Source organism: Phyllostomus hastatus, unplaced genomic scaffold, assembly GCF_019186645.2.
Source record: "Phyllostomus hastatus isolate PE091 unplaced genomic scaffold, TTU_PhHast_1.1 phas_contig_40, whole genome shotgun sequence".
Taxonomy (NCBI): domain Eukaryota; kingdom Metazoa; phylum Chordata; class Mammalia; order Chiroptera; family Phyllostomidae; genus Phyllostomus; species Phyllostomus hastatus.
Window position 1 is genome coordinate 74637168 of NW_025333872.1, and position 107409 is coordinate 74744576.

General features: G+C 38.4%; 2 protein-coding genes across 4 annotated transcripts; one reads left to right on the top strand and one right to left on the bottom strand.

Moving 5' to 3' along the window:
* Positions 1-33300: 33300 nt before the first annotated feature.
* On the top strand, positions 33301-46565 carry ARG1 (arginase 1). Of its 2 annotated transcripts, none has more exons than XM_045843861.1 (8): positions 33301-33458; positions 38711-38783; positions 41988-42162; positions 44016-44175; positions 45213-45307; positions 45649-45753; positions 45964-46100; positions 46336-46565. In XM_045843861.1, the coding sequence occupies exons 1-8, from the start codon at positions 33402-33404 to the stop codon at positions 46500-46502; spliced, it is 969 nt and encodes a 322-aa protein (XP_045699817.1). In that variant the 5' UTR covers positions 33301-33401; the 3' UTR covers positions 46503-46565. The 2 variants fall into 2 exon arrangements, with proteins under 2 accessions (XP_045699817.1, XP_045699818.1); XM_045843862.1 differs by having other exon boundaries at positions 41988-42069.
* A 3075-nt stretch (positions 46566-49640) lies between these two features.
* MED23 (mediator complex subunit 23) lies at positions 49641-93783 on the bottom strand. 2 transcript variants are annotated; one of them, XM_045843517.1, is made up of 30 exons: positions 93510-93783; positions 93137-93168; positions 92892-92979; positions 90015-90139; positions 88356-88467; positions 87874-87972; positions 86656-86757; positions 85975-86044; positions 84540-84652; positions 82889-82984; positions 82317-82334; positions 77135-77335; positions 75370-75513; positions 72517-72662; positions 71328-71573; positions 69249-69391; positions 68032-68206; positions 67078-67241; positions 63649-63773; positions 62215-62417; positions 61956-62136; positions 60792-60962; positions 60174-60390; positions 58499-58735; positions 57419-57584; positions 56570-56642; positions 55387-55601; positions 54417-54537; positions 51681-51812; positions 49641-50073 (listed from the first exon to the last, which is right to left on the bottom strand). In XM_045843517.1, the coding sequence occupies exons 1-30, from the start codon at positions 93555-93557 to the stop codon at positions 49906-49908; spliced, it is 4131 nt and encodes a 1376-aa protein (XP_045699473.1). In that variant the 5' UTR covers positions 93558-93783; the 3' UTR covers positions 49641-49905. The 2 variants fall into 2 exon arrangements, with proteins under 2 accessions (XP_045699473.1, XP_045699474.1); XM_045843518.1 differs by lacking the exon at positions 82317-82334.
* Positions 93784-107409: the final 13626 nt, after the last annotated feature.

Below are 107409 nucleotides of genomic sequence, written 5' to 3' on the forward strand. Positions count from 1 at the left end.
CCTTTTTTCAGGAAATCTCTTGTGAAAAGATAGAAGCAGCATGGCTCCAATTTACAAAGGCAGGGGAAGTGGTGCCCTGTCCACTGGGCCCTCCTCTGGGTGGGTGTGTGAACCTGTGAGTTTCTCAGGACCGTGGCTTGACACTACATTGACAGACTTTGCTCCTCCCCACTGTCAACAGTTGAATTGTGCTGTGTTGTAGCCTGTCAAGGCCTGGCAGGTCCACTCTCGATTCGGGGAGATGGAAGAAAATGCACGGAGCCATGGGGATGCTTGACATGCCTTTATTCCCGGGTGGCTGAACCATGCGTGCTGCAAGCTGTGTGTCCCTAGTGAGAAGCCCCTACTGGCTTAAGTACTAGAGGCAAACAAAGCCAGCTCCAAGCCAGAAAATTACATAACATAGCATAATTCTGCACGTGTGAGCCCACTTTATGTTACAGAACAGTTTACTGGACCCAGTCCCAAGGCTATGAGAACACTACTTACCAGGCCCATTCAAGTTTATGGGAACTCTGCTTTTCTTAGTTACCCAGATTCATAGGTGAGAAGCTAGACTGTGTCCACTTACCTACGTGTGTTCTCTCTCCCAACCCCCAAATGCACATGTTGCAGGGCTAACTCCCAGTACCTCAGAATGTGACCCTATGTGTAGATAGATCTTCACACAGATAATCAGATTAAAATGAGGTCATTAGGGTAGGCTCTCATGCAACAGGACTGGGGTCCTTATAGAAAGAGGATCTTTGTGAAGATAACATCAGAGATCAGAGTGATGCCTCTGTGGGCTAAGGAACACCAAAGGTTGCTGGTAAACCACGAGCAGCAAGGGAAGAGGCCTTGAACACACTTTCTCACAGTCCTCAGAAGGGCCCAACCCTGATGATTCATCTTGGACTTCTAGCCTCCAGAACCGCAAAAGAACAAAATTCTCTTGCTGAAGCCCCCTAGCACGCTAATGTCCCCGAATTTGCCACCAGTGGCAGTGTGGGTTTTTACTGCAGCTGAAGTGGCACAGCCAACATGGACTTAGGGTCTAGGCTGACACAGTAAAAACCCAGAGATTTGACAATTTTGTATTGTAATATAATGAAATATTCTATTACAGAAAATAATTAACTCAGTGAAAATATGTCATTTAATTCCCCATGAAGGGGTTCAGAATGTGCTGCTCCAAAATATGCCTCTGATGTAAGGAATATCTTGAGCTGGTTATTTTTAAGAAATAGCAGACTCAGGAGGAGCTCTGGAAAGCAAGTAGAAGTCACTCTTTTGTAAGGGACACTTACATTTACAGTGGACCCCCTTATCCATAGGGATACATTCCAAGGCCCCAGTGGATGCCTAAAGCCACAGGTAGTGGTGAACCATATACATACACACATATATACATATATACATATATGTTACATTTTTTCTGCATACATGCCCTATGATAAAGTTTAATCTGTAAGTTAGGCACTATAAGAGATCAATAACAACTACAATAGAATAGTTATAACAATATGCTTTCGTGGAAGTTTCATGAGTGGCTTTGGGACTATTATTGAGCAAAACAAAGGTTCTAGGAACACAAGGCCGCGATTCTGCAACACCTGCTCTAATACCCCGGTGGCTAGGTGACTAATGGCTCGGGGAAGTGGAACGAAAGCCTGAGTCACGTCCCAGGTAGGAGGACGTGAAAAAGCATGAGATTTCATCACACCTCTCAGAACATCACAAAATTTAAAACTTATGAATTGTTTATTTATGGAATTTTTTATTTAATCTTTTTGGACCATGGTTGGCCACAGGTAACTAAAACTGTGCAAAGTGAAACTGTGAATGAGAAGGAGCCACTGTATAAGAAAACATTTTTTTAAATGTTATTTTTCTATTACAGTTGACACTCAATATTATTTTAAATTAGCTTCAAGTGTACAGCATAGTGGTTAGAAAATTCTGTAATTTACGACATGATCCCTGATAATTATCATACCCACCTGGCACCACATGTAATTATTATAATGTCACTGGCCGCACTCCCTGTGCTGTATTTCGCACCCCTGTGACTCTTCCGTAACCAGCCACCTGCACTTCTCAATCCCCTCACCTTTCTCACCCAGCCCCCTCACCCGCCTCTCATCTGGCAACCCTCGGTTTGTTTTCTGTATCTATGAGTCTTTCAATTTTGTTATTTTTGTTCTTTAGATTCCACATATAAGTGAAATCATATGGTGTTTGTCATTCTCTGTCTGACTTATTTCACTTAGCGTAGTACCCCTGAAGTCTACCTGTACTGCCCTGAATGATAAGATTTCATTTTTTTATTATGGCTGACTAATATTCTATTATATAGATGTACCACTTCTTCCTTATCCACTTGTCTATTTATGGGCACTGGGGTTGCTACTATATTTTTGTTATTACAGATAACTCTGAAATGAACATGGGGTACATATCTTTTCTAAGTAGTGTTTTGAAAGTTTTTGGATATAGAAATGGACAGAGGGAGGTTTACAGTTGTAATACAAATAAATAATACAATAATTAATAAAAATAATACAAGAATAAACTCTGCTTTACATCCTCACAACTATAACCCTACTTTTGCCTACCCTGCATATGCAGAAGTGGAACTGCTGGACCATAAGGTCATTCTATTTTTAATTTGTTGAGGAACCTTCACACAGTTTTCCCAAGTGGTTGCACCAATTTACAACCCCACCTATGGTGCACTAGGGTTCCCTTTTCTCTGCATCCTTGCCAACACTTGCTGCTTGTTGTTGTATTGATGACAGCCGTTCTGACTGACAGGTGTGAGGTTAGTTCTCATTGGTGGCCTTGAGCATCTTTTCATATTCAGATGATCTCTACGGAGAGGTGTGTGTTCAGGTCCTTTGCCTAGTTTTAAATTGGATTGTTCATTTTCTGGGTGTTGAGCTGTCTAACTTTTCAAAATATTTTATTTATTTGTTTATTTCCTTATTTATTTTTAGAGGAGAAGTAAGAGAGAAAGAGAGGGAGAGAAACATTGATGTGTGAGAGAAATATTGATAGGTTGCCTCCCTGCACACCCCCCAACCATCTTATAATTTGTTTGAGTACAGGTCTTTTACCCTATTGGTTAACTTTATTTCTAGGTATTTTATTTTTCTGCTGCAATTGTAAATGGGATTGTTTTCTTAATTTCTCTTTCTGATACTTCATTATTACTGTATAAAAATGCAACTGATTTCTGAATTTTCATTTTGTGCCCTGCTACTTTACTGGATCCATGTATAAGTTCTTGTAGTATTTTGGTGTAATTTTCAGAGTTCTCTATGTGTAGTGTCATGTCATCTATAAATAATGACTGTTTTACTTCTTTGTTTCCAATTTGGATGCCTTTTATTTCTTCTTCTCGTTTGAATGCTGTGGCTACCACTTCCAATACTATGTTGAATGAAAGAAATGAAAGTGGCAACCTTGTCTTTGCTCCCCTATACTCAGAACCTTTTGGAACATTTATTTTTATGTAGAATTGTTTTAAAGTAACTTCCTGAACATCAAAACATTCCACTATGAGTATATCAAATGAATCTTAAAAAAAAAACAAAAGCATTTTCCTATATAATTAACATAACATTTTCTCAGTTAAAAACATTGCTTTAAATCTTTTCTATTGCCTAATAACCAGTCCACATTTCATTCCCCTAAATATTCCCCAAACCATATATAATTACAAAACAAAATCAAATCTGAGATCTCGCATTGCACTGATTAAGTCCCTTTTAGTCTGGCCAGTCACACTTTAATAGCACTGCCTTGCTGATAAGACTGACTCACAGCGATTTATCTGCTGGTTGCCTGTGGCAACATATACCTTTTCCTGGAAGTTGGAGATTAGATATAAAGGCTTGATTAGATCTGAACCTTTTGGCTACAATATACCCTAGATAATGTGCTTTACTTCACATTGCATTTTGTCAGAGGACTCGTGACATCTGGCTGTCCACCAGTGGGATGCTGTGAGAGACCACGGGGGCAGGGGTGGGGGGGAGGCATCTTGATCCCCTCACTGCTGTTAGTGCTACTGTAGCCTTTACAGGTGTCCAGTCCCCCCAATCATTCTACGGGGGGATCAATACCAGTCCTTTGCTTGAATCAATGATTGGACTATTTCAGAAGGATTATTTTATTATTTTTAAATTTTATCATTACTATATGTTGATTGAGGCATTCCTCATTAGCTGGGGCTACCTGGTTACCCTTATAGGGAAGAAACCATATCATTTTTTTCCCCATCCTTTTAGATTCTTGGCTGAGACTTCTCTGCAATAAAAAGACAGATTAACAGGAAAAAAAATAACCAAAGTTTAATAACATGTATACGTCCTGTATACATACTAGACATCCAGGAAAACTGAGTAACTCTCTGAAAAGGTCCAAGCCATCACCTTAAAAACCATCTCTAGCTAAAATAAAGAAGATGTAGATTGGGTAGGGGAGCCAGTTATTAAGCAAAAAATAGTCAACAGGATGAATTTGAAGAGCTACCTTCTCCACTGGTAAGAGTTAGCCATCCTTCTCTTCCTGGTATAAGAATTGACCTAATACCCATAGTCCCTTGCTTTTCTACATAATAATGTGTCTTGACAATCTCTCCACAACAGTCTCTCTCTCTCTCCCCCCGGCTCCCTCTTTCTCTTTTTCTCTCTTTCTTTTCAATTCTCACCTGAGGAACATGTTCATAGATTTTAGAGTCAGAAGAAGGGGAGTGGAGAAAGAAAAAGAGAGACAGAGAGACAGAGAGAGAGAGACAGAGAGAGAGATCAAAGTGAAAGAGAAACATCGATTGGTTGCCCCATGTGCACACACTGACTGAGGATCAAACCGACATCCTAGATACGTGCCCTGACCAGGGTTCAGACTGTATATGTCTGGTGCATGGAAATACGCTCCAACCAACTGAGCCACTGGGCCAAGACTCTACTTTTTTCTAACTTCATATATTGAGTCTCTAATCCAGCATCTTTTGAATAGTCTCTCTCTGTTTAGGGACTATATAGCTTCACAAGTGTAGCTAAAGCCCCAAAAAATGTATTCTCATGCCCTGCTCTGTCTCCTCCCACAGAATGGTGGCAGTAGGGCAACCCGTGGCATCTGGTGCTCTGCGGGTAGCAGTCACGGGGATTCCTTGTCAGGCCCCGTCTACAGTGATCTTTGGGACCCTGTTCCCAGAAAGCCTTGAGTCTGCTTTTCCAGCCCATCCAGCATTTCTCTGGGCTGCCTGGGATCCTTTCATAAACACCTTTATCTGCTTAACTGGCCAGAGTATGCCTTTCTTGCTCACACATAGAAGTCTGGCCTAAATATTCTTTATGAAAAAATGATTAAATAATATTAAATATAGAGAATGAGAAAAAGGAGTGTACCATCTGTCTTTAGTTCATCTGTAATAAATTATCTTTGACCTCCTCTCTCTTAGCTTGTCTTCAACATGTCTTTTAGCTTCATTATTTTGCTTAAAAATGTAAAGAAACAAAAGAAAAGAAAAAAGCAATCAAGTTTTGAATTCTGTTTTTCTTTTCCCATATGCACCAGGATTGTAATCGAAGATGTTAAACTGAAGTTGAGCCCTCTGCCCACCACCAGCATGTCCCATTACCCACCACCCCTCCCCTCCTGCTCCACGTGAGACCGCGCACAAGACGGGCGTGGCGCAGAGAGGAGAGTCAAATCGCTGGCTTTTGGGTTCCTGCAGAGAGTCTTGTAAATTTCCCTCAGCTGTGGAGACGTTCATCTTCAAACCTGGATTTTCGATTTCAAAAGCCAGATATCTAAAGCTAATAAGAAATTTGGTTAGTTGGTTTTTAGACGTCCAAACGTACTATCTTTGAATACGTAAGGGTGGAAAAACTTCTTCTTCCCATCTAGGTTCTTTTAGCTGGTCTAATAATCAAATTGACATAGGGTAGACTAACAGGAGAAAAATAAATTTAATTACATGCATACAGGGGCCCATGATGACATGAGACTCAAAGGCAGTCAGGCACCTGAAGCTAATGAATCACCCTGAGCTAAAGAGAATGGGGTCGGATCTGGGCCTCCTGGGGCAGGAAGGCAGTGCACGGGAAGGTGAGAGGAGCTAATGTTTGGCGAACAGTTATCTGCTGTGCTAGGCAGATGAGTCGTTCTGATTTAAAAAAGTTATTTCTGATGTAGCTCTCTTGCTGGTACAAGCCCCTACTTGTTTAGGCAGTTAAGAGGGAGGTAAAAAGCTTTTTCTGAGTCTGCTGGGTCTTAATTGGCTTCTACTTCCAATAACCAAGATGCCAAAGTAGCACATTTTGGGTTGTCTTCCCAAGTATTCTACTCCCCCTCAAATATCAAGAACAAAACCAGGAAAACCTACACCCTAATGTTTATGCCAAAACATAGACAGAGAAGAGTGAAGGATGTCCTACAGAGGGGGTCGGGTTTGTCTCCCACTCCTAAGGGAGCTGAGGCTGGGTGGGTAAGCAGACCAGGAGAAGCCCTGGGGTGATGCAGGAGGACAGGAGAGAGCTTTGCAGAACTGGCTGCCCAAGAGCAGAGGGGCACAGCAGAAGCTGTCAGTAAGGGACTACCGGAACAATTAACATCAGCATAAGTGTCCACAGAGAAGTGACCACATGACACTCAGGTTAGGAATCTTGACCCTTGCCTGCCCGTTATACCACAGTCCTTGTTACCTATCACTTAGCTCACTGTCTGAAATATGTGAGTTCAACAACAATGTTGTTGCTATTGTCACTGTTATTTTGAATAGGTGGGAGCACTCCTCAGATGGTTCTGGAATCGAGCACTCACCCAATTACTGCCGAAAGGAGGAACTGGCTCATTCCCAAGAGAACAGTGCACAGAAGTGCTCTGGGCACCCGGAGGCCTTTCCGGAGGGTTCAAATTGGGCATGCAGTGCAACACTGGATTCTGGGAAGCCAGGAGCTCTGCACTTTGCTGGTGACTCTGACAGTCTCTGAGGTTAAAGGAGCTGCAATTGGGCTGCATAGATTCAGGAAAAGGGAGTAGGGAAAGGGATGCTCTGAGGCCTGTGGCCAAGAGAGAAGACCTGGATATCCCAACATCATGAACCCTCAGAGACCAGTCTGGGTAAAGTACAACGTGACCTAGCAAGGCTGGTAACCAGGGACTTAATTTTCTGCTCCTTCCCTTGTACTCTTCTCTGGCAGAGGTGGGCTTCCCATAACTCCTCCTTTTCTGCCTAACCCTCCCCTTGAGCCTCTTACTCCTGTCTTTCATCTCTTGATTCTTACCCACCAATCTGTAAGGCCTCAGGCTGCTTTTCATAGTTAACATAGAAGTTTACTTTGAGAATGTGTGGGGATTTGTACTCTTTTCCTCATAATAGGGCATATACTCCTTTAAGACGAGGAGTCCATCTTACATTACGTAAGGAGATGCCTTACATTATGTGCTATGCAAACAGGGGAGAATTTTCAAAAGTTAACAGACTGACATCAGTTCTGACGACAATGCCCCGGCTCTGTTATCAGCATCACAGCCGAAAATATCAAACAGCACTAGGTGTTCCAAATGTGTTTGTTTTTCTTTCCCAAGCGGACTAGATGGCATTTTCCTAAGCAACGTCACCTTAGTGGCTCACCAAACCATGACCTTGTCCAACAGATTTGTCTGGCACATGACATCATAGAAGCTGGAGCTGATACTTTTGAACAGGATTTTTGGCTTTCCCTGTGGGCTCGAAGTATTTTGAGTGTTGGTTCATGTTTTCCTAACTTTTCCCCCACATTTCAGTTTATTAAAACTTTGTACTGATTGGCAAATTAATGAAGCTTAATATGATACCACAAGTCAAACAACACAGCTTTTACCAAGCAAACTCTTCCACTGTGAGCTATTCTTACTACCTGGTCACAGAGAAACATCTCATTCCTCCTTCTGTAATGCAACCACAGGCCACGTGGAAGGCAATGTTTGGGTTGTTGAACATACCCCACCATTTTCCCTGCATTTCCTACTTTCTCGAGTGGTCACAAACATTAGCACAGGAAGAACTGCGTGAAAAGAAATTGTGCTCTCTGTGCACCACCTCCGCTACCCAGAAAGGACTGGCCTTGTGTCCTGTTTCATCGGGGACATTTTGCACAGCCACATTCAGTGTGACTGCTATAGTCATGGCAGGGAATATTTTATTCAGCCAAATCTAGACACCCACACAATCTTAAAACTTGATGAGGAAGCTAGAGCCTCTCTTGGAAATTTTATATGCAAGACATTTACAGTCCTTTTGAGTAGACTACCCATTCTGAGATGGATCTTTGAGGATACTTTTTAAGTCTCTAAAATGTGTAGGAGACAATTTCCTGTATGAACATGCTTCTCCTTCAGCCAACAAAGCAGTGTTACTTTGTCCTACCAGGGAGCTTTAAATGAGGACATACAATGTCAGTCTGTGCCTCACTCAGGGGTTCTCAAATATTTATCTACATCAAACTCACTCAGGAGCTATGAGAAAACTCAAAATCCAAGCCTCTCCATTCCCAGGCCCTCCTGTACACACAGATTCTTATTTAATAGGTCACGGAGAGAGCTATTTATCTGGTGCACCAGGTGACTCGTTGGCAGGTGGTGCATAGATCACAATTTGAGGAGCACTGGTCAAGTCCATTCACAGTCTTTCATTCCACGAGCATTTGCAGAGTGCACATGATAAAACCAGGCAGCATGAATAAAACTGTGCACGTAGTGTGTCAGAAGGATAAAGAACGCTGATGAAACAGTTTTCAAAGCATGTTCCCACTCATGGTTTCCTCTCCCTTTGAGAAAGGCAGAGCAGCAATTAGTATTTCCATTTCACATGCACACACACACACACACACACACACACACAAACTTAAATAATTTCCCCAAGTTTCTATGGTTACTAGATGGCAGACATGGCTAATATCCAGAATTTTTTATGGCAGGGGCTGAAAGAAAGAAAGCTATAATGATAGCTACACTACCCCTCACCCGATGAAAGACAAGAGTAGGAAGCTGTGCTTACACAAATGTTCATTGCTCTGTTCATCACAGGGAAAAATGAGAAGCAATCTAAATGTTCATCAGTAGGGGCCTGGTTTTCCAAAAACCAGTAATCATGTATCCGTACAATGGAACACTCTGAAGTCTTCAAAAAGAAAAGGAAGATCTTTATTGACATAGAACAATATTTTCTTTTGTGGAAAAAAGTTACTCATGAGTTTAAAATTCTGAAAGGCCATTTACTTCTGAGAGAGAGAGAGAGAGAGTGCTGTAATAGGTACAAATTACGCTATATTCCTTGGCACCCTGGTGAACAGGTGCTGATGGACCACATCAGTCAGTAGAGACTTCACTGGACCCTCTGTGGAACAGTGTGTAAGAGATTATTTCTCTGAAAAAAGTCGCATGTGAATTCGAGAATCATCTGGCAGAGAAAGAAATCACTGCAATGGGGATGATGGACATTGGCTGGGGGCTTTTCTCTTTAGACTCACACTCTGTTCTTAACTATAATTATAATATTTGCTACTATATTTCATATGATATAATGGTATAATATAAATGCATGTATCTAACACAGTAATATAATAAAGGTGTTAGTTTATCAGTCAAATATTATAAAAACAATACCTAATAATTTAAAAATAATCATTGTTATACATTTGTCAAAGGGAAGGCTTTTGGCAGTTTTCTTGGAGAAGGTAAATCTTTGAGTCTTGAAAGGCAAGAATTGGTTGGGAGGAAGAACACAAAGCACATATTTCAACAAAATATAAGTTTACCAACTTAAAACTATAGGGAACAATAAGATGATATTTTTTTAAGATTTTTTAATTTATTTATTTTTAGAGAGGGAAGGGAGGGAGAAAGAGAGAAAAAAAGAAACGTCAATGTGCAGTTGCTGGGGGCCGTGGCCTGCAACCCAGGCATGTGCCCTGACTGGGAATCAAACCTGCAACACTTTGGTTTGCAGCCCGCACTCAATCCACTGAACTATGCCAGCCGGGGAAGATGATATTTTATTAATGTTTCTTGCATGCTCTTCAGAATTGAGTAGTGTGTATTATCAACACCATTCTACCTTCAACCAACTACTGTGTGACCCTCCTGGGCAGGCCCTCAGGGGCAAAGGTGACAGACAGACTGCCTGCCTTGGAGAGACGACAGCCTTGCCTTTTATTTTTCAGTCTGCAGTAAATTTTGATCCAAGTGAAACAAGCGTAGGTGCATTCCTCCAGCAATGGGCCTTCGTCTGCAAAAAGGCTCTTGGCTGGCAGATTAGTGTCTTTAGTGTCTGGTTTATTATTTTTAACAAGATGAAATGCGTTTTATGCTAGTCAATACTGAAATTTAGTTTTTTTGAAAACTAAAGACTATTTTTATTTTTTTCACTCTACCCATGAAAAAAATAAAGCCTGAAGGAAAATAACATTTAGGCCCCATAAGAGGAGCTTGTGACACTGCTAGGTCAGGCCCTGCTCTTCCCATTAAAAATCTGATGGAAGTGAGACACTGTCCTGAGCCTGCACACAGGCACGTGTGCACGAAATAGGGCCGACAATTTCAGGAGCTCACGGACCCCAAACCCATCCACGGATACTGGTTAATCAAGCCTGGTCTAGAACTTTGTTCTTTTCAAATGCAAACCTGGCACTATTTATTCAGCAAATATTTTCAGAGCACCTATACTATGAGAAAGTGCTTATGTTTGAAGCGGCATAGCAATCCGTGTTTACCAGGCCCTCTGGGTGATTCTGACGCACATTCAAGTTTGAGATCCAATGGCCTAAACCGAAACATGCTCTCCTCGAGCCCTGTCCTGCAGATGTTTTGATTTATTTGGTCCTGTGTAGGAGGCCGATATTGTTGTGTTTAAGCCCTCTGCAGGAAGTTCTCATAGACAGCCATAGTTGAGACTTGTTGGTTTAAATACCAGAAATGTGCTTTCTGGTTCCTTCTAAGTATTTATAGTCACAGAAGAAAGAAAATCTGTTATATGCGCCTACGTGTCTATGGCTCCCAGCATGCACAGTGGCCCTAGGCTGGGGGCTCTGAAGGGGTCCAGTAGGACAGGCAGTCCTGCTTCGTCCAGGAGGGCACTTCGGGAGCTGTGGTCCGATAAACCCCACCTTCCCTTAGCGGACTTACTGTTCAAGAACAGGAGCTCCAAATCCTGCTTTCCAGTTAATTAATAAATATTAATTTCTCTTTTAGAGTTGTTTTAATGGAAAAGAGAAGCCAACCTTCAGGTGATCTGTATGAAACTAGAGGGTAGGAAATCCATTCTTGGGGTGGAGGCTTCAACTTCCAATTGCTTTCCTTAGGGACAAATAGATCAATTTTTGTTACTGATCAGCCAGTCTGCTAACAATTTCTGTTAAGACACCTATTTCACAAGTAATGGAGCAATCGGGTTTTTTTGAAGAGTTCGTAGGCTTTTGATTCACATGAGAGACAATTTTTGCAAGTCACTGCCCTCTGGAATTACTGCATGGAGTCACTAACACCAGACAAAAGACACTGCCTTGCCCAATTGAGGGGTTTTAAGTTAATAATGAAATATACGTATAACTTTAAAAATAATAAATGCACCATTTTATTGAGCACTTATTGTAAATGAGCACCATCATATTGGATATATTATGTACACTAGTTAATATAGCCTTTACAAGAGTCATTCAGTTATTATTATTCCCATTTTGTAGATGTTGTTCTAAGTCAAATACTCAAGATTCCAACCCAGACCTTTCTGATTCCAGAACCTATGGACTTTCCACCATATTGCACTATCTTCCATCCTTCCATGACACATTGAATCCTACCATTCATATGCTTCATAAATTACCATGAGTAAAGACTCCTATGGCAGAACTCCAAGCTCCTTTCGCAAAGGAACATTTAAAATGAGAAGGCAGTTGCCCAATGCTAACTGTCTACCTGCTCCCATTCCTATGAGGGCTGCCTCTGCTTTAAGCTGGTACCATACTCGCATTCAATATGGGATTCACCTTGGTAGTTGCATGAGCGCCTGAGAATGGATTAGCTTATTCACACATGATCATCTATTACTGTATTCAAGCAACATAGAGCAAAATACTGCCTTAAGATTACCTGTTGTCAATGTGAAGAAAAGGTAACCATGTTTAAGCAAGAAACTTTCCCTGTGGGGCCTGATGAATGTGATATTACTTTATGCTAAGGAAAATAAACAGACTTTCTCAAATCTTTACTTGGCTCAGTTACGTGATCCTGACAGGACCTGTGGGAAGAGAGAGTTTTAGACAAAAAGGAATTTTGGTACACATGCTATTTAACAACATCCTGATTCTTTCAAGTATGTGTTAATAATTATAATGACTTATTATAATTATTGTAACTATTATAACTAATTGTAATTATTATAATGGCTTGTAACAAAATACTCATACTGTGTTCCGTAGGCATAAACAGTAGATGCGGAGTCTTTCTTTTTTTTTCTTTTTAAGATTTTATTTATTTTATTTTTTAGAGAGAGGGGAAGGGAGAGAGAAAGAGAGAGAGAAACATCAATGTTCGGTTGTCTCTCTTATACCCCCCGCTAGGGACCTGGCCTGCAACCAGGCATGTGCCATGGCTGGGAATCCAACCAGTGGCCTTTTGGTTTGCAGGCCGGTACTCAATCCACTGAGCCACACCAGCCAGGGCTGTAGTGTTTTTTTTTAAAAGAATTTCTTTATCTATCCATTTTAGAAGCCTGAAGAACTGCTTTAGAAAACCCTAGTAAAGACATTAGAAGTCTTTTGGGCCCACAAGGTTAATTACCCATTCAGGTCCACATGGAGTAAAGAAACAATTGTACATGTAGTAAAGTACAGTTCTGTAATCCACCCATAAGCCTGTTTCAGACCCTTGTGTTACAAATTTGATTTATGAATGATAATGATAATTTTTAACTGTTAGGTTTAACATATTGGATTAGAGAGGTACATTTCATCATAAGAAAAAAATAGAATAAAAAAGACCAGCTTAGAGGAAAAGGAAAGTTTCAGTCAAAACTGATAAAAATAACTTAGGTCCATGTTTCTGGTTTTCTTACCACAACCATGGTCCCTAAATGCTCAGGCCTCCTGTTGGCCTAGAAGTGCCCGATTTTCAAGAAAGAGATGATATTCTGCTGATTAGGAATATCATGTTCTCCATGCACAAATGAGCATTGAGTTAGTACATTAATGAACCTTTTCAGAAAATTAGAGATTTCAATCTATACAATATTTATCTGGTCAGGCACAAGTAAAAAGAGAGATGTTTAATTTAGCACATGGTATATCTAATGCCATTGTCATTCATTTGCATTTTATTTATAGAAAACCAGATGTTAAAAAAACTTCAGGAGTCTAATACAGTATTTTTAATAGCAGTGAAGAGGAAACAATCTAAATATTCATCATTCAAATAAATTATTGTACAATCATTTGCCTGTAGTGCTCTTCAGGAGCATTAGAGGCATTCTCCAAAAATTTTTAGCAATATGAGAAATGTTCACAAAATAATTCTGAGAGAAATAAAGATACAAAATTGTTCCCAATGAACAAAACATATAAATACATAAAACATTAGAAAGTAATATAGTAGAATATTAGCAGCGTTTTTATATGGGAGGTAGGGTTATGAGTAATGTTTAGTTTATTATTTTTCTAAATAAATATTGTACATTGGGCATACATTCATGTTTAATAAAAATATTATTTTGGTCTATCAGCAGGAAGAAAAGTAAAATTTTTGAGGAATCTGACAAATTATTCAGTGAGTAACTAAAAGTTGCCTAAGTGAAATGATCCATGTCCCCAATCTGTCCCATTAGAGATATTCATGTTTGGATGTAAAACTTTTATTAAAATATGTCTGTTTTACAGAAAACCACAGGTTACTCACATCTGTCCTTGGAAGTCTGGTCTTATAAGATATTGGTTTGTATATAATCATTGTTTTCATGAAAGAAATAGAAGATGCCTGGTAAAAAGTATGTTTTCAAATTTGTTGAATGAATGAATGAATGAATGAATGAGTAGGAGATAATTTCTTAGATTGTGATGTGTGAAGAGGTCACCATATACCCACTTTTTTTTACCATTGCAATCTTAAATTCTTTTTATTCAACCAAAAAGTATGTTTATGAACATTTTTTCTATAAATATTTTAAACACAATTTTCTCTAAGTCTTCTCTAGAAGGATTAGTTTTACTTGCTTATAACAGCATTATGAGTTCAACTAATAATAAAACCATATGTGTCTTAATGAGGGTGTGACTTTTTTTCTGTCAATATAGATAAGAAAGCAACAGACTTTGACTTGCATGCAGTTCCTTGACACCCTTGAAAACAGTGGAGGCTCCTCCCAGCAGCACAAAGCTTTCTGGGTGTTCCCCTGTGATAGTTTGGTAACCAAGTCCATGGACATTACACAGTAAATACCACTCATAGCTCTGCTTCCAGCTGCTCTGTTGGCAAACCCTTTGAAACTCTGGAGGTACTAGGTTCAGAAGCTAGACCTCAGTGGGAAGGAAAAGCAATGGATATTCCCAAATCTGAAAAGAGAATAGCAGATAGGTACACCCAACTGAGAAAGCACTTACCCTTAACAAAATCTGAATTTTTATACTCTTGGCACTTTGTATGTGTTCACCAGTCTCTGCTTGGCATTGAGTCTCACAACCACTTTAGAGCTCTTTTCCAACAGATACAAATGAATCAGTCTATGGCATTTCAAGACAAGGGGTATATACAAATATGTTGAATTTACTATTTGACTGTTTTTCCCCATCCTTTGAAACCATGAGGAATTTGAGGGTGCTTTTAGGTAACACATAAAATATAAATTACCTAAATCAGGATCAGATAAAACAAAGTAAACACACACACACACACACACACACACACACACACACGCACACTCAGGTGATACCATTCAACATAACTGACCACAGGTGGGACGCAAATTTGGCTTTGAGCTTCTTGGAAAACATAGCCCCAAAGAAAACTCAGTTGCATTAGTATTCATTGTCCAAAGGAAGGAAATTTAGTTTTTCTGGCCAAGCAAAGATTTTATAGGACTCAGTTCTGAAAGAAATTACTCAGAAGACAGCATATAAGAAACATTTAAGTACAGGTTGAGGCAAAAGTATGTTTAAAGTTGTGAATATGCAAAACACAGAGTTTATTATTGTATTATTATTTATTAATTATGTTATTTTCCATAAAACTGTTAACCTACTTTTGCCTCACCCTGTATATGGTACATAATGACCTTGGTAATATCCCCACAGCAAATACAGATATACAACCCATATCTGTGTCTTGTCTTTCCAAAAATATAAATTTCTTTTTTTTCAAAGATTTTATTTTTGTTTTTAGAGAGAGTGGAAGGGAGAGAGAAAGACAGGGAGAGAAACATCAATCAGTTATCTCTTTCATACACCCCAACTGGGGACTGAACCCACAGCTCAAGCATGTGCCTTGAGTGGGAATCAAACTGGCGAACTTTCACTTTGTGGGACAACGCCCAACCACCTGAGCCATGCCAATCAGAGCCCCAAAACATAAATTTTATGATATTAAAAAGCAACCCAGGGAGATCAGCCTGCAATGAATCAAAACAGAGCCCAAGGATGTCACTTTCCTGGATTTTTCTTTAAACCCTGAATAAAACCTACATTAAAAAATCAGAATGGATGGATTACATCACCTTAGTTCATTTATCTGTCTACATGTAAGGATAAAGTGTCATTGAATGAAGTAATTTCCAGCCAAATACTTCAGGATTAAGCAAAGCTGGTGTTGCTATTCTTTAATAAAATTGAGGGTTATAAACCAATCCACCCTAATGAACATCCTTCCTTGCTGATAAAGGTTCCTGCAAACAAAATGAGAGTTTTGTTCACACAACAATTTTGGGACTGCTTTTGAAACAAATTGTCAGAAAATGCATTTTTAAGAGTATCAACTTATTACGTTTGATGTTTGTGTAGGGGAAGCCTGTAACCACATAGAACAAAAAATTGATATTCTCCGGTGAAATAATATTTGGACTAAAAATCAGTCTGCCCAAAGTTAGCTTCATCAGTTACAACGAGGCCTTGGGCGAGTTAACCAGCTTCTGTAAGCTCACTTCCACTTGCAAAAGTTGGAATATATGGCCAGAGATCAAAGATTGAATAACATAAATAACTTGAAAGACCATTGTACGTTTTAAAATGCCTCAGATTATTATCACATCTGTTAAAGCTGTATAAATGATGATCAAAACTTTGTTTAGATTACAGTTTCTGATTATAACCCTATAATTTTCCCCTAAAATTCTTTACCCATTCAGCCTGACAAGTATTTGAGTGCTAATCAAATGCCCTTGGTGGGACAAAATGAGCACACGAGGGGTTAGAATGCGACTGCTGAGACAGTGTGTTATTAAGCGACACAGTGAAAGACCCTGACAGTGACTGCTCTGCAAGTGTCTCACATTAACAGAGAAGGCTTCTCACAGCAGGAAGAAAGTAGAGGGTGTTTTTCCTCCCCTTGACCAAGCTCTCTGTTATCTTGTCACATAGTTTTCATTTCATAAGTGTGTGAAACTGATAAACTGTTTAAAGAAGAATTTTTTTAATTGCTCCAGGATTGAGAGCGGTACTTCAGTGTTCATGTGAGATTAAATCGTATTGCCTAAACTCAGATCTTAAAAGATAATGAGGTTGGGTGGATTCAGATGTTGCCTGCTACTTAGCATGATTCCTTTCCAAGTGTTTTCTAAAGGCAGCCGTGCACAGCACGGAGCAGGCTAGGCATCGCATGGACCTCTGCCCTCCCGACAGAGCATTAGCCTCTCCCATCCCAGTCATACACGGGTTGACTGGAAACACTTTGAGAGTATAAATTGCTTAATGCTTCTGTGTGCATTTCACAATCATCCCTCAACTGTTCACATCAAATGAACTAAGTAGGAGTGTGTCTTGCCCTTACTTTAAAAAGATGTTTTAAATCCCTCTTTCTATAGTAAGCTTTTACCTAAACAGCATTGAGGGAACAAAATTTCTAACTTACATGTGCAAAGCTCATATCATAGTTGTAGAGAATGATATAAAGTCCATCACAACATTGCTATTGATAGGTAAAAGCAAAAAAATGATCTTTGGTTCACTACTTTGAAAAATTCAACTGCTATGACTAAATATATATGCCGTTCATCATTGCATATGATAAATATATATGAAAAAAAAATATTTCCCACTCTAATATGTGTAGTAATTTTTCTGGGCTTGTTTACATTTGACTGATGAGCAGAAAAAAGAGCTGGCTAAATATATCAACACCATAAAGAACATCATGTTCATGCCAGTGGGGAGCCCAGGTTAAGATAATTTAAGACACACAGCACTTTAGCAACATTATTTGGCTGTGTTTGCTGTGTCAGTTATGTACCTATTCCTTCAAAAATGTCAGCACTTACAGTTTCTACCTTATTTAAAGGCAACAAAGCAAGATTTTCTTGAATGATTTCAGAATCCAGACTTGTCCCTCAGATTGGCCTTCCTCCGAGTTAGTGTGAATTGCTGAGCTGTTACCACTCGTGGACTTGTCTGTTTATACGACAGTCTCATGTCCTAAACTGGAAGAATAGACTGGCCTTAATGAAAAATGAAATCTTGCTCAATGCAGCCATTCACCTGCAGGGGATGTTAAGGCGAAGCTGGACAGTGCACATTGTTTCCTTCCCTTTTCTCTAGTTCATCTGTTATTATAAGAAAGTTAACACCAGTTGATGAATTTAGTTTCTCAAAGTTAAAGAAAAGTGCATCAGTAAGAATGCTATGATCCAGTGCCAGTGGGAGCTCCTGGCACCCAGACCTTGGTCTCCACACATGTTTCTCAAATAAAAGGAACCAGAGCTCCTGGGACAAATGCCTAGTCCCAGGTGGTGTTAGGGAAAGGACAAAAAAGAGAAGCTTGGGCTGTCTCGTGGGAGTTGTTTACAAAGAAGGCTGCAGGAGTCAGCCTGAAACATCAGTCAGAGCTGGAGCACTCTGAGCAACAAAACAAATAATGTTAATGTCTTAGCTCAGGCAGCTATGACAATATAACACAGACTGAGTAGCTTAAACAACAGGAATTCATTTCTCACAGTTTTAAAGTCTAATATTGAGGGGCTGGTCAGGTCGGTTTCATCTGAGGCCTCCTCTGCTCCTGGCTGGTAGGAGGCCACCACCTTAGGACGTGACCCCTTTGTGCTTTGTGGAGAGTGGGGAAAACTCTGTGCTGTCTCCTTTTCTAAGGGCACTAACCCCCTCACGAGGGCCATCCCTGGTGACCTCCTCTAAATCTAATACTTCCCAAAGGCTCCCCAGTGTAGCCCCCAATACCATCATATTGAGGGGTAGGGCTTCCATGTATGAACTTGGTGGGGAATGCAAACGTTGAGTCCATGACAAATAATAATGAATTATAATTCATAGAGTAAAATAAGAATATATGGGTCCATGGTGATGTAAATAATTGACAGAATGAAAGAATAAATAAATAAATACAAAATCTCTTTGTTAGAGTAGAATCCCAACTAATAAATGTGAAAAATTGTGGAAATACACAATTACCGTTTGGCAAATATCACAGTAATAGATTATTTTAGTCCAGAATCATCAATGGAAGCTGAATTTAATGGGTTAAGTATAATGAGAAACAAGGTAATTATATACTATTAAAGCATCACCCTGCCCAAGATGCTTATTAATTACCAAGAGAACAACAGTAACTTGACAGTGGAGAACGCTGGCAGATGTCACTTTAACTGAGTGACCCAAGTGAACACCAGTGCTGACGGGACAAACCCACATCCCGTGCCTTCTAATGTGACACACCGTGAAGTACATGAGATTTTATGGTATTCTTGCAAAAGTGCAAAACTTGGACTTTTTAAAATATTTTATTTATTTATTTACTTTTAGAGAGAGGGAAAGGGAAAGAGATATAGAGGGAAAGAAACATCATTGTGTGAGATCAATTGCCTCTCACACGCCCCCAACCGGGGACCTGGTCCACAACCCAGGCATGTGCCCTGACGGGGAATCAAACCAGCGACCTTTTGGTTCACAGGCTGGTGCTCAATCCACTGAGCCACACTAGCCAGGGAAACAGAACTTGAATTTAATCATAATAAACTTGTTAGACAAACTTAAATTGAGAGACTTTTTAAAAGTCCTAAGTTCATGAAAGGCAAAAAAAACCCCAAAAGAAAACAAACAAACAAAACAAAACAGAACAAAACAAAAAACTGAGGAACTGTACCAAATTAAAGGAGACTGAGGAGACATGACAAGTTCATGTAATTCATCCTAAATTCTTGTAATCTGTCGTCCTCATTAACACAAGTTAAGAGTAGTGTTCATGTAGTACATTTTCGGGTTCCACACAACAAAAAGCACTAAGTAAAATGGATTTCAGTAAATACTAATTGAGTGATTACTTATTAAGGAATCTAGATGGGCAGAGTCATCTGACTTCATCAGCACCCCTCTCAATGGGTAGAAATACCATATTTTTCATCCTATAAGACACACCCCCCAAATTTGTGAGGAAAAGGGGGGTATGCCTTGTAGTCTGAATGTAGCTTGCCTGGCTCACTGTGGGGAGGGGGGTGGCTGCCTATGTTATTTATGTTATTAAATATTTTACCACAATTTTTGCTTCAAATTTTCTTCCTATTTTCCTCCTCTAAAACCTAGGTGTGTCTTATGGTCCAGTGCATCTTATAGTCCTAAAAATACAGTACTTGTTTTGAACAACCCATACAGCTTAGGCACATACATAAGTATGTCACAGGCATCTGACACACATAAGTGAATTTACAGTACACAGGCTGTAAAAACTGAACAATTGACTTTAAAGTGCTAGATGCTGCCAAATAAAGATGTTTCATAATCTTGGAGGTGACTGATTTCTTTGTTTTCGACTCCGGAGAGCCAGCGAGCCAGCCTCCTCGCTGATGTGCCCTCAGGTCACATCTTCAGAGTGTCCATCCAGAGACTTGGTATCTTGTCTACTTCTTGTCACTGGAAAGATCATAAATTAAACTTCCCACAGTATTTTGTCTGAGTATTCTCAAAAGTCCACCTGCAAACTTACTTTCAGTTTCCAGAATGGTAGTCTAGGTTATTGAGCTCATCTTTCTTAGCGAAAACAACGGAAAATACTGGGTAAAACTCATTTAAAAGCAGCAAAGCCCTAACATGACACTAAAGAATTACAAGACTAACATTACAGTGGGGGGTCTAAGGTATAACCTAGAACAGAAACTGCTTTTGCTCAGGGATATTGGACAATTTAGGTAAATTTTAACTTTTGTTTTGGTAGCCTTATGGAGTAAAGGACATAAATAAAAGCACAGGGCATATAAAAAGTTCAGAGTTGAGGAGGGGACCAAAAAAAAATCTATGACAAGGCAAGGTGAACAAACAATTAACCAGCTTTCACAACAATCTGCATCCAAACTTGAATTTCCTCGAGTGGCGCAGGGAACCTTAGCCGCTGAATTTGATTTCAGGTAGTCCTTCTCTTGTTCTGCCCTGATGTGCCTGGAAACTGCACAAATATTTCCTGGAGGAGGGCATCTTCATCAAATCCTCACATTATTTTGCCACATCCTGAAAAGACAGGGTGGGGCAAAAGTAGGTTTGTAGTTGTTCCTATGGAAAATAATGCAATAATTAATCAATAATAATACCAGAATAAACTCTGTATTTCACATGCTCCCTACTGTAAATCTACTTTTACCCCACCCTGTATTTTCATTAACAATGACCAGCACAGAGACAAAGGACCTGAAATTTAAAAACAACAGTCCCCATAAGAAAGAAACACTAAGAACATTAATAGGTCTAGAAAGATTTGAAACACTAAAACGACCAGATACAGACTACAAGCTGAGTATATTTACTATGTAAAGAAATGAGAAGAACTTGGGTATAACTGCAGAGAGAAGGAAACCATATCCCCCAATTAATAATATAAAGGTTTATACTGAGAATTTATTGACTGATGATTTAGCTAAAGAAAGAATAACTGAACCAGAAAATAGGTCAAAAGATCGTCTTCAGAATGCACCATGGAAGACAAAAAGTAAGTGGTGAGAGAACAGAGGTAAAAGGCTTAGCACACTTTGATCTTTTCTGGAAGAGAAGAGAGAATATAAAGTACAGAATATGAGACATGAACACATAAAATGGCTGGGAATTTTAAAAAAACTGATAAACAATATTTATACACAAATTCAAGAAGCCTAACAAATCCAAGAAAGAACTACAGAAACCCACAGTTAGATACAGCGCACCAAAACTACTGAAAACCAAGGGCAAGGAGAAAAACCTTAAAAATAGCTAGACAAAAGCCAACTTTCCTCCAGAAATACTTCAATTGAAACTTAAATAATTTAGTTCCCAGAGCATAATCCAAGATATTTATTTAAAAAAATAACCTAAACCATGCCATTTTAAAAATTAAGACATTTTTTGTTTCCTTTAATAATTATAAGACATTTATATCCAGTGTCAATTAATATGCAGATACACAAAACTCCTCAACAAAGAATAACATTTTTCTTTTAATTTAAATTTAATTTTTTAGAGAGACTTTGAAGGCATCTACCATTTAATAAACAAATCAGAAGAAAGAAAAAAAGTACTGAAACATAAAATAATCAACTTGTTTTGACTCCCTGGGTTTGCACATGATAAATTTCCTGCAGATTCTTTGTTAGATTTTTAAGTGTGTGATGCACTAGTCACTCACCAGCATTGGTCTCTTTGCCCATGAATGCAGGATATTAAGTCCCACAGTATTTTAGGTGGCACCCAGAAGTGACCATATGTATTTGTAATCTTAATGATTTTATTTCCCTGTGACTTATAGGTTCTTCCTTCTCCCTATTTCTTGATGTTCTTTGGGAGTCTTTAGCTGTAACCTGCAACAGAAGATGTAAATATCTTCCCCCAACAAGCCTGCATGCAGTCCAGGGTCCCATTGAGCATTGGGTCATATCTTTGCAGACCTCAATGCACCCAAGTGGTGGAACTGCCCATTTTAGGTTACTGTCTGTCACTTGGCATAGTGCTCCTTGAGCTTCCCATGCTATTGGAAAGGTTAGGGGTATTGCTCTTCTACATTTTGTTTCTTGTAGGCTCCTCACTCCCAGGAGTCCAGTTGGGAGAAGAGAGAGGGAGGTAAAGAAAGAGGAGGAGGCTATAAGCATAGAATGAAGGAACACGAGCCTGACACTGAGAGTGAACCTTCTGCTGTGGCCCCCCACTCTGCTTAGGCTTCTAGCATGTTTCAAAGGGTTAAGAGAACTTCTATCTAGAGATATGACTAGGTCACTCACCGGGGATCATTCAGTTGGAACATTCTCATAAACTCAGGTGTTCCAGGAACAGGCCCATCCTTACTGTGTTGGATTTAAAGAGTATTGCCAATGCATTGAACAAAATGACTCCCTGAAATCACATTAAGGATTTAGTTCTTTGGATTTTGTTCTATTTTCTAATCCTCTATAAAAATGCTAAGAATTCTGGGCTTCATCTGAAAAGAGCCTTATATGTCAGCTGGTTGATGAAAAGGCCACAGTTTGGAGCTTTAGAAAGTGGTAGAGTAAGAGCTATTTCCATTTCTTGGTTCCTCTCATTATGTAACTTATTTATTCATTCTTTATTATTGCAAAAACATATACCTTTATTGAGGGCTCTTAGGGACTGCCCTGTATTCCCCAGAAAGCTGTGTTGAAGTCCTAATCCCCAGTGCCTCTGAGGTGGCCCTATGTGGACACAGTGTCATTGCAGATATAACTGGTTAAGATGAGGTCACACTGGAGTAGGATGGGACCCTAGACTAATATGACTTGTGTCCTTATAAGGAGCTGGCCATGCAAAAACAGAGGCATGGGAGAATATCACATGAAAACAGATGATTAGAGCGATGCCTCTAGAAGCCAAGAAACACCACAGATTGCTGAAAAATATATAAATTAAAAAATAAAAATAAAAATAAAAACACCAGAAGCTAGGAAAAAGCAAGGAAGGATTCCCCTATAGGTTTCCCAAGAAGCATGGCGCAGCAATATTTTGATTTCAGACTTCTAACCTCTAGAATTTTGATTTCTTCTGTTTTAAGTTGCCTAGTTTGTGGTATTTATTAGGGTAGCCCTAGGAAACTAATACTAGGGCCTAAGTGCCACATCTCATTCTAGTGGCTTTGGATGAAAGTTAAATAATAGTGGTCCCATCATCAGGAAAATACCAGATAGGGAGGGAGGAGAGAGAGAGGGAGAGAGAAAGATATGTTATTTAAGAATTTTGTATTGTTAAAAGGGCTTTAAAAACTTAATAAATAAATATATATTATATATAAGTATCTATAGGTATTTATATATAAGTATATATAATAAAATAAATAAAAACATTGAGATGAAAAACTAGGAGCTGTGGTTGCCTTTTATCTTCCTACTTTGAACGTTCTGAGATGGCTGTTTTGGAGACTGAAAATACGGTTTATGTTTACAGCAAAAAGGAAGCAGTGATCACTAGAAGTCAGCTTGACTTTACCAGGAACACGTTCTGTCACAATGAACCCATCGCCTTTGACAGGAAGGTCAGACTGGTAGTTGACAAAAGATAGCAAAGTGTAGCAAGCATTTATTGACCCATCTGATAGTTTGCCTTATGATGTTCTTATGGACAAGATGGAGCAATTGACTTGGGAATTGAGTGAACAGATCTACCTATGGATTGATGATTAATTAATAGACCTATGCCAGTCTGGATTGAGGTTTCCAGTGGAATGTCAGGGAGCTATTACATTAAATTGTTTATCCATTTTGAGTTTATTCTTCTGCATAGTGTAAGAAGGTGGTCCAGTTTCACTTTTTTTTGCACATATCTGTCCAATTTCCCCAACGCTATTGAATAGACTATCTTTACTACCAAAAAAGTCCAGCATTACCAAAGACATCTTTGATGAGCCAGATAATTTTGTCTACACCTGGACATATGAACTTAGATCAGATGGAACCACACATATAAGAAGGTCATAAGGAAGTCAGAGGATGTTTGAAGAGAGTGATGAAGTTGGTAACCTGAAGGAAAGTATCAAGCATGTGATTTATTGATGATAGCCACTCTAAGGTGTGAGGTGATAGCTCACTGTGGTTTTAATTTTCATTTCTCTGATGATTGGTGATGTCAAACACCTTTTCATATGTCTGTTGACCAACTGAATGTTATCTTTGGAGAAGTGTCTATTCAGGTCCTCTGCCCATTTTTAAATTAGATTAAAAATCCAATTTTGGTGCTCAGTATTTTAAGTTCTTTATAAATTTTGGGTATTAACCCATTACCAGATGTATCCTTGTTGAATATGTCCTCCCATTCAGTGGGGTGTCTTTTTGTTTTGCTGATGGTTTTCTTTGCTGTGAAAAAAATTTTTAGTAGTCCCAATTGTTTATTTTTTCTTTTGTTTTCCTTGCCTGAGGGGACATACCAGAAAAAATACTGCTACAAGAAATGTTCAAGATTTTACTACATGTGTTTTCTTCTAGGATTTTTGTGGTTTCAAGTCTTACATTTAAATTGCTTATCCATTTTGAGTTTATTCTTGTATAGTGTAAGAAGGTAGCCTAGTTTCACTTGTTTTGCACATATCTGTCCAATTTCCCCAACATTATTGAATAGACTATCTTTAGTCCATTGTATCTTTTTGCCTCATTTGTCAAGTATTAATTGATTATAAAGGAATGGTTTTATTTCTGAGCTCTCTATTCTGTTATGTTGATCTATGTGTTTGTTTTTATGCTGGTACTATGCTGTTTTGCTTACTATGGCCTTGAAGTATAATTTGATATCAGGTTGTGTTATTTCTCCAACCTTTTCCCTCTTTCTTAAGATTTCTATGGCTATTCAAAGTCTTTTGTGGCTGTATATAAATTTTTGAAATATTTTTTTTTAGTTCTGTGAAATATGCTATTGGTATCTTCATAGGAATTACATTGATTTTATAGATTACTTTGGGCAGTAGAGACATTTTAATGATGTTAATTCTTCCTATCCGTGAACATGGTATATGCTTCTACTTATTTGTATCTTCTTCAGTTTCTTTCTAGAGTGTCTTATAATTTTCTGAATACAAGTCTTTTACACCCTTGGTTAAATATATTACTAGGTATTTTTTATTTTTGAAACAATTGTAAACAAGACTGTTTTTAGTTTTCCTTTCTGATAGTTCATTATTGGCATGTAGAAATACAACTGATTTCTGGATATTTATCCTGCTACTTTACTGAATTCAATTATCAGTTCTAGTCATTTTTTGGTGGAATCTTTAGGGTTCCCCATATATAGTATCATGTCATGTATAAATAATGACTGTTTTACCTCTTTCTTTCCAATTTGGATGGCTTTTATCATTTCTTCTTGTGTTTTGCTGTTTCTAGGGCTTCCAAAACCATGTTGAGTAAGAGAAACCAAAGCAGACATCCTGTTTTGATCCTGATCTTAAAGGGAACGCTTGTAGTTTTTGCTCATTGAGTATGCTGTTGGTTCTGGGTTTGTCACACGTAACCTTCATTATGTTTAGGTATGGTCCCTCTATTCCTACTTTGCTAAGAGTTTTAATCATAAATGGGTGCTGGACTTTCTCAAATGCTTTTTCTGCATCTATTGATATGATCATGTGGTTTTTATCCTTCATTTTGTTTATGTGGTGAATCATATTTATTGTATTGCAGATATTGTTCCAACCTTGCATCCCCAGAATAAAGCTCACTTGATTATGGTGTATAATGTTTTTTATGTATTGTTGGATCTGGTTTGCTAATATTTTGTTGAGTGTTTAGCATTTATATTCATCAGAGATATTGGCCTATAATTTTTGTTCTTTTTAATCTGTTTATCTGGTTTTGAAATCAGGATAATGCTGACCTTGTGAATTGAGCTGGGGAGTCTTCCTGCCTCTTGGATTATTTGGAAGAGTTTGAGAAAAATAAGGGTTAGTTCTTTAAATGCTTGGTAAAATTCACCTGTGAAGCTCTCCAGTCTAGGACTGGACTTCTGTTTGTTGAGAGTTTTTTAAAATTTCTGCTTCAGTTTCACTAGCTGTAATCGGTCTGATTCAGATTCTCTGATTCTTCCTGATACAGTTTTGGAAAGTTGTATGTTTCTAGGAATTTATCCATTTTGTCCATGTTGCCCAATGTGTTGGCATATAGTCGTTCATAATATTTTCTTTTAATCTTTTGTATTTCTTTGGTATCAGTTGCTACTTCTATTTTATTTCTGATTTATTTAATTTGGGTCATCTCTTTTTTTCTTGATGAGTGTGATTAAAGTTTGTTGATGTTGTTTACATTTGCAAAGAAACAGTTCTTGGCTTCATTAATTTTTGTATTGTTTTTCTATACTCTATTTCATTTATTTCTGCTCTAACCATTATTATTTCTTATTTTCTACTCATTTTGGGTTTTGTTGATTTTTTTCAAGTTCCTTTGTGTATAAAGTTAGATTGTTTATTTGAGATTTTTCTACTTTGTTTTTTTGAGGTAGGGTTGTAATGCTATGAATTTCCTTCTTAGGACTTTTGGGTTGTCCTGCAGATTTTGGGTTGCTGTGTTCTCATTTTCACTTGTTTCAAGGTATCTTTTGATTTGTGCCTCAAACTCATTGTTAACCAATTCATTGTTTGGTAACATATTATTTAGCCTTCATGTCTTTGTATGTTTTTCAGCTTTTATCTTGTGATTTATTCCTTGTTTCATAGTATTATTGTCATGAAAGATACTTGATATGATTTCAACCTACTTACAGTTATTGAAACTTGTTTTTTGTCCTAACATGTGGTCTGCTCTAGAAACGTATCATGTGCATTTGAAAAGAATGTGTGTTCTGCCACTTTGGGCTGAAATACTTTAAAGATATCAATTAAATCTATTTGATCCAGTGTGTCATTTAAGGCCATTGTCCCTTGTTGATTTTCTGTATGGAAGATCTATTCATTGATATCAATGGAGTATTAGAATCCCCTACTATGACTGTGTTACTGTTAATCTCTCTATTAATGTCCATCAAGATTTGCTCTTCATATTTAGGTGCTCCTATGTTGGTCGTATAAATGTTTATGAAGGTATATGCTCTTGTTGAATTGCTCTCTCTATCATTAAATAGGGTGCTTCTTTGTCTCTTACTGCAGCCATTGTTTTAAAGCCTATTTTTTCTGATATAAGTATTGCTACCCCAGCTTTTCTTTCCTTAATATTTGCATGAAATATCTTTCCATCCCTTTACTTTTATTGTGTGTATATCTTTCATTTTTAAGGTGGATGTCTTGTAGACAGCTCATATATGGGTCTTGTTTTCATATCCATTCAGCTACCCTATGTGTTTTGATTAGTAGGGGTGTCTAACCTGCAGCCCACAGGATGCGTGCAGTCCAGGATGGCTGTGAATGCAACCCAACACAAAATCATAAATTTACTTAAAACATTATGAGATTTTTTTATGATTACATGTCACAATGTGTTTAATGTGTGGCTCAGAACAACTCTTTTTCTTCCTGTGTGGTGCAGAGATGCCAAAAGGTTGGACACCCCTGGTATAGCATTTGAGTCATTTACATTTGAAGTGATTATTCATAGGTATTTTTTGCCATTTTATTCTTTTAACTACATTCCTCAGTTTCTTCTTCTCCTCCTCCTTCTTCTCCTTCTTCTCCTCCTCCCCTTCTTTCTCCTCCTCTCCCTCCTCCTCTTCCTCCTTTTATTCCTTTCCCTTCTTCTTCCTCTTCTCCTTCCTTTATCTTTTTTTCAGGCAACCCCTTTAACATTTCGTATAATACTAGTTGGGTGGTAACAAATTTCCATAGCATTTTTTTTGTCTGGGAAGCTCTTTATTTTTCCTTCATTTTTACATGATAGCCTTGCTCAGTAAAGTAGTCTTGGTTATAGGTCCTTGTTTTTCATCACATTGAATATTTCATGTCTATTCCTTTGGTCTGAAATGTTTCTGTTGAGAAATCAGTTGACAGTCTTATGGGAGCTCCTTTGTAGGTAACTATCTTTCTCTTGCAGCTTTTAAGAGTCTCTCTTTGTCTTTAAACTTTTGCGTTTTAATCATGATGTGCCTTGGTGTGGGCCTCTTTGGGTTCATCTTGTTTGGGACTTCCTTGACTTGTGTGTCTTTTTCTTTCACCAGGTCAGGGAAGTTTTTGGTCATTATTTCTTCAGATATGTTCTCAATACCTTGCTCTCTCTCTCTTCCACTTCTAGTACCACTATGATGAGGACATTGTTATGCTTCATGTTGTCTGAAAGGGCCCTTAAAATATCTTCATTAAAAATAATTTATTGTTGTTGCTGCTCTGATTGGATGTTTTTTCTACTCTATCTTCCAAATCACTGATTCAGTTATATGTTTTATCTTACCTACTCTTTATTCCTTCTAGTATATTCTCCATTCCAGATATTGTATTTTTATTTTTGACTTTTTAAAATGATTTCTAAGCAAGTTTTCATGCTGTTGTAGTTCTCACTAAGTTAATTAAGCATCCTTACAATAATTTGTTTTGAACTTTATATCTGATAAATTGCTTGCTTCTATTTCACTTAGCTATTTTTTTTTCTGGAGATTTCTCTGTTCTTTCACTTGAGGTATATTTCTTTGTCTTCCCATTTTGGTTGCCTCTTTGGGTTTGTTTCTATGTATTGGGTAGATCTGCTATGACTCCCAGTCTTTGTAGGGTGGTCTTGTGTAGTAAGTGGCCTGTGGGACCCAGTGGTACAGTACCCTTGATCACCTGAGCTGGGTTCTCCAGGAATGTCCCTTGAATGGGTTATGCAGGCCTTCCTGTTATAATTGAATTTTGATTGTTTTTGGCCCATTCATGGGTGGGATTGACCCTCACACTGGCTGGCTGTGAAGATAAACCTTGACCACGTGTATGAGCTACTGTGCAGGTTCTGACCACACAGAGCAGAACTCACCTCAGCAGGGTCTGGTGCCTGCCGAGACTTTCCTTCAGAAACTATTTCTGAAGCTTATTGGATCCTGCTCTTATGTTGTCTGAAGCTGGTCACGGTGTGGTGGCTCTGGGGCCTCTTGGGAGGGAGTCTGGTATAGACCATTGTCAGATGCTGACATGTGACTGGCCCTGAACAACCTGTTTAGAGCTATAAATTGATCCACAGTTTGTTGCTGCCTCTACCAGGCCTGGGTGTGCACAGGAGGGACCAAGCTGTGCACCAAGGCTGGTTTTTACCAGCACTGGGCCCAGAGGCAGGTCAGCATAAGTCCCAAGGCATGAGGAAATCTGCCTTTGCCTACAGGCAGCCTGTTCTGTTCGGTCACTAAAAGTACCCCTGGGAGTATTCAAGTTGCATGAGGCAGGTTTCCAGTGAGTCACTAGCTAGAGGCTAGTGGTACTCACCGGAGTGACACAGGCTCAAACTCAGTGTCTGTGTTAGGTCTGTAGCCACTGAGCAAGTGTCCTTAGGGTATACTAAGTTTAGCTGCTACATGCATTTATCATGGGGCGGGGTTCAGAGAGTCATCAGCGTGAGGCCAGCAGAGTTTATTAGGCCCAAACAGACCAAGGTTGGGTGCTTGGGGGAAAAATTGTCTTTGTTCTAGAGCCACACAGTCTGTCCCAGATTCTGCTAGGACAAGACAGGCTTGAACAGGATGGGGCTGCAGAGAATTGAGAGAATGGAGCTTGTGGATCTCCCCAGATGGGGGAATTGCTGATGAGGCTTCAGAGAAGCTAAGGAGTGTGTCCCTCGCCCCAGAGCCACTTGACCTGTCCTGGAATTTTCTCGATCTTGGAGGGGTGGAGCCACTAGGAGTTGAGCAGATAGGGTGCATAAGCGACTAAATCAATTTTTAAAAAGAGCAAAAATATTACTCTTGTCCAAGGAAGAGTAAGATATGTCCTAAAACCATGATGATAAACCAGTGTGGACTTGGCATCCACAGGTAAATAAGCCAGTGGGACAGAAAAAAGAGCGCAGGGACGGATCTGTGTGTTGAGCAGAACTGGTATATGATGAAGATGCCATTTGAGTCAATGAAGTGAAATGGAGGGACTATACAGGTTTTTTTAGGAAACTGATGGACTAGACAGGAAAAGCATGGTTGGAAAATTTTCACAATGTACCAAAATGTGTGCAGACGGATTAAAGAAGTAAATGTGAAAGATAAGCTCTGAAGCAAATGGACAAAAACATAGAAAGGTATATTGTGCTATTGGAGTAGGAAGGACTTAATCAAAATTTCCAAATAACAAAACACATGGGGGAAATTATTCAACTGCCTATTATAAAATTAAGGGCTTGGGGTGATAACATATACAAAGTTGTCAGATTACAGACACTTGTGAAAATATTTTTGCAGTATCAATACCATACAATAGCAGTTTTCAACTGGTGTCCCACATGGATTTTGTAAACATGCAATACCCGACAATTTAGTTAGAGACACTGACCTCTTTTCCCTTAGATGGTCAAATAAAAAAATGACAACAATAGCCATCAGGTATGAATGAATCAAAATTATACCTATTTCTTGTTACATTGGCAAAAAGTATGTTTTTTGGTGCACACAGAATTTTAGTAATTAGTTTATGTGTGCCATGAGATGAAAAAGGTTGAAAATTGCTTCCATAAGAGGGTAATATCCAGTTGTACAAAATATTCCAAGTAAATATCTAGGATATGCAAGCAAATCCACAATGAAAGATAGGAAGCCTATTTGGAATACGATCCTGTTAAAATGGACCTGGGAGCCCTTGCTAGGTAGCTCACTCAGTTGGTTAGAGCATCATCTGAATATGGCAAGGTTGCAGGTTTGAGATCCAGTCAGGGCACACACAAGAATCAACCAATGAATTTTTTAGAAAGTAGAGCAATAAATCTCTCTCTCTCTCTTCCTCCTTTCCTTTCCTCTCCCTTGCCGGGGTCCAGCCTCAGCGGGTCTCTGGGTCCCCGAGTCCCCGAAGGAGGAATGGCTCAAGCAAAACGAGACACCAGGTGAGGTGCCGGAGGACAGCCAGGCTCTCTAGACCTGATGGACTCACCGAGAAAAATCGATCTTTATTTTTATAGGGGAGGTTATACAATATTCAAAACATAATATGATTAGTAAAACAGAAACGGTTACCATAGAAATAACTTTGGTGAAGGTTTTACAGATCAATCATGTTAAACAAAGACATAACCGAAAAGTACAAGAAGTCCCACAGATCAACCATATTAAACAAAGGTTATTTTGACCAAGAGGGTCATTAATCAGTTAGCCAACGAAGCTATACAGGCACAAACTTTCAGGTGCCAATTATAACTAGGTATCTATTAAAATCCTAGAATTTGGTCTAAATTAAAAGAATGCAAGGGGTGATTTGTAGATATATAAAAATCAACTATTATCCATTGAGATTAAATTTATCTCAATTAGGTAACTGGATCTTTGCCTAGGTTTTTTGATTTATACATCTTGGTGGGGGGCATGTTTTGTATTCATTTCCATGTATTGAGATTATTATATTTAAATGGAAACTTCTTCCTCTTCTGTTTACCTGGTCCCATCAATAACCCCTCCTGCCCAGGGCATGGGAAAAGCTGTGGTTCTAGTAAGTCTCGAGCTTTTGAATGGTGACTCCCTACAAAACATTCCTAGCAACAGCTTCCTTCAGCGCTCTGGCCGTTGGTCTGCCCATAGTTTGATTTTGTCCTTAACTTCCCAGGTGGGGGAAGCAGGCAGCATTAGGGTTGCTAGGGGTCTCTAGTTAGTGGTCAGCACGTCATTTCACGCAGAATCAGAGGCATCATGCAGAGTTTTTTGTTATAAAGCACAGGTGTCCAAAAATCTCACCACCTGATGCTAATAGGGACAAGCATACGGGAAGAGATAGACAGGAGACCCGGCCACAGCCACTTCTGCTGTGCAGACGCGTCTCATCCGTCCCGACTGTGTCAAGGGTCAGTTGTTGGACGGCCTCCAACACTCCATAAAATCAATACATAAAAATAATTTAACTATTAAAATAAAATGGACCAGTGAGACCTTGGTTTTCTCATTCACACATTCTATAAATACTTATTGAGTGTCTATCACATATCAGCATTGTTCTAAGTCCTGGGAATACAAAAGACAAAATTCTCTGCCCTCACAGAATTTGAATACTCCACAATGTTCTCTCCCACCAATAGGAAAAAGAAATCTGTTTCTACTAAGTGAATTTTCCTGCTAAATTACAATCATGTCATTTTAAATTTGAAAAAAAAATTTGGTGCATTTCTTCTAAATCCATACTTTTGAATGACAATAAATAACTTCCCTCACAAATTTGATGGGCATGGATGTTTGATACATAGCTTGTGTTCTGACTGTAAAGCCCAGAGATTAGGTGGATCCAGAATGCTTAAGAGTGAATCATAGCTCTTCCTCTGTAATCTGTGTGTGACATTTGGCAACCTCTCTGAGCTTCAGTTTCTTCATCAGTGAAATGGCACTAAAGAGGAGACTTGACATAAAGTTGGCATAAGGATTCAATGAGATAATAGGACAGAACAGCATCTGGCACATGATAAAAAATCAGTGTTGGCTGCTTTTACTTCTCTGTCTTGATTATGTGTTATGAGTCTGAAAACTGTTTCTCTACGCACTGTATTTACAAATTAGTATGGTAACACCTCTGGGTTATTAATGAAGTAATTAAGATTTTCTGTAAGTAACAAGCAGAAAAGAAAGTGGTATGTTTTCTCTGAGACTGTACCTTACTAATGGATAATGTGTGTCTCATTGTTTAACCATTAACCCCGGCATGTGAAACCTGAACTCAGGGTTGTAGGGCTTGAAGGCATGTGAGCAATCATCTTGCCAGTCCCAGCCCTTTCTGACACAGGAGGGCTCAAAAGCCTTGAGGAAGTACATGCCCTTCCCCGAGTTGGCACAACTAGGATGATGGCACTGTTCATGGGATAGTGATGAATTGATTATGATTAGAAATGATTGTTAAGATTGGGAAATAAAGATTGTGATTAAAGAAGGCATTACCCTAGATGACTAACCAGATGGCTGTGAACTGGTGACATGATAATCTCACTTAACCTGAGGTCCTGCCTGCACTTGGAGGATTTATGGTTACTCCACACATGAACTTGTGAGACTTCCAGTGCACTATCATTCTTTGGTTCAGTAGGTGGAGCCCATCTTCCCCATTAGAATAAAGTAAACAGATCCAACCCAATTATAAGTGGGAAAAAGTATGTGCCTTCTGTCATTGAGGGCTGCAGAGAGTGGTGACTGGCTGGAGAACTCGGGTGCAGTGACGAGAAACACCAGAGCATGAGTTCTAAGTCAAAATCCATAGGGATTGTCGGAGCTCCTTTCTCAAAGGGACAGGTGAGTAAAAAGCCTGGCTGTGAATCGCTGGAATTTATTGGCAATTTTCAGTCTTAAAAATTAGTAAGGTATTATTGTCTGCTTAGTGAAGTTCAAGCTGGCCCTGAGATAGTATACAGTTTAACATTGTCTCACCATTTTGAAACACTGCACAATTATGCTCACAAACCCACTTATACTAGTGGCTTCTAATCTCAGCCACAGACGATTTTATTTGAATCTACTAAATTTCCCTTACATTTTTAGCCTGCTTCCTGAGTGGAGCATTGCTCAAATGCTCACTGCCGGGGACCCTGGCGTGTGTTTTTCTTCCCGGGCCCCCACCAAGCCCCAGAATAGAGCAGCTGACTTGTTGGTTGGGGTCAGCGTTTCCTGGGAAGTGTGAGAAGCAAAAGGTTTTGCAGTACGTACATCATTGGTTATTATTAAGATAGGGATGGAAAAGTCTTAGAACAGCTCTATCTTGGGGAAGACATTTTTCTGCTTTAGGTATGACACCAAACATACCCAGTGAACCTTGATATGACTAAGGCATTATTAATCCATTCATTTGTCGTTTGTGGACCAGATAAATTAATACTACACACATTCTTTCAGGGGCTAAAAATTAAGTTGAAACTCATCTTCTGACATCTTGAAAAAAGTCTTTTTTACTGCCTGTTATTTTTTCATCTTGCAAAGTAAAGATAATTAATGCTAACTTTCATTTAAATGCATAAAGTTCTTTGGAAAAGAAATCCTCTCTGTGGGTACTATTTACTAGCACTGTGGAGATCTATTTTTCACAATTAAGGTGAACGAAGCTGCTTTAGTGCATCCTTTTCACCAAGAGTGAGAAGTCTAAAATCCTGTGGGGAACACGGCCCACTTTTCTTCCTTAACACCTCCAGAGGTTTTGAGAGCCTTCTCCCCTTGAAAATGGGCACTCTAAGGGGTGGTGCGCCCCACCACCCTTAGAGGGCCTGGTATCAGTGCCAAATATTGTGCTTACCAGGCTTAGACAGCAGAATTCCACAGATCTGACACAGAGAGAGGTTTTTCAAAGAAGTAACTTATATGGTTTCTGTTTCAGCAGTATTTTGCCTTGCTGCCTTTTCCCCCAGCAAGGGGCTCAAACTACTTTGAAATGTCTCTTCACCACCCTGTTTTCTAGAAATTAAGTTTGGGGGTTTTATTTCCTTATTCCACTGAGATAATTTCTTATTAGAATAAAATATTGCCCTGGCAAGTAGCTCAGTTGTCCAGAGCATTGTCCCTATACATCAAGGCTGTAGGTTCAATCCCCAGGCAGGGTGCATACAAGAATCAACCAATGAATGCATAAATATGTGAAACAAAACAACTCTCTCTCTCTCTCTCTCTCCCTCCTCTCTCTCTAAAATCAATAAATAAAATACTCCCTGGCTGGCGTAGCTCAGTGGACTGAGTGCGGGCTGCGAACCAAAGTGTCGCAGGTTCGATTCCCAGTCAGGGTACATGCCTGGGTTGCAGGCCATGACCCCCAGCAACTGCACATTGGTGTTTCTCTCTCTCTTTCTTTCTCCCTCCCTTTCCTCTCTAAAAATAAATAAATAAATAAATAAATAAATAAATAAATAAATAAAATACTGAAGTAATAGAATATTAAGCTCAGTCATATAGGAAGCCCATATTTTAAGTTTACTAAAGAAATATGACCCAGCCCTCATTAGAATGCAAAGGTAGAAACACGCATCTGCTGCTTATACTTTTGTCCTCACTAATGTGGCTCCGTTTCTTCCTTAATGACTCAGCTCCATAGACTGTATATATTTTCATGGCTCTAGTTTACAGTAGCTGCTGCACTTGCTTTAATCTCTCCTTTGCCAAGTGAGGTTATGTGTGAGTGTTGTCTGTTCTTAACAGGAGAAACCCACAAAAGTGGAGGAAGTAAAAATTAACCATAGTAAACTTGCTTTTGAAACAAAAACACTCCATGTAAAATATTTTACTCCTCATTTCAATTTTATTTTTAAAACACATTAATTTTTTTAAATGATAAAAAATAGCATTTTTGAGTGCTTACCCTGTGTCTGGTATAGTAGCCAAGTTCTTAATGAGCATCATCTAATTTGATTCTCACAGTGGTGCCATGAGTCGGTCACACTCATGGTCTTCCCTGTATAGGTGAGGAAACCGAGGCATAGAAATGTGATGTAACAGCCAAGGCCACATTGATTGGCTGGTAGGGTGGTGCAGCTGGGACTGGAACTTGGGTCTTTTAAAATCCAGAGTAAATTAACTACATTTTTTTTATAAAAAACAAAAAATAATTTTTCCTCATCCTTTTAGAAAAGAAATATTTTTATTTGAATGGAAATAGGCTATTTCTGCACTTTAGCTTGTTTTTTAGATGTCCATGTTCTCATTGTTTTTAGTGCTACTGTGTCTATATGTAGAGAAAAAATTTTAAGAAAGCACATTTATTTAGTTATATAATTAATGCCTAGAACAATTTCATAGATTGGCATCAACCCTCAGCATTCTTTTAATTTAAATAACCTATATGTGATTGCTTTATGCAACTGTGTGAATGATTCATACTTTTAAGAGCTTTAGTAATTCTATAAAAGTATTAGTCCATGGACTAAAGAATCCTTTGTGTACCTCTCTTTGAGGCAGGAAAAAGAAAAGTGAAAGAAAGAAAATCTGGCTGTAAGTTGGTAATGTTGAAAGGACTAATTAACAGGTTTCAGAAACTCCCAGACTGCCAAAACATGACAGTAACATTGAAATAAATTCTTTTTTTTTCTACCTGGTCACACTCATTCTGGTAAATATACTAAGATTACAGATACCATATACTTCAACCTATATCTGTCTGTAAAGAGGAAGGAAAAAAAAAGCAAATTAAGACAAGTGTGAATTGACACTCCTAAGGTTATTCTGTCATGGTGGTTGTTTTACATGGAATTTTCTGCAGGCTTCTCAGAACTTTCTCTTTGCTCACCCAGGCAGTGTTGTACTCTTCTTAGCTTTGAACTCTTGCTTTGCACTCTGGCTTCTTATTGCAAAACCCAATAGGGCAGGTCAGAGGTTACAGACCCAACCGCATTTGGACGGTCAGTAAATACTGCTTCACTTTCCTTGCAAATCCTCCAAAGGCCTTTCCCAGAACACAGGGACATTTTGCTGACACAGAAATGTTTCCCTCTTTTATATATATATATATATATATATATATATATATATATGGCAAATATATATATATATATTATATAGCAAATAATCAGGTGTTTCACAAACCACCTTATGCTCATCCAGGACCACATGCTTAGAACCCCTATCCTTATGTATACCTAGAGCACAGTAGGGCTCCCATTTTTACACTATATTCTGTTTATTTATTTATTATATTTATTGGGGTTACATTGGTTAATAAGGTCACACAGGTGTTGAGTGTGCATTTCTAAGATACCTGATCTGTGTATTGCATTGTGTGCCCACCACATTTTGCTGTCATAGAAGTGGTTCTTGTAATGCTGCAGTTAATAGCAAAATCCCCAATATGCTCACTTATTTTTGGTTAGGTTCTAGCAAAGATGGAATTAAAATAACTGACAAAATAAAAGGAGCAAGGGAGAAGGAAGGAAGGGAGGGAGGGAAGGAGGAACTGCATGAACATGCTCTGGCCCCTGGACCTCAGCAGAAGGCCTTAGGCTGATGATACCCCCTCTAGGGAATATAAACGAAGCAATAAGAAAGAACTGATATGAGATGCAACTGGAATCAAAGAAATAAAAAAGAATGTCAGCAAGGGTCACTCTGGAAAAATTCAGTGACTGTGTTAGGGCAAATACTGTGTTTGCAAAGGGGCCCATAAGATTCGTTCTAAAGTTTTTTAGGGAGAGGGTGAAAGGTCATGGAATTTTATCAAACTGACAACTTTTGTGCATCTACTAAGTGTCAGTTTAAAGAAACTTGGACCAAAATCTAACACAAAACCAAAGGCAGGATTTGAGTCAAGCAGCATTCTATGGGGCTGTAAAGAATGAGAACTTCTGCTTCCTTGATTGGAGTGGGGGGTGGGGAGAGCCAGGCCCGGTGAGGAGGGAACGGGATAGAAGAGTGTCAGGAAGCCCCTCTGTGTAGGGCAAAGTGCACGGGTTTCCTGAACTGGGGATTTTTTTTGCAGCCAGGGCCGGTCATCTGCTAATTTGAATTGGGAAGAAATATCGCTTGGTTTGGTGCCACAGCCAATCCCACGGACAAACACATGTCTTTTGGCACCTCTTCTCCTCTGACAATAGGAAATAACTTTGTATGTGAAAGTCTTGTTGGAAATTAGAATCAGAGAGATACATAAAAGAGCTGTTTCTTTAGATCGCTAATCTACCAGAACCCTGGATAAGGTTTATTGCCAAGAGAAGGCAGGTTAGCTTACGTGGTGTAAAACAGCAAGGGTGGGATTCTTGTTCACTGTGTTTATTAAGGAGGTCAAAAGTTGAAATATCAGGTTGTCTTTGTGGTTTCAGCCAGCTCCCAGGTGAGTTTTCCTTGTTGACTGCTTTGTCCCCAACACCTCCACCTCACTGCTGTGGGGACCTGCATGTAGGTCTCTCCCATGCCACATTTTTTCAAATGCCTTTACTCAAGCCATTTCCCTGTTTACAAAGTTTCTCCATCACCCCATCCATTGTCCTGAACTTGTGTTGCAACACTAAACTGAAATGTCATCTGCTCCACCCAATACCCGCTGGGTCTGGCAGAGTTAAGAGCATCCTGTCATTGTTGTTATGACATCTCGTACAGTTTTCGGGTTAAAGCAAATCTCCCAGTACCATCACTGAGGTTAAATATCCAAATGTCCAGTTAGCTTGTGAGTTACTTAAAGACACAAACCCCTTTTAATAATTGTATCTCCATCTATCAGAGCACTTTTGCACAAAACGAACATTTATTATGTGGGTAACATGCATGATGCGAAGAGGAGGTGAAGGTTTTGGAATCCAGAGGACCTGGGTAAGGTCCTAAGGCTCTACCACTTGTCAGCTGCGTGCCTGTAGGAAAATTGTATAAACTTTCTGATTTTAGATGCTCATATCTGACATGAGAGTAATCCAATCTACCTTGTGTTGTTAATTAAATGAGAATATTATGTAAATTTCTGGCTCTCAAGAACTCAATAAATGGTAAGTTACAATTCAACTGATTAAATAATTAAGAGTTTCCTATTTGTGTGCATCTGATGATTAAGATGATGCCTGAATTACTTAATTTTTTTAATTGTTCAGCCACGAGGAGGAGTGGAAGAAGGCCCTAAGGTATTGAGAAAAGCTGGCCTGCTTGAGAAACTTAAAGAACAAGGTAATTTTTAAAAAGACCTTATTTATTTATTTTTTTAGTGGGAGGGGAAGGAAGGGAGAAAAAGAGGGAGAGAAACATTGATGTGTGAGAGATGCATCATCTACCAGCTGTCTCTCACACATGACCCAACTGGTGACCAGCGGGCAACCCAGGCATGTGCCCTAACTGGAAATCAAACTGGCAGTCCTTCTATTAATGGGATGACGCTCAACCAGCTGAGCCATGCCAGTCAGGGCAAGGTCATTTTTAAGTTGAAAGATGATCAGCTTGATGTCTTTCCCACTCCGAAGGGAGGAGCGGGCTCTTGGTGACTCGAGGGTGTGTCTGGAATGAGAGCTGTACCACAGAACTGCAGCTCTGGCTATAACCCTGGATAGACACCCTATTCAAAAAAGCAGCATATGCGGAAAATGAGCAATTGGTATTGTTTATTTATGCAGATATTTTGTCTTTCCAGCCAGACTGCTGTGTAAGAGAATGTGTGTTTAAGAGCTGGAGTTGGGGTGGGTGGTAGGGGAATTGAGGGGGTTGAAAAGGAAAAAGGTAAGGGGCAGCAGGAAACACACTACTATCAAGAGGAGCCCTATTTGTAAGAGGAGATAAAACAGTAATAATACCGAGTCTGTTTGACAACACCATTTTCCTTCGTGGGGACTTAGTGCAATGGAGAAGCAGCAGGCTTTAGGTAGGTCAAGTTCGGACCAGAAAGTGTACTCCTCCAATGGATCAGATGGGGAACCAGATTTCTATGGCCTGGTTTGTAAAAGAAGCATTGAGGAGTTGTATGCAGGAAGAACGGAGCACCCCAACCTTCCCAGCTCTGTGAGAGAGAAGAAGGAGGAAAGCAGGGTAGTTGCTCAGAGTCTCAAGGCTTTCCCAAAACATTTGCCACTCAGACCCCGTGAACTGGGTGGCTTGTTGCATCAACAGGCTTCCTTGGATCCCACCCTTCTGTCATTGGTGTTAGGGTGGTTGGTGCCATGCGCTATGAAAGAATACACAAAAAGAAGAAAAGGCAGAGTAAAGTTTTATTCACTTTCCAAGAAAGGAAAGGGGCTGGTATGAAGAGATAGACCAGCAGTGAAATGTTGGGACTATGAGTTTTTATTGGGTGATAAAGGAACAGGAGGTGCCACTGGGTAGTCCTGGCAGTTAGTTGTAAATTAAGAGGTTTCTGGCTGATTATGCAGTCTTCGGTTTGTTCTGCTATTAACTTTGGGTTCATTGTCCAGGCACTTGGATCTCGAATGACCTGTTTGTATAAGTTCTTAAAACACCTGTGTGGGGGATGCTTTTATAATCTCTCTAGTCCTAAGAATAGAGACTAGACTCAGAGAAGGAACAGTTAATTATGCCTGATGGACTCAAGGAAAGAGATAGCTAGCTCTGGTAAAAAAAAGGTCAGTCTAAAAGGAGCTTTCTTGTCCTTTCAGTTGATTTTGAAAACTGGGCCACTTGAAAGAATTGGGAGTGGGATGGATCTAAGCCTCTGAGTCAGGATCAGGTGGGGAGGCAATAACCTATGGAACTTTCAACAGCTCCACCATTAGGCCAGGATGGCTATGTCAAATTCCATGTCTTTCCATATAGTTGAAGAGCAAAGTTAGAACTTTTTGTAGATGGCTAGCTACATCCAAAAATACCTACCACAAACATCAGAATGGTCTATTAAATCAAAACTTTATTTTCTTCAAGTTTCTGCCTGTCTCTCCCAGCACTTCCTTCCACCAGCTGGAGCAGTTCTTTGGTTGTTGTAAGAACTGATACTTATTTTTCTTTAAGAGGAGACCTAAGCTCTCTGAAAATATGCCTATGGACATCCACTGTAATATCAGAAATAATAAGGGAGTATTAAGTTACACCACTGCTATTAATAAACATGGGAAGTATAAACAAAAAAACACTAATAATACTGATATGTACTATTACTATTACGTACATATCCTATTTGCATATGTGAGCATCCAAATGAAAAACACTTTGTATTTTAAAAGTATAGCAAAAGTAAATGTCATCTTTACATATAAAACACTGATGAAGTGTTGGTGAGGATACGGACCACCTGGAGCCCTCGGGTATTTGATGAGAATGTATAATGATACAACCACTTTGTAAAGAAGATGGGCAATTTTTGGACTGCAAAGGGCTGGGAGGGCGTGTAGGGGTGGGTAGAGGAATCTTTCTAAATCTTCATTGTGGTGGTGGCTGAAAGACTGTAGATATTCCTAAAAATCATTGACCAGTACACTTCAAATAAATACATTTTAGTAAATAAGAAGTTTATTTCACAAATTGAAAGAGAGAGAACCCAGTAGAGAACAGAAGTCCTGGGTAAATGAATTGACCCAGTTCATCAGGAAACAAGCATAATTCGGTCACATTTGATTTCAAGTTAAATCTCTTGATGGTGGTACTGAATCATGGACACGCACAGACACAAGTAAGTACAGTGCACAACGACCATTTACTTGGGAACACTGAACTGAGTCCATATCGTGGTTTTATATGAAGCTTTGTATCTTGAGGCCTAATGCAGGGCCCCTTAGGAAGTGCACCCAGGTCCTTAGGAACTTTGTGTTACCTTATTTAAAAAGTATAATAATAGAACCTTTATTTCTTGAGCTTGCTGAAGTGTTAAGATCAACGGTAATCACGTACTCTTATCGAATTCTGACAATACCACTGGACAGAAGAGGGAGCTGAACTGCTTCAGCAGGTAACAGCTTGGATTGAAACCAAGGACTGCAAATAAAAAAATAATGGTGTATTTTTTTCTGGGTGTATGTATGTGTGTTTGTGTACTATTAAAAAATGATGTTTCTTTATTACAAATAAAATGTATGCTTATTGTAGAAAAGTAGAAAGTACATGAGCCCAGACAGAGACAAAGACAGCGACATCACCCATTAAACCCAAACCAGAAGGGCACCCACTGCTGCTGTATTTATAGCCTAACTGGATGGGTCCGAGTATTTCCCGAGAGCCCAGTGTGCAGCAGGCAGCAGGGGTAGCACGGGCGAGATGATGGTGTCCTCTGGCAAAAGCAGGCATGGTTTCTACCTTCACAACTTCTCCAGTCTGTTCAGACTTTTTCTGTGTCTATACTTGAGAAAACATACCTATTTTGTAAATTTAAAATCATCTTGCACAGGCTTTTATGTAAACTTTTTTTTAGTAACCTGCAACTTTCGATTTTATTTATAGAATGTGATGTAAAAGATTATGGGGACCTGCCCTTTGCCGATGTCCCTAACGACAGTCCATTTCAAATTGTGAAGAACCCAAGGTCGGTGGGGAAAGCGAACGAGCAGCTGGCTGGTGTGGTGGCGGAAGTTAAGAAGAATGGAAGGATCAGCGTGGTGCTGGGTGGAGACCACAGGTGCTTTCAGGGATGAGCTCTGTGGCAATCCAGCACAGATGGCAGGAAGCAGAACCAAAATCATGTGCAGAGAGGACACATGGCAGGGAGAGCACTGATCAATAGCGTAACCACATTTTCTGCCCTTGAATTTTTTTTTTATTGGCTACTACTTTATTTTGGAAAGAGACTTACCTCTATTTGAAGTCTTGTGCTATCTTTATTACAGCAGAAAGGACATGAAATATGAATGAATTTCAGCAACATATTCAGCACAAGCTTACATTTCTAAATAAATAAGCACTGAGGAAATTCATAGTCAAGTTTTTGTGCTTAATTACTGATCATAGGAACCACCCAGTAGGTCAACCCTTAAAAGTGTTTTCCATTATAAAAGTAATAATTATACAATTTTTGAAGTACACACACATAAAAGGAAAAGAACCAATGGTAATTGTAGTTCCCTGACAAGCTTTTCAACTGGAATTGAAAATCTGGCATATTTTCCTTCCTGCTGAAGTCTTTCCCTTTTACACATTTTTTTAACACTGTCTGCATGTGTGCATGATCTTGCCTTGTTCTCCATCTACAGAAATTTCCTTATCTCACTGCATGATATATAAGCATATTTTTTTACTGTTGCATAATTTTTCATTAAATTATTATATCATTGTATATACCCATTTGTGTGACATTCAGGTTATTTTCAGATTTTCAGCATTACAAATAATATGGCCAAGATAGTTTTTGTGCATGAGCCTCTTGAATGCTTACTTTCCAGTTCCTAAAATACGTAACTGGAAGTACGTATTATTAGATCAAGAGTACAAACATTACAATGGCTCTCAGCTCAAGAGTCCATTACTTCACCCCATTTTCTTCTCTGAAGTCAGACTGTTCCTAGGGCTTCTAACACCAACAGCAGGTGAGGAACTAGGGCTTACTTTCTGTTTTAAGTAGAAAAATTTTTTAAGTGGACAGTTTAGAAGTGGCAAAAAAACATAAGAAACCTAAAAGGAAAACAAACTCCTAGTTGAATAATCAATACCTGAATATCATGGCAGGATTGCTTTCAGTCAAAAGTGAGAAAAAAATTCACGATTCTCTGAAGGATCTTCAAAACATTCACAAATGGGAGAATAAGGGCACTGTATGCAAATCCAAACCTTTTGACTTTTGTGTAAGATATTCTTAGCTGTTGCATTCAGGCAACTTTTCTGGAGCTTGGGGTGCTTGGGGTGAACTTTGAGGGTTCTGGACCTGGCAAAGAGGGGGCCCTAAAATGTGGGGCAGGGGGAGTAGAGAGCTAAGTGGAGGACCCCACTGTTGAACAGGGTGAGTGAGCACTGGGAAATCGGACTGAAGGAAATGTAGGGCCTTTGAGGGATGCTCCCCAATGGGAATGATTGGATCCTAAGTGGAAGGACTCTGTCAGAACTCATTTGGGAGAATTCAGCATTTACCAAGAGAAATGAGAGTGCAGAAAACAAGCCTCATTTAACCCTGACAATGGACTAGTCTCATGATAAGGAATCCTTTGTATGGCTAGCATTCTCACACATATTTTATTTTTGGTTTGCAATCCAACAAGAAACTATAATTTTACAATTTTATTAGAAGGTGGTTCAGTGATACCTCCATGTAGCTATAACTTCTTAGTAAGTATTAAGTGTAAACTCTACTTTCGCTGTTACTATAATTATTTAATTGGCACCTCTGATTTAAAAACCTATGAGAAATAGCCATTTTAACTTAAAGAAAAATTAAGCACAAACACTGAGTTAATAATGTGATGTATGTAAAGAACAGGAAAAAGAAATAGGATGTACGTGCTACTGCAAACCTGATATTCACACAAACTTTTTCCTCCCAAGCTTGGCAATCGGAAGCATCTCTGGCCATGCCAAGGTCCACCCGGATCTCTGTGTCATCTGGGTGGATGCTCACACCGACATCAACACTCCACAGACAACCACAAGTGGGAACTTGCATGGACAACCTGTGTCTTTTCTCCTGAAGGAACTAAAGGGAAAGGTAAAAGGCTGGCTGGTATTCTATGACAAAAGAATAATCTTAGGAGCAGTTCAGGTGGAGGGAAGGAAGAAACCCTCTCACATCTTATCCTTGGTGTTCTCAAACTGTTTTCTTGGCAATCAATAAGCAAGAGTTGGAGGATAAAGGTGGTGAGGTTCTGCACCTCTCCCTTTCTTGATAATTCACAAAATGACTTTATATATTTCCTTTTGATTCTTCAGCTACCCTTTGTAGTTGGCGGGGTGGGGGGCACAGTGTAGTCCTTTATAATCAAGTTAGCAGAGGTTCCGAGGTTAACCCAACTCACCCAAGATCACCAAACATAGTCAGGAGTCAGGCAAGGGCCAGAACTGGTCTCCTGATACCGACCTCTATTGCCTGCCATACAGCCAGCCTCTCACTCTTACCAAGTGTCTTCCCTCCACATCATGGGGCCTCTTCTCTTTAAAAATGGCATTTTAAAGTGAAGGGTACAATGATTTATTATTTAACATCTTCATTGTGAGATGTTATCTAAACATATCTATATCATAAGTAGAATGAGCTTCTTGCTCCCTAGAAACTTCTTTTCTAAAATATCTAAGATAAAACAGGCTTGACTCCAGGACATTCAAAGAGCAACCGAAGGGTTGGTCAAAAATCTCCCTGAGCCCCTCTGAGCCGTCTTCTGGATTAAGTCCTTATTGAGAGAGAGAAGTGGAGGACTGGGAGTGATGGCAGCACACTGACTTTCTTATAGAAGAGTCCCGGGAAAGGGGGCTCTGCTGGAATGGGTGTGCACGTGATCAAACGCTGCTGAGCGCTGACGGATGATTCGGGTTAGGTCTGGGCCACACAGTGGGGCTGGGCGGGGCCAAAGCCATCAGGGCACTACCAGGGATGGCAGGCATTCTCTTCTTCATTTCGTATTTGCACGATTCCTAAAAATTTATGTTCTACATAGAAGATGCATGCAATCCAACAAGTGTACTTAACTTTCAATGGAAGATTTGCTCAAGAGAAGCATATATAACCAAATGGAAACATTGCAATTTTAGATCCCTGATGTACCAGGATTATCCTGGGTGACGCCTTGCATATCTGCCAAAGATATTGTGTATATTGGCCTGAGAGACGTGGACCCAGGGGAACAGTAAGTTTATTCCTTGATGTGATTTACCTTCATTCTCGTTCTTTTGTATGCTAGGTGTGCTGGCCAAACCTATGAGGAAAAATTATCTTAAGTGCCGAGTCTATATATCTACACCTATGTCTACATATATTTATAGGTATACATGCATATACACATATATGTATATATTCACAATTTTCATATTGACTTGCTGTTAAAAATATATTGATATATACATAGTTTACAGACTTGAAATATTTTATGTATTTTACCACATTGATCTTTTCTTAAAAGGAAACAAGAGGATGCCCAGTCAGCCTCCATATTAATGACAGATTATCTTAATATCTCCTTTTTCATAGCTACCTTTTGAAAACTCTGGGCATTAAATACTTCTCCATGACTGAAGTAGACAAACTGGGAATTGGCAAGGTGATGGAAGAAACACTCAGCTACCTACTAGGAAGGTATGATGCTTGTGTGTGTGTGACATAAATATAGTTATTAAAGAACTCACTACTGACACGAATCAATGAAAGTTATTAGGGAAGCCTTTCTGTAAAACCGTGAAACTTCACTGGGCTGTTCCTTTTCATTGAGCAAAGGGAGAATGCTATTTGTCTACTAAATACTAAACCACTGACTTTAAACTGAGTTACTTTCCCACCTCCTAAAAGAAAGAAAAGGCCAATTCACCTGAGCTTTGACGTGGACGGACTGGACCCGTCTGTCACACCGGCCACTGGCACACCAGTCCCCGGAGGGCTCACCTACAGAGAAGGTCTCTATATTACAGAAGAAATTTACAAAACAGGTAGGTATACGTCTGAGTGAATAAAAAAGCGAATATGCACATGGCCAATATATATTTATACAACCTGAAACTCAAGCCCCAGTCGACACTTCTACAACGTCCATCACATGATGTAAGAACTGAAGTGGTTTCAGCTGGTCATCCCTTCTTTGAACTCCTAAGTAATATTTCAAAGATATTGAATGTAAAATGTCAACTGCTTAACAAATTACCTTGTTTCCATTTGTTGTTGTAGGACTGCTGTCGGGATTAGATATAATGGAAGTGAACCCATCTCTGGGGAAGACACCGGAAGAAGTAACTCGGACAGTCAACACAGCGGTAGCAGTAACCTTGGCTTGTTTCGGCACTGCTCGGGAGGGCAGTCATAAGCCTATTGACTACCTTAACCCACCTAAGTAAATGTGGAAACATCATACACAAATCTCCCAGCTAATAACAGGATGACCAAATCTAGAAATTTACCTAAGCTTACGGTTATCCTCTTACAGATCTGGTATTTCAGAAAAATGTTCTGCCTTAGGAAATAGTTGTACAATTAGTATAAACTGCATCAATTCCTTCTTGGTGTGAAAGACTTGGACATTGAAATTTTTGTCAACTTAAAAAGCTTATATTTTGGCAAAAGATTTATAGAAAGAGAAGTATACATTAACTTCCAAAAAAATTTTGCTGGCATTAAAAATAAACACATCCCACAAGGGCATGGCAAGGAATATTCAAAGTGATGAAGAACAAGGACCTTCAACCAAAATTACTCTCCCCAGTAAAGCTGTCATTTAGAATCAAAGGACAGATAAAGAGCCTCCCAGACAAGAAAAGCCAAAGGAGTTCATCACCACCAAAGCAGTGTTATATGAAAAGTTAAAGGGTCTTCTTTAAGAAGGAAAGAAAGATAAAAAATATGAACAGTAAATACATACCTATCAACAATTGAATCTAAAAAACAAAATAAATGAACAAGCCTTACAGAAACAGACTCACAGACACAGAGAACGTTTCAATGGTTGCCGGATGGGAGGGGTGTTGGGGGCATGGGTGGAAAAGGCGAAGGGATTAAGAAGTACAACGTGGTTGTTACAGAAAAGTCATGGGGATGTAAACTACAGCACAGGGAGTAATGTAGTAATATTACTCTAATAACTCTGTGTGGTGTCAGATGGGTGCAAGATTTATCAGGACTTTCACTTAGTAAGTTATATGATGTCTAATCACTGAGGTGTTCACCTGAAACTACCATAATACTGTATGTCAACTGTAATTGAAAAACAAAATGATTAAATATTAGAGCTTCTACCATCTGATTTTTCATATGCAGCCCAGAATTGTAAACCTAACCATTGACATATGGATTTTGTAAACAAATATTTTACTGAATTACTTTTAGATAAGAGCAATGAGGCTGGATCTTGCTCTAGAGTACAGTGTCCGACACAGTAGCCACATGTAGTTATTTAAAGTTTAACACAATTTTACATTCAGTTCCGCATTTCAAGTGCACAACAGGTGCATGCAGTGACCGACGACCGTATTGAACAGCACAGACAAGGAGCATTTCCACCACTGCGGAAAGGCCCGTTGGACAGAGCCGCTTTGAAGTTACTAGTGAAAAAAACAGCCAAGCAAACAAAAACTTTTAGAATGTAATGAATACAAACACATTTTTGTCCCTCAGGTGCATTCCAAATCCAAGCTTCTGTCTTCTATTAATGTCTCTGATTAATAATAATTCTTTAAAAAGCCCATTTGGGGAATATCATGTTCTAGTGTTTAATGCTAGAGAAGAAGAAATTGCATTTTTAATAAATAAATTGGAATGTGTATAAATATCCTTGAGAAAGTGATATTGATTTTCATTTCCTTTATTCTATTTGTATAATACCAGTGCCATAATGATTCCCACTCCAGGATCTCAAAGCAATATATTCCTCGGGTAGCAAGACTATATTGAGACTATATTGAGACTATGTTAAGAGTAGCATTTGAATTCATTTCTAGCATAAAATCTCTGGAGAATTTTAACAATATTAGTTTGGAAAATTACTTATACCATTATATAATATTAAGCTGGACTTGCATGGCAAATAAAGGTTTAGTGATTGTAGTAATATGAACCATGAAAAAGATAAGGCTCTAGGAAGATGTACTTGGAAATAAATTTGATTAAACTTCACTAACTTGTAGTTCTAGGTCAATGTCAGTCACCAGTGTACTGGGCAACTCATGGGAGGAGCCCCATTCTCTGCCACAACCCAGCCAGCACCCTGCCCAGCACACAGCTGACGCTCACTCACACTGAGTACTCAGCCAGACAGTTTGTTCACTTAACAGGTTTTACTTCTGACGTGTTTTACAAACTTAACGCAATTTTCCCCCAAAACTGACATTAAGTTTCTCAAAATTTAATAAGCCCTAAAGAACAGAAATGTACACTGCATTTAAAAAATAAATATTTAAAAATGTTAAGATTATAAAAATTCAAAGAATCACATCATCTGCCAAGTGAATGTCAACCTGGAAAAGCAATTAATTTGTTTTTAAAAACAGAGATTGAAGAATCCCCATTTAAACATGAATTATTGTTTCTGCATTTATAGTTATGTTATTTACTTACATCACTTCCAACTCATTTCATACAGTTAAGTTCAAGTCCACAGTAAAGGCATAAACTTGCCAATCTACCTCGATTAGGAACATTAGCTTATTTACTTGGAAATCTATGATAAAAAATTTAAGCCATTTAAAAAGAATATGAAACTGTGTTTACTCCTGCAATGCAATGAAATCTTTAGTTCTTTACATGACAAAAATCTCTTATCCCAAACACACACCAAAAGAGAGTTACATATAAAAGGACAGACAATAACTGTTCTACATGGGTGGTGCCTTGAAAAAATGTGTTTCAAGACAGAATAACATTAATAATAAAATATAAAAACTAAACCCGTGGCTAGAATAAGAAAGATTGAGAGCATCTCATAAAAGTCTTGATCACAGATATCTCGATGTTCCTAAGCAGCTCTAATGAACAATTATGTACATGAACAACGTGTACTTTACTTGATCTCTTAGAGACATAAGTATAGACAGGGAGGTGGGAGTTATAAGGTGTCAATAGATTCACCATTTGAATCAAAATATTGGGTTGGCCAAAAAGTCTCCATGGTTTTTTCCGTTAAATAAAAGACACACTTTTCATTTTCACCAATAACATTATTGGTTTGGATATTTTGAGTATGTCGGCCTATCTCCCACATGGTATAACGTTGATTGTCCTCAGTTAATGTCTCAGTTTGATCGCTGTCAACTTCAACTGGTCTACCCAGCCATCCAGCGAGAAATCTCCAGCACATAACTTTGCAAACCACTTTTGACACGTTTAGTCACAGCACCTTCTCCATACACTGCACAAATCTTTTTTTGCATTCAGTTGTGTTTTTGCCTTTCTTGAGATAATAAAGCATAATGGGCCAAAAATATTGTGCATTTTCTTCCATTTTCAATATTAAAATTGCTACACAAATTTTCACCCATTTTGATTAAGTGTTTTTAAATGCACGCTGAGATGACAGCTGTCACAATACAATCTAACAAAACTGTTTCAAATGCAGTTAAAGACAAAGAAGCACTACCAGAGTCATCTTAAGGAAAAAACCAAATGGACTTTTGGGCCAACTGAATAAAATAATCTGAACATCACTGCTTCTACTGCATCACCACGTAGCATGAGCACGTTCAGATTTAATAATCTGAGTCCACTTTCAAAGGTAGATGCATTTCCACATCACCACAGTACTGCCTGACTTCACTGAGTTACTGGTAAAGACACGGGCACCTGATTAGACTGAGGCGCTGGAGACCCACTGTTTGCGGCCTGCGGAGGTACTGTAGCTGGCTCCATCTTGCTAATGTGTGTGATAAATCGAAGACGAAGTTTTAAAGCTGGTTTTAAATTACAGATAATCTTTTCTACCTAAAAAATGAAAACACATGAACAAATATTTTAACCAGAGAATTTTAATTTCTCATTTTTTAAAGAAGTTATTTATATATACCCTGAGACAATAAACTAGGGAGTGGGGTGGATGAGAAGTTTACCATACATTTTGTGTTTTAACAAAAGCAGATAAAACTATTTCTCTGTCACGTAAGAAAAATCATGTGTTCTCCTTCACATACATTCTGTATACATGTGTGCATGTGCACATATTTGTGTATATATGCATATATTTACAAAAACACATACACTTAACTAGCCATTAATTTCACTGTCAAAGCTAGCATAGTTTACACTGGAAATTTACACACACAACAGGTGAGCATCCTGTTAAGTGCCATCTTCACAGAGGCATGAAGCACAATTATATTTTGAAGTTCTTTGAATAACATATGTCTGTAACATATCTACAAAGCTAATTTCTTTTGGTTCTGATTTATACGTGGAATTCAAACTAAATAATATCAGATCTACTCTTATTTAAGATACTTCAAAGAAATAAATACATCAAGCAGTTTCAGTTTTCTTAGCTTTACTCAAATGCTCTTTGACCTTGCTGGAAAAGGTTAGCCCATTAATAATGTTTTCTTTCTGCAGTTACTTTGTGCCCAAGTGCCTCAGGCCCAAATATAAAGGATATGTTAAATAAAACATGCCTATCCTGGTTCCCACTCAACTCTCCTTGACAATCCTGCTGATAAGGGAGTCGACATCCTCCCCACCCCATGTCCCTGGCTGCAAGGAAAGACTTCAGTAGACTAGGATTCATAGGTTTGTTTGTCTTTTATATCAGTCTATCTCTCCTTTCTATTAAAGAAGGAAAAAACATTAAGTATGGAGGGGAGGTTGTTTAACGTCTCTACCCTTCTGAAACAGCCAAGGTTGCTTCCTACAAATAGCAAAGTCAGTTGTGGCTCAGGGGGTCCTGTCCACTTACAGACAGCTCTATCAGGAAGTGGCTCTTTGTGTGTTGAGTCAGATGTGCCTTCCTTTAACTTTGCCAGAGTTTACATGCCCTTTGAGGTGACACAGAACAGATCTAATACCTAATGCAAATGGCAATAATGAGGACATAATTCCCAGGAGTCTTAAAATTCAAGTCAAGCATTCCCAGTTCCTTCAGGTATCCTTTATGAAATTGCTCTCTGACTCTCCTGGCTTCAGCCTTCAAGTTACTCTGCAATTTGTCTAATGTCCCCGTAGTGTCTGTCACCTTATCACTATGGGGAGAAGCAGGACCTCCTTCACTCACAACACAACACCTATCTGGTCTTCCAGTAGCTGCCCTGTACTGCTTCTTCTTCATGAGATTACTGCTAATTAACTCCCCTAGGTCTTTTTCAGATGTCCTGTTGCAAATGTCAAAGGGGAAATGTGAGAAGTTACAACACGTGTTTACTTTTACTTTAATACTATATCCAGAATAATCTGCTCATGTAGTATAACAGGGCCTGGTATCAACCTTTTTCCCTTAGAAGAAAAAAACTTAACAAAACCACTCACCCAAACAAAAAAAAAAGTCTATCACCATGCATTCAGGTGGTCTAAACCAAACGTCATTACACACCATGAAGCTAACTCACCTGCTCTTTGATGCTGTCACCAGTGAACATGTACTTCATGTGATACAGGAAGTCACAGATGGGGTCCATGTAACTCAAGTGCATGCTACACTGGTCTACATTCAGCAACATGTCATAAAATGCCACGCCAATCTATTTAACAAATAATACAAAATTATTTAAATTAAAAAATGGCTCCATAATCTAGCGTGATGTAGCTGGACCCCATCCCAGGACCAGCACAGAGGGACATGCTTGCGGGAGATGGTCACTGAGCACGCAAACTTCTGTGTGTGTGGGAGACAGGACTGGGCCCGCACCACCATAGCACCCACAGTGCCACAAGATGCCCCCACAGGACTTCAGTGAGACTTCTCTCTACAGCTTAGTAATTTCTCTTAATTTAAGAGGTAGATGATCCCCTTTCAGGAAACCATTTCTCACTGTATGGGATAATCACAATCTCAGGGATCCTTGTTAGATTATAGAATTTAGTTCAACTTAAAATTCTGATTTGGTTTAAACTTAAACATGGGAAGTTTTACAGACAAAGTTTGAGATAGTGTGAGCCTTAGGTTGGAAGCATGAGACAGACCTACAGAACTGACTAATGTGTATTTGTTGAGGGTTATTGCTTGTTGTGAGTTTGGAAGAGCAGATATACTTACATTCAAGGTTCAGTTTGACCTGAATTTCAATTTGAATTAATACTATGATCAGAAAAAGGAGTAGTGCTTAGGAAATGATTACGTCTGACTCTAATGTTGGTTTTGAATTCCCTTTTACACTTCATTCTGTGTGGCAGGAATGGAGAGAGTTGAAACTAGAGCTCCGGTTGAATTTAAGATTGGTTCAACATCAGGTTTCTCCGGTACTCAGTGTCAACCAACATAAACTCTGTGTTCGTCATGATGAGGTGACTAGTAAACAGTTTGTTGAGTGCTACTAAGAAACAACCTTATAACTTGTAAACTGTGAAATACCTTTTTTGATAATGATATAATAAAACAAGCCTTTTGCTAATGAATTTTATCAAGGGAAGAAACATACTCAAAGTAAGCAATGCCTGTAGAGCCTACAGAATGATGTGCAATCTAAAGCCTATGAAAACGAACAGACAAATACATGTGTAACATCCTAAATTTAGTCTTCAGTATGTTTTCATTACAGGAAATCCACAGAGAAGCGTCAGTGCCCTCTTGAGATTAATTCCTGTGAAGCTTGTTGTTTCGATCTCTCCTCAGTCGATGACAGAATCCCTGGATTCACAATCTTTTCTATAGCAATGAATATACTTGAAATCATTTGGATTCAAATCTGAGTTTTCAAAGGAAGTTGCTAGTATCCTTGTAAAACATAATGCATTTTATGGTATGTTCAGGTTTTAGACTTTGATTTTGGGGGTTAAGTTAATATTACATTATAGGAGTTAGTCGATATCAAATTCTGGTTATTCCTAAATAATGGGAATTATATAAACACAGAAATTTTGAGATACAATGGGCCTTAGTTTAGAAGCCTGAAAGAGGCTGACAGAATAAATGAATGTGTAGGTATTTGTGAGCATTATTGCTTGTTTCGAGTTTAGCATTGCACGTATGCTTACATTCATGGTTCAGTTTGAACTGAGGTCCAGTTTGGATAAATATTATGATCAGAAAAAGAAGCAGTGCTTAGGAAATGAACATGTTTAACTCTGATGTTTGTTTTGAATTGTCTTGCAGTTCATCTTGCATTGTGGGAGTGTACGGAGTTGAAACCAGTGCCTGGTTTAAAGCTGAGGTAGGTTCAACACGTGGTTTCTTCAGTATTCACTGTGAAACAACATAAACTCTGTGCTCCTGAAGGAGTCAAATGAGCAATGAAGAGCTGCTAACAGGCTGCCCTTGTTAGAACTTGAAAAGGGTAAAACAGCATTCTTATAATGATATTTTATAATGAAACAAGCTATTTGCAAAGTAATTTATTGAAGGAAGACACATATGCAAACTAAGAAATGCGTCGACACTGCACTGAGAGCTATGTGACTGAAGTGTCTAAAAGTCCCAGGCAAGAATGTCTGTACCCGTCCGCATTAAGCTTCCACCTGCTTTTCTCCTGGAATGCCTGCGGGTTGCTGCCCGCTCGAGCTCAGTTCATACGAAGCAGGATTTTTGCAATCCCCTCCTAGCAGAGATATAATCCATACATTCTAAATCTTCTCTTAAAGCAATGAATAAAATTGACCTGACACATATTCATACCTGTACTTTTGAAAAATATTTGTTAGTAGCTTTTAAAATATGGTATATTTTGTGGTATGCTTAGGTTTAAGACTGATATTTAGGGTTAACTTATGTACATTATACCCTCTTAGTTCTATTTGGTGCCTCATACTTTTAGGTTCTATTCCTGCCCCATTTTCTTTTCTCTGCACTCTTGTTATAGGTGATTGACTTCATCCATTTCCATGATTTTAATTAATTCCTCTGTACTATAGTGCAGGTTCTCAACTGCATTTCTCCATCCTTATCTTTCTTCTCAACATTGACGATGGGTATTTCCTCCTGCATCTCCAGTCCAGCACATCCTGCACCAAACTCATTTACAGGCATGCATACTAAGTCACACTAAGTCCTCTACCATCGCTTTTTGATTCTACTGCACTGACTTCACTGCTAATGACTATGATATGAAGCTTGAAAAACACTGGGAAAGAAACCTAAATAGATCTTTTAGAGCTTAATATTACCACAGAAAACCAAGATTATATTTTACCTCTATCATACATCGAGTTCTCTCTTGCTGAAATCTTTGTAAAAATGGTCCCACAAGATGGTACACATAAAGCAATTGGAATTCGGTCTTTACTATAGGAAGAAGTACTTCAGTGAGAAACCTAAAATTTGAAGATAAAATTTCTTGTGATTTGAAATCAGTTGAATTGTTTGAATTTTGTTAATACAGTCTACCCCAGTATTTGCAAAACGTAATAATTTTTTTAAAAATTTCTTTTAATTTTGGTAACATTTGAAGTTAATCTCACCTCTTTCACTGGCTCTTATTTTCATTTAATTATTAAAATAAATTGAGACTTAAAATCATTCTTAAAAATAAAATTATTGAGTCCTGGCTGGTATGGCTTAGTGGACTGAGTGCCATCCTGGGAACCGAAAGGTCACCTGTTTGATTTCCAGTCGGGGCACATGCCTGGGTTGTAAGCTAGCTAGGTCCCCAGTTGGGGGAATGTGAGAGGCAGCTGATCAATGTATCTCTTGCATATTGATGTTTCTTTCCCTCCCTTCCCCTCTCTCTAAAATTAAGTAAATAAAATCTTTAAAAATAAACAAAATTATTAAATGATAGAGGTAAATAATCAATCTAATATAAATGCCATTCCCAAGAATTTTGAATCTAATACCAATTTTATAGTCAAGATAAATAATCAGAAAATAGGCTAATAGCAGTTATTTAGTTCAGAAGGCAACTTTGGGAATATAGTCTGGAAAAAGCCTCTGTAAAAATGTAACGGAAAACCAGATACCAAGTTATTACTTGCGCACACAAATTAAGTTTTTTCAAACAATTCTGAAATAAAAGAGGCTTTTTAGTTATCTAGAAATTCTACTTAACTTTTACTTTGCAACTTGTTCTACTGAATGAGCTATATACCGCATGTGTAGGTCATCAAACAAAACAAAAACAAAAATAAAAAAGTCGAGTTTCTTTAAGAAATTGTAACACCTACTTGGGAATGAGGGAAAGCTGCCCGATGCTGGAATGGTGCCACACGGCGTGCGCTAGAGCCAGTGTGTAGCTGCAGCTCATCTCGGAGTAGGACTGGTGACAAGCGGTGAAATCGAAGAGGCGGAACGGATAGCCGACCCACTCTGTTTCAGACGTCAGGCTGGGGCTGCTGATAACACTCACAATCTGATCATGAAGGACAATCCAATATGGCTCCTTGAAAACCAGAGGGGCAGCCTGATGAGAAATATCACTTACCCACTATTCTGCCCCTATTCATTATCACACCCCCACACTTAAAATAGTAGCACTTTCTCATTCTTTAATGTTTTTTACTTATCCAGCTCATGTCTCTGTGTAGTGGAGATTTTAAAATCAAAACTGGGTGGCTTCATAATAAGCCAGTAACAACCTGAAGAGTAATGCCTGTAAGTCAGAGGGTTCCACATGCACGCCTGTCCTGTGCATTTAGTACCTGGTATATACTCCACAGTAAACCTACTTTAACTACATTTACTACAGACAGTACTGCTATAGACATATAACTACTTATATATAGGAGGTGTGGAAGGGAAACGTGATTCATAGAGGTGCATAATCAAAGAAGTCTGGAGAGCACAGGGCTAGACAACATTACTGACATTCACAGACAAAACAGACAGCTACGCGGACCAGACACAAGAGGAGGTCACAGAACGGAGACTTCGCACGAGAGGAGAAGTCAGGGACGGGTTCCTGAAGAAGCAGGCCGAAGCAGACAGAGAATGAGTAGCTTTAGAGAAGCTGACAGAGGCAGAAGTGTCTGGCATAACGTCTTATTCCCTAACACATCAGAGGTCCCTGAAGCATGTCTCAATGACCATTATTTGCATGAGAAAAAGCTCTAGATATATGACATGCTAAGTGGTCAAAATTAGATATGTTAATTTAAAAACTGAGGTTGGGTTAGTAAAATGGGACCAATGGATGTAGGGACCCAAAAGTCAGGTAGATTGAATTGGATTTGATGCAGAAGGCAAACAGAATAGTCACTGTAGATTTTCAAAGTGATAATAATAAGAAAACTTTAAAAATATGAAACACTTCATTAACTGCATGATGTCTTTGTATAAAGGCATCTATTCTTCCAGCAAACAGGGAACAGCCGCATTCCATTGCTATGGACAAATCACAACTCAACTCACGGGTAGAGCGGTGATGATCAATCCGATGGCGTTCATCCACGCCGTGATGTTCTCTCTGGGCACTAAAGGCTGGCTGCATGTGGGGAAAAGAATAAAAATGTAAAATTATGAAAAATTTTATGTGGTTGACAATGGATCTTATTTTGAGAACATATATAATTTGGGGATTATAAGTGACTTAATCCAAAAGAACTACAATAGATTTTTATCAAATAAAAATGTAATAGACAGATACAAAAGCAAATTAAGGCTTTTGTTTTGGGATGTTTCCTTTAACAAATGGGCTGAAAGACTATTTCCATTTATTTATACTTCTTCTCTAATCATTATCCCCTATTTTATGTTGGTCTTTAAGAAAGGACTCTTAAAAAAAAGATTTTATTTATTTATTTTTAGAGAGAGGGGAAGGGAAGGAGAGAGGGAGAGAAACATCAGTGTGTGGCTGCCTCTCATGTGCCCCAACTGGGGATATGCCCTGACTAGAAATTGAACCGTCGACCCTTTGGTTCGCAGGCTGGTGCTCAACCCACTGAGCCACACCAGCCAGGGCTAAGAAAGGACTCTTGAAACACTGTTTTGTTTTGTTTTTTCTGCGAAGTTAACTATTCCTAAATTGAATGCTAAACACCTAATAGAGAACAGAAGTGGGAACAAACCCTTGTTTTCTGATACTGTCCAGGGCTCATTCCACTACACATAAATGATAAAGGCAAGATCTAGAACCAGAAGACAGTTACTATCCAATGTGCACTGACCTTGGAACAACAGATTTGCCTAACAGCTCCAAATAAAATATCACTGTCTTTACAACTAAACAATGAATCTTATTTCATACAATAGGATACACACCTTTTCAGCACAACATTTAGAAGAGCATTTCCAACTTCTTTGCCTGAAACAGCTAAGGCCATGAGCTCCACACAAGTAACATGCAGAGCATGGGCAGCTGGATTGGGAAACTCATTGAACCTCCAGTCACAGTTTGGAAATGGACCGGGAGATTTGCCAGCCATCGGTGCAAATAATTAAAGCAATAACGACTTGATTATTTTGAGATTAATGGCTCACATCTGTGTAATGCTTTACAATTTTCAATTTTCATGTGTAAACATCTCATTTGATTATCAACTTATCTGATTATAAGCCCCCAGGAAGTGATTTATCTGAGAGATCAGAAGGCAAATAATACAAATGAAATACAAATAAGCTTGACATGATAAATGCATTGATTGCAACCATGTGATCAACCACAAGATACAGATGATTGGACTTAAACAGGTGGGCTCTTATAACTGTCATGTGATAGCTATTTCTTTGAATAGTTATAGAACAGTTAAAAAGAAAGTTACTTTATAATAAGTTATTCTTTTACTTCAGGAAATGAATCCCTTCACATAGGCAAATAAATCATGCCCATTTCTATAAAATTGCTCTGTCTGGTAAACAGTAGCATGGTGGATAGGCATATTAAGTAGAGTGTGCTGATAAAACATGAAATCAATATGAAGACATAGAAATACCAATATAGCACCATTTTTACTAAAAAAGAGAGAAAATAAGTTTTATTATTATCTATTAATATTTTTAAAATTCAATGACTAAAGCAACAAAATTCTATGTTCTTCAGTAGCAAACAGAGGCATGTACTACAATACACAGTTCACTTATTTAGAAATAGGATTTTCTTTGAAACAAATCTTGTAAGATCTGTTTTTAAATATTTAATGGAATGAATTTCTGCCATCTGGCATGATGCTGCTAATTTAAGATTTCAAAACCCTTCCAGCAGTAAAAGCAGAAATGATCTTTAAGAAATATGAAGTCTTAGAATATATAAAAACAATTACCTTGAAAAGAAAATAAAACTATGTTCTCACAAATACATAGCTATTTCTAAAAAATCTGGAAAAATCACAATAAAAAGGATATTATCTACTAGTCTGCCAATCAATCTGCAATAGTAGGTGTCATCTGGGACCCAAGGATTGTCTTCTCGTGCGTTCATTGCACATTTCAGATAAGTGTCACTGAGACACCAGCCCTGCGGTCGATTATCCTTGAGTGAGCCAATGATCGCATGGACAAGCTTTCGTTTGAGAAATGTGCGATCTCTCAGGTGCTTTTCATAATAGTGCAGGGTATTATACAAATAAGTCACTGGACGATCTGCCAAGAAAACAGGTCACCACAATTCTCATCTGGTTATTGACAACTGTGAAAAACACATGATCTACTTTCGAGGTTACTAAAAAACAGCTCAGAAGCTTATGAAACTTTTATATGCTGGGTAATTGCAGACAATGAATATTTTAATATTAACACAAGGCAGAAGGTTTCCAATAATATACACATCTTGCATTTAAGGATATTCATTACACTCTGAGGTAGCGATTGTACTCCTGGACATTTACCCTGCAAAAATGACACATGTACAAGAAAATTCCTTGCTAGATGACAGGAATGGGACATTTTACTGTGTACCCAACTGCACCATGTGCTTATATCACCTAATCCAAACGAAAAATGCTTTTAAAGGCATGCTCACTTGAACTTCATACCTATTCTCTAATGCTAAAAGATAATTAGAGCTTCTGCATTAGAGGAAAATACCTTAGATCAAGGACTAAAAAAGAACTGTCCCCTCCCCCCACCCCTAGATAAACACACTTTGTCGCCGTAGTGGCTGCTCTGGGACATCCACCCTTCTATCTCTAGCATTCTCCATACCGAACTTAAAACTTTAAAGCTGCCTTTAATTTCTCTCTTTTGATATTTTCCCCATAACCAGCCAACCCAGCCCCATTCCTCTGTCCCTTCTTCCTTGACTACCTGTCCCTACTTTCTCATGTCCAACGCCATCACACATGTTTGGATCCTATTCACACACCTGCACTTTTTGACATAAGTTGTTAAAATGGCTTCCTCCTTCCCAGACATGCTGCCAACGACAACAGGATTTATCTAAAATAAATGTTTTCCATTTATTCTTTCCATGTCATGACCTTACTCAATAATTGCTAGTTGATTCTTGATTATCTGCAAGTTATAAAATCAAAACTTCTTGGTCAGGGATTTAAGGTGATCTGTCAGGTACAATAAATGAATTTTCCATTCAGCCCACTGAGGTAACTGTTTTCACAAGGTCTTAGTTTTAAAACTCTCATGAGTTTTTCAAAGGATTTTTTTCTGCCTAGTCTGTTTTTTTCTTCTTTCTGTTTATACAATTCATGTACACCACAGGTAAAATCCTATCCATCCAAGAAGCCGGACAAGATCCAATTTGTTCACAGAAATACCAGCTTGTTGTGAACACTTAATTTTCTCCTATACTAATTTGGCAATTAATCACACACTATATAAAATAAGGCATCTCTTGCATATCACTTTTTTTTTGCTATTTAATACATTTGCTATGATTACCTATCATATTTTTATGTTGTCTGTTTTATGCTTCATGGTATCAATGCATATATTTCCCCTCAAAACACTTTTATTTAAAAATAATTAAAACAAAATCTTCAGAACCACTATTCCCCATATGGCTGCGCTCAGCCCAGTTTGTTTATAGAGCTATCAGATGGGATTAAAATTTGAAAAATCTCACCATGAAATTTATATAACCCTCCTAGGTGATCTAGTAGAGTCTCCAGTGATTTGGATACTGGCAGCAACTCTAAAAATCTGTGGATTACTATATCAAACACTGGAAGAAATCGGAGACACACATTTCCAAAATAGATGGGCAGGTAGGGGGACTGGATCTGCACGGGAGGATCCACCTGCTCCGCCAGGCCCTCAAAATACAGCTTCTCTGGGTATTTCTGTGGAAGTGAGGACATAGTAAATGTTTAGGGCAAATTTTTTTATTCTCTTAAAAAATAGAGCTAAATAAACTTCTGTTTTTAAAAGAACATGAAACCATGTTTGCTCCTACAATGAAAACTAGAGTCCTTTACTTGGCAAAAAACTCTTATCCCAAAGATACATCAAAAGAGATGAAAGGATTTGCAATAATTCTTTTCATTTTGTACTGTGAGTACCCACGTCTACAAAAACTGTAATTTTCAGTTTATTCATAACTTTAGAGATACTCTCAAACCTTGAAAAAGTTTAGAGACTGGAGAGAAAACAGTAGAACCACAGAGGAAAGAGCCAAATTAATAGCCAGATACCTAAGTACAGCTTAAAAAGTATTAACTGAAACACAAATTTGAATTGGTACCTTGTGATAATTCATGTGCTTGGTGTGCCAGTCATTCTGTAGCCAGTGCTCTGGGGAATTTTCCTTCACAAAGTCACTCACTCGGTTTCTAAAATCATTGGGTTTGAGTAGCAGCAACTGAATTATGAAATAACAAACCTGGGCTTCGTTTCCTTCATGACTGCGCATGGCCTTTGGAGAACAACAGAAAAGTGTGTGAGAACACCTACCCTGCACAAAAGCAAGGCTCTGCCACTTGACAGTCTAACTCTGAATTAGAAAAATCTTTTGATATCTCTATTTTATCCTTTTGTTTTATTGATTTACAATTTGCATTATTTACCCTAGTGGAGAGTAACCATCTTTATATCTATGCCACAGGTGGCAAACACAAGGCTCGCAGGCCAAGTCCGGTCCTTTACCTTGTTTTATCCGGCCTGCACCTTGTTTCTATCCAGCGGCAGCACTGAGCTCTCACTTAACTATTAAGGAGTAGTTACATTTCTACAGTCCTAAAATTACATTCGGCTCTTTGAAGGCAACCACGAGGCTGATGTGACCCCTGGTGAAAATGAGTTTGACGCTCCTGCTCCACAGCTAAGAAATTAACTAATGTTAACCAATGAAGCCACCCCAAATATCACCACTATAGTATTTTAAAAATGAAGCATTGTCCATCCTGATCCATTGTCTTTTTCCTAAATTTCTGCCTGAAATAGACATTAAAGTCAAAAGGAAAAAAATCTTTTGAGGACTACTGGGTGGCTCTGAGGAACATGCAGTCATGACTGCGGCTACCAAATTATATAGATATGGTATCAGCACTCTGCAAAGAAATGCAGTGACTTACTAATTCCTGATGCTGGTGGGAGACTTTGAGAATCAACTCAGAGTCTTAACTGCTTGTACTTTTAGAGCATCACAAGGTCAGGATCATGTCTGTCTTATTTACTCTATACCTTCTGTACATAGAACATAGTAGACATTCAATATATATCTATTGAATGAATGAATAACGAAATATGTTCCTTAGGGAAGTGATAGCAATGCTTGGTTATAGTACACATTTATTAAATCCTTAGAAGCAATACAGAATAGATCAGCACAAGATCCATCAATCACACACCTAGATCCAAAAGAGCACAGACAGCTTAGAATCTTATTCTTAAATAAGCATATTCTTACCAAGCAGAGAATTAATCTGTCCAATGTAACAATGTTGTACTTCCATACCATGTCATTAAGAATTTCAATGCATTTGTTGAGTTGCTGACCTCCAGCTGATGTAGAGAACTCATATACCAGGAAATCTGCGAATGTTCTCACATGGGCTACTAAGGCTCTGGCTCCAATTCTTTCTAACACTCTGGAAAGCAGAGAATACAAATTGCTGTATGGTATAACGGGCTGACAAATGGAAGTCAGATCTAGGTTTCTGGCTTACCTATAGCCAATCTGATTAATATGATCTGTTTCCAAGAGCATTTTCCAGAGAAGACAAAGAAAGAGAGGAGAGCCTTGATTAGAAAAGTGGGTAATGATGTTATTTTCATTGCTCATTGACTTCCACTTCCGATACTCCTCCTCCACATTTTTTTTCAGATTAAAACGACTTTCCTGAGGCACATTATTTTGTTTGAAGAATGCCTAAAAGGAAAATCAGAAGTTTATTTCAATGGTTGTAGTAAAAAGGGCCCTGGCTATAGAGTCAAGAAACTTGTTTTAGGCTTGACCCTGACACTCCTAAATTATCAGTGACCCTACACAACTCAGCAATCAAGGCCTGAATTTCTATATTGGGAAATATGCAGGCTTGACTAGATTATCATTAAGATTTCTTTCCTAAATTTCCTAAACAGGAATTCCAAGCAAGCCTGAATTCAAAGATTCTTCAATCATCTGTTGATACTTCTGTTCACCTTTGAAAAAAAAAAAAGAAAGAAAAATAAATTTAGTCCTGGCTGGTGTGGCTCAGTGGATTGAGCACTGGCCTGCAGACCAAAAGGCTGCTGGTTCAGTTCCTAGTCAGGGCACATGCCTGGGTTTTGTTTGGGCCAGGTCTGAAGCTGGGGGCATGCAAGAGGCAGCATATCAATGTTTCTCTCACATATCAATGTTTCTCTCCCTCTCTTTCTCCCTCCTTTCCCCTCTCTCTAAAAATAAATAAATTAAAAAAAAACAAAAAAAATTTATGTGCCATTTGTTTACATATTTTAGTATGTCTGTAAGAAAAAAATCCATTACACTAGCCCAGTGGTTCTCTGGGTAGGGCCCCAAGCTATTAGCATCAGCAGCAATTTGTACCTAAACAAGCCCTCTGGGAGATTTCAGTGAGTTTGAGATCTACTGCTCCAGCCCTACTAGATGTTACAGAAGGCAGATGTTCACTATGCCTGAAGTTTTCTCTGAAAAGTAGATGATAGATAAGGTTTTCTTTATATTATAAAAGTTAAGTTCATTGTTTTTCTTTCTGTGTAATTTTTTAAAAAATGCACTGAAGTGTAGCATGGATGTATTCTGTGAAGTTCCATTAAATTATATTTCTCTCCACTTCAGTTCTATGAGAAAGAAAGAAATTTTTAGGTAATGTGATCATTCTCACAAGAATTAACTAGTAACAGGAAGCCATACTAATTAAAATTTTAGAAACATATAGTTCCTAGAATACAACAAGGAACAATCCAAGATTTTGGAATAGCAAAGATAAAACAAACAAACAAACAAATAAATAAAAGCTAACTTTCTTTGGATGTCAACAAAACTAACTCTCTAGAATAGCACTGTAAATGGGAAGAATGATTTCATATATATATATATATATATATATATATATATATATATATATATATATTCAATATGTAATTCACGACCAACTTACCTGTAGTGGTCCTGGAAAACAGCTGAGAGTATGTGAAGCCCAATTATGAGGAGTAAAACTCATGATGGTCTGAAGTATGTCTTTACACCAAGTTCCCTGGATTGAATCTGAGCCTGTAAAAAAATCTAAACATAAACAAACAGATGTAATCCACACAGAAATGATCATACCTATAACTCATCATAGAGAAAGTCATAAGCAATTAAGTATGCTCAGAGAATCTCACTGCAGTGTATTTTACCAGTAATATTCAGCTTAAGTTCTAAGTTTGAAAGATATGAATTACATTGGTAAATATGAACAAGGTGAGAGAAAAGGAGACCGAAGACAACTGGAATCTTCTTAAGTTACAGAGTACCAGTGATACAGTTTTTGTACAGGTCCACCATGACTGCTCATTTAGTTCATTCTGACAATGAGGTATGAGCACTCTTCTTAGCCAAAAGAATAGAATTAAGGAAGTATCCTTTCTGGTGGTTGAAACAGCTATAGACTACAAGTAACTCCCTAAATCAAAGAGATTTATTTATTTACACAAATGTAATTTAGGTTATTAAATTCAATAGCTACTTCTTTAAAAGAGCTGTTCTCAAAGTGTGGTCTGCAGACTCTGTGGTCCCCATATCCTTTCACAAATCAAGTCAAAGCTATTGAAACACCACAACTAGGACGCCAGTGGCCTTTCTACTGCACTGACAGGTGCACTGACGGCGCACAGGCACGGCGGCTAAAGCTGCTGGCTCTCAGAACCAACCCCTGGCACCAGGCTGCACTAGTAGCCACTGCAGTCTTCACCACCACATGTTCTCAGTGAACAAAAAGTGCCAATTTCACTTAAGAATCTCCATAATGAAGTGGTGGATAAAAAGGATTCTGTCCAGGCCTGAAGTGTACCTTTTAAAATATTCTGTGTGATAAAATGGAAGCATGCATGAAGTGTTCCAGCTATACACTGCAGTATGAAGGGCATTTTCAGGAAAACTACTTGCGTAATTGAGTATTCAGTTAATGCAGCTTCCTTTTTTGCATGTAAAATATGTTCATTGTTGTTTCAAAGGGTTCAGGGCTTGGTTTGAAACCAGGCAGCACACCTGTCATCAGTCTGAGACCTCTCACACCGTGGCAAACTGGCTCCCGCTAGCAACACTGCATTAAATCCAAAGGATTAAAAGAAACACAAAACCCTAATTTTGAGGAAGGAAACCCAGTTCTTTTTTTTTTCTTATGGAATTCCAGTTTTACTTGAAAGAACATCTGACAGAAAACTTGAGCATTAAGCAGACATTTTTTTTTAATTAGCAAAGGAAGCCTGGCACTTCAAGAAAAACAAACGACGGCATCTTTCACCAAGGGTAACATTTGACCTTTCAAGTGAAAATCAGAATTTTGGAAACCTTCTATCCACTACTATGAGACTGACAGCGTTCCAAAACTTGAAGACTTTTCTCATGAAATTTGTAGTGATAGTAACTAATGTAATTTTATGATACTGTATAAGAAAATGTGTCAACATTTATAAGATCTACATAACACAGTGAACCAATATTTTTTTTAAAAACAACTCATAAAGCTACAAAATACATGGATTAAAAAAACCATTAAATGTACAAAATAGATGCATGGATTATAAAGTAACAGAGTGCAAAATGCTCACTGACAAGATTTTGGATTCCACGTAGCAACTAATGTTTAAGAAACTTGTCCAATTTTGTATGACACTGAAAAACATGCAGTTAGCTAAAAGGCTATTAAAATACTCCTTTCCAACCTCTCTGTGTGAGGCCATATTTTCTCCACTTACTTCTACTGAAACAACATACTGCAATAGATGAAATACAGAAGTGAATATGGGAATCCAGCAACCTTGCTTTATATCAGATATTAAAGAGAGATGCAAAAAATGTAAAACAACGGCACCTCTTCTGATTGAAGTTTTGTTCTGGAGAATTTGAGCTTATTTTTCATAAAAGTATGTCATGTATGTTAACATGTATTGGTTTATTATTATTCTTTTAAACGAATCAAATAAATACTTAAAAACTTCTATTTCAATATACAGTGAAGTAAGTATCAATAGCTATAATCCATATAAACAGAAAATCTTTGGGAATTTCAAATTTTTTTTTTCACATTTTGTATGAAATGTCCAGAATAGGCAAATACACGGAGACAAAGTAGATCAGTGTTTCTCTGGAGCTGGGAGGAGGGGAAGAACAGGAAATGACTGCTAAGGGGAATATGGGTTTATTGAAAGTGATAAAAATGTTCTGAATTAGATAATGGTGATAACTGTACAACCTTGTAACTCCAATCAAACTGAATTTTACACTTGAAAAGGGCCAATTTTGTCCTGGCTGGTGTGACTCAGTGGATTGTATGTCAGCCTAAGAACTGAAAGGTTGTTGGTTTGATTCCTGCTCAGGGCATGTGGGTTGCGGGCCAAGTCCCCAGCTGGGGTGTGCAAGAGGCAGCCGGTCCATGTTTCTCTCTCACATTGATGTTTCTCTTCCTTTCTCCCTCCTTTCCCCTCCCTCTAAAAATAAATCAAGTCTTCAAAAGAGTGAATTTTATGGTATGTAAATTGTATCTCAAAAAAAGAAAGAAAAAAAAAGCTGTGGCATAATCATTGCTCTTAGATTGAAACCCCAATTTTAAATGGCCTACAGGCCCTCATAACTTGGTCACTGCCACTCCCCCTAAACGAACAACTAAAATGTACAGTGCCAGATAGTGACAGATTCTGTGAAGAAACAGCAGTGACAAAACAGGCAGGGCAGGGATGAAAGAGCTCTGGTGGCAGGGGGCCTGTTGTGTAAATGAAGTGGTTTGGGAAAGGCCTTCCCAGTGAAGGCGACCACAGTCAGAGGCCTGACAGGGCAAGGGAATGAGCCACACAGGATGTGGCAAAATTATGTTTATAGCTGTGAGTACCTGAAACAGAGTTTATTCCTGTAATTGATTAATTATGACATTATTTCTGTATGAACAACTGCAAACCTACTTTTGCTCCACCCTGCATAAATATTTAAGTGCTGGATCTGCACTTTGCTCATCTAGTCCAGCCAAATGCGCCTTCTCTCAGAACCACAGCATTCTTTCTTCCCCCTGGGTCTCGACCTGGGTTCCTTCTACCTGAAATGCCCCACCCCAGCCCCCTCAATTATTCTTTCTAAGAGTGTAAAGTGGTCCTGAGACCAGAAAGCTCAGAACCACTATCAAAAAATGGCTGAAAACTGATGTTCAATTTAGTTAACATGACACTGCACAGAAGAACCTATATTAATGACTGAAATGGTGAAGCTATCAGAACAACTGTTTTTCTTGAACAAATGAAAAGTATCTTTTCAGTATGTTACCCCCTCGATGACAGTAGAGGCCCAGCACACTCTGATTCAGCTGGTTTCGTTCGTGGTGGTGGATCCACTGTACCTGTTACGTGAGTTGCTCTGGCTAACGTCAGTATCAAGGCTCGGTTCAGCTCTTCAGACTCCGCAGACAGCACTGTCTTGGGGTCGCTGAGGAAGCGTGTGAACTGTGGCTGCACCTCCGAGCTGCCTAGTGCTGTTATGAGCCGAAGCGCAGTGCTCTCAACGCTGAAAGGTGGGAGGGCAGAAGGAGGCGTGAAAAAGCTAACTTGCATGTAAAGTTCAGAATTATAGAATTAAACTTAATTCTAAGTTAATTACAAGGGGAAACATGCAACTATGAATTTCCCTCCTTTGATTAAAAAAACAAACAAACCTCTTTTGTCTGAATTGAACTTTGCTTAATTTGTTTTAAAAACCTGAAGCAGCAAATTTTGTAGTGCAAACCACCTGACATGTTTGCACATTTGAAAAAGACAGCTTGTTGCCAACAGGACTAAAAAATTTCACCTGGATAAAGAGCATTTCAAAATTTACATTATATTTTTTGCAATACATTTTTACTGAGAACAAAATCAAAATGACATTATTGATAATTTAACCATACTCTGAAGTAAATCCAGTATTCTAAAGGGCTAAGTTAGCCCTGGCCAGATAGCTCAGTTGGTTAGAGCATTGTCCTGATGCGTTTGTCAATTTTGTGGGTGTGATTCCCAATCAGGGCACATACAAGAAATTCATACATAAAAATTTCAAAGGGCTAAGTTAGAACATAATGTCAAAGGCCTTGGAAGTACTTATTCTCGTCCAAAGATTTCAAGGGAAGGACTCAACTATCTTAACAAACCTCTCTTTAAAAAGCTGGACTCTATTCATTCTATACTGGAAATAATATACTCCAGAAGCAAAGGAGTTTTATGACAAGTGAATAAAAATAGTATAAGGCAAAGGTTTAAGTTCCCATCTCCAACAAAGTTTTTCATAAATCTTAAAGAAAGATGGTCTCCGATGAGCTCACCAGAGATGAAGCTGGTTCTGGTTTGTTTGGGCAACTGCAGCCAAAGTATGAAGATGACTCAAGAGCTGAACTCTGTAATGAGGTTGAATGTGGTGCATCCGGTAGCTGAACATCTCAAGAAGTGTGTGTAAGATCCCCCAGGCATGAGACTTGAAAACAGTTGGCAAAAGCTGACCTTGAGTAACAAGATAATTTAAGACACCGATGAGTAAAAGCTGTGCATTGAAAGACATTTAAAGAAAAGTCACAGTGAATAAAATCTATGTAAAGATTTGATTGTGAACACACACACAGAGGCATACGTATATGCACATATTACCCAAATTTTCTCTATAAGTTCTACTTTAATTGTAAGAAAAAAAATCAAGATCATCCTTACAATACCAAGTTTGCTTCCGCGCCCCCCGGGAATTTGACAATTGATCCTCAAGTTCATGTGAAAAAATGAGACAAGATAGGAAAAAATATTATTCTAAGCTTTCTCATTTCTCTTAAAATTATTTATATGTTTAAATTATTTTATGTTATTTTAACTAACATAAAAGAGTTAATGTCCCCAATGTTCTGAAGCCAGAGGATCACTTTTTAACACACAAATTGCATCACACATGCTCTTATTCCTTTCTCCCTCCCAAGAAAGTTTTATTCAGTTCTCAATTATCAGATAAGAACAGTAATTATGGTTAACATTAAAATTAAATTGTATTGGTGAAAGTTAGAATTACCATGAATCAGTAAAACACTTCTGCTTAAGAAAGTATTTATTATTCAGAACTGCATAATAACTAACAAACATTATAAGCTGACTTCTGCAATGCAGGAAAACTCCTGTATTTCTAGTCAGATTCAGTGTCCACTGCTATCCCAGGGCAAATCAGCAAAAGAGGGAAATAGGACTGTGATACTTGCATTAAGGCAGTGTCTATGTCTGTCCTGCTCACGGTATCACAAGTGCAACACCCTTTTCTTACCATAACTTTCCATAAAAATGCAACTCACTCCCCTGACTGTATCCCTCTTTTGAATTTTATTTTTCTCTGTAAGACTTATCACCGGACACACTCCAATTTCATTTATTTACTTTTTGTCTGTCTCCCTCATCCGCAGGTAGCTCTACGGCAACAGTGACTTATACTGCTGCATCCCCAGCACCTAGATGAGTAGTTGTTGAATTAATGAGTGGGTTAGTGTTACAAACACCAGAAGGCCTGACTTACTGATGAATCCTTTGATGCCCAAAGACTCTATTTCCATGTAGACCAATAAACGACTATACGTTTCCACTAGGGCTGGAGCCAAGGCCACACTGGACTTTGCATGAGCAAGTTTTATCACTCTGGTAGCAATGCTGTGGATAAGGCTGAGGAGAAACAAAAAAAAAGAAAAGAAAAATCTGTATTTTTGACATCAACACAGGAGTCACTCTGTTGTTAGGGAACTTAGTATAAATCTGAACTTGAAGCGAACCATGAAAAGAACCAGTCCCACTTTAACCATGCACGCTGTGCAGGATACTTGGCAGCGATGCCCTGACACCTGTCCTGGTTTCCATGGTGCTTCCAATGTGCATCAGGACCCCTCTGCTAATGGAAAGGCAGAATTTGAGTGCGACTCATAAGAACAGGTTTGAATGGTTTCAGGATTTTTTTCTTTTTCAAATATGTAACTCAAACCATTTGAGAAATTTAAATTTTGTTACAGAATTACTTAATAAATCAGGCTAAGACCCAAATGTTAGGATCTCACTGGGCTTTCCTCAACTCTGTCACACAAGCTGCGGAAGTACACGTGTAATTCTACCACACTGCTTACCACCTGAAAAAGAGCACGGCTTTTCTAGAACTGAAGTCCCACTTAGAGGCCTACAGATGAATACTCTTTGACCAGCGTAGTATTTGAAGTTTGAGCCAATATTTCAGAGCTGAAAGACTAGAAATAAAAATCTGAATTTCCAACCCCTCTCAAAAATCTCCAGCCTGCACATGCACGTTAGAGAAATTAGCGGAAGTGGCAGCACCCGAGCCAAGCCCTGCGTGTCCTGGTCCACTCCAGTGCCCGTCACACGCACATGTGCTTCCGTGTGCACTCACATCTGGCTCCCCTTCACTCAGCACCAGGCGTTGCTCATCTACAGCACCAGTTTGGCCCTTAGGGACACTTGAAGTTTGAGAATCACACTCAATAGAATCTTTCTGTCTTTTAGAAACTATAAAGTCAATTCTAAAAGTGTCCATTTTGTAACAAATACAGCTAACACATTACAATTTTTGCATCCCTGGACTCAACAATTCTCGATTCAGCAAGTTTATTTAACAAAAGGTAATTATGGGTAAGTGCAAAGATAGCCATAATGATAGTCTTCATTGCCATCTTTATAAACTAAGATACTATAAATAACTTCCATGTCCAACAATGTGGAACTGGCTAAATAAATCATTTATAGCCAGCACTGGCCAAGCAGCTCAGTTGGTTAGAGCACTGCTGCATTAGACGCCAAGGCTGGTCAGGGCACCTACAAGGATCAACCAATAAATGCATAAACAAGTAGAACACCAAATCGATTGGGGGGGGGGTTTCCCTCCCTCTTTCAATCTCTCTCCCTTCCTCCCTCTCTCTAAAGAAAAAAAATCAATGAAAAAAATATTTTAAAATCATTTACAGCCACATAAAAGACTTCTTTGCAGCAATTAAAGCAAAAGTTTTTGAAGACTACTAAACCTAAAAGGGTGTTTGATAGATTACTGTGGGAAAAGATGGTTAAAAAATTGTATTGTAGTTAAGACCCCATTTTGTTTAAAAAATCCATAAATTCATATATTTATATATAGGAAAAAGACTCAGAATATATACAAAAATATTTACAATCCATATTTCTCATGGAGAGACTATGGCAATTATTGTCTGTGGGTTTATTTGTATATTCTAGACATTCTGTAATAAACAATTATCATTTTATAATAAAAACTACTTTTTATTTAAAAAGATTTCATTTATTTATTTTTAGAGAGAGAGGAAGGGAAAGAGAAAGGGAGAGAAACATCAATGTGAGAGAGAAACCGTGATCAGTAGCCCCTCAGATGCTCCCCACTGTGGGCTGGCCCGCAACCCAGGCATGTGTGCCAACTGGGAATCCCAACAGAGACCCCCTCGCTTTGTGGGTTGATGCCCAACTAACTGAGACACACCAGTCAGGACAAACAAAACCTAACTATTTTTTTTAAATGTACCTGACCATAAAACACATACATAATCATGACATCAATTCCATGACACAGGACCAAATAAACCGACCATACCTCATTTTGGCATGAACCGTCAGTGAATCCAGGAGGTTCATTGGTAAGGGAGTAATAGATGCTGAAGCCAAACAGCTCGTTCCAGGAAGAGGTATCCTCATAATTCCATTTCCATAAATAGTTTCTACCAGAGCTCCCATGGGTAATGTAAAACATTCTGAATTTGTAGAGTATGCATTGCACAGCAGGGCAATCTTATAGTCATTCATCTGTAAACTTTTATTTCTAAGACTCTGCTGTAGGAACCTAAAATTTCAAGTCCCATTAAAAAGAAAAAATGCAAATAATTTCCAGAAGTTAACTTGTATTTTTTTAAAGTTCATTTCATGTAACTATTTACTAATACTGTCTTTATTCCTACAAGTTTTATAGTTTCTGCCCAAAACATGGAATAGAAACACATATAAAAATGTAAGTAGCATTTCAGAAAGAATTTAATTATAAGTTAATAGTTAATGAGTATTTGTAAGTATGTACTACATATATAGCAGTAAGATTTAGAAATGAAGAAGTAACTCACAAATTCATGAAGTAGGTTTCTAATATCTATTGTCTATCTTGTCTATCTGCTTAAGAACAACAGGCCTTCAACATATTATAGATGTCACTATGAAAAAATGGATGAGGGATGTCTCATAAAATGAAAGCTAAAGGAAATGTGAAGTGTGACTATCCTTCAGTGTCTTACTTTTCATAAGTTCTGGGTGGGAAGTTCAGCTATCCCTAACACCTTGGACTGAAGTCCAGTGCTATCTAAGAAGGACCCCTTCATTCAGTAATCACAGCTTAGGGGCTGATGTAAGGGAGCATGTCAGAGAGATCAGCTCACTTCATCCTGGCAGCCCAGGGAGTGAAAGACATCTCAGTCAGATCATGCTTCAATCCCCGAAACTTAAGAAATTTTGAAACATTTTCACATACTTTTGGAAATTAATAATTTTAATTAAAGTAACACAAATAAAAATAAAAATTAGGCCTGATTAAATACATACATACACATATATGTAAATCTTCTAGTTGTTCTCTGATGCAGACATTGGTCAGTTTCTATTGGTGTAACACATTAAATATTCACCCTTCTAGTGAGTGTGGGGGTATTTCCATTCTTTACACAAATGCTAAGAAAAATATTAGTCTATAATCAATGATTTATAGAATAAAAATTAACTGTTAAGCTACAACTACTTACTCATGATGAAGGTTGAGGGAATGAGGTATCGGAATCTGTAGCTTGGAGTTGTCATTCTGGGCTTTTCTATTGAGATGAATCCAAATGCAAGTCATTGCGAAGGCGTGAGTTGACTGAGGTTTGTTAATATCAGGAACTGGAATACACTGAAAAGTAATGTTACCAGAAAGCAAAAAATTATCTAATTAATGCTATTTTAGTAGTCTACTTTTGATATAGCTCTTTTAAAAAATATCCTGTACTAATTTTTGGCTCCAATAGTTCTTTGATTGTTCAGTAATATAAATCAGAAGACATAACAGCTATAAAATATTGAAACTATTGCAAGATTATTTTGACTTACCAAAAAAATAACAAACTCACAGGTACTTAGTCAAGTTTTTCCTTCTACATAGCATTCACTATCATTTAAAAATTTTTATTTTTTTTAAATTAAACACTGAAATCTTACTGAGGGGGAAGGGTGGTATAAGGGGACTAAATGGTAGTGGAAAAAATACAATAAAAAAATAAATCTTATTGAATGTGATAAATATACTAAAAACACAAAATTTCTAAAAGTCACATATATGGGTCTTTTTGAGATTTATTGATTTATTCTTAGAGAGAGGGGAAAGGAGGACAAAAGAGAGGGAGAGAAACATCGATGTGAAGAGAAATATCAGTTGGTTGCCTCTTGTAATTACTCTGACTGGGGATTGAACCTGCAAGCTAGGCATATTCCCTGACTGGGAATCAAACTAGCGATCTTTTGCTTTGCAGGAGGGTGCCCAATCAGCTGACCTACCTTGGTCAGGGCACATATATATTTTTTTGAGAAAATAAAAATTAAGACTTTGCTTTTAAAATGTCTAGCATTAACAAGAGATAAAAAGGAAAGATGAAACAAGAATATTTCTTGGTGATGGTTACATAGGAGCTTTCTTTTCTATTCAATCTACTTTTCTGTGCATTTAAAAATTTCCACAAATTACCCTGGCCAGGTAACTAAGTTGGTTACAGTGTCATCCTGATATGCCCAGGTTGCAGGTTTGATCCCATCAGGGCACATACAAGAATCAACCAGTGCATGCATAAATAAGTGGAACAACAAATTGATGTCTCTCTCTCTCTTTCAAAAATCAAAATATAAATTTGAAAAAATTTTTCATAAATATTTAAGGAAATACAAATCAAAATCACAATGAGATATCACCTTATACCTGTAAGAATGGCTACTATAAAAAAATATAAGAAATAGCCTTGGCTGATGTGGCTCAGTGAATTGAGTACCAGACTGTAAACCAAAAGGTTGCTGGTTCGATTCCCAGTCAGGGCACATGCCTGGGTTGTGGGCCAGCTCCCCAGTGAGGGTGTATGAGAAACAACCACACATTGATATTTGTCTCCTTCTCTTTCTCCCTCCCTTCCTCTCTCTCTCTAAAAATAAATGAATAAAATCTTTTAAAAATACAATAAATAACAAGTGTTGGAAGAATGTAGAAAACAGAAAACCCTTGTACACTGCTGTATATTGTTGGTGAGATTGTAAATTGGAGCAGCTGCTAATTTATTCAAGAATAGAACTACTATAGGATCCAGCCATTCCACTTCTGGGGATTTTCTGAAGAAAGTGAAAACACTAATTGAAAAGGTATTGAACCCCTATGTTCATTGCAGCATTATTCACACTAGCCAAGACAGGAAAAAAAGCCTAAGTGCTCATCACTTAGTATGAATGACTAAAGAAGATTTGTACACACACACACACACACACACACACAGAGCGGAATACTACTCAGCTCTAAAAAGAGTGAAATCTTGCTATTTATGACAACATGAATGAACCTTACGGGAATAATGCTAAATAAAATAAGTCATAAGAAGAAAGGCAAATACTATTGGGGTGTCCAACCTTTTGGCATCTCTGGGCCACACTAGAAGAGAGTTGTTTTGGACCACACATTAAATACATTACAGCATGTAATCACAAAAAATATCATGTTTTAAGTAAATTTACAATTTTGTGTTAGGCTGCACTCATAGCCATCCGGGGCCACAGGCAGCCTGTGGGCCAAAGGTTAGACACCCCCATATACAATTTCCCTCATGGGGAATCATAAAAAAGAAAGAAACCCAAAGCAAACAAACAAAATAAAACAAACACAAATTCATGTATACAGAGACTGACTGGTGGTTACCAGAGGAGAAAAGAGTCAGGGGTGGGTGAAAGGGGTGGAGGAGTCAACTGCATGGTGATGGATGTAAACTAAACTTCCAGAAGTGATCACTTTGTAGTGTACACAGATGCTGAATTGTAGTGTTGTACACCTAAAGCTTACATAATTTTAAAAATGATGGCCTGATTCAAAACTGGAAAAAATCTCCAAAATAAACTGTTTTTAAAAAATGGCAATCAACAATATATACAATATTTTACTCATGTACCTTATGTAATAAAACTTAAGAGGGGACACAATCAGCAAACAAACAACAAAAGATAGTCACAGACACCAGTGTTATTTGGTCATTCAATGACGTGCAAGCTAAAAACAGCATAATGCTTTTTAAAACTGTAAATCTACCTAAAATGTAGAAAAGAGTTTATTGTACTAACGTTCAATTGTGATCAAGATAAACTTCATAAATAATTTATTTCAATTTCTTCATCATATACAAGTAAACTGATGATGAAAGAGACCTAATTATTGTCATCCCACAATTGTGGTTAGTCACAGAACTGGGAAACAAAAAACAAAACACAGATCTCCAGCTTCTAAATCCAGTGTTCTTTCCACAGAATCATACTGAAGTCCTTAAACGTAAATTAGACATAATTCATCATCACATTGTTAACTATTTAGAAAAACTTACTTCTTTTTCTGGGTATAGAAGGTCAAAGAGTTTCATGACAGGGAGGAAATCAGCCAGTGCGTTCTTCTGAATGCTTCCGGAAATGAATTGCAGGAGAACCCACATTAGGTGATCTCTGCCTTTAATCAGTCCTCGCCCTGCTAACTGTAAAAGATGTTTAAATACACATCTACACAGCCAGTTACAGAGATGGATGCAGTAAAGTTTAAAGATGTGAAAACAAAAAGGAGAAACCCTGCTTTCTGAAAGTTAGCATCTAACTTTGACATTTGCTAACTACTTACTCTCTAATTCAAGACACACTGAGGAAAGCCTTTTAAATTATTTTAATATATAACTTTCTTCCCTGACCCCTATAACAACTATGCATATCAAAAGTTAAATGTTTTTAAAGAAAAAAAGAAAAAACAAAAAACAAAGTTAAATATTTTAGAACATAATTAAGTTGATCATGTGTGCATGAGAATCAAGTTTAATGGGGTAATTACTATAAATATCTCATTAAAACATGAGGAATACTTTACTATACAAAAAACTCTAATTTAAAATTCTTAAGCTTTTCAGCCTTTTGGCTAAAATCAAATATAATTTATAATCCTTAAGCATTAGTTATCAAAAAATATTTTTTCTGGTTTCCCGTAGTTTATAACAGAAATTGATGGTGGGGTGGTTGGGGCTAACTGGGGTTGAAAGAGTTTTAGCAATTCTTTTGAAAAAATTTTCCCCAAATAATTGATGCTGTAGAGATGTTATAAATATAACACTTAGTTTATTCCTATTCAATGTGTCTGAAACCTTATGATTAAAATCAACTTATCCCACAAACTTACCCTTCCAATGTATTTCGAGTTTTACGTTCATTTTCTTATCTCCATTCACTGCCAAGGTAGGTACCAGTGAGTGATCCCAGACTGCTGTTACTTTCCCTGTTACCTACAGTCTCCAAGTTCTATTCAACTTAGCATACCTGATCTCTGGCTTTTCCTCCCTCTCTTGGTTCAGGCCTTCTGCATCTCTCACCTAGACCACTGCAATAGCTCCCTTACTAATTTCCTTGCCTCTGATTTTGTCCCCATCCATATCCACATCACCACCATCCTTCATGCAGCCATTAACAATCTTTTCAACTCGTCCATGATGATGTCATTCCCTTCCTCATTTGCCTCCCAAAGAAAATCTAAACTCCTTAGAACAAACACATGACTGTATAAAGTCTTGCCTTCCTGTCTTCCTTATCTCACCAACATGTTCCCCTTTATATTTTATTTCCAGTTCTTATATACTTCTATCTCTCTCCAAATGATGATCTTATTGCCATGGAAGCACTTTCCCAGCTTTTCCTCTTGGTAAATTTCTGTGTGTCCTTTTAGTGCCCCTTCAAGATCTCTTTGATAAAGCCACTCCTATGTCTTTAATTGGGACTCTTCTTCATTCCCTTCAGGGAAACATGTTTTCATTGTGCAAACTATTAAATTATAATCAAATTATTTATATCTCTATCTTTCTACCTGTAAGGAGCTCATTGAGGGTCCTATAGTGCCTTTTCATCTTGTATCCACTGATCCTTGCACTGTGAATATATAGAATGAATGACCAAATCCAGTTTTTGTAATGACAAGAAAGTGAAAAGTTGAGAAACCACTGAACAAAATAGAAATTAGGACTCAGAACTTCTGCCAATGCTGAAAGCACTAGGCACAGTCCATGCCAGTGTCAAACATACTAATCAGCAGGTGAAGTAGCCCTAACAAGATTTAGTACTAACCTTCTGATGAAGAGACAGAACCATATGTGGAAAACTTGCAAACTGGAAGAGCACAAAGAAAATGAGCTGACTTGAGAGATGCTGCCACAGGAGTTGACTTGTTCCCCCGTCATCAAACTTCTCCTCGGTCTCGGATCGCTCCATGGCATAGACCACCAGGTCCACCAGCTGGTCCTCCAGCACAGGGCAGCGCTGCTTGTGCTGTAGGGAGGAGATTAAATACAGTATTCCAAAAGCCTCCTGGTTAGTTTCCTAAGTTACCAGTTAATGGGCATTATTTGTAACAAGAGGCTGAGAAGCATGAAATGAAGTTGAACTTAGAAAGTTAAGGTTAGATTTAGTCTATTAAAGCTGCATCATGTTACATTATCATAGAGGATGAGTTTCATTTAAAATACTGTTTTTCAGGCCTCACGAAAGACAGACTTGCCAATAACTTTTGACTTTCACAACAGACATCATTATTTCAATTTGACAAAAGGAACTGCACAGTAGAACATTTTGTCATTTATCCTTCGAAAAAAGTTAATTTAAAAGGTATATGAAAAGGAGATAACAGTATTAACTTTCAATCTAACTCAAAATATGAAAACCCTAGATTTTCAGGAATCAAATATTGTGACAGGAGAGCAAAGAAGTGTGTGAATTTATTTTAAAGTAACCCCAAGTTTACTCTAACTTTATACTCAGAGGTATAACTAAATAGCTGCCAGATTACTCATATCTCTTTTTGATCCTGACACTGAAATGGAAACTTCCTCTACAAAAAGGTTTCAAAGTTAATCTCTGCTCCTCTCTTAGAAGTCAAACATAATGCAGCTTTAATTGTAAATTAGACTATTTTAAAATCTAAAACAAGAAAAAGAACCGAGTTTAAACACTAAAAATGAGAATGCAACTTCCCTTTCTAGAGGCAAAAAGATTTATGCTTTTTAAAGTGATTTAAAAAATGTATTTTACCAAAGGATATGTGTTAAGCCATATTTTATGCATTTTCATATTTCCTTAATAAATATGTTATATGGCTTAATAGCAAGGCAGTTACATGCCTTTCTAGTGAATACAATTACTAATATACATGCTTTCCTTCTAAACTTTTGATGTAGTTATTAGTCTTTTGCCATGAAAAAGGGATATGATTTCTTTAAATTTAGGGAAAAAATGCAAAATGGGGACGAATTTGGAAAAAAACAAAACATAATGAATAGCATCCCCTCTTTTGCATGCTCTTTGCCAGCTCCAAACTTGTAAAGCTTCAGTATAGCTGCACTTTCTTAAAGCATGCACATAAAACAAACATCTATCCGGAACAGTAAGCATCAATGGTTGTCTCATATTTTTTTCCAAAAACACAATGCCATGTTCACAGTTCAACCACATTACAGGTTTACAAATAGCAATATTAACACCACCAGTTGAGACTACAGTACTTTTCCTCCAAATGTAATTATCATTATGAAGCAGAGCAAAGTGCAACAGACAACACTACAAACTATTTCTTAAATCAGCATGCAAAACTACTGTGTACAGGGCTTGAAATTCACTAGTTCTGCCAACCACCAACAACCTAAGAAATGTTTCAGACAACACAAATTTAGAGTGAGATCATTCAAAGTTATATAAGAGTTAGAAAAATTCGTGAAAAGAAGTAAAGCCATTATTTCCAGTAGGAATTTTTCATTAGTGATGGGAATTTGCTTCTAGTTTGGGAACTAACCAATTTGTCACCTATTCCTCCATCCATGATGATCTTTCATCAATCTGCTTCAGGAAAAAAGAGCAAACTAAATAAAATTGGTTTTAGCATCTGAGTCATTTTGGAGTTGCCCTTTTTAATATTAGCTATTTAAAAAAAAACCTGGATTTTTACCTACAGATTTTAGGGGTGTAGTGATGGTCATACAGTTAATGATTTAAGGAGAAAAACAAAAAATATTAAGACTCTGATAAAGTAGGAGGATAGTTTGACAAAGTAAAAAGGAAATTTACAATTAAAGCTAATGATTTTTCAATACATAACAACTCAAGATTGTATGCACATTTTCTGTAAAGAACTAGATCAGTAAGGATCTCCCTGAAGCCTAAACGCCCAGTGTCTGAGGGCGGCAGAACATCTACCAGGATTAACTCTGTATTTACCAGGTGTTTGGGTTAAACCAAGGATATTTCTTAAAACATTAACTTAAACATATTTCTTTGTTTACTTGCCCATTTTAATAATACCGAAAAAGAAAATGATCTGTGCTACTACCTACTTTAAAATGTTAAGTTCTGCTTTAGTTGTCCATTACTAAGATAAGTACATTAAAGGTAAGACTCTCCATCACATAGACTATTGTACAAACTGGAACAAATGAAAATTTGCAAAGCAGTTAAATGGTCTGTAAATAAAGGTTAATTATTGATCACTAGGATATGATAATTCTGTAAGCCAATGAATACTATGTTTATGGTTACTCACAACTTGTTTTCTGAAAACTTTTATAAATTTAAGTCTTCATTATATAAGCATATAAATTGAATTAGTTTATCTATGTGCATATTTAGTTAAAACCTCTTTTAAGAATAAGAATCTAAATTCAATATTTTAACAATTCAAATTCTGTATAATAGCTCAAACTATATTGGAAATATTTTAAATTTTCAGCTTTCATTGAAAGCTGAAGCATTAAGAGAAACAATAACATTAACTTCCCCCCATGCCCCTGATTCTTTACCACCATTATTGCACATGGCAAATGATACAGCTTTTTTCAAGCTTAGTAATCATATTCTAGCTAAGTGGCCTCTAATACTTTTATACAACAGTTCTGGTACCATTTCTGTGGTGACATTTTAACCTATTACACTTAGGTGGACTTAAATTAGTTGAAAATCATTATTTGGGGCTAGAAAACAATTTTAAAGCAATACCTGTTCAGGACAAGGTGAGAAAAAATACCCCTTTGCATATCATTTATTCTATTCTCCGCCAGTAAGAACTGGAACACTATGCTAGATAACACCACTTTCAATGGTGGTTCAAAGATACACAGTGATTAGTCTAGTGCTTCACTGTCTCAGGATAATGAGAGTTCATACAACACCACATAAGAGCTTGAGGGGTATGTTTTGTGATGCTGTTATTCAGTAGAAAGAACACAAACTTGTGTAAACACACAAAACAGTATTCTTTCACTGTGAACACTCCACATTGCTGGTCACAGAACTGGGCTATTTATGACCTTCTAAATGCGAATGATTTTAAGAGAAAACAGCCCAATTCCTACTGGAAAATGCAATTTGGACAGCTCTTAAAAAGGCTTCAAGCTTTCATTAATTACTGCATTGCTAGAGAAAGGACAAGAAAGTACAGTGCAGGATATAGTTTTGTAATGATAAGAGATGTGGTAAGATAACTCGCTAATTTTTAACCATATGCACCTTATACTTTGTGTTCTCATTTTTTCTCTACTTTCTAGGTGGTAAAAATAACATATCAAGTCAATTCAGCATATATCTTCCATCTACAAAGTCCATTCACTACAGTTTTCTACCAAACCACTACTGATGAATTGTACATTTTTTACCATATTTACTCTTCAGTGGGACCAATAATAATAATGTTCTGTCAGCATTTCCATTATAAACTTTATTTTTTATGGATTTATGTCTTAGTCATAAACTTTTTTTAGGTTGAAACTTGTTATTAAAATGATCAGATCAGAGATGCTCTTCTCTGAGTTGTATTGTCAATTTTTGGTTGAGGAGAGCTGCCCCCCAAAAGCAAGCAGCTAATGATAGCTAAGGCTATCTGGGGGGAGGTACTCGCAGCTCAGATGACCATGGGAACATTTATCCACCAAACTGTAAAAAAATTGAGTCAAGTTTGATTTAAAGTTCACTGCAAAAATTAGTTTTAAGACACAGCATGAAGCATTCTTTCAAAGTTAACTGAATACTTACCTCTAACTCAAGTGAAAGCTGATCAGAATTAATGACTGGGCATTTAAGATGTAAAATTGACAGACTGATTACATGAGGTAACTGTCAGATACTGGAGTGTGAAGCAGTTTCATTTTCACATGTACAAAGGCTTGTCCAAACAAGGAGACTTGGTAAATTTTTCAGAAGAAAAAACTTAAAATAATAAGAGATACTGCTACTAGGGTGAGGTTTGGCATGCAAAGTTTCAACACTGAGCAAGTTTTATGGCCAAGCTATATGTCCTTAAAAATAGGGCTTTATCAATGGAAGCACTGGCACAACCTTCACTATAGTATTGCAAACAGCAACGCTATTTTATATACCTGGACAAGAACGTCTTTTTAAAATAAAAAAGCTGGTCTATTTTAATATGTTGGGCTCAAAAATTTTTAACAAAAATAATTGGAACCACTATTTTGCTTAAAATCTCCAAGGTGAAAAGTCCATTAACAGACTTGGGACTGTATAAGAGTTTGATTTTAAAGTTGGGCCACAGTGTTTTCCTCCCGCCTTAGGTGAACTTCACCTGAGAGGAGCTCACTCTAGGAGGAGGACACCTTGGCAAAGACTGACAAAGAAGGGTGTCTGTCAGGCAGGTGTGGGGTCACCTAAGAGTGTGACATTTCTTAGAGAATCCCCAGGTTTCCAAAAAAACCCTTCCCTGGATAAAGTTTACCACTCCAACTTTTCAAAGTAACATATCTCTGTTAAAGTGCTTTTTTTCCTTTGTTTTATTTTTAATTTGTTTTCTTTTTTAAGGCAAAGCAATGTAAGTATTTTTATTGATGTTGTTATTTATTTATATTTTAAAAGTCTGGAAAGATACAGGCCACCACAAATCTTTCCATCTCTAAAAATTCCACCAGGCTAGCTTTAGCCCTAAAGCATGAAAAACAGTAAAATGGAGTGGGAAGAAAAAACAACCCGTCAAAAAGTGACAGGCTTTATTGTGTACCAGGTGTTGTCTCTTTGTGAAAAAGAAAAAAAAAGAATATATTAAAAAAAAAACACCAAAAACCAAAACCAAAAACAATCCAACAAAAACAACTCTCGTATCTCATATCCCAAGAAGAAATTCATTGGAGTGGCCTTGGTCTCAGCATGGTCCTGCCAATTTCAAGCCCCGACCATACATGTATTCTCTAAATGAAATCAGTGGCTACAAAGCGGCCAGCGTATCGTTAGTCACAATACAACAGTAAGGTTGTGAACATACCTGAGCAATGTTCAAGGTCTAGAGCATTGGAGGATGGGCAGGACAAGACAGGACAGAACAAAAATAAAGGAAGAAAAAAAGAAAAGACAAAACAGTGACTATGAGGCCAGCCTCAAGGAACCCAGAGTCAGCATAAACCCTCCCACATGTTAAACCACCAAAAAATGAACACACGCCAAAAGAAAAAAAAAGAAAAAAGAAAAAAATCAGCAATGAGGCCACGCTGAAGATACGAAGGGTTATAAAAAAGGATACCCAAAACCAAAAAAAGTCAAAAATTATGGTTAAGTCATGTGTAGGTTTCTCTGGCAAAAGGTATACTTGAAACTGGCCTTATAGAAAAAAAAGCAATGCAAAATAAACCAACTTTTAAAATATTTTCTTTTTAATATAAACATTCTTAAAGCAATATATATATGATAGGAATAATACATTGTTGAATAAATCATGTATTTAAAAAAATCACCAAATAGTTTTTAACTGTTTTGCTCAGTTAGCTATAGCAAAGAAAAGAGAAAAGAATAGTGCAGATTCTATGCAGCATTTACTAGGTTTCCAGCATAGTACAGTACCTGCTTATTTAAACCTAGCATATTGCAGACCATATCCCTGGAATAAGGCTGCTCCAATACATATCTCAACAAAGCAGTCTGTGGTTCAAACAGATCCTTTAAAGAAAATAAAAAACAAAATTATTGTTTCAAGGTCAAAAGTAAATGTCAATTCAAGTAATTTGAAATTGGGATCGAAAAAAGCCTCTAAAAGCACTTGTTACCTGCACACAGTAGGCAGTATCTAGTGAAAAAAAAATCATAGGATTTTAGTGCTTGCAATTAATCTATTCCCACCCCTTATTTAATAAATGATAACTGATGTGAAAGGACTTGCCCAAAGTCATACAGAGTATGAACTTAGCAACGACTTCAGGTAGTCACATGAAAGTCATTAGCATCACTATAAGGAAAGGATTTTCTTAGAAATCGAATCAAAGAGAAATGGCGGCAATTCCCAATCACTCTTACACGAGCGCAAACAGACTTGCTTTCCGAATTTGGAGAGGACAAACGACTTGACAGCATAGGGTTTAAGAGTGCAGGTTCTGAAATCATGTGTCTGAGCTCAAACTCTGATTCTACCACTTCCCAAACAATGGGTCCTTAGTCAAGCTCTACCCACTTTGTGTCTTAGTGTCATCATCCATAAACAGAGACATTAAGATGATAATTAAAAAATAAAGATCTCACAAAGTAAAGTTTTCAGAAAACTACCTGGCACATAGTAAGCACACCATAAATTTATCTGTTTTCATTATTATTGATATCAAGATGACAATAAATTCCATCCAGCTTATCACTTTTTCACATTGCAAAGTTTTCTGATGAACATGCCAAGAGCCAAGATTGCAACCTCACTTTCACTATTTTCCCTGTCTTGCTTTTGGACAAGTTTCCTAATTACTTTATATATTGCTTTTGACATGAAAAATTACATGAAACTTTTTCATGAAAAATATCCAGTCCTCCATATACCCTGCTCTGTTATCACTCCAACCTCCGAGATAATATAATGATCTATCAAATGTCATTATAGCTTGTCTCTACCTCTGTTTCACTCTATTAATACCTGTGGATTTATTTTTTCTTTGAGAATTTCTAGTGCACTTTTATCTCATACTCCCTTTATAAAAATCTAACAAATAGCAGATTCACTCTTCAAATTTTATAGACATTGCAAATTCATTTTTGGTCCTCCCTTTGTAAAGGAAGAATGAAAACAAGGAATTACTTTAAAAAGTCAGCTTTCTAATGCCAAGAGCTTTGCCAGAGGTGGGACCACTGGAACATAAACACCTGAAATACCACAAACCACAGAGTTTACTTTGATTCTGGAATCACACATTGAACCATACACTATCTTTCTTTAAATATTTACTTCTTCAGCTCTAGCCTGGTAGATCAGTTGGCTGGAGCATTGTCCTGATATGCCAAAGCTGCAGTCCGATCCTTGGTGTGGGCATATATAAGAATCAACCAATGAAAGCATAAATAAGTGGAACAACAAATTGATGTTTCTTTTTCTCTCTCTCTCCCTTCCTCTCTTAAAAAAATCAATCAATAATTTTTTTTTTAATTTTACTTCTTCAGTCTATGATTTAGCATCACACATTATATAATATAGGACAAAGATTATTAGCCCAAAGTTCCATTATAATCAGCAACATACCTTATCGTATGGCAAAAGGCCTTTCAAAGGAAAACGAAGGGTTGCAGGATCCAGTTTCCAGGAATTACAAATGGCGCCCGAGTTATTGACAACCGGCAGAAGGCTGCAGCGGCCTGTGTGTATCACAAAAAGTGCTTTCAAGTAAATGTGAACACAGCAATGCTTGGTCCTTTATTCACTCTGTAACTATTTCATGAATATCTATGCTGAGCCAGGCACTGGTTCAGAAAATGTTTTAATTAGATAAAAGTTTGAAATTTTTCTTTGATTGTTTTTTCTTCGATTATCTTTAGTCCAGGAGGTTAGAGACCAACCTGTGAGGTTGTGAACATACTATGGGCCTGAAGGTGTCCACAAGTCTGACACCAATTTGCACAGGCCCTCCAAGCTCAGAGAGGTGGCATTTATCCAAGTGTCCAGGACGGAGGTTAGCAAACTGTAATCCATGGGTCAGTCCCAGCTTGCTACTTATTTCTGTGAACTTTTATTGGATCACTGCTGCTTTTGGACTACAATGGCAGAATTGAGTCCAATAGACTAAGTGGCCCATAAAACCTAAAATATTTAATGTATCACCATTTATAGAAAAAGTGAACAGACCTCTGATTAACTTCAAGCATGATGTTCCCAGAGGCCTTCGATGCAACATGTGACTGCCAGCACACACACCCAACTGCAGGATGAATATTGCCCCCTGGATGGCCCGTGGGTACCTCAAGCTCCACATGTGCTAAACTGAACTCATCAATGTACTTCTTAAACCCGCACCAGTTCTATAATTCATTAAATGATATCAATATCCACTCAGTCACGAGAGCTAGAAGCCTGGGAATCATCTGTCTAGTGTTTATTCAGTTTATTTTTGTATTTCAGAGTCCAGAACAGCACCCTGTTCATAAGAAGCACTGCCGACTAAATAATGGACTACATTCCCGGCCAGTTCTGAGGCCACCATGCTTATTGCAAACAGTGCCAAATCACCTGCTTGTTTTTAAAAGAAAATTCTGAGAATCCAACAAGTGTGAAAAAAATGGAAAATATAATACATGAAATAGCAAATAGAGAATTGGAATGGGCTTGAAAGAGACTTATAGTTTTGTGTATTGTGGCCAGAGGGGCAGGTCTGCAAAGATTTCCAGTTGCTTAGAGAGTCATGGGGCTTTACTAGCTCTATTAAAAGTTCCCTCTGGTGACCAGGAAATATGTCTTCCAGAACAGTTCTATCTGAAGCTGGGGCCCAGTCCAGACATCTGTTTTCCCACCCTTTATTCAGTACACAAAGCACTTAAAAACAAGTAAAAGGCTATTATTAAGCTCCTAAAGAGTTACTAAAATGATGAACCACCAAGACATGTACAGATACTGTCAACTTTGTTCCACAGTCAAACCTTTAGAAATCACACACTGTCTAGTATGTTTTAAATCATAAACCCACCACAAATGGAGTTTATCCTTGCCGTGGGCCTGAAAGTATCCACAAAGTCGGACACCAGGTTTCCAAGTAACTAAAAACAAAACAAAACAAAAAAACAAATAAGTATAAAAATAAAATCAAGACTGCTTTGAATAGGATGATCAATTTACATCAAATGAGACAATATGGAGAGATTTAGTATAAAGCCTGGCACATTAAAATTACCCAAAGGTTAATTCTCTTGATTCCTTCCAAACAATTACTTACCAGTTTCTCTTTCTGTGAATTAAGCCAAGTCTTACCACAATGTCCTAAGCTATTTGATGAAGCTATGTATATTTTATCACACAGTATATAAACTGTTTCAGTAGGACAGCAGAGAAATGAAAGAAATGATAAAAACACATAGTATCCATGGATAAAATAAGCATTTAAAAAATAAGCATAGCCCTGGCTGGTGTGGTTCAGTAGATTGAATGCCAGCCTGTAAAACGAAGGGTTGCTGGTTTGAATCCTGGTCAGGGCACATTCCTGGGTTGTGGGCCAGGTCCCTGATTGGGGGAGACATTGATGTCTCCCTCCTTTTCTTTCTCCCTCCCTTTCCCTCTCTCTAGAAATAAAGTCTCAAAAATAAGCATAAAAAGTAAGATCAATATAATTACTTTTTATGAAAACTGCTATTAAAATTTTTTAAAAATTTACCCAGTGTGGAAGTTTTCCCTCAGGATATAGTTTTCTGATTTCTGTGACTGCAAAATAGGCTGGCAACAAACAGGCATTTCTTTCCAAGATATATGCTATAACCTAAGAAAAATAAAAGGGAAATATCGTTATTTTTGACTAATCCCTTTAAATGAATTTAAATATATTTATTGTTGTTGATCCCTTTAAATATAACAACAACAAATATATCAAAAAGTAGAAATACTATTTCATTAATTCTGAGAGCTTAAAATATAGCATGAAGGAAGTCATTTATATGTGAAGGATCTCTAAAAATGAAGATTAATAAACAATGAAATGGTCCTGGCTGGTGTGGTTAAGTGGATTGGGTGCCAGCCTGGGAACTGAAGGATCATCAGTTCGATTCTTGGTCAGGGCACATGCCTGGGTTGCAGGCCAGGTCCCCAGTTGAGGGTGGGGATCAAATGACTGACGTCTCTCTCACACATTGATGTTTCTCTCTCTCTTTCTTCCTACCTCCCCCTTTTTCCAAAAGTAAATAGACCAAATCTTTAAACAACAAACAAATAATGAAATGGATTGCTGATGTTTGGTAAATAACATTGAAATGCTTTGAGTATTGGTAGACTCCAATAGGAGAGCAACAGACCCAAAGTGACATTTCTTGCAACATTAGTAACAAACCACAAGGATTTTTTAAGTGGTCTGTAGGCTGACATCTTGTAATGGCTGAAAATACTTTAATATCTATATTGTTGTTTTTACAATTAAAAACCATGAATTCATTAAAATGTAAAAAAGTAAAAGAGCATCTTTAAAACTCAAAGTGATTTTGGGCATGCTGTACCTCTAAGGGAGCATGCCCACACCTTTCTTCCTTTGTAGGCTGGCAGCTCCTAAACTCTCAGGGTCCCTATGAGACTTGCAACGGGCAGCGGCAGCTCGTCCCGGGCTAAGCCCTGAACCCGGCTCCAAGGCCCCTCTTCCCTGACTTCCAGTGCGCCGAGGCGGCCCTGCCCAGGCTCTGTCCCATTGCTTCGCTTCTCCTAAGCTCTTGCGTGTTTCACTGTCCCCCACTTTAATAAATGTACTCTCAGAATAATAAAACAAAAAAGTGATATTTTAGAAGTAAACAAGTAGAACATCCCACAAATTACCCTAAATTTTAAAAGCACATAACTCTGTAAAATACTTTTTGGAGGCGATGACCAGTGCACCGCAGTGGGGTTCAATTACCTCTCGTGCTGTTAGAAGCTGCTGTACAACGGCTGAGCTCACTGTGTTGGGAATTGTCAAGATTTTCTCCAAAATTGCTTTTAAGAGATCTCGAACACCCTGATCAACAACAACAACAAAAAAAGCCAGTGTTAAAACTAGGTAACGTTCCCAGTTCTGATGTCTGTATCTCAGTTCCACAGATGCCTTCTCCGCGCTTTCATTTGAAAGGGGCTCCAACATCATCGGAAACCCAAAGTCTCTGCTTGGCACATTCCCTCCTCATCATAGCAACGTACTCGCCACCTGCACATTTATGTTGGGAGGAGAGCAGAAAGCTGTAGAAAATGTTGAGTAATTTTAAATCCTTTTAGAAAATAAGCAACACAAAATAGATTTGGTAAATGCTTCTACTTCACTGCTCCCATCTGAAATTAAGATATTCACAGCTGAGAAATTAATCTGGCCTGAAAGTGATTATTTTTATAATTAGGAAAGAATACCTTATAATCCACTCCACCGATTATTTTACGAACCAGTTTAAATGTTAGGGCCCAAAGTTGTGTTCTTTCCCATTCGAGAGTATCAGAGTTTATCAAGGATTCACAAACCATCCTAGAAAAAAGAATACCCATTCCAATTACAAAGACAGAAGTTTGCAAGTTCTCTAATAGCCAAGGTCTTTATACCCTGGATATTACATTTGTCATAGTAAGTATTTTTCACAGAAGTACATTATTCAAGCACACTTTTTAAAAATTATGTATAGTATTTTACACATTTTACTCATATAAAAGAATAAACACAAAGTAGAATTAAATAATACTCATTATTTATACTAGAAAGAAATCTATCTAAAGAGAGATGGTTAAACATTTACTCTCTATTAGCTTGTGGCAGACTGTATTTTTCCAAGATGCCTACAAGGTTTTTGATACTCATGCCTTTTAAAATACGGCATTGATATTCCTCCCCTGAAGAGGCTGGAGGACAGTCTACATTCTCTACCCTTAAATCTGGACAGGCCTAAGACCATGGCAAAAGGGATACTGTATGACTTCCAAAGCAAGATGATACAACTTCTACCTAGCCCACTTTTGAATGCTTGCTCTTGGAGTCCACCATGCTTTGGGAAAGTCCATGTCACACAGAGAGGGCATGTGCAGATTCCGGCCAACAGCCCCAACTGAGGTCCCAGATGATAGCCTGGTATCAACCACCAGACATACAAATGGGGAAGCTTTTGTCATGACTGCACTCCTAGCTACCCTCTGACTATAATCATGGGACTCTGAGAAAAAACTGCCTAGGAAGCCCAGTCAACCAGCATTAGCCATGACTGTTAATAATAAAGTGATTATTAATTATTTTAGAGCACGTAGTGTCCAGATGCAACGAAAGTTAACTAGAGCAAACTCTGCAAAGTAAGTGATTTTAGCCCCTGGGCTGAAAGGCAAAGGCAGCCTGTTTCTGAGCTTTTAAATATACACTTCTAAGAATACTGTACCCTAGCCCTGGCCAGGTAGCTCGGTTGGTTAGGGCATCATCCCAACACACCAAAGTTGCAGGTATGATCCCTGGTCAGGGATCATATGGGTTAGTACATTAGCCTCATGAGAATTTAGTGTGAATTGACTACCTAAGAGCCCAATCAATATGAATCCAATGACGTAATGCATCTCTAGACACATATAAGAGGCAATCAATGAATGCATAAATAAATGGAACAACAAATCAATGTTTCTCTCCTTCTCTCTAAAAAAAATCAATCAATAAAAAAATTAATTATATTGTTTCCTAGAAACCAAAACCTGAGGTATTATGGAGAATTGCTTGGTTTTTATAAAAATTGATTGATTGATTTTAGGAGAGAGAGAGAGAGACCCTGATTTGTTGTTTCACTTATTTATGCATTCACTGGTTGATTCTTATACGTGCCCTGACCGGGGATGGAACCTGCAACCTTGGTGTATTGGGGTGATGCTCTAACCAACTGAACTACCCAGCCCAGGGTAATCCCTCCAGCCAGGACTGGAGGATTGTTTGCTGAACCTAACTTCCTTCTTCATTCCCTTACCTTTTACAACAATCTTGACCAATTTACAAGCATTAATTAAAAGAAGAAAATTCTTTAGATTGCTCACACCTGCCATTAAACATACCTGGGTGGAAGAAGGCCAGTCTCGACTGCCATTGCTAAGCAGTCATAAAGAAAAGAAATTCTTTTAGGGCTATGCTGGCCATGAATGAATTTAACAATCCACTGGATGCACTGTTCATGTGATTCCTGGAAAATTAGAAAGTGATTATATTTTAAGTCTAAAGTTATATCTTGTAACTAACAGACAGCTAATACAAACCTGGGAGTATATCAAGACTATGAATGAGATACTCTACTATAAACATTTGTGGATGAAAACAATCTTTAAAAAATAAAAAAATTCAGATTTAGTACTTTAGTTTTATTAAGCTTAAAATCTTACAATTACATATGTTAAACTCCCACCATTTTTATTACATAGGACCTCCAAAATGATTAAGATATCATTAACATATTTGTGGTCAATAGAAAACTCTAACACAGATTGTAAAAGCCACTGTAAACAGAAACCTATTTATTGGCAGATATAAATATTCCTGTCACTGGGGGGATAAACTCATTATGGGTTAGTACATTAGCCTCATGAGAATTTAGTGTGAATTGACTACCTAAGAGCCCAATCAATATGAATCCAATTACGTAACGCATCTCTAGACTTATATAACATGGAATCGGATACACAGAGGTAGTACCATGTCAAAGTCTGTCTTGTAGGATACCCCTGAGAACGGCCTACGTCTTGTTCCTCTGCACCACCCCTGTCCTCACACACACTTCTATTGAGGAATGTATCATGCTGATTTAGAAATGTACATTTTCTTCCTAGCTCCCCATTAGAATGTAATCTTCTGGAAGATAAGGGCCATACTTTACCTCATAACATGTTTAACGAATTATTTAAAATTTTAAATGTTTTGGAAAGATGTTCAACATCACTCAGAGAAATGCAAAATAAAATTATACAGAGATAAAATTTCTTACACTTTAGTTTGGCAAAGATCAAAAAGTTCTGCCCTGGTCAGGTGGCCCAGTTGGTTGGAGCATTGTCCTTTGCACCAAAAGGTTGTGGGTTCAATTCCTAGTCAGGGCACATACCTAGATTGCAGGTTCAATCCCCGATCAGGGATCATATGGGAGGCAACCAATCAATGTTTCTCTCTCACATTGATGTCTCTGTCTCTCTCACCCTCTTTCTCTTTCTCTAAAATCAATAAACATATCCTCCACTGAAGATTTAAAAAAGCCTCTTACCACTTAATTGCTAGGGTATTGGGAATATATACTCTCATATATTGATAATCAGAGTATAAATTGGTGACCCTGATCCATAAAAATCACAAATAAATATACCCTGTGACCCAGCAACACTACTTGAAGGAATCTGTTCTGTGTCCATACATAATACCATTCATTCTACATTGTTTAAGGTAGAAAAAGGTTAGAAGCAACCTAAATGTCAGTCAGAAGGAGTCTAGTTAAATAAAGAAAGGTAAGGCCAAAAGTATATAATATTATATTGCAGGAAAGGAAGAAAGGCTGAAATTTTAACTTTTAGTGGATTTCTATAGAATTACTTTCAGAATTTATTAAGTGGAAAAAAAAAACCCTCAAGGTGTAAATGAACAGAGTACATAGTATATGATTGTTCTTATTTTTTTTTTTTTTTGGTAAGATTTTATTTATTTCTAGAGAGGGGGAAAGGAGGGAGAAAGAAAGGGAAACATCAATGTGTGGTTGCCTCTCATGCATCCCCTACCAGAGACCTGCCTCCCAACCCAGGCACATGCCATGACTGGGAATTGAACCAGTAACCCTTTGGTTCGCAGGACGGTATTCAATCCACTGAGCCACACCAGTCAGGGCCTATAAGATCGCTCTGTAAAAGTGATTTTACATGTGTAAAATACTTCTAGGAGAAAATAAACTGCTCATACTGGCTGCAGGCAGAAAAAAGAACAGGTAATTAAGCAAAGAGAGATGAAAGGCAAAGTATTAATCTGGTCCACCTTTTTGTACTTTTTGCATTTTGTACCATATGAACATATTACCTATTAAAACATAATAAAAAGACCTTTAAAAAAACTAATGTTTTGTCGCTATCTGATCCATGTCTGAGTAACACATCTTACCACCAGCACCTCAACTGCAAACATTTCCCTGCCTGTAATAAATCATGAGAAGAAAACACGTTCCTGGGACATGAGTTCTTCAAGGGTCACACATTTTGTCTTTTTCAAGGAAACATTTCCTAGTGACTGTGCTTTGTTACTAAGTTTTACTGTTCTTTTCCTCATTTCTATTATACCTTTATATCCTTATTATAAAATCATTGTATTCTTATTGTGGCATTTTTGTATCTCTAATATAGTATCTTCACTATATTGTACCAATTCTTTTGTTGAGAAAATAAATGAAATTTTTATCCTTTATAATCCCTAACACAGTTGTTTTCAACTACACCAAATAAATCAAAATAGGATGAAAATAGCATTATATAATCTAACATGGGGGAGATTTTCAACATCTCCCACTTTGTTGGCATCAACTCGATTTCTCTCTTTTTAAAAAAAAATTATTTTAATTGTTGTTGCAGTACAATTTTCTTTTACTCCCAGCCCAGCCCACCCACCCCTCCCCTCCTCCCTCCCATTTCCACCTGCCACTAGTTTTTTATCCATGTGTCTTTTATATTTGTTCCTGTAAACCCTTCCCCTTTTAGCCTGAAATTCCCCTGAAATTCCCTTTCCTCCTCCTCAATACAGACTCTCCATGGGAAGAATACTAATTGGAAAAATGGAAACCAGAATGGACAAACCAAAGATGATGACAATTTTATCTCTTCCTTTCCAGAAAACCTAAACAGCAACATCAAAGTAAATATTAAAAAAAGAAGGGGTCAGAAATCATCAGCTGAATGTATTAAAACTGCAGTACTCACCTGAGGAAGACCACCCCAAAACTGTCTGAAGGCCCCCAAACAGCTAATTAGCTTTGTTTTTTCATCTTCAGGCGTGTCCATAAACATTCTACAAACAAAAATCACATTACCATTACTTGCCAGTAGTTTGAAAAAGGTAACTCAACCTAATCAGAATAGTTATAAACCTCCAAGGCAAAGCTAAGCAAAATCTTACAAAGATACATTCGCGTGAAAACACAAAAATCTGTCATGCAAATACTTACCCAGGGAAAGCCTCTTCTATAATTTCTGTTTTCTGTAAAAAAACAAAAGACAATGATGTAAATTATTTTAAAAAAAATAAGAGGGGCCTCGTCGAGCAAACTATTACAATGTAACACTGGGCAAATCATCTTAATCAGCTCCGTGCAACAAAGTAACAATACCTGCCTAGCCTGTCAAAGTGGGTGCTGTGTATTTTAAGAGGACTTAGAATTTGACAGCAGTTTGAGAATCGCTAAAGCTCCTCACACACACACACGGTGTCACAACAAAGAAGAGACCGGGGACAGATTGTCTGGGAAGGTCCCTAGATCCGAGGCCCCCGTGCGTCCCCCTCGCCCCGCCAGCGTCCTGGATCCCCGGCACTGCACTCACCACCACCTCCTCAAAAATGCTTTGTAGTTGCGTCTCCATCTGCACCATGGCCCCCGCCCTCCTGGGCGCCCGGCTCGCGGCTGGGTGTCAGGCCAGAGCTCCGGCGACGGACCGGCGGAGGGGCGGATACGCCCGCAGGAATTCGCAGGTAGACAGGGTCGCTCTCCACTTCAGACACTCCAACTGAGACAATCCTCTCTGCCGCCCGGCTAACGGCCGGGGCCTGCACGGAAGCGCCGGAAAGTGCCTGGCGCTCTCTCATTACCAAACCCCCAGAAACCAGGGACCCGGCCAGATGGTTCCGCCGGAGAGGAAGGGCGCCCTACGAGGCAGACGAGAGCGCCCCCAAGCGGAGCCTGGAGCCTAAGCCACCCCGAGGCGTTGTCGGGGGCAGGCCGCCACCTCCCGGCTGGAGGGGGATTTGCGGCAGCCTGCAGACTGTGTTGCAACCTGAGTTAACCAGATGATGTCTGTGAGCTACTGACTTGTAGCTCTGTCTGACCTGTAGCCTGGAAACAGGAGTTGAAGCCACACTTTTCTGGACCCTAGGGACTGCATGTCTTCTTAACTATGGTAACCCCAGTAGAGAGCTGAATACACTGCAGGTTTTCAGTGAAACTGAAAAAAAAAAAGAGTAAACGCATCATTGTTGCTTTTCAATTAGAATAATAATACATTTTAAAATTATAATAATCTAAAAATACTTATATTTATCAGCTACTGAATACCTATAGGCTATTTGGTAGGGGGGAGGGTCGAGCAAGGTGACAAAGAGGAAGGCTAACTCCCTGGCGTGGTCAGAGCAGATGTCTAAGTGCACTTGCTGGTGTGCCCCCACCATTTTATTGCTTCAAGCATCAGTTTGACAGGTTCTGGGATCCTAGTCCAACTTTTTCAAGCTGATTTAGGGGCCTTTTCTTTATCCTCAGGTAACACCTTTGTGCATAACTAATAAAATACTTCAATGATGGAATATTTTTTCACTGTTTGCTCCATACTAGACACAACTGGAACCATACAGTATGTACTCTTTTGTGTCTAGTCTCTTTCATACAATATTTATATTTTGAGACTCATTTATGTGTATCAATTTATTGTATGAATATACTACTGCCCTGCCTGGTGTGGCTCTGTGGAATGAGTGCCAGACTATGAACCAAAGGGTCGCTGGTTCAAGATTCCCAGTCAGGCACATGCCTGGGTTTTCAGTGTCAGTCCCCAGTTTGGGGTGCTCAAAAGGCAACCACTCACTGATGTTTCACTCCCTCTTTTTCTCTCTCCCTTCCCCTCTCTCTAAAAATAAGTAAATAAAATCTTTAGAAAATGAATATACTACAGATTATTTATTGATTCACCAGCTGGAAGAGAAGACTTTTATGAGAACTTTAATTTCATAATTTGTGGGCCAATATTTAGAATTTTTATATACCATAGATGATAAAAAAGTGTTGTATGGAAAGTAACCTCACAAGTTGGGGAAGTCATGGTGGGTAGTCATGTCCCAGGCCTATACTATAACTTGACTAGTGAAAGGTTTTAAGCTAGACTTGTCTGTTGTTTTTGTGCCTCTAGGTTAAGATACATGTGAAATACTGGAAAACCTGTGCAAGGGGGTATTAACTTCAAAAGAACACATAATCTTGTTAACTGTCCTATAACTCAATCCCTACCCTGCTTTTTTTCCCACTTCTATGTAATCTTCATTATGTTCCCTTATAAATTTCAAATGCATAAAAGAAGCTGCAAAACTGTTATTCTATGGTGGATAAGAGAATTGTCTGCCAATGTTGGGAACAGGGAAATTAAGAACTAAATTTTAACCTTAATAGACAAGAACCACATTGTAGCTGAAAAGAAATGATAAAAGAGACAGAGTACAGTTAAAGCAAACATCCTGTGTCTAGCAGACGCTCTCCCCTGGGTAGGCTAGATAAGCAGTGCTTTGTAGTTTTTTTAATGAGAAAATAGAAAACTAGCTAGCTAGAGCCAGGAGATTACTAGGTTAATGAACAAACATCCTGCCTTCCCGCCTTATGCAAGAATGCTTGGTTTGAAATTCCCGCGTGCGGTCTTTGTAAGCGAATTACTAACTGCCACGTCTGCTTCTGGTATAACGCTTGCTTGCCCGCCCATATATAAGAACGTAGTTGTAAGCGCTCGGCGCGTCTCTCGTTTGCAGCTCCTTGCGGGCACTGTGTCGCTGGACACTTTGAGAGTTCGCCCCTGTGCAGGTTAAACTTGGCCAATAAAGTAACATCTTTGATACCCTGAAAGTCTCCGATATTTGTTCTCGAGTTTGCTGGATGCTACACCAGCATGTGTCAACTCATAAAAATTCTCTACAGGTTTTTGACTCACACAACTACTTGATGCAGCGGGCAGGTTTCAGACAAAGCCTTCCCAGGACCACCCTGAGGGCTGGGACCAGGTGCTAGGTACAAACAAGGGCCCATTGTCCCCAGGGCTTTGCAACGGGTGACCTGGGGTGAGTTTCTCCTGGAATTCCAGGCATTCTTGCTTTAAGTAGCAGGCCATGACTTTATTTGATTTGTTCTTAGAAAATCCTCGAGGTGGATGAGTGTTGTGATAGCCCAGGAAAAGGGGAAGAAAGGGGGCTGCTGCTTTTAATTTTGTTCTTTTTCATTAGATTACTTAGTAAACAAAATCTTTGCTGGTTAAATGAGATACTGAACTCTCTTTAGTTCCCAGAGATAAAGAACTCATGCTTCCTGATCTGAATAACAGTGATGTGGCAATAGTTGTTCAGACCCTGACTGTGGAGTGGCGGAGGGTCCAGTGCAGTAGCGCAGCCAATGACGGAGAAGCCAGAGGGAGCCCTGGAGGAAGGGCAGATTTCCCTGGAAAGGGTGCACCTCAAGGAAGATGCCCAAGAGAAGGGCCTCTACCTTGGAAAGTGTCGAGATTTGGTCCATGTCAGGTAACTTTTTGCCTTACTTGGGTTTTCTTAGGGGACTGAATCTTGGTGTTTCCTGAGAGGCTAAAGCAATCCTACAGGGACAACCACTGCATTTGTGTCACCTGGACACATGCATGTAAGGACCAGTTTTCCCTAGAAGTTGGTTCAGACTCTGCAGATATCAAAAGTAACAGGGGAAATCATGCCTCTGGGCCAAAAAGGCCCATTATAGTTAGCCTCCCACGTATGACTAAGAGGGCCGAGATGAGGATTCTTTGATACTTCTAAATTAATTTTTGTGTGCATAATTAGAAAAAGCTGTCTGTAAAATTAGGCAGAATGAAAGAAAAAAATAACTTGCAGAGACTATGTTAGAACCTAGAAAGCTTCCTTTTCTAAGCTAAAAGAAAAAGGACTTGGATAATGGATCAACCTATGATATCTTTTAGGTGTCTACCTAATTCTTTGTGGAATGTAATGTGTCTGTCCTCAGTTTACAAGGGAGAAGGTCATTTGGAACTTGACTTGTCAAGAGTATATATAAACTGCAAATGCCTCCAAAACAAAATTTGGATCGAACTGTTCTGTTTGTGTCTGTCTGTGTTTGTCTATATATGTACACTGTAAGTGTGAGATAATTTTCTACCTCTGGATAGTATTGTTAAAATTAAGTTAAAGACAAGTGCTTGTAAGGATTGGATATTCTGAAATTCTGAGAAATACAGAAACTAAATCAAATGCTTTTCAAGGTCACGTGATCTAAGATTAATTCCTAGTAAATAAAAGCTAGCTTAAGTTTTCATGTTAGTAATTGACTTATATCTATGAACAATATTTCTACAAGTTATAAAATGTCCAAACTAAAGAATGTCAATTGGTTGCTTCTTAGTTTGTATTAGATACTGAGATTTTAAGGGTTAAAATCTCAATATATGTAGGAAACTTCTAGAGTACATTGTGTGGTTAAACAATGGTTGTAAATTAAATGGATAGTTGGGGCTTCGGGAAACCAAGATGACCACTCAGTTCTCCCCTGGTCCCTGGCTCCCATTTCTCAGTTTTGCATCCCTTTGTACACCACAGCGCAGTTACACTGGACTTAGACCAAGAAACTAATGTGCAGACATTATTGAAAGGAGATCTCTTACACCACTGCCAAGTTTTGATCAAGTCAAAAATGCCAACTGGGTAACTGCTTCCTTTCACAGTGAGCCCCTAGGAGACAAAGACTTTAGATAATTGATTTTTAAAAAAGATTAAATAAAAGACTCTCTTCAGTTTCCTTGGGAGGGATATTATCTGGCACCTATCAATGAGTGGACATCGAGCCCTGTCTAGAAACATCGAATTCTCCTTGAGGAAAAGAAACCACCAACAACAGAGGTGGACAGCTGGCCTGAGGCACTGATAAGGCTTGTACACCCACAGACTGACGTTTGTGGATGAAAGGGGCCACAGATTCAGGGGAGGCCTGCTTGACGGCCTTACTGAGTCTGTACTCAGAGACCTAAAGTAACCACTTAGGAAGGTCTGAAATGAATACTTTTTAACTAAAAGCAATTCAGGGCAGGTAGTCATGTCCTAGGACAGTATTTTTCTCTAACAAAGGTCAATCTTTACCTATCTGTCTTTTGCATATAGTATAATATTCTTGATAACATGCCTTTGGAGTAACAAAATAATCCCCCTCACCCCTCATTATTTTTATCATGGTAATTGTTAACTGTTAACTATCTTGTACCTGCCTACGTAAAAGAAGTATGTGTTTATCATTTTACTTTTTATTCAGTTCCAGAGGTTTCCTCACTTTGCTTTCTCCCACCTCCCTAATCTGTCATTGATGGATTTCATGTAACCCACTTATATATCTTCTTTTTTATTGTAATGTATAAAATAAATGCAGAACTGCCATTTTTCTGGAGCATTTTCTCAATTTGTTGAGGTTTTGCTTCCTGGCAATTGTCATCAGTTTGGCTGAGATAAACTCATAAAAATCCTTATGGGTTTGAACATATTTTGCATTGACATATTGAGCTCAGAATGTATTTTGTTTGATATTTTTACCTATTTGTTAATGATATTACTCATAATAATACTTACATTTGTTCTTTAGGTTTTTTTATACAGTCCAACCATTTATGACTGCTGAACATAAATAAAATATCTGTTAATACTCTTTTCATGGCTTATGTAGATGTTACACTAGATGTTAAATACAAAAAAAATGAGAAGGCGGCAAAATCTATTCAGATCATGATAGTTCATAAAATAGAAAAAAAATCCAGAGTGTTTTTTCACAATAAAGTCCATAAGACCTGACTCCTTTCCATTTCCCTTCCCTTCCCTTTTTGGGAAAAATTCAGCCTCCACTCAGATGCCCTTCCCCAGTGTCAACAAGACGATATCACTGAGACTCCCTCAGAATGCACCCTCCTAGAGCTGTGAGACCGTGCTGTCTGACCGAAAGGTTGGTTATCAGTGCATTATTCAGGTAATCATTTTTTAAAGATTTTATTTATTTATTTTTAGAGAGAGGGGAAGGGAGGGATGAAGAGAGGGAAACATTGATTCGTTGTCTCTCACACGCCCCCTACTGGGGACTGGCTAGCCCCGCAGGCTTGTGCCCTGACTGAATATGGGCCTTTGGGTTCGAGGGTCGCACTCAATGCACTGAGCCACACCAACAAGGGCTGGTTGTTTTTATTTTTTATTTTTTTAACCGAAGGGGGAACTGTGGACAAAAATGGTGTTTTATGGAAAGTAGCTTCACAGGATGATCTGACAATAAATTAATAACCCGGCAGACCATGGTGGGTAGTCATGCCCAGGCCTACAACTTATCTGGTGAAAGGATTTAAGCAAGCTCTGTCCATTCTTCTTGTTCGTTAGTGAAAAGTTTCATTCATTCATTCATTTAAATCCTCACCTGAGAATATGTTATTGATTTTAGAGAGAGAAGAAGGGGTGGTGGGGCAGAGAGAGAGACATCAATCATGAACACCCAATCTAGGTATGTGCCCTGATTAGGCATTGAACCCACAACCTTTTTGGTGCATAGAATAACATTCCAAGCAACTGAGCCACCCAGCCAGGGCTTTAGTGAAAGATTCTAAGCCAGCCCTGTTAATTGTTCTTGTGCAGCTATGTTAACACACCTTTGAAATGACAGCAGTAATACACCTGGAGGTGGTAACCACCCTAAAGAAAGCACTTAACCTTGTATTCCAATCCCTGCCCTGCTTTCCCCCACCTTCATGTAATCTTCCTTAGGTTCCCTCCTTAATTTCAAATGTATAAGAGAAATTGCAAAACTGTTATTCTCTGGAGCATTTTAGATCTTGCTTCTGGAAATTGTCATTTTTGGCTCAAATAAACTTATAGAAATTCTCTACAGGTTTGGACATTTCTTATGTCAATACTCTTACTCTGAAGAATGAGTACTCAGTGCTCCTGGACACCCCTCACCTATCCTCCCTCTCCAGCCCACCCTTGTATCAAAATGTGCTGGCTGGACAATTACAGACTATTTATGTTGTTTTGACCTTATAGTTATTATTCACACGTTAGCAACACAGTACCTTGTGATTCCACTTTCCTGTCCTATCCAAGTTTTTGTTTTGTTTTTGGAGTTAATAATTATCTAATTTTTTTCTTGGCTTCATTTTGAATGTGCCTATTGTTAATCCATCCAGAAACCTCTGCTTGGTGTGTTAATTTCCTGTCAGGAACATCAGACACACAAAGTATTCACCAGTTTTATCTTCCTCTTGGGGATACCCCTCCTGGAACCTTTGCCAGCTCTGCCTGTCTGGAATGGCTGTATTCTAAGTCTGCCTCCCAGCTACCGCCCAGGGATAGCATCTGGCAATTCTCTTTTTCTCTCCCGTATACATTCTTTGTTAGCTCAGTCCCATGTCTCCCTCTTCCTCAATTTACTCCCTTGTTGGGGGATGGAGGAAAGCACATTTTCCTTTAACTTCCTCAAAAATACTATTTTTTTATTCCCTACTTATTATTTTTGAAAAAAATTTAAGCCTGGAGAAAAATTGCAAGAATTTCACAATCAACACACATATTTTTAACATTTCACAACATTTTCTATTTCTTTGCCTCTTCTCTTTTTCTCTCTTCCATCTGTCCTCTTCTCTACTAATCAAATCTCTATGTGGACCATTTCAGAATTATTTACAGACATGACTTCACCCTGAAACACTTCACCATGTGCCTTCTGAAAGTCATGTGCATAAAACCCAACTTCCGTAACCATGGCACACTTGCCACAGTCAAGAAATTTAACATCAGTACAATACTACCATCGAAAATATATTCATACTTATATTTCCGCAGTTGTCTCAATAATGTCCTTCATTTATCTTTTTTTTATCTTCCATCCAGGATCCAACTGAGGCTCTTGCATTGCATTTAGTTGTTAAGTTTCTGCTGTCCTTGAACCAGAACAGTTCACTAACCATTTCTTTCCCCTACTTTTCATAAAATTGACATTTTTGAAGATTCCATGCCAGTTTTTTTTTTCAGGATACTTTTCAACTTGGATTTGTCTCATGTCTCATTATTATATTCAAGTTAAACATATTTTATTTTCTGCAGTTATGCTCTATAAGTCATGTTGTATCTTTAAAAGTGCTGTTTCTTAGAAGGTTTAGCTCTTTGCCTTTGAGACACTGATGTGAACCCTATAGAAAACATATGTCATGTGTACACATATGCATATATGTACACATGTATGCAAATAAAGTTTGTGCACAATTGCAAGTCTTTCACAGACCTTCCTCTGGAGCCTGTTCATGCAAGTGCATGTAACTTGGCAAAGCCTGTGCTGTAAGCACAACTGGCCTGGGGGAGAGACCCATGCTCCCGTTGCTCAAAAACAATGCTCGAGTTACTTTTTAAGTCACATAATTCTTTAAAAAAATATTTTACCTATTTATTATTAAAGAAACAGGAAGGGAGGGAGAAAGAGAAGGAGAGAAACGTTGATAGGTTGCATCTCACATGCCCTCCATTTGGGGACCTGGTCCAAAACCCAGGCATGTGCCCTGACTGAGAATCAAACCAGTGACCTTTTGGTTTGCAGGCTAATGCTCAATCCACTGAGTCACACCAGCTGGGGTTAAGTCATGTAATTTTTATTAGAAATGGATGATGGTCCCCTAAACAAGGTTCTTGTGGTTTGTACAGATTTGTTAAAATGTGAACATTTTCTAACTGTCTTGTCCGGTAGAAACCATTATTTTTCAGCATGTTGTGTTTTACTCCTGTAAAAATTATTCCTTTATTGTTACATTCATAATACTGATACTTACATGTAAGTTGTCCCTGTTGCCAAAAAAAGGAGGGTATACTTACCTCAGAGTCTCCTTAATGTTGTACAATCACACTCTGGCTCTTATTTCTGATGTAGCAAGCCATTTTGTTTTTCCATTGCAGATACACAACTGTTTCCTCATTTTTATTTTTTATTGTTTTTCAAGTACAGTTGTCTCCATGTTCTTCCCTCTACTACCCCCCCCCCCACCTGCACCAATGCCACCCATCCCCACCTCCCTCCCTTGATCCTACCCCCTTTGGCTTTGTCTTGTGCCCTTTATACATGTTCCTTAACAAATTCCCCTATTTCCCCCATTATCCCTCTCCCCACTTCCCCTCTGGTTATTGTCAGTCTGTTCTTTATTTCAATGTCTCTGTTTATATTTTGCTTACTTGTTTGTTTTGTTGATCAGGTTTTCCTTATAGGTGTGATCATATGGTGGTATGTGTCTTTCACCACCTGACTTATTTCACTTAGCATAATGCTCTTCAGTTCCATCCATGCTAACCAATGGAGCCACCCGGCCAGGGATACAGCAGGATTTTAAAGAGCCAAGATGTGCAGCAAAAAGAAAGAAGGAACTCCTACACACATTGTCCCCTTAAAATGCTGCTGTAGCCCTGGCCGGGTGGCCCAGGTGGCTCAGTTGGTTAAAGTGTTGTCTTGATATGCCAAGGTTGTGGGTTCGATACCCTTTCAGGGCACATACAAGAATCAACCAATGAATGCACAAATAAGTGGAACAGCAAATCACTGTTTTTCTCCATCCCCCTTCCCTTCTCTCTCCCTTCCTCTCTGTCTAAAATCAATTAATAACAAAACAAAATGTTGCTGAAATTGTAGAGGACATAGCTCAAACAGTAATAAACAATGACAGTTTAGAAAAGAAAATGTTACCTCTTAAGGTACTGTTATGGGCTGACTTGTTCCCCCCAATTCATATTTGAATTCCTAACTACCAGTATTGCAGAATGTGACTGTATTTGGAAAAAGAGTCTTTAAAGAAGGTCATTAGGTTAAAATGAGGTCCTAATCTAATATAACTGGCAGACTTATGGGGACAGAAGATTGTGACAGAGACAGATGCTGGATAGGTTAATGCGCAGAGAGACAGCCATGTGAAGGCAGAGGAGAAGGCAGACTTTTGAAAGTCAAGCATGGAGGTCTTAGAAGTAACTAACCCTTGGTCTTGGACTTCCAGCCTCCAGAACTGTAAGAAAATAAATTCATGATGTTTAAGCCACCCTGTCTTGGATACCTTATTATGGCAACTCTAGAAACTACTGTAGGTACTTTTCTGAATCCCCTGAGAAAAGTGTATTATTTTCTTCTCATTCCCCTAGTACTTCATTAATATCACTAGTATAGCCCAAATAACATGGTATTGTCATTAAAAATGTCTGTTTCTTCTATCAGACTAAAGCTGTGTAGATTAGATATGGAAACTGAACATTTTTGCATCTCTGAACACCTGGTGTGAAATCTGGGGCTTGGTGGTACTCAGTTATTATTTGTTATTCAAGATTGAATAAAGGCATCTAAGTCACATTCCTTCATGGGCAAGGCTTCCTTGGAGGAAACAGCTATTTCTGAAGTATTGGATGTAGAGAAAGAGTTGGATCACATACAAAGTTATCCTTTAAAGTTTTTATAATTATAACAAGTTTTTCACTAGACATTTATGAGGTAGACTTGGACCTCCAAGGTTATTCAGCAAGTGTTCACGGAATGGCTTCTAGGTGGTGGCCATTGTGCTGGCCCCTGGAGCACAAGGGCAAGCCCAGACTAACCTAGTCTCTGCCCCCATGGAGCCGACATACCAGAGTGGGTGCAAGTGGTTTCTTTTGGTGGAGGGGGAGAGGTTTGCGATGTTTTGGTAAATAAGCCAGTTTCTGCCGGGGTTCAAGAAGTAAAATGAACCCACAGCCTATACCTTCCTGAACTGGGACTTGTGGGGCCCAGCCTTGGAGAACTCGGGTACACAGTGGCACCGAGGTTTCAGATGTATCTTCCGGGGATATCTCTAGAATTTGAATCATGAATGAGGTCCTCTTGAGAACATTAAAAACAAGAAGAGTCTATGAAAGCTTACAACATTTTTGGAAATAAAATTATTTCCGAGTGTTGAAGTGAACAAGAGATGGCTGCTGGCACTGTAGCACTAGTTGGGCAGGTTGCTGCATTGGTGGCAGGTAAGAGAGGTCGTCCTCCAGGAGCCATGGCCAGCCATGGAGCTGTGGGCAGTGGTGCCACAGGAGGTATCAGGTAGGTTCTCACTGTCTGAATCATTAGAGGCACTAATATACGGGTCAAGTGACAAGCTAATGCAGGTTTCTTTGGTTAAGTACCTGGTTAGTTGCCAGGCTTTGAAACTTGGAAGAATTAAGGGGCTAGATCAGGGATCAGCAATACTGCAAAGAGCCCATTAGCAAATATTTTAAGCTTTGTGGGCCAAGAGGCAACATCAAAGATGTTATGTGGGTATGTGTATGAAGTCAAAAAGGTGTGTACGATAGTCAGAGAGAAAACAAATTTTCATCAATTTTTATTGATAAAATTCAAAATATAATAATAGAGCATGCCACACCCCAGGTTTGGGGAATAACATTTTCTCTGAGGGTCAAAATTACTGTTTCCTTTCTTCATGTTGATTAAAATGTTCATCTGTGCTCATCAAAGGTGGGATATTGCATATCTCACCTTGGAAAATGTTTTTCACATACATAGGTACTGGAAAATAACCGATACCAACACATAAGCATTAACTCTTATCATTTGGATGTCTAATAACTGAGACACTTAATGTATATTTCAGTTTCAAAAACTTGAGTCCTGTAGTCTATGCTGAGGCTTTGCCTCATTTCTTCCTATATGCCATTGCCTGTAGGCTCCTATTTCTCATTGCTAACACTAGTCTCACCAAGACAGCTAGTTGTAAGCTCAGCTTCATGATTGGATCTCCCCTTGTCAAGGACTGGCATCTGTTCTGCTTATACCAACTGCTTACCTGGTTAGTTTTCTGCCTGCAAGGCATGCTCATAAATCTCCCTGTAGGCTTTTCTGCCTTTTTCCCGTGGTGGCCACTTTATCATAGTTGGCCACCCGCCCACCCAGTCCTGCCACGTCATTTGAGATCTCCATGCTTTGATGAACTCCTTCCTGCTGCTAGACTTGAGCATAGTATCTGCCTCACCTCCACCACCCTCCTCAGTGTGCCTAGTTCCTCTGAACTTTCCTAGTCTGGTTTGTCCAACTACCACCCGGCTCTGGTGCTAGAACCAGGAAGGACAGCTTGATGAGACTTAAGGAAGTGGATGGTGGCAGGCCCCTTGGGCTTTCCTGAGATAGCAAGGAGTGAACTTTCTGTGATTTTAGAGAGGTTTCTTGAATTCTGTGCACACAGGAACCTTGTAAAATATGAAAAATGTGTATGATTGGTGGGGAATGCAGTGTAACACTAGCTGCCTTGCAGAGCGCAGGTGTTCTTGGCCATAAAGCATTAAAATATGCAGAGTGAAGGTTTCAGAACCCAGAAGGTACAGGTTGTTCTAAAGTTAAGGGGAAAGGAATCATGAGATTTCCAAGGTTCAGGTAACTTAGTGTGAGCTCAGATCCGTGTGATGCAGGCAACCTATGCCAAAGTCTAAATTGCACGGAGGGTGTGGATTTGGCTGGTGTCCAACACTCAGGTGAACTTTTGGAATGTTTCTAAGATTTGAGGTACTCAAAAGAAATTGGGGGTTTCTGCTAGAGCAGAAAATATGACTAGAGACTGAGCAATGCCAATATCTCTATGTACCTTAGGTAGATTCCCTGAGGTTCACTTATATCAGGACCAGAAGGACTAAGGTTTTTCTCCATTATAATATTCAAAACTTAGTAACTTAGGGATGGTATGAGATCACCTTAAAAATGAAGAATTTGTTGTCAAGAGTCAATTAATTGTAAGTTGCAGAGGTGAGACTATCAGAGGCCCCAGATCTTCTTATTTAGTGTGTATGTGTGTTTGAATGGGGCTGAGGAATTCTGGCAGTGTGGGAGGTAATTAATTACATTGAGGATTACTGCCTTTGGGTCATTTAAACTATAAGAACTTAACATCCACCATTTACTATAACTCTCTTTGTCTTTGTTGCTATTTAGCTTCTTTCATCATAAGTATGTTGTAGGCAGTTAGGCAGACAAGAGCAGAGCAAGGATGATGAGCCAGGTGCAGAAGGTCACCAGGGTGGGGAGGCCTGGCTGCCTAGCAAGGGGCAAAACTAGGGAAGCAAGGACTTCATCCCTAGTGTAACCTTTTCTCCCCTAGCATATCACTGGCTATGTGGTTTGGACGCTCTGATCTTTCATATCACTGGTCACGCAGTTTATATCCTTTGACCTTTCTTCTCTAGAGATAACTTCAAGGCTTCTGATATATTTCATCTCCAGGACTAGAAAATCAGCAGACCAAACAAACACCACTGTGTACGGCTGCCCCAGGTCAGCTGCAACAACTAATGTCCCTCTGCCCCGGTGCCAATTGATTGGTGGAGACCACGGCCCTGAAAGGACACAGCTGGAAAGCTGATGAATATTCTGCTGAAACTCTTCCCTGAGACCTCCCCTAAGATTCCCACCTGCAAGAGAGAGATAAAAACAAAGGACCCAGTGCCCACTCTCCCTATGGGTAGCGTGCCCTTGCCTTTCCCTTCCTCCTCCTTTTCCTCCCACAGGCATGCACCCCCTAAACTCTACTAAGACTTGCAACCAGGGGAGCAGCAGGTAGTGGCAGCTTGTCCTGGGCTAGCCCCCCAAATCTGTCTCCAAGACCCCTTTTTCTCTGACTTCCCAGTATTCTAAAACAGTCCAGCCTAGGCTCCTGTTATTTCTTGTATGCTAAGCCCTTCCTTGGTCCACTGTCTTGAGTGTACTTTTGTGGTGGACAATATATTCTTGCTTTACTGTACTTTGTCTCTTGACTGAAATCTTTCCTTCAAGAAGACAAGCACTGAGGTCTTGTCATCTTGCTGATAACAAGCACATGTATCTATAAAAATAAGAAAATAGCCCTGGCTGGTGGCTCAGTGGATAAAGTGCCAGCCTGTGAACCTAAAGGTTGCTGGCTCAATTCCCAGTCAGGGCACATGCCTGGGCTGTGGGCCAGGTCTCCATTTGGGGGTGATGAGAGGCAACCACACATTGATGCTTCTCTCTCTCTCTTTCTCTATCCCTCCTCTTGTTTCTAAAAATAAATAAGTAAAATCTTTAAAAAAATAAGAAAATAATCTGTTTAACTGGTTAGTAAAAAGAACTTTAGCTATGGGGAGTTAACTGAGTAAGTATTTGATTTGTGATAAATAAGATACATAATTTAAATAAAGCCTTACTTTACTCATCAGTAAAACAAAGATAAAATGTTTGTAAGGGACATTGTTAAGTTTGTCAGGAGATAATGTGTATAAAACATGTCAAATTGTGGCCCTGGCTGGTACGGCTCAATAGATTGAGCACCACACTGTGAAACCAGGGGTCACCAGTTTGCCAATCAGAGCACATGCTTGGGTTGCAGGCCTGGTCCTCAGTAGGGGGCACATGAGAGGCAAGCACACATTGATGTTTCTCTCCCTGTCTTTCTCTCACCCTTCCCTCTCTCTAAAATAAATAAAATCTTA

Bases quoted from the DNA above. Each gene is read 5' to 3' on its own strand.
- ARG1 (XM_045843861.1), top strand. From the start codon at position 33,402: ATGAGTTCTAAGTCAAAATCCATAGGGATTGTCGGAGCTCCTTTCTCA. The intron at 38,784-41,987 runs GTAATTTTTAAA...TTTTATTTATAG, and splicing joins TGAGAAACTTAAAGAACAAG to AATGTGATGTAAAAGATTAT. The intron at 44,176-45,212 runs GTAAAAGGCTGG...TTGCAATTTTAG, and splicing joins TGAAGGAACTAAAGGGAAAG to ATCCCTGATGTACCAGGATT.
- MED23 (XM_045843517.1), bottom strand. From the start codon at position 93,557: ATGGTGCAGATGGAGACGCAACTACAAAGCATTTTTGAGGAGGTGGTG. The intron at 68,207-69,248 runs GTAAGTCAGGCC...TTGTTACTCAAG, and splicing joins GGGCATCAAAGGATTCATCA to GTCAGCTTTTGCCAACTGTT. The intron at 57,585-58,498 runs ATATCCTTTTTA...AATTATTTGCAC, and splicing joins GATTGGCAGACTAGTAGATA to CGATGGCTGGCAAATCTCCC.